This window comes from Fringilla coelebs, assembly GCF_963513975.1.
Source record: "Fringilla coelebs genome assembly, chromosome: 17".
Lineage (NCBI taxonomy): Eukaryota > Metazoa > Chordata > Aves > Passeriformes > Fringillidae > Fringilla > Fringilla coelebs.
The window spans coordinates 4027263-4146051 of NC_140043.1; the positions used below are offsets into that span (position 1 = coordinate 4027263).

A 118789-nucleotide genomic window follows, 5' to 3' on the forward strand; every position below is an offset into this window, starting at 1 on the left:
TCTCAGGGATATGTTTGTGTCCACTGAAGTTGCAGTAAGCCTCTGAACAGGAGCCAGTAATAATTAACTTTGAGTTTAACATGGATTTTGAGGCCCATTATAATTGGAAATCCATCCCAAAACCAGACTTAATGTCAGATAAAGGATTGAACCAATTAAGCCTTGATCTGGGACAAAATAAAAATGTACCAAATAAAGGCCATTTCCTTCTGCAGGTCCAAGGCAGACACCCTGTTTAAAGCAGTTTTTCCCACTGAACTACTGGCCATGCCTTCTGCTTCAAAACACACAGAAGTTCATAACATAGCAACCGGGTTTCTCATTCGAGTGGAACACGAAGTCCAGGGATGGCCACACTTCTCTAAATATATCCCACTGAGTTTAAGCACTGCTTTATGTATCTGCTGGAGGATGTGACAATTTTCAGCACTTAGCATTTGCAGTTGTTAGGTATTTTGAGTTAAATATTAAGCCTTTTAGACTGAATTTAAAAAAAGAATGTCAGGGAGAGAGTGTCTAATATTTAACTTTGGGCAGAAGGTGTCCAGGGGTAGTCTGGTTTCATCAAGGCATTTGGAGACGCATGATTCTTTCTCTCTAATTCACCCTTTTTAACCAAAAAAGTTTCAGTGAAATTACTTTTCTTTCCCAAACATGTTTCTGAAGGGCACTACTAAGCAGTGACTGATACATACGTTAGATTTTTCATCTGATGATCCTAATTTTCTTTAAAAGGCAATTTTAAAGGTACCTATCTGTAACATTTTGTTCAGTCCATGGCTGGCAAATCTTTAAACATTGCAGGGAGGGAGATCAATGAAAAAGTCAGCTGACAATATAGGGGGGAAATGAGGAGGCCAAGTAAGTTCATTTCCGTATCAGCATAGCCAGGATGTCAACAGATAAAGCATTTCTGGAGGATTCATAGAAACAAACAGAAGGGCCTGGGTTTCTCTGGGAACTGTTCAAGTTCTTTTCTGCCTGGACTGGAAATTAAAGGGAAAAACAGCAGGTCTATTTTGTATCCAGCTCCTGAAGAAGGTCACATAACTGAACTTTTCTCTTTAAGTTCTATTCTTAGTGTGAACTTTCACTGACTTCTCTATTGGTGCCTTGTTTATTTGTAATTTAGTAAATTGTACTACATGTAGGAAATGGACTTCATGGCAATAAAACTGAAGCCCCTGAAAAGAATACTTAGGAACAGTAGAGACCTGAAAAAACAGAACATTTCCTGTGCCCCGTATCAACCATCCTGCAACAACACGGTGAGGTCCAGACTGCATGGATAGGAAATGACAAGCCTAGAATTACTAATAATGATGAAAGGAGACCAGGCTATCCCATAGGGACTGTGTGTATATAAAGGTATAACTCCAGCCAACACAATAAACCTTCCAAGCACGAAATGTTAATGTTGAGCAGGAAAGTAACCTAATAAAGGAAGATGCCTTCCATACCCCAGACAAAGCAGATTAGAGGGCTTGGATTTAAGTCTGAATGTTCTACCTCAGTCATTGCAATTATCTGTTAAGTAGGATGCTCAAATCCAGATCCCAGTTCTGATTCTGACTTCTTCAAACCTCTGTATTTAAACTTCTCGGTTCTGCATTACCTGGACCAAGTAATTGTTTTGGGAAACAGCTGAAGCTTTTGGTATGAACCCAAACTGTAATAACTGATTTAGAGGAAAATAAGTATTTTATGGAACAAAAGCACTTCAAAACGAGGAAAAATTCCTGCAGAACAGTTCTGAAGTGCACATGCTTTTCATCTCCATTGCCCTCAGTCAGGGTGGTCCATAAAGTCGAGAAGTCAAGACCACACAGTGCAGTCTGTACAGAAACAGTTCTCGTGTGTTTCTGTGCTGAAACCCTGCATTGCACAGGCACCATCACACAGCCAAACCTGGCCTTTGGTAGTGCTGGTCCACAACTCTGTGCTGCAACTGTTCCCGAGAGTTCCTGTAAAACCCCACAATAGCACCCTGGCATTAGTCAGAAGCACCCTGGGGAATTAATTTAAGAGCCAAATATCTGGAGTTCAGGCTAAAATTGGGAAAGACCCAAGAAAAGATTTAAACAAACAAACAAAGTCCTTCTGCTGTAGCCCAAGATAGGAGGAAAGGCTGAACAGCATCACAAACCAGTGCTCATTGGGAGGATTAGAGGCAGCATTTCTGTCTGTCCTTCCTGAGGCAGTAGGAGTGTATGTGCTCCCTCTGAAACACCCAGCTTCTTACAAACCTTGCTACTGTCATCATGTGAATCATGTTTCTGACACTTTCTTTGCACGTCAGTCCTTGAAATTGGTCACACAGGGTTCCCCAGAGCAGCTAAATAAATTAATAACTCATGTCCCTAATCCAGTACCTGCCTCAGATATCCCCAGTGTCATGCTGCTGGTCATTGACACCTATCAAGGGATTGGGTGGACACAGATGTGTCCTGCAAGGGCACATAATGTTGGTGCTCTGGCTAAGCTTGCTTTATGAATGCTGCAATACCCTTTAAAATTATCTTCTACAATGTCCTCTTCCAGTGGCCACAAAATAAATTACTGAATTCTACTGCAATCAGGTCTTTACATTGCTTCACCTCCAATACAAATTCCCTTGCTTCATGTGGAAATATAACACAATTATCTTGAAACACACCTGATTCAAAACATTTCAAGTTTAAGAGACAGGCAGTGAAGGGGAATTAGCATAATAGAAGTGTAGGAGAGGAGAAGTTCTAAAATATAGAGAGAAGATAAAACACAAGCTTCAGGCTCCTTAACACACAGCTAAAAGAAGGGAGTTGTAACCTTCCTGTCTTTCTGCTTTGCTTTAAGGGTGCTGTGATGCAGGAAAACCAAAATTCTCTGTTTTGAAGTCACTCCTTTCTACCATGACCTCTTGCTAATAACACTTAGCTCTTTTGGGGCTTTGGGTTTTTTACAGACTCTCTTCCTAATTCTACTTAAATCCTTACAAGCATTGTTATCAGTTTTAGAAATGGGTCTGTATGTAAACTTAAGCCAAAGTGAAGTTGAGGATTTTGATATGGATGGAAAATTCCAGCCTGCACTTAGATTACCTGTCTTAACTGCAACAGCCATAGGTCCAATCACCTATAGAGCAGCAGAGCCAAATTACAAACCTCATCTGGTTGGCTTTGTGTCCTCTGCTTTTGGCTTCCTGCTGTTCTGAAGGCTGGGTGAGGGGAAGTGGATGAAAACTGAGGAAGTTTATTGTTGACAATACATTTTGTCTGCTCTCAGGCATGCTTGGGACCAAAGCAGTCCCCAGGCAGCCCCAAATCCGGGCAGTGAAATCTAAGTTTTTAGCACTCTCCCCTCCCTCCCACAGGAAAAGCCCAGGTCACAGTTTTCAGAGTTAATATATCTTTGGAAGATCCCTTCTGTTGTTACTGCTGTTGTCTTTCTAGCTAGAAACATTTTCCTTGATTGCTTTGACTGAATCACACCTGAAAACGTATCCTTCAAGCAGAGGAGATTTGCAAATTGGCTACTTTGCCAATTAAAAACTTCATCTTCCCCCGGAATATGGCTGTCTCCCTGGTGCACAGGAAGTGCATTAAAGAAGTAATAAAGACTCATAAAACACATTTAGTGATCTAACATTTAAGAGCAGAATTCTTGTTCGTTACTGTAACTTTCTGCTAAATTACCACCAACACGATTGCTCACGGGCTCAAAAGGTCAGTGTTATTTTTGCTGTCGAAATCATGGAGTCTGGGAAACAACTGTGTGTAAATTGCTGATAAACTGGAACAAAGACAGAAGAGCAAAACACTGAACATATAAGAATGCAAGTAAACCAGCAGGAAAGGAGGGGAGGGGAAGAATCTCACGGACAGTTTATTAAAAGAACAAAAGAATAAAATCTGGCACATTTGTTTTCCACGGGTTCAGGAAGCCCGGTTTTAAGCACCTACTATAAATAGTGTTTTAATCCTTCATCAAAGTGAGTAGTAGTCTATACCAAAATGAATGAATTTTAGGTATTATCTGGGAAGAGGAAGATGTCCCTCCCCTCACAGGAGGAGAAAGATCTTTTGTTTCAATCCTTGCAGAAATTAAGTATTTCAATGTGTAAGAGTCAGAGAGATGAGGAAGAGTCTGGAACGTGACATTTCTATACTGCCCGATTCCTGTCACTAATATTGTTAGATAATGGAATCAGCAAACATCTAATTTGGAATCGAGTGGTCTGATTTTGAGAAAGATGGGCTTGAATTTATCACAGGGCTATCTTCAAAATCCTCAAGGAGTTCCCCTCTGAGTGGAAGTTCTATGTGAATTGTATGAACTTTGGAAAAGCTTTTGATAAAGAGATCATATGGAAAGGAATAGCAGTTTGTTTGAAATTCTGAAAAGGACAATTTTCAGTCATTTAACCTTGCATAAAGGATCTGTTTGTAATGTAATTCCAAACAGCTACCTCAAAACCGTCCGAGTTAAAACCAAATGCAGAATAAAGGAGCCTTACATTGCTCTTAAGAGCAAAAAAGTAACTGAAAAATCATTTCATGCAAAAACCTGAGCCTATTAGATGGCCCCAAGACCCATTATCTTCTAGGTGAGAGCTTTGGTTAGTAGCTTGGCCAGTGGCAAAGTGCTATTAAATGTTACATTGCCCTGGCTCTCAGTTGTATGATTTGGGGTTTGGTGGTATTCAAAGCAATTCAACAAGGACCTTGAAGAGGTTTGTTTCCAGAACTTGCCCATTGAACTGGACACCAAATGGGTACCTTTTAGGATAGGCACTGAATATTTTTCAGGCAGGTCAAAACCTGCACACAGCAGTCAATAGAGTGCTGCATAAATCTTTAGTTTCACACTTGACAAGCACAAAACAAACAGCAACATCCACTACCAGTCAACACCTTGCTTTTCTGGGAAGGCATTCATGCTGAGATTGAGGAAATTGCAGTAAGGCTCCTTCTCATAGAGGATGAGACCCTTCCCACCACTAGAATTATTAGGGAAAACATGTTAGATCTCTCATACAGAGAGATCTTTATGCACTTTATAAAAGGACCTCCAGTGCAGGTTACACAGGTTGGCCCAAAGACAGGACATACTCCATATGAAATACTTCCTCATTAGTCTCTCACCAAAGCCATTCAACTCACAGCTCCACTGACCAGAAGCAACTAGACCTGCAGAGTGATTTCAGTGGCAGGAAAGGCAAGAAAAATGGGAGCATCCATCTGCTGCACCTTGATGTGGGAGCACAATTTTGTGCTAAGAAGTGGCAAAGGGCTCCAGCCCTTACTGTATTTACCCAATGAGTTGATCCATACCCCTGACACCTGGGCACATTGTCTCAGGATTTCAGAGGTTTTATACACAGGGACTGGCACTGACACCCAGCCTGGAAATTTCTGCTTGAGAATAACCTGATCTGCTGTAGAATTTATTTCTGAGTAACACATTTTATTCCACAGTGAGAGTATCTGTGATATTACTGAGCATACGGGGCACTAACCAGAAGCAGTATCTCACTTGGACTGCAGATTTCACTGCAACCCAAATCAGTTGTTTGGTGTAAACAAGCCCTTTTTACAAACAAGTGGGAAGACAACAGAACTTGCCATCTTTTAAGGGCAACTCATGGAAGGGATGCTGGGACGCCTCAATGGCACGTTTGTGTAGTGATGGCCAATATCTCTGGCTCACAGGAACATGTGAAATTGGGCAGACAGCTGCAGCTGCACTTGGCAAACAAACAGTAGGAACATAAGCTTGACACTCTCTAAATGATGGTTATTGAACTGGTGTCTTCATGAACAGCCTAGATTGCTGGCAAATGAGCATGATGAAGACAAAACAGAAGTTTAATTAACAGGAAAGGAAAAATCTCCTAGATAAAAGGAAAAGAGCCATTTCTGAGCCAAGTGTTTAAAGGGTTCTCAGACCTTCCCAGGCCAAAGAGTGTCTGTGTGTAATGCTGACTTCCTTCCAGTTCTGTCTGTGCCAGAAATAACTCGTCAATGGAGTATATCTTATTAGTGTACCTTTTATCAAAGCCATTCCTGCACAGGAAAGTTATACTTGCTGCTGACGTGCTGCTGGCACATGAGGAAGGAGGAAGGTGCATTTATGAAGAGTGTAACACATTCTACTCTCCTTCCTGAGCCCATACAAATGTCTGTGGTCTTGTAATGGCACAAACCAAAAACTTCCAAATGAGACAGCACCTGTGCACAAAGGGAAGAGGAGATCTACCAGGATTGATTTGCCTCTGCAAGATTTTGGGTATTTTCAGCATCTTTTAAAGGCTCGTTAGCAGTTTATGTCACTGATAGTGTCATTGGTGACATGTTCCCAGGCACAGCAGAGGGAACCCAGAGCGATGGGAGTGATGCCTCTGGGGGTCACAGAGCAGCTGCAATGTGGCAGCCGGGCTGTGCACGCAGAACAGGCTCACGTCTGCCTCCAGACACCGCGCGTCACTCGACTTGAGCGGCGCGCAGGTCGCTGGAATTTAAACCAGTTGGACAGAGATAAGGAGGCAGGATGTGCTAGAAACACAAAGGCAGTAGAAAAAAGGAAGGGAAGACATTGTGGATGATCTACTGGTGGAGATAATTTCCCTGCTGAGCAATAGTTACCATACCAACAATTTCTGAGCAAATTTCCAACAGTAACTGTAGGAAGATTCTTTGTTTGGCTTTGGGGATTTTTCTGTTTACCAGCTAGACTCCATATGAGACCTTTGGTCCAAGCTCACAGTGCAGAGTTCTGTGGGTCCTGAGGAGATGTCAGTACTAAATTTATAGCCCAAATATCATTAAGGATGGAATGTAGTCCTTTCCAGGAATGAGTGAGACACTCTTCCCACAGCCAAAGAGAGGGGCTTTTATCTCTTTCCTTCTAGACACAGGCACCCTCCTGCCCCCCCACTGTGCTGCATGCATATAGCCATTTCCTGAAACATTTCAAATTTGTTTTCCTTAGGTTATTTGTGTCTACAGCCACCAGATGGTCTGTGTCAAAGCTGATATGTTCAACATATTATTCCATTATCCTATTAGGCTGAACATGTCCTTCCTCCCATGAGAGCTGTTAAGATATCACCCTTACAGAAAAGAGGCAGCTTTAGTCCCACTGTCACCTCCTTTCTCCTTGTGAGTAACACACTATCCTCAGTGATCCTATAGCACATAGCTAACATTTTAGACTATCTTGATTTTCAAGAATAATATCTGGCCATTTAATATCCAGCTCCCTCAATGAACAAGCTGCACATATGTATCCTGTGTGATAAAAAAATCTCTTAAGACTTGACAAAAACAGTAATAATGCTTTCTTCTTTTCAAATAAAAATTTCCGATATTGTTTTATAGGACTCTGTAATTTGAAATTAACCTCCATCAAGATACCCATTATATTTCCAAAACTACTCTCTTGATCTTAAAAAGTCTTGGAAAACATCTGCAATTCAGGTCAATGACATTTAAACTGAGGAAATGGTCACCTTTGGTTTTCCTCTGCGGGCTCCTCATGCCCCTGGGAATGGGAGAGCAGAAATTCCTGGCTGGTTTCCACGACCCCAAGGACTGAACTTTGCTTGAGGAGCCTTCCCAACCCCTGCAGCATCTACAACTAAGACAGCTTCTGTCAACAAATATTATTCAAAAGATGCTGTTTCAGGCTGGTATGGGCAGAAGGCAATGGGAGAAGAGAAAGAGAGAGGAAGAGAAAGCCTCACTGATGGGGATGGAGGCAGCCAGCACACAAAAGAATGAGCCTACATCCTACGTCAAAGATACACTGGGTCTCCTGTGGGAATTCTTAATCACTAACAACAACATGAGCACTAGCTCTTGCTTTTCTCCAAGATGCAAGTCTGGGTGAGAAATACCCTGAACAAAGGACCCTTCATTTTACATACCAAAAATCAATGTTTTTGGAAAAAATGCATACCCTCCCCTTTATTTGCATGCCTGGAGATTTTTGCCATCTGTTCACTCACCCTTTACATCCTCTGTTCCACAATGGGAAGCAGTCACAAGCGTGTCACTCACAAATACGTTGACACAGTTCAGTTCCTCCTGGGCCTGGCATAATGACAGTCACCAGCATCAGTTCAGTTCCAGGAACTGAATAAAATTAGATTTTTTTTCAAAGACTCCATCAAGCCAGGCTGTGCCCTGGGAAGCCCCTCTAGCACAGCCTCCTCCTTGTTAATCAGAAGGAGCAGTGAAGAACACATATCTGCCTATCTCCACATCCACACTCCTTACCCTGACTCCACAGAGCATTAGCAGGCACTTCAGGCAGAGGTGAAGATGTGTGAGTAGGGTCCACACAGCTCCTTCAAGAGGCACCAAAATTCATATTTGTCCCAGGAGACGACAGTGGTCACCTCAATTACTGTTGCATCCCCTTCAGCTATAGAGTTTTTATGATCTTGTAACACATAGGTTGTATGTTCTCCCAGGAGAGGTAGGCAGGTGGAAACTAACCAACATGCATCTAAAACACAAAGGTAATTAATAAATTGATATTAGGGCAAAAGGGTAGAGGCTGTTATCAGTAGTTCCTGTGGAAGGGGGCTGATGTGGCACATTTAGGTGATGGCAGAGAAGCTCTGAGAGATGTTTTGGCAGAGGAGCCGTCCCCGTGAGCAGCAGTTCCCAACAGAGGGGAGCAGCAGTGGAACTGTTACTGAGGGATGGGACAACTGGGGAATGCCAGAGAGTGTCTTACATGTGCTGTAACTCAGACCATATCTAGTATCTCTTCTAATCCTCTGGGGTACCATTTCTCATGCCTTTTCTTGCTGGATTGCTTTTGTCACCATAAATCCAGATGTTCAGGCTTTGGGAGGGAAGAGGCAATTACACTGAAGGGCTGCTCAGCATTGCAAAACAACATCCAGTTAGGCTGTGATCCTGAGGAATTGCAACACTTCAGAGATTCACTTGGACCTTGCATTCAGTGTACGAAAAAAACATCATACGCTGACTATCACATCTGCTAGTCTGTGCTTCACTGGTCACCTTACGTGCCTAATTTCATGTAAACCATTGCAGGTCTTCAAAGCACTGTGTAATTTCCCACTGCAAGCAAGATCTCTTCAGAAACCAAACCACTGGGAAGCTCTGTATATACAAAGCTGCAGTTTTCAGTGGAAGCCTTCCCCAAGGATATAAGCATCTGAGTAGAACGATGCCTCACTTCCTACAGGTACAAAGAATCATGCTCTAGTCATGTTGAATCACAAGATCTTGAATTACCAGTCCTAGAGGAATGCTTACTTACAAAGCAATGATTTAGCAGAATAATAGAATATGAAGGTGAGAAGAGCAGCAGCGTACAAATACTTTCTGTCTCACCACAGTTTCAAAATGTGCCCAGCCCCTGGAGCCACAGATTACTAGACAGAGGCTGGGAGCAGCAATAAGAGCTGCCTGCAAATGATATTCCTAAAGATTGTGCAATTTAACCCAGCTATTATGAAGATGGATGGATGCAGCATGCACACATATTGCTGTCTGCTGCACACAATGGCAGAAAATGGGCAGAGGGAGGGAAGGCATAGTGCAATTTACAAATAACTAATATGCCTGTGGCCTTTCTTCACCTTTCCATCTCCTTATGCATTAGACAAAATATTCATATCCCAGGCAATAACCCTTCCCAGTCCTGACCTCTGCATCCACCTCTCTTCCTGCCTCTGATTTGCCAGTGATTCAGCTTCCCTCATCCACATACTTGGCCTATAAGTATGTTCTCACTTGCTTTCATAAACTCAAACAAAACTTCTAAAATTACTACAATTTTGTCTTTTAGCTGCCTGCTTACAATTCACCGCTTCCATATGGTCTGGATGAACTCAGATACATGATCAGATTGTTGCTTGATTCTCTTATTCATTTGTCTTATTTCTATATCTCATTTTTAATGCTATATTTTATTTTAGCTTGTTTAATGTGTACAGCTGCTAACAAAGCAAGGGTCAAACTTAACAACAACAAGAAAGATACTTAAGGTAATTTCCTTTTTTAAATGTAGAAAACCATGTAATGCCCAGCCTCTCAGGATGATTTACTTTGCTTAACAATGAGCCCTTTGGGTTTATTGAACCTCCACATCTTGTGCATGCAGGGACATGTTTGCAGTTTAACCAAGGTGAAGAAAAATAGCACTTTTATTAGTTGCCAGGCCAGTGAGCAATCACAGCCAGAAAACCTTGTTGCTTCTGACCACAGTTGCTCATCCTTCAGGGGCACCTGAACTAAGTGAAATACCATAACAAAGGATCGATTATATTACAGTCAAGAAACACAGGAATCTCTTTCTGAGCAAATTCCAGAATGCGGTCTGCAGAGAGTCCTGAGGGGACCAAAAAACCCACAAAACAAAGGGGAGGACCCTCCAAAAGCAAAAAGAGGCCTCATAAATGTGAATTGAGAAGCCACACAAGTCCAAGGCAAAGGGAAAGGCTGCCCCCCAACTTGCTGCTGTTCTCTGGCAAGGCACTATCCAGTTCAAACAGCCAGAATGTTTTCTATCTTCACCAAACAAATAATGACCAGGGTTAATAAGCATAATAATCACAACATTCAGAGTAATTTAGAGGCACTTTTGCTCTTAAATTGCTTAATTGCTTTTAAAAATCCTTTGTGGTTGCCCCATTCCCCCTTGACTTCTTGGCACCTCCCTAAGGGCCTTAGTCTTGATGCTGAGTCAAGTCATGTCCTGGTCTGAGTCTTCATCATTCTCTCCTTTAAGAGTAAAGAAACCTGCCTGAAATTAACCATCAGAGAAGTCCATGGAAGAAGCTGCTTTACAGACCTGAGATTTCTACCCCAAATTGTGACACCATTGAGACAGGCACGATACACAGAGGATCACCATACAATTTCAGAAGGCTTCAGCCCATACAGAGTAACACCACGTCACTTCAGAAGGCTGCAAGCAGCTGCCCATCTCGTTCTTTAGCTCAGCCTTCTATGCCTGCCATTATTCATGCATTGCACCTGTGTGCCCTCTGTTCCCTTTGGTGGTTGGCCAGTACACTGGGCACTCCCTGTCTCACTGCTTTCAGTGCTGTTCACCTGCTTTTCAGAGCTGTAGCCCATTAGAGATGAGGCTCAGCCACAACCCCATTCCTACCCCAATTACCTACCCCAACCCCATTAGCACAAACTGTGTGCCTACAAAATTGAACAGGCTTTTATTTCCTCTTGTCTCATGCAGGATGACACATCACAGGTATCACCTCCTCAGGAAAGACTACTTGCATGAGTGTCCCCCAGTCCAGTCCATCCCTTCTCATTGGGATATTACTCTCAGCCCAAACCTGAATTCACAGTCACACACAGGCTGTGAGTCACACTGGGCCTTGCATATAAGCAGCAATAAATGTATTTGATGGGTCCTTTATAGAGCCATCTGCAGACCAAACAGCTTCCAGTGTTATCTCCAGCCCGGCAAATCATTTAATCTGAGCAGGGAGCAGATCAGTCAGAAACCTGAAAGACCACAGACAGCAGAGGGAGCACTCACTGCTCCGATGCTCAGCTCGAGCATCCTGTCCGAGTTAAACAATGCAAAACAGAAGTAAAAATCACCCCCGCTGGCCACCTGGAAAAATGGAGGTACCAATATGCACATGCTGCACTTGCAGTTCGAATGCTGCTGAATTATGAGGGCAAGTTATTGCCCAGATCAGGTGCTTAAGAAGGGCTGTGTTTTGGAGGATGTTTCCCCCGCTGCGCTGCACCAAGCACACAGCGATCACAGCGCACGTTTAGTCCCGATTCTGGTTTGTATCCAGGGTTTCACTGGACACGTGGAGATGGAAATGTGGTCTGGACTGGACTGCTGGAGTTTAATCCCATCTCAGGTTTAATCCCATCTTTCTTGCAGTGCTGCTGGAATTTCCTGTGAAGGCTCCATCCCACCAGAACTCAGCCTCTGACTGTCCAAAGTGGAGGCAACACTGAGCTCCCCCACTAGGTGTGGAGACCTCTCATGGCAGTCACTAGAGATGAAACATCTTGTGAGCTGAATCCCATCAATGTAGTGGCTGAAACATTCCTGTAAGTACCAAACATTAAGCAGCTAAAAAAAGAAACAGTCAGGGGTTAAATGTCAACTTTGCACCATTGAAATTCAGGGCAGATGCTTCCTAGTCTGTTTACTGGCACATTACAGGTGGGTTCTCATCAGCAGTTCTGTCAATCCAGGATTTCCAGATGTGTGAGGAAAAACCCCAATCTCTGGGGTCCAGAAATCACCTTTCCCCCATCATGTGCTTCCCAAGGTGTAGGACCAGCAATTGCCTCTACTTGGCAAATCAGATTTATTCAGATAAAAGACAAGACCTTTAGACAAACCTTTCTGCCCCCCAGCAAGCAAAAGGAAATGCTGTAAATAAGTGGAAAGGCTCAATGCTACCACTATTTCCTGACTCCCAGCACCAAATGAGAGCACAGGGGTCTGTAATCAAGGAGAATATTCCTGATGAGAAACTCTCTGCAGCCTTTTGGAAATTTCTTATCAAAAGGGCTTCATTTGTACACCCACCTCAGCCTCTGACCTGTTTTCTCCCAGTGATGCTATTCTTTTTTCCCTCTTCCCTTCTTGCTGCTATTTGGCACACACAAATGTCAGGGAATCAGCTAGTATATCCTTGCATGCCAGTGTGGAGAGGTATGGCCAGCCTCAGGGCCTCTGCCTGACACACCAGAGCATGCAGCTTTTCAGGAAGCAGGAGAGCATGAGGCAGAGGAGAAGAAACCAACAAAGAAACAGAAAGCTAAAAATGAAAAAAGTGCAGAACAGATTCACAAGATTAAATGAAAAAGAAAAAAAGTGAGGAGGAGAGAAGAGTGCAACCACCTTCAAAACAAACAACACAGGTAGAAGTTCAGGAGCATAAAGAGAGACAACACATTTGAATTTATTGGAACAATAAATTTTTTCCTATTCATCCCATGATCTCTGCCAGCCATGCAGAGTCAGCTTCAATTACCTTACCTCAGGAATATTCATTACAGGAAGATGGCCTGGTATCAAATTAGTGCCTTTAGAAAGCCCATTCAGGAAACATCTACATGCCCCTCATTCAGTTAGCAGGAGGGATGGAGTAGGAATGCCCAGCTGAGAAGGGGATTTCATGCCAACACGGGAGTGATGGACTGACAGGGACATGTCCTGATTGTTCTAAATATTGGTGCAGCCTCTCAATTGTTTTTGTGCATGAGAACCATCATATTTTAGAGTTGAAAAAATTCTAATCTTAGATGGAAAGTACTGGGATGAACAGCTGGGCCTGGAGGTACCCACAGGGGACATCCCCTTTTAATCTACATAAGAGACCAAGGCTGATGAGCATCAGATGCCTTTGGAAGGTGTTTTAACCTCAGAGTTTTGATATGAACTTATGGCATTGAAACAGGCATCCAAGTCACTTGGAGCAACAACAAAGACAATACCAGTCCAAAATGTTCCTCCTGTAGCTGGGGCTGGGGAAAGGTGAGATTTCCATGTGCAATACACAAAGGTCTCAGATGGTGCAAAATCTACCAGTCAGCTATTGAAACAGCCCTGACACACGGGTGCAAGTCTTCAGCACATTTCCTAAACAGAGATCTCAGAGGACATAGCCACAGACTAATACCTCTTTCAGGGACATGGTATCTCACAGAAATGTCCATGAAAGAGGTATTAGTCTGTCCCATTCTCCTGCTTTTGTTGCCCCAGGGAAATGGGATGTAACATGCTGCCAACAGCTGCGAGCAAACAAGATTGTCCGCATGGCAGCTGTAAGGCAGTGGGACTGAGAAGAGATAAATTTCTGTCTCTGACAATAGCTAATGGGCTCCAGGCAGACTGGCAGCTGCAAAGCACCCAGTTCTCTGCTCTGGTTCTGCTGACCAGGCACCTCTGGGGCTGTACTTTGAGCTGGTGAAGAAAAGAGGCAGAACAAGTCTGCTTCCGTCTATTTTTATACTGCAGATCCATCTGCTTCTCTCCACAGCTGGCAAGGCCTGGAGCTCAGTTTAGATCCTCCCAACAAAAGCCTCTTTATGAGGCATGGGAATCCCCCAGCACTATCAACACCATTTGGATTGGATTGCCCAGGCATGGGCTATTTTGGGCACCACAGGTGGTTTCTCCATCTCACTGAGCACAGGGATGGAGGCAGCAGATGCCTCACCACAATACTGCTCTGCTATTCCACCAGGGGTAAACTGAGCAGTGTGAAGGCTCTGATAAGCCCATTGGATATGGGGGGATGGGACACAAAGGGAAGAGTTCAGGGAATGGGTTTCACAGGTGAGACAGAGCAGAATTTCCATCAACACTGAGACTGAGAACTGCTTTTGAGACAGAAAAACAGAGCAGAGCTGATCGGTCTCTGCCCTGTAGCACAGCCCTAACTCACCCCACATCTAGACCCAAGATCTTCATTCCACAGATCCCATACCCTAGAGAGCAACCCCTGCTCTGTCTGGGCAAAGCAGAAAACTCCTTTTCTTTCCTCTCCCCTCTGTCCAGGCAGTAACCCCCTCCTTTGTGCTGAGGTTCAACATCTGCTTGCTCCTGTTGGAGAGAGCTCCAAGCTCTGGGTTTCCCCTTAACACACAAGCATCACAAAGCTCTCCCAGCCTCTCCTTTCTCTATCTTATTTTGCATGGATGATATTTCCTGTGTTTATTTTTCTTGTCTACTTAGCTGGCCTGGAGGGTCTCACCTGCTGGAAAACTGCCATTACTTCTCTATCTGCAATACCGACCAAGGGTTAGCAAAAAAAAAAAAGGGTTTTGGGTCACTTCTGGTTTTCTTGGGATGCCTGACTACCAGCAGAGACCAAAGGCCACAGATGCTGAGGGGGAGCAGGTTCTTTACCTGGAAGTTGACATCAGCAGATGCATCTCTAGGAAGAAGAACAGGGACGCATTGCACAGCGCTGGGATTCATCTGGCACGGAGAGAACACAGCCACCTGGAAAACACTGAATTCATGGTTCTGTCCTCAAGGACCTCCCTTTGGAGACCGTGAACGTGTCTGTGCAGCAGACAGAGCACAGCTCTTCCAAGACCTGACTGACACTCAGGCTTCAGTGCTCAGTGTCAGCCACATGTCACTGACATCCCGACCCCAGGACGCAGCCTCGTGCTTTTGATGGGAAGAATGCATTAAACTCTCCCAGGGAGGACTGTATGTCCCACACAGTGTTTCCAAATCAAATGCTGATGGAAAGATCCTCCTGCAAGGGAATCAGAGACTTCTGTTAGCAGAGAGAGCATGTCTTCTCCAGCCACACAGGGAAAATCTACAGGAACACAAGTGCTGCAGTCCTTGAAAGTGCAGGTAGTTCTGAACCATGGAAAGGCACAGGTGACCCCTACATCTTGGATAAACTTCTTGTACATTAGGTCTGGTGTGTGGTAGGAAAGGGAGGATCATCTGCAAACATAGAATTTAGGATGGGAGAAAAATTGCTTGGGAAGCAAGTGCTCAGAGAAAGCAAGCTAGAAGTGTTTCTGATCAAAAGACTTGATTCTTATGCATTGGCTCAGTCCATAAGGAAGAGGGGATCTCGGGTTTAATTTTGTTGTAGATGAATGCTAGCTGGGTTAGTTCAGCGGACTGCAAGGCCTCAGTGCAAGTTAGGGATATTATTGTGTATTTCCTCTGGAAGGAAACCAAAATGCTGTTTCTCATGACTTCAGAAAGGACACAGCTGTAGAACAAGCAGCTGAGCCTCAGCTTTACTCGTGGCATTGAGTTACCGATGGTGGGAGAAAAGACTATTTCTGTTTTTCCAATGCAACCTTTAGCATTTTGATCCTTCTGGAATTAGAGGAGGATCTTGAGGAGGGTCTGAGATTTTTTTTTTTGTCTCCACCCTATTCTGTTAGTGCTTTTGGCATGGATATAAAGAAAGGCAGGAAACACTTGGAATACTGGACTGCTCCCAAATGGCAGGCACCTCAGAAACGAGGCAGTCAGCTGTCCTTTAAGGTGCTGGGTGCCACGTAGCCCAGCACCCTGTACTGCTGCTGAGTGCTCTCCTCTTGAGGCTCTGCCTTTCAATCAGTCACAGTCCTTGTGAGTTAACTGCAGCTGTCCCCCAGTAGCCTGGGACTGGGAATACAAACATTAGCCCTCTTCTCCCCAAAATCTTTTGGATCTGCAGAATAACTTCACAATTGGATGTGTTACCAGCTTCAAGTCAGCAGCACAATCTTCAGTTGCCAGCAAGCAGTCTTGTGTATCTCAGGGCTGGATCAGGAAACCTGTGATTGCTCACAATCACATTAACAGAGAAGACAGGATGTCAGGGAGTCACTCGGCAAGTCTCAGAGCTACCATTCCTGTCACCTGTGAAACCAGTCAAATTCTCTGGATGATGGAATGGTTTAATATCACAGGATCCAGTGTGTGTGGCAGGGCTGCTCAAGACATTAACACAGGAAGCAATATTGTTCAATGTCGACTTAACTGCCTGGCAGGTTATAGAGTGATGTGGAAGGATGGGAGCCTGCCTGGGCCCAGGACTCACAGCCCTGCAAACAGCATTTCTCCTGGGCAGGACTCTTTTTTTCTACAGTTCACTGGTAAAAGCTTGTATGAGCATGGAGTGAAAACGGCCTTCACCCGGCCTGGCTGGGCCCAGCACACCTGTCCACAGGAGGATTCAGCATCTGCCACTGCTCAGCCCTTCAGCACCTCCAAAATAGGAACTTGGCAAACAGAGCCAACAGAGTGCATTGCTAAGCAGAACGTTCTGCCGAGTCCCAACACCAGGACTGCGTGTTATAGGGCACTTGCCAATTCCTGAGTCAACTTTATTTATTATACACAAGAAAGGTCATGACGAATCTCAAAAGATAAAATCTGTGTCTGTCAAGTCACCTTCCTTATTTTCATTGGCCCAGACCCTCACGTTCCACACCAACAATAACAGGACATGGGTTCAGGAGGCACCGTGAGTGCAGCTTACCCTGAGATGGCCCAGGCTTGTTTTCCATTCTTCATAGAACTGATCCAGGCTGCTCAATTCTCTTTATTAGGAGGTGGTTATTTTCCTGGATGCAATCATCACACTGCCCAAGAGCCCTGCATCCATGGAAATCCCAAAGAACAGGGACAGTCTTTCACAGCCCAGATGATGCCAAATACCCAAATGATGCAGCTGCAAGTTCTCCAGCAACATGAAGTACCCAAGATATGCTTAACTCCCAATTAGAAGAAATATCCTGGACCAATACCAGCCCAAAAAACATCCCCATGATCTCATCAACAGCTGAGGCAGCAAGATACTCCACACACATAGTTTTCTTCTTTGTCATCATGAGCTGTTATCTAAGAAAGACAAAAGACGGGAACTGCCTCAGATTCTGGGTAAATCCTTGGCTAAACCCATTCAATTGCAGCTCCACTGCTGTCAGTGTCCACGGTAGCAGGTTTAAAGACTTCCCTGGGATCTGTAGAAGTTTCAGTCACCTCTCTGGATTGCAGAACACTCCCAGAAACCAGTCTTTGCTTTGGAGTTCAACAGGGTAACAGTCTTGGACCACACATTATGGATCTGCACTCCACATAACCTCATCTTTGTACAGCTTACTCTGAACTTGCAGATGGAAAGTTGGAAAGTTGGAAAGTGGTTCTTTTCCCACCCCTTGCCTTTCACCTGCTGAAAAATCACCACGCTGCTCTCAGACCCAAACTTGGTTTACATTACCTTCTCTGATGTGCTACAAGGACTCTAATTCTTGAAATGAGATTCTGATTTTCTGAGATCTAGACAGCACTTTCCTGACGCTGTAGGATCTTAGCATTGACTGCTGCAGTCCCAAAGCAGAGAAATGACTGCATCTTACAGCCAAAATTCCTCCAACAACTCCACCCACTGGGTCATTTCTGAGGAAACATCTCCAGTATCCAGAGATGCCCCTCTCTGTTGTCAGAACAACACTGAAGAGGAGATTGGGAAGTCATGGAGGAACACAGGTCCACTTACTATTCAGCCAGATTCCCACCTGCAGTGAGTGACATCATCTAACCTGAGGTGCTCATTTGTGGATTCAGAGAAGTGGATTCCTCTCAGGGTCACTTGGAGCTGGCAAAAGTCTGTCTCCTTCCCATGAATGAACACTCAGAGAACCTCTTTTCTCACATGGTCATAGTCAAATGCAAGACTGGAGGAATCTTTCCTGTGAAAGTAAATTGTGAGGTCCACAGGGCCTCAGAGAAGGTGCTCAGAGCTTTTTAACTACCTGAAACTTCTTGAAACACATGCAGACACTTGTGTGTATAATGCTTGGAAGCAAAGCCTTCCTGTTTGGGGGCAAAAGTGACAAAGAAGATTGTGCTGCTTTGAATACTGTGAAAAGCTCTTTAGAGCCAAAATCATTATTTCCCATTTGTAGGGCAAACCTGCTAATCCTCCACAGTCCCATCCTACTTCATCACTCAGAAATGTCAGCAGTTCCCCAGTGCTGCAGCCAGCTCTTGTCTACAGCAAAGGCCCTGCAGAGTCGAATTGCTCAGGGGGACTGAGCCAAGGTGTGGATCTCTGAGCAGAGATTTCTGATCAGGCCAATTGTGCTGTTAAGCTGGGAGCTCTCTGTTCTTCCAAGTTCTCTTTCTTAGGCACAGCATTGTTCCTGCTGGGCTCCTGCAGACACCCATTGTTCTGAAGCTCCCAGCCTTTGATGCTGCAGAACAAAATGCTCAGTGTTTGTGAAAGGAGGGAAAATCAAAAAGCTGCTCAGTTACACACTTGGTTGAACAGCTCGGGCTGCTGGCTGCAGAGCACCAGGGCTGCAGAGCACCAGGGTGCCAGCACCTCTCCACAAACTGGGGCCTTGAACACAGCTGCAAAGTGACCCAGAGGAGAGAATGGCCAGTGGTTGATGGCTATCTGGTGAACTTTCATTTCAGAATCTCCCAGTTCCAAGTGCTCCTGGACTGAACAGACTTCTATTAACCTCCTTGGACACATATCTCTGCTTTGTGTTCCATACACAGCTGTGAAGGATTTCTGCCACGATGGGAGAAGTCTTCCAGTCCATTTGGGTCTCTCACTTTAGTCCATGCTAATCTCTGCTGTGAAAGCCCAGGCAGCACCAGGGAGAGAGCTCTCCAGGAGGATCAATCAATGGAGAAAGCTAATAACATAATAAAGAAATACTTGCACACCAGATCCAGCCAGCCGGATCTTCCTGGGACAAAGGCACTCACACTCTCTTTTACAAATATATTTTATTATTTTAATGCTTATTAAGAAATGTAACCAAGACAGACTCCGCAGCACCAGCGGCTCCTCACTGCCCAGCAGTCTGATGACTTCACAGATAAGAAAACTTCACAGATTCAAAAAAACCTTTGGTCAATGCACTTTAAATACATTTGCATGCACAGATTCTCCCACCCCCTTCCCACCCCCACCCCCCCAATGGTAACTGACAAAGGGAAAACAACACCTATATCATAAAACATTTAAATTAAAAGAGTAATTGTTTCATACTGACAGCATGTGCAGCAGGGTGTTCATAGTGTCTTGGTTTGCAGACCACAGAGAACCTCTCCACAGGTCAGGGCAGAAACACCAGCTCCTGAGGCAGTGAGGGGAGGGATGGACGTTGTCAGATCAACAGGTTCCAGTCTTGATTTTAACACATCCTTGTGTGAACAGCCCCAGCAGGCAAGTAAGGTGGGGAGTTACACACAACATTGCCCCAGTCTGGGGATTCTCATCTATCAGGTTTAGTCACCTCTCATGCAAATGAGGAACTGGTGATTTTTTTGTTACTCTTTATGTGTTTTGCCATAAAAGACAGCCAGAAGCTGAGGGCTGGAAAGAAAAAAAATGCTGAAATGACTCAGTGCAATTTGATGCCCAAAACAATTTGGGAGAGAACTGACTTTTAGGCAGCTGAACTTAGCAAACACCACCAGAGAGTATTGCATGCAGGTTTAATGCATTGTGGCACCACTGCAGCCTGTTTGTCCTTCCACAGAACTTGGCTGGAAGGATTTGGTTTAGGTAGGGCCCATGCTCATGAAGCAGAAGGGGATTTGTTATACCTGGAGGTGCTCATGAAATGGGACAGTGTATCTGGAAAGAACATAATCTATAAGAGCCATCCCTGCCTCAGTCAATATAGATCCTACAACCCCGTGCACACCCCAGGGCTGATCCTTGCAGTGACCCCAGGAGAACTGTAGGGTTGTACATCCCTTCCAGAGTCCTTCCTCAGCAAGTCCCACCTCGGTCTCAAGCCAGCATCATCTCTACACCCCACAGCACCTCCCAGCACATTCCTGCTCCCCTGAAATCCTCCCAAACACCTACTCTACAAATGCTCCTTCACTACCAAGAATCCCTGTCCATCCTGACCCTCCAGTCTCCCACACCTTAGAGACTTCTCTATATCCACCAGCATCTCCTGAGGCATCTTCAAAAAATTATCAAAGGCTCAGACTATTCTATGTCACTCCAAGTCCACCTGCACCAACTGGGACCAGTGAGAAACCCTTTCCGTCTCCAGTATCCCCAGCTGTCCCACCATGGCAAATTGCTTCTTGGTTCAAGAGCTGCAGTTCAAACTTGCACAGAGCTTTGAAATACCACTGATCAAAATGGGACTCTGCAGGATACAGCTGTAAGTGCATTTATTTGCACACACAAAAAGCAGTGCCCTATTGAGGAGAGAGCCCCAAGAACTCTTGGTAAAATTACTCCTGGCAACCGATCAAACGTTGCTTTCTCCAAAACTCTTATAAAGCAAATAAACTCTGGAGCCTAAGAGTCTTCAGGGAATGGTGAAATTCATGGAATGCCCTCACACCAAATGAGGCACCACATCTCTCTATGCATCTTCAGACTTTGTTAGCAAGAAGTTCTCGTTCAATTAAATTAGTCTCTGCTGACCCCAGCTCCTGCTTTCTGGACCCACTTCTGGGATTCCCAGAAAGGTCTTCTCCAGCCTCTCCTGATAGTCACCTCATTCTTCCCTTTGTCTTGGCACCATCTTTGTTTATCCAGAACAGCTGGATCACTAAACATTCTCCAGCTGGAAGAAAAATGGGGATATGAATGGTCCTAGGAAGTTTGGAAGGCAGGTATTTCTCTCAAGAGGGGACAGCTGCCAGGAGAAGGAAAGACCACACTTCATTGATGGGACCTATTCTTTTTTTTTTTTTTTATGGAGAACAAACCAAAAAGCAGGAAGCCCTGAAATTATGATCCCTAGGAAACAAGAAATATGAAGTCCAAAATTCTATTCAAAAGGCTCCTGCTCTCCCCAACAACTGTTTCAGAAATGTCCTCTGAGGGTCCATCTCAGCCATGTGTTTGCCAGAAGCCTAGCCTGTGGTGCAGCTGCCATCCCTTCCTTCCTGTGACTGCAGACAGCTCCACAAACCACCCTCTCCATACTCTGCCCTTCCTCCTGCACACAGCCCACCCCCTTCACACACCCTTTTCACTTCAAGTCTTGATCACTAGTATTGAAAGGGACTGGATACACTTGGGGGCAGCTCAAGCAGCAACACAAAAGTCAAATTCAAGACATATGGAAAGTCACTAAGCTCACATGGTGATCTAGTTGGGCAGGAAAGTTTTCCAGAGCAATCTGGAAAGCAAAGCAATCCTAAGCTTGTCCATGAACATAGATCAACTTGATTCTTGGGGCAACCAAGCAAGAAACAGCCACAAATAGGTGCAGAGATGCTCAAGAAATATAGAAAGCAACCAATCCACACCAACTGTTGAAAGTCTGATCCAATGCAGTGCAAACCATCTCTTTACCAATGGCAGCTAAAGCTCAACTGGCAACACTTCTGCACTCGTGTGTGTTCCAGCACATGAGCAATGCTGGTATTTTCCCACACTTCCTTCCCTGCTCTGGGTCTTTGTGGAGCTAATTGTTATTGACATGAGTGCCGGATGTAATCTTGCGTTATTCTTAGAAACATTTCAGCTCCCAGCTGAGGCCTGAAGAGAACAGCGCCCCATTTTCTTGAGTTCCTCTGCTGCTGTTACAGGAGGTCAGAGAAGCCATCACACAACCTACAGAAATATTCCATCAAGAAGGATCAGGAGCAATGAGATCCCGAGTCACCCTACAGAGGAGCTACCTATGATGCCAGTCACAGGGAAATGGCTCAGAGTTCCTTCATGCTGCTGCAGTGATAATCCTCTCCTCTGACATCAGACCACGGGGAAGAGCCCTGCCAAGAAAGCAGCAGTTCAATTAAACCACCAAGTCTATTGTTTTACAACTGGCCTGTCTTTCTGCTAAGGACTGTGATGGCAGCCACATCTTTTTATCCATCTCACAGTAAACTTTGTGCTAGCCCAGAGGAACTACATACTCAAACACATTCAGCATCACAAACTTCTCCCCACATGTGTGTAGGGAAACTGGCAAAAAGAAAATTCTCCTCATAATAAAACTGATTTTTCATTCTAATAGTTCACAATATATAAAATAAACATGGAATAAGAACACACAGACCTAACCTCTCTTCCTAAAGTATGAAAATCCCCCTTGGCTTCTGAAATGTTAGTGGACAGACACGAGGAGGAACCAGATTAAGGGAGGATATTTCTGATGTTTTCAGCTAGGGAATAAGCTTCAGATCCCTGGAATTGCCAGACTTTCCACTTCCCAGTAGGACCACTACTGCCTGTCTCTCCAGAAGGCTGGTAGTACTGGACATGGATCATTTGTCTGAAAAAAACAACCCAGACAATCTTCAGGTGGAATTCAAGCTGATGTGGTTTTCTGCTGTTCTTAAGCAGCTGGACTTCCTTAATTTTCCTTCCAGAAATTACCAAACTGCAGTGAAACACCTCTGCAACAAACCACAGCAGTGTATACACTTGCTGCATCACAAATTTGCCTGTTCTCTTCTACAGAAAGTAGAAATTGCAGTTTCTAAGCTGACTTCCACTACCACTGACACCTTTCAGCTTCTCAAAGCAGGAGCATCTTCTAACCAGATACAGCCCAGAGCTGCCTCTGTTGGCCTCTGCACCACAGGGACACATCAGGCCTCACAGGAAAAAACTGAAATCACAGGAGAAAAGGTTTTTTTAAATAGAGCTCATTGGAATTCCAAAATCAGGTCAAGATATGTGTGTGGGTTGCTCTCTGTCCCAAGAAAGAAGTAAAAGAAGTCCCTCAGCCTGTTGAGTGAGGATGAAGATGACTGAAATATGGAACATTACCTCCCCTCACACACATCTGGGGCCATGGAAGGAATTTGCATTCTGAGAGCTCAGGAGGAGAAGCACAGAGGCAGGGGGAAAGCAGAAGGTGCCACCAGCCTACAAAGAGCTCACACACCCACAGCCCTTGACAGCCCTGCCCTGAGGACACAGCCCACAGCCCTGGCCCACAGCACCATGTCCTGCTAACAGCCCTTTTGCCAAGGGAAATCCTTGGCAAGGCTCAGCTTTGGTGATTTGTTGGACAAAGTGGAGTGCTAAAAGGTTATATTTGCCATGTGCATCTGGAACACTGAGCACTCAGGGAACAGATATGAGCTCTTGCCCATCTTTTATAAGTTAACATAAAGTAACCTTATCATCATGAGATAAAAAACCATTTGAGCAACCTGTTGCAGTATAAGCTTCAAGAACACAAACTGAAAGACAAAGTGCCATGGTTGAAAATATCCAGAGTTCCCATCAGGTAAATTCCTTCCCTCTCCAAGCAGTTCCTGGCATCCTTCCTGACAATAGATTTTGCTATCCCCCCTTCTGCTTGTTGCAGGGCCACAGTACTCAGAGACCCTTCCCAGTTGCTCTTTGTATTTAGAGAATACTTCCAGCCACACTTCTATTTCCATTGGTAAAGAGAGCGAAACCAACTCTCAGCCACAGGCACAGTACAGCAAAGTGTCCCGAAATCCCTGCATCAGCAGCGTCCCAGTGCTGAGCTTGGAATGCCATCCTCGACCTTGGCACTGCTCTTGGTGACAGGTCATTGATGGGTAACGTGTCCCTCCTTCCTCAGTCCACTTCAGTGGTCTCTTGGCTCTTCTCCAGTCTGGTATTTAGGATCATCCAATAGTCCTGGATATGGACCCCTTTCTCCACAGCGATCTGAATACACTGCTCTCCCCCCGCCCCCCAGCCTCCCTTTCTGCCATGGCAGAGGTCACCAATGGAAAAAAAAAATAATTCTACCAGGAAAACTTTGAAAGTCTCATCAGGAAACATCAGCTGCAGCAAACGCTGCTCTTTCCAGATCTGAGTAAGACACCTGGGCATCAATTAGCTCTTCACTGTGAAGCTCCCTGTTCAGGCATGCGTCTGAGAGAACCCCATTTTTGCAGGAATGTGGGAGATGTCCATTTGTCTCCAAGTCCAGAGCATTTCCATTCTGGTGCCATTCCAAGGCAGCTTTGCATTTGTTCAAGTCCTGCTTTTCGGGATCCCTGTGGATCTCTCCGTTGGTGTACACCTCCAGTGCATACTCACTGATCCGTATGCTGGCGTTCTCCGTGTCCCCACCGTGGGTGGAAGTCCTGGAGCTGGCTGCTCCCGCCTTGAACGGCTCCTTCCGGCCCAGGATGTGCTGGCTGATGATTTTCCGGAAGGTGTAGCGGAACTCCCTGATGCGGTAGGCATAAATTAGGGGGTTTACAACCGAGTTAGCGTGAGACAGGATAATGGCCAAGTACATCAGCCAGAGGGGAGCGTGGGCACACTTGGGGCAAAAAAGGGTAAAGCAGTTAATGATGTGTAGTGGAAGCCAGCAGACTGCAAAGAGCCCGACAATGATGGCTAAAGACTTGGCTGCATGGACTTCCTTCTGCAAGGTGGAGCGGGAGCGTTCCCCGTGTACCATCTTGTTCTCCATCTGCTTGAGCTGGCGCCGGGCTGCCATGAAGATTTTCAAGTAGATACCAAACATGAGAAGGAGGGGCAGGAGCACACAGGCAAAGAAGTTGTAGTAGACCATGTACTCCATGGTGACCACGGCCTCGAAGAGACACGCCACCATGCTGTTGCTGCAGTTGATGGGAGAAGACCAGTTGGAACCCAGCTCTTTGTCCTGGGCACGCTTGTGCCACCCCAGCATTGGGGTCAGGCCGATGATGAAGGACAACACCCAACAGATGGCAATGATGCCTTTGGCTCGAGAGCCAGTCACCAAGCCATTGTACCTGTAAAGCAGAGGAGATGGGAGCTATATGAGTGTCATTCAACAAGCTGCTGGCACCCACACAACCTCACAATGGCCCCATGGTCCAGAAGACAGTGAGAAAGGCACCTGCAGCCCACCAAGGACATGGTGACACTGTCTGCCACCTATTTCCCTCCCCTTTCCTTTAAGCAGTGAATAGTTGACAGAAAAGCAGGGAAATTAATTCAGTTTTCATCTGTGCTCCTTCACTGCACCAGTCCACTTGGGTGTGCACATAGATCTTGCAACCTGGATAACCAAGAGCACTGCTCTGACCCCTGTGATGAAGACCACTGTGGGTCTCTTGCCAAAGGCTAAGGCAGCTTCTCCTTCATGGCAAAGGAGCAGCCTTTTAGCATGGAATTGTTGGGTCTGTCTTGCAGTAGATCTGTAAACCAAATAGCACAAAAGAGCCTGGAGGCACAGTGCCACCAGCCCTGCATCCACATTCTGGTGTGCTCCAGGGAAATCCTGCTGGCTCAGTTGCAGCAGCCAGGTTGGCATTGCCTGCATGGTACCTCACTCTGCTCCTCAGTGGCACTTTCAGGAAGACCAGAACCACTGGCCTTCTTGAAATAACTGAGGCAAGTCAGCAGTTTTCCTCGCCAGCCCAGCTAAGTCGACCCCATGTCTTTCTGAGAAAAGAGGAATTAAGCTGGGGACAATTCTCTGACTACAGGTGTGCCATAGCCTGCACTGCACACACCAAGGGACCTAAGTGGTGGAGGTATTGATGCCTGGCTGAAGCCAGTGCTCTTAACAGTAAACTTTCCAAGACCTGTTGAAAGAAACACTAAGCAACATGGTAAGAATCTGACAGTGTGGCAGAGACCTTGGTTTGTTTGAAATATCAGCCAGTTTCCAGGGCCTCACAGGTTACTGAGAATCCTGAGCTGACTCCACCAGTTCTCCCCTCTGAAAATGTGAATTAGGGCAGCAGTTTAACATTTCAATGCAATTCCCTTCCCTGGGTAATGCTCAGCATGGGAAGTGGAGGGCTGGATTCCCACATGGCAGCGTGGGTCCCACACTGTATTTGACCGGACAGTAGCACTGGGCTCCCAGTGTTTACCCAGTGCTCCTTCTCCCTCTGTCCCCAGAATGCTCTCCAAAAACAAACATTACAAGAAATAATACAACAAACCACAGAAATCTTTCCATCTCCCAGTGAAATAATTACTCCCACAGGTTCATGCTCCTATCCCAGTACAAGTTCAAGACAGGGGAGAAGAGTGGCTGCTTTTGCACAGTAAAGAATGGAGATCCTGCACATGCTTTAAGTCCTTGATAATGGGCCTTGGAAAAAACAAGACCCATCAGGCTTGAATTTCCTTTTCTCAGTTGCATTTCAAAACCAGAAAAGAGTAAGTGGATAAGGGAGCCAAGCACACGATTCCCAGCACGAAAAACACACCTAAATTGCCCTTCCAGAAATGAGGAAGGAATTCAGCTGATTCTGAGGGAGAAAAAGGTTTTTTCCAGCAATTAGTGGATCCTGCCCAGTACTTAAAGGATGCAAAGGGCACAGCATGAATGGTAGCAGAGAGCTGCTCCATTCAGACCTCATCAACACATCAAAACAACGTCTGTGCTTTGAAATGTACACTCAGGGAGCAAGACAGTGGCTGGAGGCCCTTGAAGCTTGAAAAAACAACAAAACAAAACAAAACCCCAAACAAAAAAAGACAAAACAACCCAACAACAACAACAAAAAATATCCCAAAAACATTCCACAACCATCAAAACCCTGAAGCCCTGGAATTAGCTACATCTTGTCAGAGGAATTTTGAAATTGTGCAGCTGTTATCCCACGACTAGAGATGTCCCTTCCCTTCCACTAAAAATATATTCACTACTGCTCCAGACAAACACCCCGCCACACTTCCCCCTCCCTCTTGTCCTCTGGGGATTCCCATGCAAGGAGCTTTACAAGGCTTCAGAACAGCACTGAACCCAAGCAGCTGCCCAGCTGCAGAGCATTGTGCTGGAGTGCATGTCCTTAACACCTTGCTCAGTATCTCCCAGGGTCAGGACAGAAAGCTCACAGCATCTGGTGACAAAGCCAATGGCCTTGTGTTGGCCAGATACCCACTGAGAAGTGCTAATTTGTTTAGGAGAGCTTAATTTTTAGGATCCACTTGAGGCACCTCTGACTGACTTGGCTGAGGTAGCTTTATAGTCCAGATGGGCTTTCCTGGACTTTTTCCTCTTATCCACTTGGAGATGTCACTGAAGACTTTGTGTACATCTTTGTGTACTTGGTCTCACTATCTTTCCAGGCTCACAGCAGCCAGGCCAAAGCCAAAGCCATTCCATATCCTCAGTGCTGCAGAGCCCTGCAGGGTAACTTCAGGGCTTCTCAGAACATCCCCTACCCTGGGGGTGGCTGGCACCATGCAGGAGACACAACCTGCTGAAAGGAGCAGCCCATGGTCTGCACAGCTGGCAGGTGATTTTGCAGCATGTCTGATGTGTCCAGACAGCACTGGATTGGCTGTGCAGCAGCAGTTCTGCTTCCTGGAAATAACACACTTGCTACACACCCAACCACTTCTGCTTGTGAAATTCCAGACACAAAGGACGTGAGTGCAGAGCACAGGGATGCTCATGGTGGGGATAGAGTCACATATCTCCTCTAAAAAGCAAACCCAACTTTTGTAAACACATGAAAGTGTGAAAGTTTTCCTCAAAATAGTTTCAACCTGCGCTGCTGCTCTCCCAACCACCCAGCTGGCTAAATGGAGGAGGAGAACAGCTGCCCTTGGTGAATGTACAACTCCTCTGGGCTGCCCAGAGTAACTTGGCTGTGGATGTGCCACTTCTGGGTCCTAAGTTCTGTGCCATGAAGACAAAGAATCCTCTGAGACTGGGTGGAAGACAGAGCTGGTAGTCTGTCAAGAGTGTCTTCAGGGAGAAGTTAAAATCTTTCAGTAGCTGGCCTAACTCACCATCACAGTGTCCAGCCATCCTGCTGCTTGTCTTCCAAACCTTCCTTTGGTGGACAGCCCTGCACATCTTCTGTCAGGTGTGGAGCATTTTTCAGACACTGCATCACCCAGAATGCTCAGCTGAGGGCTTTGATCTGAATTCCAGCCCTGCTCAAAGGTGTTTAACAAATCCCTACAAAACACTGCTCACCAAGCACCCGAGAGCCCCCACCTCAGGCAGCTGCAGCTGTCAGGGACAGGACCAAGCAGGAGATTCAATCCCTATTACATGTATGTGGAAATGAGAGACCCTGGCAATCCCAGATCATCCAGGAAATCTGTGACAGGGCAAGAAATCAAACTGAGACCTTCACATGTACCAACTAAACAACCTTTCCCAAACCACTCAGTCTGGGACCTTCCTCCTCTATTGCCAGGTACCAACAGATCCTGGTGTTTATCCATGCTGTGGAGATGGGGGAGGTGGGGTCCCACAGGTGGGCACAGGTGCCCAGCCTTATCTCTTTGAACAGCAGAAGCAGGAATGATGGGCAGACATGTTCTGCTTGTGACGTGATCAGCTTCCTGAACAAAACCTTGGTAACAGCAAGTTCTGTGCAGGCCCTGAAGGCACTGCTTTCAAAGCTGTGCCCATTGAAAAGAAGAAGGGGGATTACTGTGCTCTCACATTAGGCTGAACCTGCCCTAAATCTATTTAACATATGAGCATATGTAGGAAATGCCTGCCATAAAGTCAAAAGGTTTATAGTGAGCAGGGAAGGAAGTAAGTCCACATATGGCTCAAAGTGGCAATAAAACATTAAAACCCTGATTCACTGGTTTAGATGCTCACATATGAGCATTTCAGAAAGGAATCTTGGGGAATTAAAGCTACTACTGAAACAGGCTGTTCTCAGCACAAAGGTCCCTTGCACATCCTATACTTTATTCAGGGTTGGTGTTCATCTCTCCTATTCTTCCTGGACTTTGAGAAGCCAGTTCTTCATGTCCTCTGGCAATGGCACCTCAGAACTGCAGTTTAAATCACCACCACAGGGGATAAATCAGTCCCAAAGCTCCAAATGTCAGGGAGCTGCACCTTAATAATGTTTCCCCAGAGGAGCCTTGCAGCAGCACAAGCAGCTTTCACTGGAGGAAAAGGCTGCAGTTGGTACTGTGTGACCCACGTGTTTCATGCCTGAGTCCAGCACAGAGAGCAAGCAGCAACCTCAGTAGCCTCAGCAAACTTCTCTGTTTGGCTGCAGGAAGGAAAATTTCCCTTCTCTTTCCAGTGTGTTGGAGCTACCTGTCCTTCCCTGGGAATATCTTTCCACAAATGCCTGCGCAGAGCACGTGGCTGGGCGCGCTGCCCACGGAGCCCTTGCTGGCACCACAGAGCCTGGAAAGCAGCAATTGTTCTTGGCCCAGGGCTTCATCCTGGGGCCCAGACTCACAGCCAGTTTTGTTCAGAGCACCAGTTTTGTTTGATATTAGCCAGTGCAGGTTTTCAGGTACCTGCCATGTGAGAGACCTCATTTTGTCCTAGAGTGAACAATGGCTCGGGCTCCCTTCCTTGGGAGTGCCTTACTGCCACTTGCAGAGTGTTACATTTGTATAAAACCTGGCAGAATTCAGCAAAGTGCTTGAGAACTTGTGGAAAATTGACCAAATTCTACAAAACATTTCCACTGTTTGAAAGGCAGAACACATAAGATATTCACAAATTAGTTTTTATCTATTTTAAAATTTCACCTATAAATATTTTTTTTCATTGCAGTTTTTTGGAGGAGGGTATCTTCTCCACAAAAAAAAAAAAAAATTTCAAAGGTAACTAATAATGTACTGAGGGGTCCAAAACCAACTAGTATAAGAAAACCCACTCTTCTGCCTTCCTAATACTGACAGTTTATTTCTGTGGCAATACACACCCACATATGTAGTTATCTTCATTAGGACAGATCAGACATGAAATATTTAAAGAGAAACAGAAGAATAAAACACAGGTTTCGCCCTTTTTGGTTTCCCTAGAGTGAAGGAAGTCTGGTTTATTAATTATTCAGCTAATGAATATTAGGAATACCAGGTATTAAAGGATGAGGTGAAAACAACACACTGTTAGTGGCAGAACTTTCCATCAAATTGTTTGACCCCTTTTTGAGACAAACAGCTATTAGAAAAAAGAAAAAATGTGAGGATGTGGGCAATCTAAATTATACCACATTTCCCTCTTCTGATAATCAGCTTTCACTTTCTCAGCATGTCTGAGGCTATAAATGCTTATTCATCCATAAATTCTAAAGGCAAAACACAATTGACAAGTACATCACTCCTGCTGTGAAGGGACAAACCAGCAGTGGAACAGAGAGGAGGAGGAACCCATAGATTTACCTGTGGGTTTCTGCATCCAATCAGTCCCTCTGTTCCTGGGGACGAAGGGGGTGTGCTCTGTTTTTTCCAAAACAAGATAGTGAAACCAGTGTCTTGCCCAGCACTGATGCAGTCTGGTTTTTTGAAAAGACTCTTTACCTTGGCTGTTCCAGGAAATTACATTTTCAAGACAATATAGTTACAGTGATAGCCCAAAATGTGGGCAGAAGTCCAGATTTAAAAAATCCCTTTCCTGGCAAGTCATCCTCTAGCAATAAGAGTGCTTAAACTGTCAGCAGACATCCTCAGAGTTACCTTGTGAGAGATGAAATCAAAACACCAGCCCTTCTCAAAACCATTTCAGAGACAGCTCCCAGGGGCTACTCAACATATTTCCTTGCACCATTAATCATTTTTTTGGTTTATAAACTGAAATCATCTATAGCAGAACTGTAGAAATGTGGAGACAGTCCAGTTTATAGGTAACTGTTATCAACAGAGTTTTCTCTGCAATGGAATGGAACAGTTATTCCTTACATCTACATCAAAACTAGAGGCTGTAACCAGAGGTATGACCAATAGGGTTTGGAAAGTACCCATTAAAGGCAATGTTAGAGCAGCACAAACTTGCTGAGGTGAGGCTTCAGGAAAGACTTGGCTGCACTGATCCATCCACATGGAAAGGCAATTTCCACTCTCCAGGGCTCCCATTCTGGTTTTGAACAGGAGGTTTGTGTTAATTGACAAAAGTGCTGCATGACCAAAGTACTCAGAAGAGACAGAACTAAATTGTACAGATCAGCAAAAGTGATTTAAGCTCAAGAAGAGTGAGGATGTCCAAAATCTCAAACTCAAGAGCATAAAAATCAGAAATTGGTTCCATTTTTTGCAGCCACATCGGTTGTTCAGGAGACGAAGGCGGTCTCTCCTTTCCTGAGAGCATGCTGCATCCTCCTAAGGACAAGACAGGAAGGAAGGAGACTCCTACAGCTCTCCTGCAGCCTCTCCAGGGGCTTCCTCTCCATCCCTGGAGCTCAGCAAGTGCCTCGGAGCGGTCGCAGCAGCGTGGCGCTGCCTCGCGCCCACGGGCACACAGAGCCCATCACAGCAACGTGCTCCTGCCAAACTGAACTGAGCAGCAGCCCCCCTGTGTGTGTGACACAACTTCCCCCTGTCCCATGCCAGCCTCCCTGGGCACACACCAAGTAGCAGCCAGTCTTAGTCATTGAAAAGTCCTTTTCTTTCTTTCAACTGCAGAGACCACAAAATCCCCACCTGCAGGCGTGGGTTGGAACAAGCCTGCACCTTGACCCAGCCTATGCTGTGCTTCCAGAGGCAGTGTCTGAGCCAGTCCAAATCTTCCTAAGGCCCATTTCTTGGTAGCCTGCTGCTTCCTCTCCCTTCACATTTAACAGACCCCTCAGAGAAAACTCCACCTCCTTCCCCCCAGCCCTGCTGCTACAGCTTCAGGCAGAACCCCCCCTCCTTCCCACGGGAAGGGACAAGCTGACCTCACCCCCTCTCTGCCCTCCACCATCCTTCTGGTGGCACTGGCTGCAGCTCAGGGCACAGTTTGCCTAGGTATGGAGTGGCAGCTCCCAGGCAGCACCTCTGTGATGTGTGACCACCATAGAAGAACAGGAAAAGAGAGCAAACAGAAAATCCACCGGCCAAGGCAGATTTTAGGACCTAGAAAAGTTGCTTTCAAAATACGAGAGAAAAAGCACCGATCCTCATTTAGCTTTTCCTTCCTTGATTCATCCCCAGACCTGTGGTTTTTAGGGATGTTGAGCCCTCACCACCCCAGCCCAGCCCGTGCTTACCTGAGGGGTATTCGGATGGCAATGATTCTGTCGATGGCGATAGCAAGGAGGCTGAAGATGGAGCTCTGAGTCAAGACCAGGACAAAGCAGGCAATGAAAAGGCAGCCATAGAAGAAGGCACAGAAGCCAGTGCTGATGGTGATGGCAAAGGGGATTGCCAGCACCCCCACAGCAATGTCAGCAGCAGCCAGGGACACCACGAAATAGTTGGTGACGTTCTGCAAGTTGCTGTTCAGATAGACGGCCCAGCAGACCAGGATGTTGCCCAGGATGGCCAGCACGGCGATGATCAGCTCCAGGATGATGTAGGCTATGTCTGAGAGGAAGTCGTCCTTCCCATTTACTAGCATGGTGAGAACAACCAGCCCCAAAGCTCAGCGTTCATATCTGCAGAGCACTGAACAGCCAGGACCCCTCAAAGCTGCCTGGGCTCCGTGGAGGGCTCGGCTGCCAGCCCGGCAAGGCTGCTCACACACACGTTTTCCTCCCCATGGCTGTTCAAGGACTTTACGGTAGATGGTGTCAAGAAAAAAAGCCCAGGGTCTGCCAGCTCCAGCAAAGTGGATTAACCAGGTGCAGAATAATTCAGACTCCAGCAGACAAACGGACAGGAGAATCTCTCTTGGGGAGAAACAGTGCTCCCCCGGCCTCAGAGTCCAGCAGGCAGCACAGCACAGCAGCTGTACTGTACAGCAGTGCCACATTGGCTGCGGTGCTTTGTTTCCTGTTGACAATCCCCCTTCTAGTCATGGCTTCCTGTCATCTCCATACCATAGCAACATCCTCTGGTCCTCTTTTTCACCTTTTCCCACCAGGACTTGGGAAATACTCTCTTCAGCTGAAGCAAACATTAAACTTCTTCACTTGCAGTTTCCTCTAAAAAGAAAAGAAAACACCAACCACATACGCTAAGTAATCAGCTCTATGGAGGAGATGGAGAAAGCAAAATCTCATTAAAGTGGCGCATTAAATTGCTAACGGATATTACACAGACCTAGAAGAATACATTATTGGCAAAATTCTCACATTTTGTCTGTCCTGAAAGCTGCAGGGCCAAACCCAAGTTCAGGAAGGCAGCGTTTCACAGTGGTGATGAGAAACAAGGGACGTTTTGTTTTCGAGGCTACCAACTGAGCTGGCACTTCAGCAGCTGCTCCACAGCCCGCCCTGAAACACGAGAGCCCCACTAATTATGTCCTGGCAAGTGCTGAGGCTGCACAGAGGAAAGGTGGAGGAGCCTTTCACACACACCTGTCTCCCTCTGATGGCAAACACCGGGTTTGAGCCATCACGTGCTGCCCACCCTCACGTGCTTTGCCACAAAACTGCTGCACCAGTACCCTGCTCTGCAAGGACAGGAGCCCTCACTGACAGGGCAGCCACACTGCTGGAACAGTCACCCCTCTGTGGCCACACCTGTCTGGCCTCCATATATCCATGGAAAAGATCCAGGGCAGGGAGAAGTGTTCAAGGTGTTCATACAGGGACATCTTTGAGGACGCTCCTGCTGACCATGCACACTCTTTGCAAGGGTCTCTGCAGGCTTCCCTCCTGTAACTCCATTATTTTTGTTCATGTAAATCTGCATCCTAGAAGCAAACCATTGGCTCATTATACCTGCACTGTCCATAGTGTTTGTTGCATCCAGGACAGCATCATCCTTCACCTACAAGCAGCCAGAACCAGGCCCACCAAAACACACCTCTCCCAGAAACACCCACAGGCACAGTGCCAGTGCCACGGCTCAGGGCTGCACTCGAGTTCCTGCCGTGTCCTGCACACAGGAGCTAAAGCTGGTGCTGCTTGTGAGGAAACAATCCTGCAGCTGCATTTCATACAAGCAGATACACATCACCTGCACGGCCTTGCAGGTCACCTCGTACCTCTGCTTCAGGTATGGGTGCATTTCACCACAGCTTCAGCTAAAAATACAGAAGGGAGAACACAATTCCCTGAGCTTTGTGCCACAGTCAAGAGATAATTGCTTGCTGTCCTCGCCTGTCACTTCCAGAGTGGGTTGCAAACCTTATTTAGCAAGCTTTAGCAATAATATTTTCTCATTAATTTAAGAAACAGCTTGATACATCAGAGGGTTAGGAGAGAGAGAAACACAGCACTAACTGATAAATCACTGAGCTCAGTTTTGGATGCAACATGAACCTCCAAAACACAAGATTTTCGATCTCCATCCATCCACAGGTGATCTGGTGCGGTCTCACCCATCAGGGTTTGATGCCTTCACAGTTCACTCTGTTTTCAAGTCAGAAACCTAATTTCTCAGGATAAAATAAAAGGGTAAAGACAGTGATAATAAAAGAAAATATGATTAACTTGTGATTCACATCTGATCTCAGGAATATAATCTAATTTTAGGCCTTTCATTGATTTAGAGCTCTATTGCTAATGCTGCATTTGAAAGGAAAGTGAATGATTCTTGGTGGTTTGGACATGCTTCAAAACCCTTGCTTTTTCTCTACCTTCAGCTCTCTTGTTTCTGTGTTTTCTTTGGTTTTAGTGGAAGAAATCAACAGAAGAGATCAGTGTGTGATCTAGCTATTAAAAGGAAGATAAAGATCATCCATTTAATCCTTTTTCAAGAAGAAAAACCCCAAGAAGTCTCTATATTGTCTGTGCTCCTACAGCAAAACCTTTGGTTTTTCAGTGGCTTCCTAAAGATGGCTTTTACTTTCTTGGATTTCAGGGATGTCAGTGATATGCCCCTGCAAGGATCTGCTTGTCCATTACAAATCCCAACAGGTTTGTTTCAAAGCAGCGATACTGAAACCTCACCCTCCAGCCCAGCTTCCAGGGAAGAGGATTAGAATGAATGTAAGACAGAAATAAAGAAGATCTGGAGGCAGAGAGAACAGAAGGGGCAGGATGAGAAATAAACAATGCTTTGTGCATGTGTGTGAGCAAGAAGGGAGGAAAAAACGACAGGAAAAAGCTGGTAGGAGGAAAAAAACAACCTAAGAAAGGAAGCAGTGGGCAAAACAGACTCCTAAGAGGAAGGGGGGGTGCAGGACATGGTGAAACTGAGGTGGGTGTGAGCCCCTGAATCCCTCAGCAGGACAGAGTGGGAGCACACACCTCCCACAGCCTCACACCTCGCCATGCAGGACAAGAGCACCTTCAAACTCCAGTGCCAGGCCAAGCTTAGAAAAATTTAACAAACTGCTCTGACATGCCTGGGCCCAAACTGCTGCTAAAGCCAACATCATTCCCCCACAAGCTCCTCTGAGATGGAGTCAGGGGAACTGAGGGAAGCCCCCTTGGAGAAGAGGCAGCCTGAGAACTGAGCACCTTAATCCTGATGCTCAGAGGATTTACCAACAGCCCTGCTATGCTGCTCTTGCCCATTGTGTTCACAGCTCATACACCTCAGTGAAGAGGATCAAAGCCAAATTACTGCATATTCTTCCCCATTTGAGAGCTCCCTTCAGAAGGATCATGAATCCATACTAATCCTAGATGCATTTTGTTTAACCTGACTCTGGCTCATCTCAAACTCCAGCAGGACACGGAGGAAAGTTACAAACTTCACTGTGGAACTTCTGCACATACCAATGGCTCAGCACAAAGCTGAAATTTCCTACACCTCTGCCTGAACCTGAAAAAGAACAGTGCTGGAACCTGTGACTTAATGGCTACATCACACACTCTTCTCTGACACAACAGAGCTTTTAACCTTCTGTTAACTTTGACTCTTTCACGGCCTCATGTTGAATTTGAATTTTTTATTCCTGAATTTGCTTGTCTCTTGCTTCCATCTCTCTACACAAACAGTGAGTGGCCTGATTCTTCATCCTAAGCCCCAGTCATTTATTCTGAAGCAATTGGAATGTTATGTCCAGAAAAGGACAGCATGTCCTTCCACCCTCTGCTCTCAGATGGGCCGGAAAACACTCGGAGTTCTGCAGAGCCAGCACATCTCAGGGGAGAAATGGCTGGAGCTGAGCAGGTGTCCCAGCCACAACAAAACAACATTTTGTCTCTGCTTCAGCGCCGCTGAGTAGCCACTGACATTAGAAAAACCAATTACTGGCCACACAACCCAGCCTCACCTGCTGCTGACAGAACGTGCCACAGCACGGGAGGGTTCATGTTCAGCCTGAGCTCCCCCACCTCTCCTCATTCCTCTCTCACAGTGTCAGCTGCTGTAGTGCTCACCTGACACAACAAATCTCCATTTCAGGAGTATGTGCAACTTGCTTTAAAACAAGAACAGGCTCAGTCTTCCTGCTAATGCAGCTAGAAATTCACTGCACGGGGAGAAAATGAAATAGAGACCACCCAGAGAAGATGACGTAGATCCAGAGGCAAAATTAAATTTATTGTAGAATTGTCTACTTCATGCAAGACCCAAAGGCTCAGCAATCAGGTCTAATAAGAAAAAATTAATTAACAATCTGCTTTACTCACTGGGGAAGTGTATATTTAACATCTCAAGCCCTTGAGGGATCAGCATGGCAAGCTTCTTGAAACTTAAGAAAAATAACCTGTATCACCCAACAGGCTGGACAGCAACAATTAGTATTTCTTCATAAGCCCTTGTTTTATTTTGTTAATTCCTTCTTGATACCCCGGGCTATGTTCCGGCCTTTGCCCCATTATTAAATAAACCTTTTTTGTCATTCACAAACCTGTAAACCTGCTGCTCTGTTCATTTGTAGTGACTTGGAACACTCTGTTCTCTCTCATATTTCAGTCCCAATGAGAAACTCCTGCTTGAAAATTCAATAAAGCATCTGCACAGCACGTTCCCATGAAGCAATTCACCAGCAGAGCCCAAGCAAGCTTTAGTTTGGCATCTCCAATTGACTTTGGACCGAGGTGCTGCCCCTTCTCTCTCCTGAGTGCCAAAACATTGAGCTGAGCCCTTGGCCACTGCTTGGTTCGAATCACCCAGCTCAGACCAGCTCATCTGCTGCTCTTGGCCCCTGCAGGCTGAGTCCACCCTGCTCTGGGAGGTTTGGGCTGCCCAGGCTCTGTCAGCTGGTGCAGAGCAGATGCACCTCTGTGCCTGCCAGGCTCCAGCGCCTGTGACACTTCAGCTTGACAGCTCCTCTCACCTATTAGCAAAAGCTGCAGATGATCAGCAGCCCTTAGGGCACCCAGGACAGCCTGTGGGCACGTAGGTGACAGACTGCAGCTTGCCCTGGCCCCAGAGGGGCTGGTGTCTGTGCCTGCTCTAGGATGGGGCAGGAGAGGCAGCAGGCAGCTTAGGGGGCCAGGGGGGTGTTCATCAGGGCTCATTCCACAGATCACAATCTTGCATCTCCTTCTGACATGACCCTTCCCAGGTACCAGCCACATGCAGATTACCTAATTCCCTTAGGGAAAATCCTTGAATTCACACATGGCCCTAAGCAGAAAAATCGGTGCTGCTAAATCATTTGTTTCCTACTTTCCAAAGCCTGGAGGGGGAGATGCTTGTCAGTTTTTATCCTCTCTTTGAAATCCCTTCAGCTCAAAGAGAATCTCCCTATCTTTAAAATCAAAGACTCCAAGAAATCTTGTCTCTCCCCACCACTTCAGAGGATCAAGTCACAATAAACGAGCCAATGTGCTCACAGGCAGAACACAAATTTGCAAAACAACCGGGGCTGTAAAACATGATGAAAACAGGTGTCCTTCGGGGAGAGGGAAGGCAGCAAGAGCACTTCTCTGTGCTGCTCAAGGATTTCCTTTCTGTAGTTCGGTATTTTATGAATACTTCATGTAGAGCAGCTTCCCAGGTCCCTGAGTGCTCACACACAGCTGTGGGGAGCATCCCCAGCCCTGCCTCCCATGGAAGGATGAAGAGCTGTGGCTGGGTGGGGCAGCAAAGAGGAGGAAGGAGGCATCACCCACCTAACCAAGACATACATTTTCTGATTCCTCTCTTTGCTTTATTATTGGCTGCTGCCTAAATGATCTTTTAGGTCATCTGCTTACAGTAATAGGAGGAAATTAAATATTAATAATAGACTATTTCCCTCTAGACTGCTCTTTGTTAACAAAGGATACAAGTGAAACAAAGCAGGCAAAATTATCAGCACACCATGGCCTTGGTTTTCAGGTACCTGGAGCACTTGCACTTCTCCTCAGCCCTCCCTGGAGGCCCCTGCATGCCTGCCTGCATGGACACCATTGAAAGTGCAGAACATAGGCAGGTGTGGAAATTTCTGTTCTATCAAGGGCCTCCATGTGCCAGTCTGACCCTTCCAGGCACCATTTCAGATTTTATCCAAAATATCATCTGAGCCACTGATGCTCTGACTGTAAAAATGCAAGGCCAAGGATTTTTGGAAACACAGATTTTGTCTCCTCTTGGGAAGTGAAGTCTGCTGTAATATAAACCTACAGTGGGGTAACGAGCTTTCTGCATAGGCTTTGCAAGTTCTCCTGAAATAATAAGTAAAATGAGAGCTTCAGCTTTGCTAAATTTGATGTAATCCCCTCTTACAGGAAAGCAACAGCCCTCCAAGACTTAAAACCTTCCCTTCACAGACTTGTAAAGGCAGAAGAAATGGCTCTTCAGAGACCTGTACTGTGCCTGAACTTTGTCTATCAGTTTAAAAATGGGAAAGAGGGGCAACAATTCTGTTTTACATTTCCATCCCTGCTGCAGTCCAGGCCAAGAAAGGAGGCTGTGCTCCAGCAACAAGCATGGTGAACCTGGGTGCAAAGTCTTGACTGATTTCCCAGTGATACCCAGACTTCTGCACCAGTGACAGCAGCTGAAACCCACACCCTGCCAGCCTGTCCTGTGCCTCCCTTCTCCTCCTGTTTATGCCCATTAAGAAAAAAAACTAAAAAACAAAACTGCCCCAAAAGTGAAATCCCACTGGACAACAAGCAAGATGGACTGGCTGACAGGAATGGCAAATCCCAAACCAATATTGCAGCTTTGCCTCCTGCCCTCCAAGTGCTAGGAGTGGATTAATTTTTATTGTGGTAGCGGAAGATTAGAACACATTTGGCCATATTTTTTTCCTAAGTGGATGTTATAAATGTTTAAAAAGCAAGGAAAAAAAACCTCACAGTAATTATTCCAATTCTAATGGTCACAAAAAGCCAAGGAGGGCAAAACTAAGTAAGGATGAATGACCAGCAGTTAAATAAGCCAGACCAAACAAACAGAAGGGAGAACAGCTCCCCTGTGCTCACCAAATTCTCGTTGGGCAGCAGGCATCATGATGTATTGCCAAATGACACCAAAACATTGGATTTTTTAGCAAATTTTTTGTACTCAGGACAGCTGATGTTCATTTATCTATGTGGTGTTTCTAAAAAAAAAAATAAAAATAGCATTTGGATAGGCTTTCATAAGGCAGACAAGTAAAAAAGCATAATTAAAACCATGTACCATGGCCAGAAACAAGTTACTACTGCCAATATCATCCACAATGTCTCTGAGGAGCCAGTTTTCCTTTCCTGTGTGAGGGAAGAACTCAAAGGCAAACTGTGCCTTCTCACAGCCCTACTAAAGCCAGCTGTGTTCACACATGAGGAGCATTTCCTTCAAGGACAAAATAAGAGAAATGAGGAAACAGAGTATAAAGAAGGGGTGACCCACTGAGGAATACAGTCAAGGGAAGAATTTACTCTGAAGATATTTATCATATTGCTAATGCATCCATTCTGGTCTATTTTAAAATAATGGAGCAGACTTCTCTCCAGATGTGACTTTGCCTCTCATTTCTGTATGAAGTTTCCAGACAGGCAGTTGAGAATTGGGTACATCTGTTAGTTTTCTTGCATTTTTATCCAGTTATTCCCAAACTCTATTTGCCTTCTCTAAGTGCAGGTTATCTCTCCACCATGCCCCGTGGTGATCCCTGCTCCTGCTCCCTCCAGCACTGTCCTGCAGGCTGCCAGGAGTGTTTGCATAAACCCTGGTGGTGAAACAAAAACTCACCCCAGTGCAGGGAGAGCTGTCCTAGCAGGTCAACCAGCATCCTTCCACAGCAGAAGGAATGCAACTCTTACTGTCCCTCTCCGTGCAACTCAAAATGGTTCCCCAGCTGTCCCGATGAAAGCATTGCAGGGCACTGCTCATCCCAAAAGCAGGCAAAAGCCACAATAACAAATTTTCTGTCCCCTGAGTTTGTTTCCAGCAACTTTCCCTCATCCATTTTGTAAGGTACTCTGACTGCTAATGCTTATTTGCTCAGGGTCAGCCTCACCATCCTGTCAGCGCTTCTGTCGCAGCCTCAGAGCTATTTAAGACATTTTCAGGACTCTGCCACCCTCTGTGGATAAGGAGTGGATGCTCTGCTGATGCCCCGAGGCCGCATGGCCTCACTTTGTCATTCCCTCTCCTTTGCTGCGACTTGCCCCACGCTGCTGTCCCCTGTGAGGTGACTTGCATTTCCACTATCCCAGCCAGCCACACCGACACTGCCCCTACTCAGAGGGACTGGGTTTTCCCCCAGAATCCGATTTATGAAGAACTTCCCAGCGTCGCTGTTACTGCTGCAGAGTGTCAGTGTGGTGCTGAGAGCAGCCCAAGCCCTCCTGTCCTTCCCCAGCCCGGTGCCGCGGTCAGGGCGCATCCGCCCCAGCGCAGCCCCGCACCTCTCCCGCTTCCTGCCGCCGCTGGGCCGGGCTGCAGAGCGCAGGGCTGCTGGGGAAATGACACTTCTCACCAGTGACTTCTGTCCTTCTGCATCACACCAGCACGTTGGAGAACCAGCAGCAGCTCATAAATCACTACAGAAAACATTTTCCTGCATTTGCTGGCTGTTCATGAGCTGCTGTTGCTGTGCAGAGGGAGCAGAGAGGAGAGGGGAGGAGAGCAGCTGTCAGGACCCCACTACAGCAGAGATCCCTCCACCAGCATTGGCAAGTGGCCCTTCTGTCCTGTGAAAACTTTAGATATTTTACAGTCTCTGCACAACAAGACATCACAGAAGAGGTCCATCTGTAAAGAAACCTGTGATCATTTCTCAAATGCATGACAACCATGATGCTCACACCTTGCCAAACAAGGATAAACCAAAAAACACCCCCAAGGCAAATTCTTTAGGGACTGTGACATTTGACTCCAAACACAAAAGATGTCACTCAGGCAGAGATGGATCCCGGGGAGCTCTCAGAACAGACTCCCCAAGCCTTTAGCACGGTTTCTCCCAGGCAGACTGTGTCCATCTCTTGCCTGCTATAATCATCCTGCTGGGCTGTAGGGTGGCTACATGGAGGAAAAGGAAGGTTTCCCTTTAGGAATGGGGTAGGAAAGTTAACAAGAACCCTAAATGAATCATAATGGTCAAGCAAAGTTTGCATCAACACTTCATAAGAGACAGGATGACATAAAAGAAAGTATTAATGCTTTTCAGGTGTTTGACAAAGTTAGGTGCCTCAGTTTTAAAAGGTCTGCTAAAGAGGCCTGCATTTTGGGATTATCAGGAACAGTCCCAGATTACCCCTGACTAGGCAGCCAGCAGCAAGGGTCATTTTTTGCCAAAATTCGGGCTGCAGAGCATTCTACAAACTTTTAAAATGTCAGTGTGCTTCCCCACACATGCTCCAGGAGCTGTAATGGTGCTGGTGCCAGCCCAGGTCAGTCTGATGTGATTTTCCACCGTCCCATTGAACCTGGGCACTGATCTGTGGATTGGACGTATGTGGAAACTGCAATTATTCAAATCAATTTCAATCACGTGCCTCTCTTCTGAAGATTTTAGTAAAAAGCTGCATACCTCTTAGCTATCTTTTATCCAGGGGAATGTTTCCTATGGAAAATCCCAGTCTGTGCCCAGTGGATCTTATACTGAAACCAAAGTTACTATCAGAGAATATGACATTTACTTCCCTTAAGTCCTTAAGCTCAACAGCTGATTCATACCAGGATCTGACAATCCTGTTCTATTGGGGAAAACTCAATAACCAAAATGATAGGGCTGTTTGTGGAGGACTTTCCCAGCACAAGAAGGGGAATCTGCATAAGAGCCAATATTAGAGAACAGACAGAGAGAGCAGAAACATTTATGTTGCCCTGGTTAGAAAAAATAAGAGGGTCGGGGGGAAAGGGGAGACAAGAAGCAAGAGGAGACCACAACAGTGCAAACCCAAAACAAAACATCAACAAAGCAAAGCCAGGAGAAAAACAGAGGAGACTCTGAGGTCTGAATACTAAATGAGGAAACTTCTAACGGGGAAAACTGCAAAGCTCACCATTCCCGAAGGGATGCATTAAAAGCTTGCACTTGGCTCCGCTCAGCAGCGCTCCTGCCCCGGCCGGGTGGGGGGCTGCCCTGCCCGGGGGATGCTCGGACGGGACCCGCGGCTCGGGATGCTTTCCAGAGGTTCCACCAGCCGAGCCCCCCGGGGAGCTGCGGGACAGGGCCACGGCAGGAGCTGGGAGCACAGCGGGCACAGGGACGCGGGGAATGCCGTACCGCAGCCCGCCGCAGATGGAACGCCCCAGGCTGCAAGGACTAGCATGCCGCTGCCTTCCCCCTGCCACTGGGAGCAATCACAAATGCTAATCGACACACAGACAGGAGCCCAGCATGTCACCCGTCACGTCTCCAAAGCTCCAGGAAAACCCCCCTTTCCTCTCTCTATCACAGAGGGACAGGAAGATTCCCTCACCTCGGCATGCCTTTCCCTCCCCCTGGCCCTGGCTCAGATCATCCCTGCAAGAAGTTTCCCTCCCTGCTAACTTCTCCATTGTCTCAGATGCATTGTTTGCAAATGTTCCCTTAAAATGCTTTGTAAAGTATTCTCTATTCCTGTTTCAAGTCTTTCCACATCCCTGTGTAACACCTGGACTTTATCTTTGTTACCTGTCAGATAGTGATAAACCTACTGCATGCAACCCCTGACTTACCATCTAAGATAAATACAATTTGTCTTGTCGCTGTCATTTCTCTTCGAACCCTGTCTTCCACAGCTGCCTTTGTAGTGGTAATAAAATTACTTTATTTGGGCTTGAAATGTGTAACTTTTAAAGAAATAAAAATGTAAAAATCCCCATCGGCAAGAGCCCCAGGACCCCGGCTGAGGAATGAAAGAGATCACACCTTTACCCACTCACATTTACCAAATACCTGCATTTGGTGAAGTGCTTTGAAATACTCTTTGCTGATAGCCTGTGGGTTGCCCACTGTGATCAGGATGAAGAATGAGTTAGAGCAAAGGAGGCTTAAGCTGGACATCAGGGTGTTTCCTGCACACCAGGAAAGTGAGGAGTCTCCACTGCTGGTCTTTAGGAGCAGGATGGAGAAAGATGTCAGGAATGGCAAATTCATAGCCTGATCCTCCTTTGGGCAGAGGTCTGCAGTAGATGACCTCCAAGTGCCTCCTAAGGATATTTCCCATAATTGAGAATTGTATGTGCCATCTGTCCATTCTGATCTACAGAGATCTACTGCAGGAAAAAAAAAAAAGTGCAATACAACCAATAATTATCCCTGATACAGATGCAACCTTTGTGAAGGGAGAGGCATCTTCTGACTACAGAAGGAACTGAAACCTCCAGAGGTTAAATCACCTTCTGTGCATCTGCCAGACCCTCCTGCCCTCCCAAGACAGAAGGCTGCCAGTTCTTCACCCCTAACACTCCAGCCCTCAAAATTCAACCACCAAAGCATCTCACTGAGTGGCAGCTTCCTCAGCATTTTTGAAATGAGCAGAGAGGCAAGGAACTGGTGCTGTTTTGTTCAAGTAGCTTTACCAAGGCTGTTCAGGTGCACTGTGCAAAACCTGAAGATGGTCCATGAAGCAACCAAACCTTCTGGTCCTAAATACCAGATATCCTGATAAAAGGGAACAACCCTCCACTGACTTGTGAGGATCCTCTCTGATTCCTTGTCACACAGCTCAAGATCTCTTTCCTGGTTTTTACTTTAGAGTCCGATCAAAAAAATGTTTAATAGCCCATCTTCATTTTCAGATGGAAATCACACAATAAAGACCAACCTTGGGATTTAATCACAGTCCAGATCAAATGAGAAAATGAACAAGCAGAGCCAGAATCTGCTTGAGCTGAAGACAAGGACAAACCTTGCAGGACACCAAGAGAGATGTTGGCACCGGCCTTTGGATGGAGAACACCTCACTCCCAGCTGTGCAGAGCTCAGAGACTTTCCCCACACTGTGCCTTGTCCCACCTCGTGTGGGCAGAAATGTCAAACCCCAGTGAAGAGCTGAAGCACAGTGAAAATGGTGAGAAATCTGTGAAACCTTAAACATCCTGTGCAGACAAGATATCATGCAGCCATCAGTCAGCCAGGCAGAAAGGAAGTGGTAAAGGGAGAGGCTTTCCCTCAACACAAGATGGAAAAGCAGCCAGGTCCAAAAACAAGGGGGGACCAGACCCTTCTGAGACAGGACTGAAAGGAAGAGTAAAGATTCACCCCAAACCTTCTGCAGGGCTGAGCTTTACCCAGTGGTTCTCAGGAGAACTTAACCACACAGCTCTACATGAAATCCATCCTTGAAGATTAAACAAAAAAGATGAAGGGCTTTCAAAAGTGGATTATATTCAAATGCAATAGCAGCAGCAGCCCTTATGGAAACACCCTATTAAAATACCAGCAAAAACAGAAATGCAAACATGGGAGACTTGGCAGAGGCTTTCCAGCTCAGACCTTTAGTGCCTTTTGCACCCACTGATAGCAGGACAGAGGCTAAAAACATCATTGCATCCCCTGACCTGGTACAGGGTGATGCTGATTCTATTTTTTATGTATAAAAATACAAATGGAAAGACACAGATTATACACACATGAAAATTACAAATGCACCACGTGGCCTCCATTAAAAAGGAGACCTGCTTGCCTTTTTTTTTGTTTTCACACCCTGCAATAGGTCATTTTTATTTTAGGTACACACATACATGTTTGCAGTTTGTACCCACATGTTTTCTCTACAAATTCAGAGGTTCACAGCTTTCCTGGTTAATTCAGAATTTAATCCATTTGCCACATTAGACAGATTTCGTTTCCATAGGTTTTTGTGGTACATGATTATGTTTATATTGACTTTTTTATTGAGATCCAAAATAAGGCATTTCCTCAACAGACCTAATCCAATTGAAATATTTCTCACATCCTTGCTGGTCACTTTATCTAATGTTTTTCTACCTCAATTGGGCAATATGCTCCAGGGGTGTCTCTAACTGCAGGGGCTGACCATACTTTCTCTCTCTCTCTCTCTACTAGCTTCCCTCATGCAGAAGAATGAGTTTATCAATTACTCCAGTTCTTGAGTTACATGTGCCTGAGACTAACAAGCCTGATAAGAAACCTGAAAACAAATACATCCAAAGACAGAGTTATCTAATAGTTGGCCATCTGCTTAGGAAAATCATTTAAAGTAGTTACAGCAATTCTATTAACTATTTACCAAGTGAGTCATGTTGTTCTCTTTAAGTTAACCCTTCCTGTCTCTCTGTGGGCTCAGCGCCCCAGGCAGTTTTGAAGAAGGTGCTCAACCACCTTTCTTCCTTTCAAAACTTGCATTCGAGACCCCCCAAACTCACACTGTCCAGGGCACAAAAGAGCAATAAAGCAACCGTGACTCTCAGACCATGCAGAAATCTCCTCCCGGGAGCATCCCCGGCGAGGGCACCGCGCACCAGCAGCGAGCCAGCGGGATGGGAACGCACCTGCCGGCCCGGGCACTCCGGTCGGGGAACCAGCCCAGGGCAGGGCAGACCCTGCACCCAGGGCCCGCAGCTCTGCCCGTCCTCCAGCCGCCCTCTCCCCGCACGGGCACAGGGCACAGGCCCCTCGGGGAGGGGCGGCTCCAGCGCCGAGCGCTCCCGGGCACGGTCACAGGGCTCTGCTGAGGAACTTTCAGCTGCTCGGCAGAGATAAGGCAGAGCTGGGGCAAGCAATGGGACAAGACGGCACAGGTTTGGAGCCATCTATTCAGTCCCTGCCCTTTTCCCTTTAACACGACTGTGAAGCGGATAGAAATCGCCTTTGAAAGCGCTACAGAGAAGTTTGCGGGAGGAAGGGTGCTCCCCTGGAATCGCTATTTTATGATTAAGCACAAATATCCGCTGGAAGGCCGAGGAGGGGTGGGTGCAGGGAGGCAAAGTCCAGCACCTGATGTTTGAGGGAAGATCCTCGGAGCAAACATCTTGGAGCGCGGGGGTGTGTCGAGGGACTGACAGTCGGGAACCAGCGCGGAGTGAAACGCACCGGCTCCACGGGGAAACACCATCCGAGCCGGGGCAGGAGAAAGCGGTACCGGGGCAAAATCGCCCCGTCCTGGGGCCGGGGGCTCGGCCGCACCGAGAGGGCAGCGAGCGGCCCCTTCAGAAATTCGCGGGACAAGCAGGAGAGGGACCGCGGACGCCGTGAGGGAAACCGAGCCGCGCACGGCGGCGGCCGGGCCGGGACCGAGCCGCGCTCGGGATGCTCCGGCGGGACGAGCCCCGCAGCCCGCCCCGGCCGGGAGGTCCCGCTCCGCCCCGGGAGCTGCACCCCGGGCCCCGCCGCCCCTCCCCGCCGCCCCGCCGGCCTCACCCACCTGGCCTCGGGGACTCCGCTCCGGCCGCGCCCGGAGCCGTGCGGCGGTGCCGGCGCTGCCCCGCTCCGCTCCCGCCTCCGCGCAGGACGCGGCCGCCGCGGCTCCCCCTGCAGGGCGGCGCGGGGCGGGCGCGGCACCGGCACCGGGACCCGCACCGGGACCCGCGGCCACGGGAACGGCTCCCGGCCCCGGCCCCGCGGGATGGGCGCCAGGCGGCTTTACCTGGCGGCCGCACGGAGAGCATCCCCGCAGCCGGGCTGCAGGAGAGGGGGAACTTACTTGGGAGTCCTGGCTCGTCGTGAGGGACCTGCGAGTGACAGCAGCGCGCTTTGACCGGACTCGATCTGCATACAATGAAAGGAGGAAAGAAAGGAGAGGAGAGGAAAGGAGAGGGAAAAGGGAAGGGAAGAGGAGAGGGGAGAGGGCAGAGGGGAGGAGAAGAGAGGAGGGCTTTCTCACTACATTATTTTAAGCATCTACTTCTTTCCAGGCTGGAAAACCCACCCGGCGAGTGGAAGCTGCAGCTGTAGCACACAGGGCTGGGTGGCCCCGTGCGGTGCTGAGGGGGACACCGGGTCAGGCTGCACACACAGAGCAGCTTCACCCTCTTCTCTGCCCAGCTGCCACCACTACCCACGGAAAGGAGCCCCGAGCGTTACCACTCTGGAAGTGTTTAGGAGTTCTCTGCAGAGATACTGACTCTTTGACAGCAGTTTCACATTCCCAGCGGGCAGGCGGCTGTGGATCCCCCAGCACACTCCACATTTCCTGCCAGCGGTGCCCCTGGGGCCGCGCCTGTCCCCAGGCAGCTCCTCCGAAGCACTGGGGACAGCCATGACTCATCTCGCAGCAATTTTGAAACAGGGGGAGAACCTCTCAAGAATCTGATCCCACTGGTCTTTATGGGTATCTTTTAAGTTTTTAGAGTTCTATTTTTCAAGTTTACCTCTTAGCAAGTAAGTAATCTATGTGTTCATATTGGGTGGACATTGCAAACAGGAAAAGCCACCAGCGTTGACTCCACACTTCCCACCAGCTCCATGGCAGGTCCCAGCCTGTGACAGACTGGTCCACCTCAGTGACAGCAGGCCAGGCCCCTCTGTGCAGGGACTGCTTGTGTCACACAGTGAGGTTTTATTCCAGGATTCCCACTCCAAAGCATTCCCACATCGCTGACACCCAGCACTGCTCACCCTGCCTTCCCCGGCGGCAGCAGCAGCACGGGAGGTGCTTTCCATCTCCTTGGTGTAACAGGACAGCAGAAAAGAAGGAGCAGAACTGGCACCAACCCCTCCAGTGCCAACCTCAACATCCATGAGCATCTTAGCATTAAAAATCCAGCACTGGCAGCAGCACCAGCAGCTGAGCTGCCCTCCCCTGCACTCTTACCCCAGTCAGGAAGGCAGGCTGGTTCATGGGCTGGCTCAGCCAGGCAGCTGGGAAACACAGAGCAGAGTGAGGGCTGCTCCAAACACAATGGGAATCCTCTGGGGAGAAACAAAAAAAGAGTAATTTTCCCAGGAAGTTACAGAAAAAGCTGGAGTAATTTACCACACAGTAACATGAAATGATTTTAAGGAACACATACACTGACTAGCCAAGTCAAGAGGAAAAACAAAAGTGGGAGATGAGAAAATTAGGAGCCTCATCAAAACATGCTGCATAGATGATAGATTTAGAAATGCCACCTGCCTACATGATGTTTACCAGAGCTTTTTAAAAAATGCTGACACTAGGAATGGAACACTAGTCATGTAAGGGCCTCACATCTGCCCTGTACAAGAGGTGGTGTTTTCCCACTCCTAGTGGATATTCCATGAAATTTTATGCTGTCCAATTGTTTTTGAGCAAGAGGAGCCAGTCAGAATCAGCTGCCTGCCATGCTCTGCAGCATCTGCTCTGTGTTGCTCCTTTCCAGAGCAGTGTTTGCTGTGTTTGTGTTTGCTGGGTTTGTGTTTGCTGTTTGTGAGGCAGAGGTTGCCTCACTCTTTGGCCCAGATCCTCTCTCAATTACTCTCTCCCGCTGAAATCAATGAAAGCTGGAAATCAAAATACTTTTAAGGAGCAGGGATGCAGTTTCTAAATATTATTTTGTTCCTGAATACATTAAACATAGCTGTGCAGTCAACCCTCTTCACTGAACTGCCAGACTGGTGCATCCCAACCATCCCATCCTCGATATATCACCTTACAAGTTTCCCAAGTCACAAACATTGACCACCATACCTTTGAAGGACCCCAGAAATGCATCATTGGCTGTTTCTTTTCCCAGTTGCAACTCTTTGATTTTTTGCAGCTAACCAATTTTAAGAGTATTTGATGTAGACTACATAGAATTTCTTTTAAATCAGCAAGTCATAGAAGATCCAAAACAAATGTCCAAGTCCTTTCACAGGACTGGCTGATAATGGTTCCCTGGCCAGCTTCTAAAGCTTCTTAGGAATTACTTTCCTTCTATAAAAGTGTTCTGATTCCAGAAGCACTGGTTCCCTCCCTCACTGGCCATTCCAGTTTGGATGGCATATCAGATCCCCATCGTCACCTATGGATTTTTTCTGTGCAGCTGGGAGCTCTGCAGTGATCCAAGATGTTAAATCAGTATTAACACCTCCCAGAGCAACGGGGCCAGGCCCTCTGCAGCTTCTGCATGCTCATTTCTCACTTCTGCACGAGTAACTGTGTTTACAATGAGCAGCTGCTGCTTTATGTCCTCTTCAGCAGCTGGACAGGACAACTCCCATTACTATAACAAGATCTGAATAGATCTGTTACCTTTCTTTTGAACTAAAAAATGAATTGTTTTTCTAGTGGTTCTATGCCATGTCCCTGTCAAGTATCAGACCATAATTCTTGTGCATATTCCCTGTGCACTGTCCTGACCTCTGGGTGATTCTACTTATGCCAGTGGCCAATGGCAGTAAATTGACAGTAAGGAACACAAACAGCTTTTTAATCTTTTCTTTGTTTTTTCTAATAAATTCAGGGGTGGCAGCACCAGAGAGTGCAACTTCCCTTGGCCACTCTGGAGAATAAACCAGCATTACTGTGAGTGCTGTGCCCAGGCACAGTTTGAGAAGGGATGACATGAAGAGACAGGCTGAAACCTCCTGGAAACAAAACAGCCCCACAGCCACGGGGGGGCTGCCACACATTCAGAGCCAGCTCTGAGCTGAAAGGAGTCCAGCACTGCAAGGACAGGAATTAAATTTTCTGATTCTCCCATGTGCAGCCAAGATAGGAGTTCTCATTCCTGGAAAGCAGAGCTGCAGTGACATCCTGTTCACTGTCTCACTGAACAAGCCAAACTCCCGAGTTCTGGGCAGCTGAAAAGTGGTGATAAGAATATTTGCACTCCTCAGATTTAGCAACTCAGCTCAAGCAGTAAACTCTAGAAACCTGTGTAGAACAACCCTTGAAATGCTTACTCCAAAAAGGTGAGAGCAAAGTAAATAAAACCCTCATGCCTCTTGAGACATATTGAGAAACTCACCCTTCCCTTTGCTGGCACTGCCTGAGTGACACCTTGGGCACATCAGGGATCCCCTGGAACACAAAACAGACTCATACCCAAACACAGCCTGCCACCCTGGGAGGCAGAAAATTGTACCCAGGTACTGAGGCTTCCATGTGGGGGACTGAAAATGATCAGTTTGCCTAGGACAGAATCTGGAAGAATTAATCTTATTTCAAACAAAAAAAAATATTTCTGTCTTTACAAAGAGATTAAGGATTTATCAGTTTTGAGGCTCTTCTCTGTCATGAAATTTTTCTTTCTAACCAGACTGAATTATTTAATATGTGCAAAATTACATTTAAGAGATGTATATTTTGCCAAGAACTCAACACTCAATCTGTGTTGCATTAGCACAGGTGTTCAATGCTGTTAAACAGGACATTTAAAATGGTGTGTTCTGACTTGTACATATCCCATTCCCACAAATACTGCCTGACTCTCCTCAAAAGCAATGAAAGACACCTGTGTTAGTCTAGAAGAAAGGATGAGGGCACAGTTACTTGAGGGTACACTAGCAAATCCTTAAACATTAAAGATATATATATATACACACAGACCTGTATGTGTGTTTGTATATATGTGATTATTTCACACACACTGTTCAATATTAAATATTTGATAGCATTTTTTAAACCAACATTGGGAAAAGCTCGATTTTTCTGAGGAGTGCCTCCTTTAACAAAGTGATACATGCAGAGTTGTGCTGGCAATGCCCATGGCTAAAATCATAATGCAGGACACTCCTGTGCCAGAGACTGAAGCCTTTTGCACCAACTGTTCAACTCCAGCACAGGAGGAGTTCATCTTTTACCAAAGCTGAAGTCAAGGTAAGCTCTGCCCTCACAGGGAAATGCAAACCATGTCCCCAGCACAGTCTGAGTCCAGCCGGGGTCAGGAACAAAGGAAGGATTTTCAGTAATTTCATGTCAGGAGTTGACTACTCTCCATAAAAGACACTGCCCAAACAGACTGTGCCTTTATTCCTCTCAATGCAATCCAGCATGACAGACTATGAGATGGAATTCAATCTAAATTTAAGCACTCTCTATAAACTATTAATAGAAGAAAAACTGGTAGCATGAATCATCATGTGGGAGCTGCAGAGCAACAGCTAAAATATAACTTACCTTTGCACAATAAATGAACTGTTGAATTGAAAGGCCCAGCAGAAGTCACTTGATTCTTCTTCACTTCAACTATTCTCATTTTATTCTGAGGAGCAATGAGAGGGCAACCCTTCCTCAGCTCTACCAAGCACACGTTGTGTACAACCCAGTTTGTCACAAACTGGAGACACAACGTGGCTGCTGACCCTGCTCCCACCACTCCCTGCTAGGGAAGAGCGTGTGCTGGACATGTTGGTGCAAAATGACACAACTTCAGAGGTTTGTAGAGCTGGGCTCATGTTTTAGCTCCCCATTTCAATGCCAGCTGTAGCTCTGGCCAAGAGCAGAAGGGCACCAAACCCTCCCTTGACCTTTTGTCTCTGCCCAGACCCAAGCCCAGCTGTATTAATTTCTCAGAGCAGTCATTTTGGGGTGTGTGGATTTTTTGCAGCTCCTGAACTGCAAAGCTGACAATGCAAAGCTGTCATTTTGCAGAGGCAGCCCTGGCTATGCCCAGTGCAGGCTGTGCCCTGGTGCAGCCCATGGACTCTGAGTGTGGCCCCACAGACACAGCCTTAACTCAACACAGTGGCATTTTGGTGCTCTGTGGGATATTTATTTTTGAAAAATATGATATTGTCAACAGCTCAGTGAAGTTGTCTCCAGACTGTTATGTCTCCTTCTCAAGTTTCTTTCATTTTTAAGAGCTTAACTTTTAGGCTTCTGGCGTGAGGAAAGAGCCTAAAATGGTTTAAGAAAAGGACATAAACAAGGGAGTGAGCTATGCACAGCACTGGAGAGAAGCACAAATAGTGCCCCACGCTATAGAATCAATGCAGATGTCTAAGAGCAAAAATACTGTGATGAGACACAACTGTGTTCAACCCCATTTTCACTATGAGATTAAGAAGGTTCCAAAGAACTGAAAATCCTGAAGGACAAAGACCATTTAAGAAAATTCGACTTCATATTTTTCAAAGAGGGCATTAAATGTACAGAAATCCAGTCCTACAAAGAGGGCTGAACAATGGTGACACAGGAAATAGCAGACAAAGGCCAACAAAAGCCTTAACCTGGATTAGAACTGGTGGCACCACTCCCTCATCTGCTCCTTTAAAAATTCACAGCCAATGCTTTCTTCTGAACAAAGACTTGCATGGGAGAAGTTTCAACTCAACTCTTACTAATAGAAATGAAACTAATAAAAATATTTAATTGGACATAAATGCTCTTCTCATCTTGAGCTGCCAGGAACAGAGGCACTAATTAGCCAACCTGCCCATTCAAGGTGCTGGGCTGCAGCACCAAGCAGGAATTCACAGAGAAGGGACTGGGGCTTGCTCAATGCCAACACAACTTCCTGAGCAAATTCAAAGGGGAATTCACTCAGCCTTTAGTAGTGAGGATGAAAAAGAAAACCAGCTTGAGATATGAGAACATCTCAACATGAAATGCTGGGCTCAAGGAAAGATAGGGCTGGAAAAACACCACAGACAAAGCACTGAGTGAGGGGCTCAGAGGGGCACAGAACCCTGCTCCCTTTTTGGTGGCTTTTTAACTTCTTCCAGCAGCTACAGGCTGTAAATAGCTTCCTAGTTCATCAGAAAGTTTAGAAAGGAGTTAATTTTCAGTGATAAGGGTCTCCTCTAAAATAATTCAGTGTGGTGATGATGCACATCTTGTGAGCTCCTCTGATCTCTGCCCTTTGTAGAACTCTGCAGCAGACATGATTTAATCCAAGTCTCTCCTGTCAATCAAAGCAATTGTGAAACCCTTCAGCAAAATTTCAGCAGGTCTGTGTTGCTATCCACAGAATTTGACAATTTCAGCAGAAGGTCTGTACTGCTATCCACAGAATTGAACAATTTCAGCAGAAGGTCTGTACTGCTATCCACAGAATTGAACAATTTCAGCAGAAGGTCTCTATTGTTAATCTAGTTCCTCCACAGAACTTAACTGCAGAAAAACCATGACTCCAGTATCAGATTCTGTGATTTAACACAATGGAATATTATATTGCTGCTGCTTCTGAGGTATTTATTTCACTGTTCCATATAGCTGCAGCTTTTCATTACAGGTAAGATGTTAAAAATTAATGAACCAATCTTATTATATTCAACTTAGACACACTTATGGAACTGGTTTTACATTTTTAACAAAATTTTTTAGTGACAGCTTGGAAGGCAATCCATGAAAATACTCTGGTGAAGGATTATTATTTAGTGGATATGGGTAAGAAAAGTTGCAGCTCTACAGACTGTGCAGACCCTGCAGTTTTTGCATCCCTCAGGCCTGGCCCAGTCCTGCCCTCCAGATGGAGCAGTCCCTGCCATGGAGCTGCCACATGCTTGCTGCAGGAAAGAACATCTATTTTCTGACATGAGTCTACAAAACACACTTCTGAAACATTTATTTGCAAGAGAAGTATTAAAAACAGGATATAAATCCATTTTAAGAACTAAAATGTTTTCTTAAATCAGGCATGTTCTTAAACCACACACCTCCAGCAGCTCCAGATGCTGCAGGCAGGACTGCAAGGAGTTCTCAGGGAGAATATTTCACCTCAAGAAAGGAGAAACAAGGCACTTTCTTGCAGAACAACATCACTGAGACAAAGACTTTTTTGGATTGCTGAACAATCAGAAAATACCCCACAAAATTTAAAAAAAAATTAAAATTTAAATACCTACACTAGCCAGTGCCTTTCAGAACAATATTTACACTAATTTGGAGCTCAATCCAAACCTCTGGATCCAGTTTGTTGCAGAACACTTGAAACTAAACCAGCAGTTGTTTACAGTTATCATCCAGGACAACCTGAGACCAAACCAGGTTTAAGGTGTTCTAAGCTTTATTTTCATCTGGAAAAATTTGTGTTTAGGCTTCTGCTTTAAATAGCCTGAACTGTTCCAGAGATTAAGCCCCCAACCTCTCTCCAGCCCAACTCCTTTAGAGACAGAGAGGGGGTGAGACACAACTGCCTCACTTGGGTTGGGCTTAGTAACACTTAGGTAACTCTAATCCTGCAATGTATTACAGAAGTTGCCTCAACTGAACATATTCTCTGCAATTTCCTTCTGCAGAACAACACAGGCTAAGCAGATGCCTTACACACATCCCTCTTATCTGGGGTATTCACTGTCTTATCACTTAAAACCCTTTGGGGGTGGAGGCTGCTGGTATCCCAAGAGAAGAGATATGATTTCCAAAAAAATCCTGAGGTTGTGTGCACCAAGCCCTTGGCACACACTCCTCACCTCCAGCACTGCTTCCTGCAACACTCCTGAACACAAACAGTGCCAGAGCAGCCTGAGCAGAGCCCCTGGTGCAGGCCTTCACCCAAGAAAACAAACACACATTCTCCTATTTGCAACCTTTATTTCATGAATAATTAAGAAGAAAACATGGCAACATTGGCAAATTTTGAAGGCATACATACTAAATACTCATACAGAATACATCATGGAGAAAGTAAATGCCCAGGTCTCTAGTGGTCCTTGCAAACTGAAAGCATGTTGGGTCCTCCAAAAGGTTTAGCTTAACACAGGCTTGCTGACTTCTCAAGTTCCAATCATGACCAACTTGTGTCTTGCAAACCACAACCAGGGTGAAATACAATTGGAACACTCATTCAGATTTTCCTCAGAGCTGCATTTCTCAGCTCTAACCAGAAGCAAGCAACATGTTTTTTCCTCCTTGCCATTTAAATATCTACACTAATACACCAGCCTAAGGATTCAAGACATAAGCACTTGTTGAAACACGTTCCATGTCATCAGAACCTGCAGGAGCACAAATCTGCACACACATTTACACATGTGGCTACATCTGTACATTTATGCAAAGCCTCTCTCTATGTAAGATATGTGTAAACTATTCAAAAGGGTTCTGGAAAAAAGCAAAGTACTTGCACTTGTCTGGAGGAATTTCTAAACCCATACACAGACTGCCACACAACAGCTGTGTTCCAGGGAAGAGTAAAACCAATACAAATCAGAAAAGCTGGAAGGATGAGAAGAGCTTTTAGAATCACTGGGTTTTATATCATCTTTAAAGGCCATGGAAAGTGAGCTTTAAAGTAGCTATTTAGGAGATCTCATTACTGGCTGCAGTGTCATCTCAAACAAGGTTAGTCCTTGTCCAGTACAGTGCTGTGAAGTCAGACTGAGGCATCAATAAAATTGTGTTCTTCCACCAAGTCCAAAAATTCCTCCCACTTCTGTCAGTTCTGCCTCACAGCTGAACTGGAAGTACCCTCCAAGAGGAGGAGGGGACCAATTAATGCCCTTCTGGGTTTGATCAGGAGAGTTGTCCAGCAGTAAATGGGGTCACTGATTTATTTCAGATACTCTGAACAACTCCTGATCATTACTGACCTAAAGTGAACTTACAGTCTGGAGGCAAACTACTCTATGCCTTGTTTAGCAGTGTTATACTTTCTTCCCATTAGATAATATACAGAAAAAACACATTTCTGTTCAAAAAAACCCTTCAGATACATATAAAAGTGCTACTTATAAACAGAAAAATTAACCTTACAATACACATAAAACCAAAAGTTTCTATCAAACTGAAATGTTGTAAGTTACAAGGATTAATTACTTGAGAATGTTACATGTATTTGTGCCCTCCTAGATGAACTGATTTCCAAGTAACCATCCTAAATGAACAGATGCAATAATTGGAAACCATTAAAAGTCTCCAGAGAAATTTCAACAATGGAATAAAAAAAAAAAGAATAAAAAAAAAAAAGAAACCCCTTTTTCCTCATTTGTTGAAAGAGCTCAGAATCCAAAATGGACTATTCCATTATTGCAAGGGCAGTCCCCAGTCAGAACAGGTCAGGTCATGAACTGTGGAACTGGGACTGCCAATGGCTCCTGTGCAGCAGGAAGTGTCTGCTGGGCTCCCTCACTGCCATATAAACACACCAGTCACATGCAATGAAAATAACACATGGATCACCAGGTGAAAATGCACAGCACACATTCCTATGCTGGGGCAGAGCAGGTTCCAAGCCTTGACTTCCCCAAGCAACTTCCTCATATTCTAGAACTATGCAAAGTACAAAAGCCTTAGAAAAGTGCAACAAAACTAGCTTTATGACATTTTTCTTTCCATTTCCATAAATACAATCTCATAAAAATATTATTAAACTGAAGTATACTTCCCAGTGGAGAACTAACAGGCCACATTTCAGCTTTCAGTAAATGATTTTGTCTAAACTGAAAACCCCTGAAAATAGGGGATTAAAATGAAACCAGCTTAATTGCATCAGGCTGCTGCAATATTCTGCCAGAAGTTTACCCTCCTGCTGCATCCCCAGGTGCTGCTGGGACTGATGGGAAGCTTACATGCAGCTCTGAGGGTAAGCCTTTGGGTAAGGAATATTCCAATGTCACTTGGAAGGAAGACATCTGGTATTCATAGGTTTTACTAAAGCTTCATTGGGAGGAAATAATTCTAATATCCCAGAATGAATTAGCTCCAGGAGATCAGGACAGTCAAACCAAGTTCAAGGGTGTTGCATCCAAACAAGTGGCAAGTGTAGCAAAAACACAAAGAAAACAATATTTGTATCAATTAACAGAAATCAGAACTGTACAAACCTCGACCTTTTAAGTTATTTAGCATTAATTACCCACAGCATACTTGCTACATATTCCAGATGCTTAACATCTTGGGTGAGATAATTATAGAGTGTACTACAAGGCTGATTCTGAAATCAGGGAACACAGCAGAAGAACATTAGATGAAGGAGGGACACAGCAAGCCACACAGTAATTTAAAACCCATCCAGCCACTCTCCTGTGAAAGCAGAAACACTATAAAAATCCCTTTTTAAACAGGGACAATTGAAGGGATGAAGCTGTCTGTTTCCCACACTAACCTGGGAAAGCACAGTGGCAGGTCCAGCACTGCTGCCTGACAAAGACACTTGAACAGCCCTTGCACCAATGTCTCAAACTGGTTAAAACATCAGCCTAAAAAAAGGGATAAACTCATGGCAGCTTGAAGGAAGGAGCTGCAGAAATAGAGCTCACAGAACATACAAACCAAACAGAAATAAATATTTACCAAGTCTAGGGAAGGACCACAAACAAACCAGACAGGTAACTCAGTCCATCCAGGAACATGACTATTTTAAGGATCTCTTTCTACACCACCTCAGCATACCTCACAGTAGGCAGAAAGCAGCATGAAGATGCACAGTTGGATTCCTTCCCAGGAGAATTCTGCCCCTTGGGAGCTCCTGCCTGGGGCTGTGTTAGTTGCAGGAAGCAAACAAGAAGTGAAATCACCACAGGAGTCACAGGAACACAGTTTAAAGGTGTGACTTTCACTTCAGCCTTTGGAAGGAACTGTCACACACCACCTGAACACCAGGCAGTGTCCCCAGAGCAGGCACAGGCAGGAAGAAAAAAACCCACAAGTTCTCCAGCTTCTCAGATAATCTGGGTTAAAACTAGGCTGGAATAAAAACTGTGCCCTGGGCCAAATCTGTAGAGAAACAGAATTGAGTGGAAGTAATCTTCAGGTGATGCAAAAGAATCCAAATGCCTGGAGTGCTGAGACTGAAAAAACAGCTAAAACTCAACAGTGAGATCAGGAGGAGAAATGAGGCTCCAGTGTCACAGCTACAGCACTGACAGGGCAGAGCCTCAGCAGCTCAAACCCCTGCACCACGACAGGAGGGCTCCAGTTCATCTCTCCTCAGGCACCTCAAACCAGAGCATCCCCTCTGCCAGGACATCAACAGGAGTTTGCAGCAAGAAATTAAAGCAGAGTTCATTCAGCTCTGGCAAATTAAGGGCCTTCTAAGACACGATGATGGACATTACAGAAAAACACAAACAGTTGAAATATTTCATAAAATTGGAGACAAAAAATTATCAGAAACGCTACAGGTAACTCAAAGAATGTATTTTATGCAAAAGAGACAAAAATCTACCTTTAAATTGGAATATGTCACAATTATATACTATCTTCTGGAGAAACTATCCACAAACACAAATTTAAAAGTGAAAATTTCACTCAGTTTTTCAATAGCATGGGAATAAATCATTTTTGTGAGGGCCAGAGATTCACACTGGAGATCCTAAATTAGTGTTTCTATTGAAACAAACAGCCAAATCAAAGTGGATTAAACAAAACCAAACCTAGTGTAACACCTATGGAAGTGTTTCCATCCACAGGATCCAGAGGATGACACAGCTGTACCTGCACCAGGGTGTCCCACTGCTCCATCTTGTTGGCCATGAGTAACCCTGCTGTTCCACAGCACAGGCTTTTGCAAGGCACATAGAAAATATAAATGGATGACAAAATATTTTCAGTACATTCAGAAATATCTTCTGGATTAAAAGGGAAGTAAGCCAGCACAACCTTGCATTTGACATGAACAAAAAACCCAGGCTGTTTCAGGATTAACTATGAACAGAAACAAAAGACAACAGAGTATTTATTCCACATCCAGCAGGGCCACTGCTGTTTTTCCTCTTGAGCAGCTGAGTGTGGTTTGAACCTTCAGGAAAAGCCCCAGTGTGCAGTGCACAGGGCACTGTGTTTGCTTTAGCTCCTCCACTGCTTCATTCCTTCCACTCCTGCAGCTGTGCAGCCCCTGACACACAAAGGCTCAGACACATCAGGACACAGAAACCTCTTCCTGCAGCCCAGGGCTCCTGGGCTGGGTCCACAGAGTTTTATCAGACAGATCACACCAAGAAGAAGTTCACAGAGCTCTGAAGTTCATAACAAGATGCCTGCTGTAATTACTGCTAGCTTTTCTCTCCCTCCCTTTCTGAAGGCCAGCAGTTCATGTTTTAACAGAAGGGATGTGGCAAACATGATTTCTCCTTTGACAAGTGGTGACACTCTCAGGGTTTTTGCAGTTAAGGACTCTGACACCATTCCAGGTAAATGAATATGACAGAAAAAAAAGTCAGCTCAAAGCTCAAATTATCTCACCAAAACAGGTGATGAGTGAGCTTAGATCAAGAAATGCTATCCTTTTCATTAGAAAAATATTATTTTTTAACTCTAAGGCAATGAATAGGACAATCATAGATAAGGATATCAGTTCAGAGGATAAACAGAAGGGTTTTAAAACACTGATTGGCAAAATCTGGAATTTAATAATAGGAGATAGAAAGCAAGACAGCACTAATGTGTATTTCCACTAAGACTATTCTTATTGAAACTAGTGAAGTAAAAAAAAAATTGAAGAAATATAGAGGAGAGGAAAATGCATTTCAGACTTTTATTAAAATCTATTAATGAAGATCTTTCACTTGAAACCTCGCTTGTAACAATTGTCTTTAGATTATGCTGGCTCTTCAAATGCACCAATTAATAATCTGAGGGTCTCTACTTCTAGTTCTAAAGAGCTGCAAGAATGTTTGAGACAGCACTGCTCTGAAAACTTCTCCAAAGGCCCTCAGCACAGGTTAAGCAGTTATTTTGCAAAGTTTCATCATTCTCACAGGCACATATCAGTGTAAATGTGTACTCTTATACAATGCTAGAGACATGCTGAATTATTACTCTTCACATGGGCTGTGTTCTTCAGATGATGGGGTTTTGGATTTGGCAATACTTTTGAGTAAAATCTGTGCTTTTTTACCATGAAGAAGTTTCACAGATGCCAAGCACAGTTGCATTCACTGGGTTAACATCTATGACATTCAAACTGTCCTTAACAGTCGTAAGAGCACCATAGAACAGATTTATTTTCTTTACAATGGGCTTACTGCTGAAAGAGCCTGTGCTTATAAATAGCAGCTGTTACAGAACTCACTGCTCAAGTTGGCTTCTGCTTAATATTAATGAGATGTTCCATGGCTGAACTGCTGGTAAGTGTTCAGAAAAGCAAGAGGCAGGAGCAATGACAGAGTGAAGTCTCCCCTGGATTTGACAAACGAGATTACAACAAACAGCTCGTGACAAAGGGAGCCATGAAAGCATCGGGAGCCATTAACATTCCACAGCAGGCCCTGAAGTGCCAGCACCTATCAACTCAGTGATAGCTAAGGCACTTAAACTCTTTTGCCCAAGAGCTGCTAAATGAATTCAGGTACATTTTCAGAAAGAAAAAGAAGTTGAGCAGACTAAAGTTTCTCAATTCCTTCCTTGTGACAGTGAGTCATTTCCACGCAGTATTTGAGACGGCTGGGTGGACACACATTACATCAGTTCCTCCACAGTCCTTCCCAGAGAACATCTCACCTCCTGTCACTCAGATGAGGATGTGCAAGACCAAGGAAAATCACACAGAAAACATGGCAAAGCTGCATTTTGAGACAAACTACTTCATTATTACACCTTATTGAGAGTATCTTCTCTGCAGAGGAAATGCTGTCCCAGTTCCACACCTCCAGCACAGCCATCCACGACGTGAGCTCGTGCTGCTGCAGGGGACAGGCCAGGGGGGCTGCACAGGCAGAGCAGGAAGAGAGCAAGGAACAAGCCAGACAAGGGGTGATCATTGATTCATTGCTGTTCTAGTGGAAGCACAGGGACTTTGCACAGATTCCTTGAAGTGTAGTCTACCCTGAAAGCCAGGAGCTGCATGTGCTAGTCTTTACAATCCATAAGATAAAGATGAAAGCCACATCACTGTGACAGAGGTAGGCTTATAATGAAGCTTTAGAATGAAGACTTCTTCTGTGCCAGATTTTTCGAGGTATCAAGAGCACTTTTCCCCTCAATTTGTCATTATGGAATCAAAGCTTGTTTTCCTAGAATATTGTGCACATTTTAAAGGATGGAAAATAGCTGTATAGGCAGTAACTAAGTTACCATTAAGAACTCTACTGCATGGGGCTGCCATATGCTGTGGGTAGAATATTCAGAGTCTGTGAAATCAGGATGCTACAGAAAGTTCAGTGATATGAGGCCATGTTATCCTTTTCCTTCTCAAAGCTTTATCTGTACATTCAGTCTCCTATATGCCAGAGGAAGCATTCATCTCACTCTCCCAGCAAAGAAAGTTGCAGGAAGTCTGACTGGAAAGGCAGCACAGAAGTAGTTCAGGCTCTTTAGGCTACATAATTAATCTGAATAGCTTAATAACTTGGGTTATTCCAAGCACTGTGGCAACAAGTTCTTACTTTTAAACAGTTGTTCCCATGCTTAGTAGCTGAAGCAATCTGAGGCAATCCATGATAGTGTCACTGGAGTTTGAGGGGACTCAAATGTTGCCAGTTTTGAGTGAAATGGGGATTAGCATTTCAGTAAGATTTCCATCTGGTAGCTCACGTTGGTTGTATCCCATGGATCTGCTGAATGATTTGGGTTCAGGTTTCAAAGTATTTGTAAATTGCTGTAACATACAGCATGACATTCTGCCAGTCTGGACGCTCGGTTCGCACCATTTCATTGATGTCCTGTCACAGAAAACACAGTGGTCAAAAGCAGGAATGAACACCCTGAGAGCAATGTGGCAGTGCTTTCACACATTCCTGGGAGTGGTGAATCTGTCAAGTTTCCACAATTTAAAGCACTGATGAAGAAAGCTGTGTTTTCTTCCCTATATCTTGGTATTACTCACAAAATGTAACAAATAGCATATCTGTAGACAGCTCTTTTGTTGACTTAAGACTGAAATGCCTGATGCTGTGCATGCTCAAGCTGTGCCCCACTGAGCACAGCTGGTACAACAGTCAGACTTCAGTGTTCACAGAACCCTGCACCAGCCTTGCAAATCAACACAACCTACCCAGGAACTGTGAGCCACAGAATCAAGGCCCAGCTATTAATTAAAGTTCAAAATTCCCATCAGGTTAAGCACCAATAAATAACTGACTCTCATCTACCCTCTCCAGCACATGTACAAAGCAAAGCACAGAGATGCAGCTTCTAGTAATTTCTGTTTACTGTAAGGCCCTGTTTGAAAGCTTTGGATGCAGGACTCAAAAAAGAAGTTGTGAATTCTTTTAGCTGAACACCTTCTTCAGAGAATGAGTAACTTCTGCTTGCATTCCACTCCTGTTCACACACAGCAGGTTTCACACCCTTCTTAGCCCCTCACTCATGTAATATGGATGAGAAAAAATGCACAAACCTCCCCATCACACACACTGTGCATGTAGGCGTGCAAATAGCTCCTAACTTCTTGAGATGGATGCAATTTGCACCTAGACTGAATTCCATAGTATCTCTAATGAAGTACATCACAAAAAGGAAGGGCAGACAGCAACCATTTGGACAGAGGCTGAGTTATGCAAGAATTTCTGCAGTTATTTTCCACTATCTCATTCTTACATCAGCACTTGGTAAAAAACTTCCACATCTCAAATCAGTGCCAAAGTCAAAGAAGGAAAGCCCAGGAGCTGCACTGCCATTGTCAGCAAACACAATGCTGGGGGGTAAAAGCACTGATAAGGATCAAGGAAAGTGTTATTTTTAAAAACTCTGTTGTACTGTTAGTTGCTAACTATGGCAGCTTTGTTAGAACTTGGGTTGCAAAAGTATCACTTCAATCTCATTTCTGATAATGGCCATTTCAGCTGAGTTTTTGTGATCACTCACAAGGGGTTGGGATACTCCCAACTCCACACCTTCAGAAATACTGCTGGTCTGGGAAACACTCTACTGCTGAAAACTAATTCTTTTATTGTGAAATTTGTGTGAGACAACTTTGAAATCATCACTGAAAAAACCTTACAACTGTTTGCAATAATGACAAATTAAAAGTCTAAACTTAAGAGGCAAATCTCAACTCTCACACTACACTGAGAAAAAGGAACAAATTACATTGCTTGATTTGTAGCTCCAGAGTTCAAAAAGTCCTGAATAATTCAGAAGTAGGCCAGAGACAGGAGAGATTTAATGGATTATTGAAATCTTATTCTCAAATTATTCTCAAAAAATCCACCGCTGTTATTAATATTTATTTTCATATTGGGAGATAATGTTGGTGAACCTTCCTTTTAAAGCTTAACCAGTCTGCATTTCAGTCATTATTTAGTGCAATAACCTCTAGCTGAGCTCATCTGCTGCTGTTTTTAAGTGTAAACATCCATATCTTTTGAAACTACAAAATAGTTACTTGGATTTTTATGAGTGGGTCATAATTAATTCAATATACATTGAAATCTTACCAGAGTAGACTTGATGCCAACACTTTCAGCTGCCTGAAAAGCCAAAGTGAAATTTCTTCTCTGCATGAGATATGAAAACATGTTAGAAAACAAGGAAATACTATTTTAAACATAACAAAATGGTCTTAAGAATGTTCATAATAATGCTACTACTTAGACTTCAAATGGAGTATATAATTACACTACAGTAATTTTAAAGAGTCATAGGAATTAATGCATTTTAGTGTCATCCAAAAATTTATAAAAAATTGTATTAATTGCCTGTTCAGATGATAATGCTGAATATCATTGTCAGCAAAGAACAACTGAGTTAAAAAATACTAAAAAAGAGATTGATTATTCTCTGAAAAGCATTAAAAAAAAAATCTCTTCATGCATTAATGAAATAATCTTTTGTTTTTAGGATATATTATCATTGATTGTACATCCTGGGCTAATCAGTAGATAGGAACTGTGGCAGACCAGAATACAAAGAGATTATTTGGAAATCCTACAATCCCTGGAGTTTTTAGAACTCTAATTAGTTAACTGATCTTTATTAGCTCGTGTTAACCAAAGCACTGCAATCCTGGGAATGGGATTTTTAATGTCTTACCTTGTCCTGGCTGTTCAGTTCTTGATAGGGAATATGGGCTGGGAGGTAAGTGTGGAGAACTGCACAGAAAGCCAGGCCATCATTCCAGCTGCTGCTGAAGTTTGTGATGTCAATATTCTTGAAGGGAAAAAAAATAAAAGCAATATTAAAATCATAACCTAACAATTATTACAGGCTACCAATTGATCAATATTTCTTTTTAATACCTTCAAAGAAACTGGCAGAGAAAGTGAACTGCACTACTAACAGAGGAAAACAAAATACTATAGTGATAAGAAAGTCAGTTATTTTATATCTTAATTTCTGATAAGTTTAAGTCCTCCCTCAAAAAAAAGTGCAAAATGTGTGCTTGAGTGTGTGTTAAAAGCTGTAAAATGTTGTGCTAGAGAAGGTAATGGATTTGGTGCAACTGCACCACAAACAAAATTTAAAAGTGAAAACTTCACTCAGTATTTCAGAGGCCTGGGAATAAGTAATTTTTGTGAGGCCAGAGATTCACACTGGAGATACTAAATTAGTGTTTCTATCAAAACAAACAGCCAAATCAAACTGCATTAAACAAAACCAACTGAAACCCAGACCTAGTGTAGCACCTATGGAGTGTTTCCATCCACAGGGTCCAGAGATGACACAGCTGTACCTGCACCAGGGTGTCCCACTGCTCCTTGCTGCCCACCTGGCCAGGAGTAACCCTGATGTTCCACAGCACAGCCCCAAGACAGAAAAACAAACAAGTCAAAGACTTATACCCCCAATTCCTGATCAGACAATGTACTCCTATCTCTGTTCATGTGCATTCCACTTTCTGCCTCTAATATATTCATATCCAGACAAAATTTCTAAATGATGAGGGAAAATATTTTCTCTTTTGAACAAACCATTTCTCTATAGAAACTGATCTGAACAAGATGACAGAAGTTAAATTTCATTTGGAAATAAAGATGTTCCAGCAGATTTAGTGCTGACAATAGCAGAGAATCTTTGGGATTGAAACTGAAATTGAAAACTGCTGTCTTGCACTCTTGATCTTTTAGTTCCCGTAGGAAACTCAGTGGCACTGGTAAATGCATCTCCTGAGACTGTATAAATTATTGTAGAGTCAGCCCAGTCCAAAAGAGTTATGAACAAGATGCCTCAGTGACCTTTTAAATGACTGTATATTTGGCTGTTGGCAGTCAAACAACGTTAGAGAGGCTAAGTGGATAGCAGTCAGTTTAAACTTTAATTAGAAAACAACCAGGAACAACAATATATCAAATATCTTTTACACTTTCATGGAGAAATATAAATATGCTTTAATATCTAACCCACTTAACTGGGCTGAAGCAGGAGTTCTGTATTTGCAGGGAATGCCCCAACGAAGGCAGGAATGATGCATCTCACTCCATGTTCTCAGAAGGCTGATTTAGTACTTTACAATTCTATATTATATTAAAGAATACTATACTAAACTATACTAAAGAATACAGAGAGGAAAGTGACTCAATGTTAAAAAGATAATGATAAAAACTCATAATTCTTTCTAGAGTCTCGACACAGCTAGACACTGATTGGCCAATGAGACAAAACAACTCACAGCAGAATTTAATGAAACAATCACCTGTGGGTAAACAATCTCCAAACACATTCCAAAGGAGCAAAACACAAGAGAAGCAAATGAGATAAGAATTGTTTTCCTTTTCTCTGAGGCTTCTCAGCTTCCCAGGGAAAAAAATCCTAAGTGAATGTAAAAAAATGTAAATGCTACACAGAAGTTTAATGAATTTTCAAAGTTTTAACAGCAGAAACTAACACCTCCAGTGACACAAGTGCAGGATCACAATCACCTGAGCCAATCTTTCACCTGACAGCAATTTAGTCATCATCATCTGTCTTGGAGGAGACACTGAAGCTGGTTATTGCTAAGGCAGAGAACTCCCCCCAGAGCCAGTGCTCTGCGCCAGGCAGCCCAGGCCACTTGGACTTCAACTGAACAACAGGCACAATCTCCTCTGACAGAGGAAAAAAACAAAACTCTGGGCAATTTCTAGAAGAATGTGAGGGAAATCTGGGTTTCCTGCTCAGCTCCAGCCCTTTTGCTGGGCTCTGGCTCAGTGTACGTGCTGGGGCTCACAGGGCCCGCGGCCGCAGCCGCGCGCGCGGAAACGGCGCCGGAGACCCCCGGGCTGTGGGAACTGCTCTGCTCACGGCTTCCTCCAGCCACAGGCTGGGAAAACTCAACTGCAAAAGGGAAAAAAATGAAGGGAGGGGAAAAAAAAAAAAGCTCTCTCTTTTTTTCCTCAAGAGAGACAGGAAATTGGATTTAAATTAATGCCCGGTTAAAGCTTTCTCAATGTTACTTAAATTAAGGAAACACATGCAATACATAGGATGAGGTTTTAAGGAAAAAAAGAGAAAAATGTCAGATTGTTAAAGGAAATAAATTTCTAGATGTGTCCATTTACAGAAGTCACTTTTTGGGAAGTTCTCTCCTCCTGCCCTGTGCCCAATAAGGCCTCAGGCTCACAGCTGTGTCAGTAAGATGGATACAGGCAGGGAGAGGGGCTGCTTCTGGCACAGACTCGTGTGGCAGGCTGGCTGCAAAGATCAGGTGTGAATGATCCTGTGTGCTTTGCTGTACCATCCACTGAGGGAGGAAAACTCAAAGCTGGTTTTCACCTCTTGGCCAAAACGTTCTCCTTCTTTCCCTGATATGAGCAAGTGAGAGAGGAGGAGAAAGATGTACACTGGCATTGCCACAGTGAAATTACAAAAAGCAAAATTCTTCTCTTCAACATTACAACTGTACAAAATAAAAACTTCACTTAAATATGAGTAAGTATCCACAGAATGCTGAATTTTTAATATAAACACTGGGGTGAAAAGGCCCACTCAAAGTACACCTACAAGTTTGGTTGGTTCTCAAACAAAACCAAACTCAGAATATCCCATTTTTCTAAATCATCTTGTAGGGTCCAGCTTTTATTATTAAGACAACAAGCAGAAAGCAAACCTATCATCCAAGAATTTTAATGTATCCAGAGAAGCTGAATTAAATACAACGGAAGGAAACAATTAAAAGGGACTGGTTTCTGTTTCCAATTGCTCTAAGCATTATGAATTATTATTACCTCTCAGACTAAAAGAAGTATAATATTGGTCAGACAGTAAAAACAAAATCTAGAAATGGGACAGATTGTCATTTCAACTGAAAATTTAATTTTTCATGTAGGGCTTTGAGCACATAACTGGCACATTTAAATACAGCAAATTTTATTTCCTAAATGCTTTTAACTACTTGTGGTTTTTTTGAAAAAGCTTGGTCAGTATAATGAAATCAATCTTGCATTAAGCTCTTATTTCTCAAAGAATTGATGGTAAACAGAACATCAATCTAAAATCTCTGCCATCATTTCTTCTTTGTTACTGCTTTTATTAAGTAATTGGCTCTATTAAGAGAATTCTGCTGGAATCTAATCTAGAATTATTCTTCAAGACATTTCAGACCACAAATTATTAAAGCAACTGAAGGACATACTTTCAGATAAATTGTCAAATGAGGAAAAAGCTTTTCTGGAAATAAATGAACCAGAAGGGCATTTATCATCCCTTGTCTATTTATGATTAATAGGTAGGATGGCAGTGAAACCACCTCTGTATTTGGGGTAGAGGGTTTTTAAAAAGGTGATTTTTACAAAAGTTAAGCAACAGATCATTGTCATAAAAAGATCTGTGGAAGACACTTTCCAACTAGGAGTAAACAACAGAATTAAAAATTTGTAAGACTTTCTGGAGACAGAACATAAAAATATCAAGTGAAAATAGATGGTACTGGAACAACTTGGTAGATCCACAACCAAGCAGCATTTCAAGCAGGACTCCAGCCCCTGCTGAACTGGAAACTGCAGAGTAGGAGCAGCCACCACAAAATGAAGATTCCCTTGAGCTCACATAGGAAAAAAACACTAAATCTTTCTGCACTGCTTAACAGACTGGGCTCTGCATAATATCAATCTATCTATCAATCTCTGCAAACTTATGGCTTTTCTAAAACTCACAATTTTAAAGTGGTTATACCCTGCATACAGCTAATTTTAAAATTTTCTCCTATTGCTTTTTGCAATAATTCTAAATTAATAGAGGATCTAAAGTCAGTGAAAATACTTTTTCTTAAAAAAACAAGAAACAGATGTTAACTATTATAACCCAGTAACTCTTTAATTTTTTTATCCCCCCACAAAAACCTTCCACAGCTAAAAAACCCCACAAACATCAAGAAACCCAACTACAGAAAACATGGTTTCTAACTTGCAGTTACAAATGAAGAACAAAGCAATTTTAATCACTTTTTTAGACACATGCCCAGCTTCAATCTCCCTGATCTGTGGACATCAGAACTCCAGCAGAGCAGCATCTTGCACAGCAGCTATTTCTCCACCCCTTGTTCTGCACAAGGAGGAGAGATTCCCATATCCAAACTTGGTTTGGCTCTCAAAGGAGTCAGAACATGAAGAAAATAAAAGCATGTGTCTATGTCTCTGTTGTATTAGTTAATTAAATAAGTGGGTTGAGAAAACAAAACCATTAATATGATTCTGTGCTATAATATATTAAAGCCTTAAAACAAGATGTGAAGTTTTAAGTGTGCAGACCTTGGCAGGCTTCTTCCCATGGCAGAAAATGACTAGTAAAATGCTTTTAAAAGCTTTTAAAGATACATCCACAAAAGAGAAGAGTATCCATTACAGAAGATGACAAAGGTTAACTACAACACACATCCATGCTCCATTGAATCAGGATTCACTGACTCAAATCATGGAATAAAGCTGTGGCTATCTGCTTCTGGCAGTGGGTGAGAACATGAAAGTATTTCTGGAATAGACTGAGCAGCAGTCCCAGCTACTGCCTCTGCAATCCCAGCTTCTGGAAAGGCAGTAAATGGCAAATATAGACCATCAGAACCCCTAAACACTGATTGGGAATGTTTCTTTCCATACCAAACACATGTTATTTTTCACTTTGGGCACAAAGAAGAACCATAAAAGAAGCAGTCATTCTCACTAAATCCAGTAATAGCCTCAGACATTAATGTCTGAAACACTTAGAGGTACAGACAGCTTCATAATTTATTCTAAATTTTGTCATATGCAAGTCTAACAACTTGACATTTTTCTTGTATCACAATCCAATCCAAACACAAAAAGGAAGCGTGTCTTTCCATAACTCAATGATTTTTGGCTAAAGCATCAGCTTACACCAAGGAGAGAAGTGTTTTGGCATCCTGACTGCTCTGATGAATCAACCAGACAGCACAGAATGCACACCCTGCAGTCAGTATTTGAACACAGGCTTACATAAGCACAGTCATGTCCTTTTCTTGTGCATTTTTAAAATCAATATAGTACTTTGAATAGAGTATGACCTAGCTGAGTGTTGATAAGTTCAAAAAAAAAAGGAATCTGAACCATTTTTTAATTCCAGTTTTGTTATTCTACACTTATTGCCCAAGCACAAATGAAAGCACTGCTTGATTCCAAGGTGCACTGAGCATAGCATTCAATTTTTTGTAGCTCTGAGCTGTACAGGAGGTAAAAATTAAGTGTTTGCAGCAAAAGTCTTTGCAGAAAGCAGCATTGCATGAAATAGAGGACAAGCACTACATGGCTACACTAAGTGTATCTGTACCTAGAAAGTGTGGCAATCTTAAAGAAAGTTAAAAAAAAATTAAAAAATTAGTCTATTCCTGTTGCAATTTTGTGACAATTGTTTTTTTTGGTGCCAGACTTCTGGAAGTGAATTATCTTTCAGAATGCTGACAAAAATGGAAAATAAATTGAAATACTGGTGGAGATAAGAATGGGTAAGGATGTGTGTATCCTGTTTGCTGCTCCTCTTTTAACATGAAACATGCATGCTCACATCCTTTTGGGGACTTTTATTAGCTGTGCACTCAAAATGAAAGTAGCTGTGTTCCAGCCAGGGTAAATGCTCCCTAACAGCTGGATGGGATTACTTTATGCTTTGAAGATATCTGGAATTTATGACAGTTTTATGACACTGCACATATTTCAGAGGAGCCAGGAGGATTCTCTCCTCTGAAAAATGCAGCACTTGGCTCTGTGCTCTGCAGCAGTGTCAGATCCTGAGCAAAGCTAACACACGATGAAATTTCAACTATTTTGTGCCTGTTCATCTGAAAACTCAAGGTGATTTGCTCCTCTTTTATCTAAATGCTTATCTTGAGAGCAGCTCTCCTCTCTCCAGGCTCAGAGATCTGCTCAGCCCAGAGCACAATGCAGCCCAGGAACCTGTGTGTGTGCAATTGTGTCAGGACTGAACAGGCTCTGGGTGGAAGTTAATAGAGAACCTGCCTCTGCTAGTCCTGCACTGACCTTCTGCAGATCCCCATCCTCCAAACCTGAGCTCCAAGGAGAAATCCTGCCTGCAAACAACATCTTAAAAGCTACAATATAGTAAGAGATGGAGTCATTCAGGTTTTTACACCAATAACCTTTCTTATTTTCATTGGCTGTACCAACCTGATTTTTTTACTGAGGTCTTGAAAAAACATTTGGGACACAGTTAAATATTAACAACTACATTTAAAGGTGACCATTCATTTATTCCCCTCCAAATTTGCTTGAATAAATCAAGAGAAGTGTACAATGAAGAAGTTTACAGGGTTTTTTAACAGGGTTTATTCCACTATAATGGACTCAAATTAAGAGCTTCACCACACTATCATATTTGAATTATTTAGCATTCACAAAGTTTCCATCTTCTACAGCAGAAATAAGTACTTAAGACCTTAAATCAAAAGCTTGAAAGCAATTTTCTAGAAGGGATAGGAAAGCAGGAGTTATTTCTCTTCTATTTTACTTGAGCTGACAAAAACCCCACACCAGTTATACCAGACAATTCTGTAGGGCTGTATTCTCCACAACTATCTTGTGAGTAAAGAAAAAATCTTCTCTCTTTGAAACAGGACAGACTTTGGTGTGGGTTTTTTTGTTTTTTCTCTTTAAAGAAGAGAAATTTATTTTATTTAATAAAAATAAATACCAGCAGTATTTTAGCCTGCTGATAAGGATAAACCAACTCCACCACACCTGGTGTTTAACAGGCTAAACCACTGGCAGCTCACCTAGGACTCTGTACACCTACAAAAAAAAATCTATAAATAAAGATTTGTATCTGGTTACTTGTGTGATTAATATTTTTTAGTATTTATTAGCTACTTTCCACTATCCAGTATGAAATATAACACCAGAGATGAAAGGCAAAACAGTGCCAGGAGCAAACATGTCTCTGTTAGAAACGGAGCTTTAACTCAAGGTGCAGGGTTCCACCTTCCCTGTGAAACACCAACAGCTGAAATTATTTTCTATAAATGCCTTACATGCATTAATGCCTAAAGACCTACAGCTGTGAGACATCACCTCCAGGTGAGAGGGAGAAAACAAGACAACAAAGTGATTACTGTTGGCAGTGGATGAATCAGTTGTGATTTAAACACGTCTTGAAGAATTCTGGTTAACAGGGTTTTACCTAAGTATTGGTAATTTAATATGAATAGGACAAAAGAAAATTATTCTCAAACAAAAGGTTTCTAATCCTTTCTTTTCTTTTGCTTGTTTCCAAATAATGATTACAATCTCCCAGGTCATTTTAGAACTGGTTACAGATTCCATCTACAAGTATCTTTCCTTTAGCCTGCCACATTTACAGCTAATATTGGACAGAAATTGGTGACCTACTGCTCTTCCTAGAGGAAAAGGTTGGGATATTTAGGACTTATGTTCTGTGAGTTTCCTGCAGCAGCTCAGAGACAGAGGAGGGCTGGGCAGCCAGTGTGTACCTGCAGCTCAGAAAGCTTGTGCTGGCTCTCACCCAGGTGCTAAAGCAAACAAAACAACAGTGGGACAGAGGAAAAGTAGAAGTTCTGATCACAGGAAATGCTGGGGAGAAAAGGGAGCTGTGGCAGAGTGTGAGAGCTGGAAGAGCTGGAGGTAAAGAGGGTGCCCTGTCCATGCTTGCATGACAGGGAAGGAAGAAGAGTTGAGTACCTTCAGCAAGACTGAATGAGGAAGGGAGACATTCATTACCCTGATGCTTGTCTCCTGTTTGCAGGTTTTGAACACACATAGTTTTAAAATAAAATTAAATGAAGCAGAGATTCATTGAAAATAAAAAAAGAAAAAGATCCTTATCTGTTATTGATAACATTGAGATGCCAGAAATCTGGATAAGCACTGTTCACAATGAATGCACTGCTGGGTAAGTTTAAAACATTAGAATACCACCAACACAGTGTTCAACCAGAACTGAATTTCAGGGGATGCTGAAAATAATCAAATTCTGTGCAACAAAGAAATGACAAATGAGTGTGCCTAAAGCAAAAGCCATTCTTCTCCCAGAACTACTTAATATAACCTCCTGATAGTATCTTACAATTTCAATGAAGGCATTGCAGTGGCTCTGCAGATGCTCTGTGCTTTCTCAGCACCATGCTGCAGGTTCTGAAGCAAGCACAGAAAGTCTCAAAAGCTATCCTTTGAGCAGTGTTTATAAAACTCCAGGAATTAGAAGCAGCAATCTGTAGAATCAGAAGTGTATTCTTCAACGTGCACACAACTACAGAGTGAAAAGTTTGGAATAATTTCTATCACTTTTCCTAACCAGATTAACGAAGCTGTCAAATTCATCTTTCATTTCAAGACAATATGGGAAAATATTTTTGCACTTAGTTTGAGGATTTATAAAGCAATGTAACATCCTGCCTTTTTTAAAATGTGGGGAAGGAGAAAGGCTCTTTCCACAAAGCTGCTTCTCCTCAGAAATAGCACAGCTGAGTGTCAGACGTGCCACAGGAAGAGGGGGAGGGTTATATCCCAGCCTGTCCATTGTGCTGTTGGAGGACTTTTCCTATGGATGGGCCACCATCCTGTTATGTGGCTCTCTACTTCCTCCTGCATTGTGAGGCTCAAGTCATGGAAAGAGTAAAGTTCTTAAACTGAGGATTGTGTTGGGAACTCCAAACACTTTCAATACAAGTTAACCAAACAAATACATCATGGTCAGACTATTAACATCCTGGTTTAGTTTGCTGAAGCCACTATTCTTTTGAAAAAATAATGTAATCAGGAGAACTCTGGACAGTTATCTTGATAGTTCTTTTGGCTTCTGATAACATTTGGACCAAGTGAAGAAGAAAAAAAAAAGTCTGCAAACACAGTGGAAAGCCAAGTTCAAAATGCAAGACAATGCCACCTTCACAAAACAAACTCCCTCAGAGGCCAAATGGGAGTCAAAGATCCAAAAAACCCCTATGATAATTACCTATCAAAAATAAATCTCTGAAATCTGAGAAATGGAACATTATTTTAACACTAAGTTGATAAAGTTTCAGCTCCAGTTTCACAAGTGCAAGGCTGATTTTAAGTGCCTCAGTGGGAGGGCAGCTGCCCCCTTCAGCCAAAGCTGTGGAGCAGAGTGACTGAGGAGCTGCAGGAGCAGCACTGGGAGCCCACGTTCCAAGGGGAGGGTACAGGACATGCCAGGGCACTCAGGCCATGCAGTCAGGTGTGCAGCAGCCTGGCTCATGCCAGGGGCAGCCACTGCACAGGCAGCAGCTCTGCAGGTACCTGGTAGCCCTCTGTTTTCTTCTGGCACCACTTCAGCAGGGCGTTCCTCTTGGAGCCTCCGTATTCTCTTGCCAGGGCAGACAAGGGATCTTTCCTCTCTTCCCTAGGAACAAGGCCAGAAGAGCTTGTAACACAACAGAAATAGGTATTTACAGAGGCTTAAATAGAAGGACAGATTTTTGGCACACTGGAAGTAGCAGGATACAGCACTTATGACTGAAAAACAGAACACACAGGAATACCTGCAAAAGACTTTTGAGTTAGTTTGGAGTAATTCTTTCATAAGCTTTTTCCACTAGATCTTTCCACCTCAATGGTATTTCTTTCTAACAGTTTGAAAAATTAAACTCACAACATAGTAAGTTCCAGCCTGAACCATTAAGCTAACTCAAGTGACTTTATTTCTTATTTAGAAAGAATATAAACTGATGCTATCTCTTTTGCATCTCATGGCTGATTACAAATGTCACCTTGAAACAACAAGTTTGCATTTGAGCAGCACGGTGTTATTAACAGAACACTTGCCTGAGACCTGGAGTTCTCAAAAAAGAAGGGGGAGATCTATGTAGGCTGATCTGCCATTTGAGGTATTAGCACAATAAAAGCAGTCAATTAATTTCAATTCCAGTTTGTCAAGCTATCTTAAGTAATTTTTTCCTTAAGAAAAGATTGGGGAAGAAAAGAACAACCTAACTAAGTTGGCCATTTTTTCATGAGCCTTACATTACAAGCATCTCTTTATCAGGATTCAGAAATGAATTCTTAGATTAAAAAATATTTATTATAAAGGCTAATACTACTTTAATGGCCTGGTTACATGACTCAGTATTTCTCTAGATATTATAATGAACAGTCTTTGACAAAAAGAGCAAGTACTACACCATCATGGATATTAGTTACCACACAGGAAGTGTGACAGCAATTGTTCTTGTTTTTAATAATCTCCATTTGGAAAATTAAAATAAGATAGCTATCAGTGAACTGCAAAGAATTCCCCATCTGCCATTTTTAAGGAGCTCTATCAAATGTAAGCAAACTTTTCACAACATTCACAGAAATTATACCCTGAGCTACTCTTTCTGAATATCTCCCCAAAGACATTGGGATTGTATACATTCACTCTCAAATCTCCAACTCTTTGTTCTTTACAGCCTATATGGTGACTGGAAAGAGGGGTGGAATGTGGGAGTAAGTAACAGCATCAGTGGATTCTCTGCTACAGATTTACAGGTAGAACTCTCCAGCTCCTGCTGAGGGAAAAGAAACATCCATGGAATGTGAATATCTTCCTGTGTGCCTGCTATAAACAGAACACCAGAGACAGCTCCAAGCACCAGCATCTCTTGGTCAATGCACAAAAGAGAACATGGCCCAACAGGCAGGGGAATGTTTAAAGGCACTGATCTCAAGTATACATTGCAGTTTGCTTGGCCAGTCTTCACTGACATATGGATGGGCAGGATCTCCAAGTTACTTAGAGATAACTGCTGAAATACCCATGAAAATTTATGCCCAGCAGGACAGTAAACACCAACAGTAACTGCTATCTTTGATGCTGAACCTTCAAACCTAACTGCTCATCTTGATTTAACACAACAAGGAAGTCAATAATTGTGCATTTAAAATATGAAATAAATCATCTGAATAGGTCACTGGACCTAAACTTCATAGGCACCACACAGCCAGAATGATGCTTCAAGAAATTCTGTACTTCAGTTCTTAAATCAGTACAAATATCAACAGCTTACACTGGTGATTTTCTCCTTTGGTGATTGAAACAAGTAACAATGGGATTGCATATTCAATCTATAATGAGGGTTATGCAACATTTTGAGAACTGAAGAACAGAGATCTGGGGCAACAATAGAACTCAAATAAAAATATCCCTCTCTCTTTATGCTAAACATACTGTTTAGCCATGAGGGAGCTGTACAGCCTGTTCTCAAATTCCAGCAAGAGCACATGGTTTATATCAGGTTCTCACAGTTATGAAAACACTACCGAAGAAAATAAATTAGAATTAAGTTGTATGGAGACAATGAGAAATGGTTTAACATACAAATCTCACATGTTCACATATTAGGTCAACTGCATTCCAAATCAAAGAGCTAATGAAGTTTCACCTAGAACAGGGAACAGTAAACTGCAAGTATTTGTTCTAGTGAACTACACCAATAACTGTTTCTCTTCCAGTAAGGTAGAGGAAAACAGAAATCTGCTCATGTAACAAACTAGAGTGTCTCCAAAGGCCACACTCATCACCACACACCCACTGCTGCACAGCCCATTAAGTCTTTTGTAGCACTGAACACTGCATGCAATGGTTGGGAGCACAGCAATGATTTCTTAATTATAACTGTACAGTTTCACCCAGCAATGCCACACTGTTTGCTCCAGTCTGCAGACTGACACCAACACAACTCAATGTTACCAGTTCAAAGTTCATACACAGGTGTTTAAAACTTATTTCTGGGTGTACTCAGTTTAAATTTAGGTGCTAACATACACATTCATTGCTGATAGTAAAGCACCCACAATTAAACTCAGGAAAAGGAGGGTGGCACTGAGGCCTGTCTCAGCTGATTTCAGAAAAATCACTTTCAAAAGCACACACAGCTGTGAATACCTTAGAATTTTATATATATTGCAAGTGTCTCTGAACATTAAGAGTTTAATACTTCTGCTGTACAAAAGCTTTGTCAGGAAGCTCTGTGAGAAATGGTCTTGACAGAGTTATTTAACCTTTGTCTGCAAATTTCCCAATCTATGAAGCAGAGCTGAGGACATACTTCACTTGGATAACGTGAGGATTAACTACTTTGAAGTCCTCTGAATGATAACACAACAGAGAGGAAAAGTTTTATATTTACCACAGACTTATCTTTTGTCTTACTAATCAAAGGAGGTTGTCTGGCCATTTGCTGCTCAGACTTGCACTATGACTCCATCTGTGGGACCAAAAAAACCCAGGCCCATTCACTCATGGTTATTAAAAAGACCTGTCAGTGTCTGGGATAAGATCTGGGCATGCTGCTTTTTGTCTTCAACTGGGATTACAGAAGTTAAGGTTTATCATGGTCTCCCTGGGTCCAAGCCAGTCTGCTTGATCTGCTCCATGTGCTGCAAGCTCCCTTCCAGAATTTGCCTTTGTGGTATTTTGAACTGCTATTATTTAGTGACATGACTTAAGCTTGCTTTTCTAGTGGAATACAGAGTTACTCATAAGCTTTAAAAAGCTTAACTTTTAGTCTAACTTTTAAAACAAATACTGAGCTGCAGAAAAACCATTTCTGAAGCTCTTACAGATTACTGAAGATGATTACTGTGTGGGGTCAGTACCAATATTAGACACTAGAGGTATGCAGGCAGACAGCTGTGGAATTAACCCCAATAAAGGATTGTTACCTTATTCTGCTTCTGGTTGTAGGAGTGACTGATGCTGTAGGAGAGGATGAGAGGGAGAGCTGTGGTGAGGTGGTGCCCATTGCCATGAGGGAGGCTGGGGATGCTCCATCAGGTGCACTGATGTCCCGCTTGATTTCCTCACTACTCCTCCGAGACACTATGGGGGAATTGCCCAGGCATTTATCATTTGCAAACACAAAAATTTCCAGCTTGCTCTCAGACAAGCATTAGTTCAGAAACAAGCATAAAAACCTATATCTAATAGTAGGTGTCAACATTCTTCTTGATGCTTTCCACTTTGGAAATATGAAGGATTTAGACTACACTAGAAACATTTATGATCAAGCAAAGGAAGTTTGATGGATATATCTTAATGGAATATGACTACTCCCATTTGAAGGATTTAATGAATGAGAAGAAATTTTAACATCAAAACATTTCCTCTAGTCCATATAAATACACTGTGAAGCTTCAAGTAGTTAAGGAAAAAGAAAACCAAATCAGTTTAAAGATGACAGCTGTTTTATTTCCATTTAATTTTAATGAAGAATTGGCATGTATGTGATGCTCTGGACATTAATTAAATATCATCAACAAGAATATCAAATGTTGACCTGAGACCAATCAGCCGCATTCCACAGAGCTTGCTTCATTTTATCAAAGGAAATGATTTTTCTTTCAAGTGAAAGCACAAGCATTGTACTCCGTAAAACCAAATTTGGAATTGTTACATGTTCTCTACATGGAAGAGCTTCCAGTTAAAATATGAGGTTTGCCTTTATACTTAAATAATCACCAGTGTTCATGTTTGTGCAAATCAAAGATTCAACCCTCTACATAAACCAGGGACTTATTTTCTAATGACCTGGGGGCAAGTACATTGGGTTCTTATACAAACAAAAAGTATCTAAAACTTGTAAGCATTTACTCAAATATAGGGTTTTAAAAAAAATATTGATCTAAAATCAATTTTGCCTGGATTATACAAAGCATCATTTTCACAGTATCACACTATTTTTGCTATAATTAATAAAGATTTGGGTTTAGAAGTCCCTGCTAATACTGAGACACCAGTATCTAGAGCTTGATAGTAAACTAACACTCTGCATAAACTTCCATTTAGCAAGTCTGGCTTTTTTAAAATCCAAAGTTAACATCAAATGCCCAGCAACTACCACCAGCAATACTGAAGGATATTTGTGGGTTATGCCAGTCACAAAGCAGACCTGTAAGTACATGACTGAAATGAGAGTTCCTCACTTTCCTGAAAGCCATGGCATTACCTGAAATGGATTTGGCACTTTCCATGGCAGGCACTCTGGGCAGAGACGCCGGCCGGCTGGTGGAGGATGTTCTCAGCAAATGTTCTGCACAGAGAGAAAGGAAAAGGAGGGAGTCATCCTTCCTGAAGGTTCCAATCAAATGGAACACTCAGGTCTGAGTCACCAATATTGCCCACCAGTGCCCAAGCTTGGTGTTTTAGGGAGGGCAGGTGATTCTATCTAGAAGATACAAGAGCCCTAAAGTTGCCCATTGCCAACGAGGTGCACCAGGACTATACCATGAGCCCCTGAATCCTCTTGCCCTAAAGCCTCTTGCTAATCCACTTGCCCTGGTCATAAAAAAATTCTTACACCAAAAGGCTGACAAAGGAACCCCTATTCAGCACATGGTTTGTTGGATTGACATTTTTTGGGCTTTGGGTTTTTTTTAAATTTTATCATTAAATAAAACTACACATTATTTCCTTTCTTCCTCCATGCAGTAGGGTCTAAAATGTGCCTTTACATATTGCATTGCAAGATCAGTTCTGCCTAACACCAATGAGTAAAAAAAAAAAACTACAACAAAATTAATTTTCTATAGCAACAAATCAAAGCTATTTCCTATTATGAAATATGACTTCAAGTAAAAACTGCAAATAAAAGGTTTATATACTCCTACACACAGAAACACTTAAATGACAGTAATTTGAATATAAAACCTCATAGAAATAAGGATTAAGAAAAGTGAAACCCCATTTATTAATTGAAAATGTGACATTTTCATACATTGCTGGAGAGATACATTAAAAATATATCTGTATGGCTGTAAACAGGAATTCTGTCTGGCACCTCACTCCTGGAACACAGTCCTGCTCCTGCATTCACTGATTTGAAAAAACCCACAATAGCCATGTAAAACATACCATTCATTTTGTGTTTAAGCTTATGTCTAACCCTTATGTCTTACCCTGAACTCTGTAACAATTAAAGAATCCTGTATTATCTTCTTGGAAAGGCATTTCAATATTCCTAAAAATATCAAAGTTTCTAAATTTAAAACTGCAGCTGCATTGTACAAATAGCCTCAATATGGATTCAACAAAAGCAAGAAGGAAATCTGGCACATACAGACTATTATGAAGTGCTACAGAAAAAAAAAAAAACCCAACCCTTTAGAAAACATCAGACCTCAGGAATACCAAATTGAGAGGAAATATTTAGCCTGGAGTCATATGGGGATTATCTTGAGAAACATCTACACACAAAAAGCCCCTAAAGCAGGCATAAATCAGAGAACTACACCCAACACATGATAGCCATTCATTCTCACAGGAAGAGCACATTGTGAACAGTGTTTTGAGAGACAAAACAAAGTTCACAGAACAGGGGAATATTGGGAAATAGATAAATCAACACTCAATTCCATTCAATTTTTCATCTGGCTCCTGAAGGTTCAATACTTAATTAGTTTATTTTATTATTCACATGCAATACAATGCCAACCATCATCTTTGTTTCATTCTGGGGGGTTAAAAAGCCTGTAACTCCAGAGGTTGGGTTTTTTAATATCTGGGATAGCTGCAAGATATGTCCCTGAAATTATCTTATCTTGATTTTACAAGTGATCTTAGTTTATGCACACACTAAAACTTGTCAGAATAGTACCAAGTTATCAGCATGCAATTGTGGTTCTGTTGGAAATTCAAAAAACATCTTATGTTACACCACCACATGTGATGAAACACAAGTAGAAAGAACTTAAACATGAGACAGTCTATGATTCTACTAAGATACTTAGATAATAAAAAGTATGTAACATGATATTAAATAATTATTTTAAAAACAATCAATAGCAGTGTTAATACCAAAGCTTAAAGGAACTTGAATCAGTACCTTGAACAGGAATTTCTGCATAGCTTGGTCTTTTGTCTGTCAGTGTAGCAAGGGGTTTTGAAGCTGAGATTGGCCCACTTATGGAATGCCTCTGAAATGGAAAAATACTTATGTCAGACATAACCAGAAGGTAAAAAAACCCAAATGTGGAATTGCAGAATAAGCTTTAAAAATTCAGATATGACATTGCTAATTTTAAAGAACTACAACAATAAAGGAACCTTTGAAATTTTTTCCTTCTTTATTTTAAAAACCTTTACTTTTGCCAATCTAACTATGCCTTGATCCTGCAACATTTACTTCTTTAAGCTGAGACCTGTTCCTCAAACCAATGTTAAAAATGATGGCTGTGAGTGCTCCTGCAGTTTGTGAATTAATTTTCCCCTTCATTTATATTTTGTTTGAACAAACCTGTTCTGTGTTTATTTAAACCAACAGAACCCCCTATACAAAGGCAAGGTTTTAGTGTGTGATCTGTGTTATTAACATAAGCCTTTAGAGCTTTGTGCCTCTTCCTGGAAAGCTGGGAGGACGGTGTAATGGGTACAGTGACCCAAAGCACTCTTTGATAAGAAAAATACCACTGAAAAAATGGGGTTTATTCACAATGTCAAGAGCTTTTGTTCCCACATATTTAACTGAGATGCTCTGGGAACAAATGGAGAGACATTTTTTATTTGTCAAAGATGTAATAAAATACAATATTTTTTTTTTGCCTTCCCAAGTCACTTCAATTTTTGTTCTCCTCTAAAGAGCTATGAATTGAGCATTTAGTTTTCAAGTTTTATATAAATATTTAGCAATATATGGCTTTTAGCAAGCACAAGATCACAGCTGTGTTCAGACTTGTACACACAATTCAGTAAGCACTGAAAAGGACTAAAATAAGCATTTTAGTCTCACACAGTGAATTGTACAAAGCAATAATTACCCTCAGAGTTACTGAAACAGATTCAGTTGCTGAAGACTCATGGAGGATCGCCCACAATTATTTCAAATTAATCATTTCAAAGAGCCTATTGCAAATTATAGTTCATTCTTTATTCACCCTGTCCTTTCTATTAGATTCCAATATTTAATCATAATCAGTCCACTAATGTGTTTATCCTGAAAACTCTTGCAGGTCTCCATCTGGCCCAAGGTTAAATGAGTCTTATCTTCATAAAATACTAAAGGTCAGATGTTTCTCACACCAAATTATGTAGGCAAGACAGACAAATCCAGAACTGTGATTAAAATGAGTTAACAGTCTATACTTTACAGCACCCCACAGCACAGGCAGGATTACAGGGCTACTTATTCATCAGTTAGAGTCAAACTGGAGTTGTGCTTTTGTGCTAGAAATCAAATGGAGAGAACAACTGCCAGAGTACAGCATGAAGAATTTCATCACTTCATATAGCCAATGTCCTGCACACACACACAAAGAGATTATACCTTCAAATGTGCAGGTGAAAGTGACTGTGAGCATTGCACAGAAATGCCCACAACAGCCTCCTCTAAGAGCTGCCATTTCACACTTACATCACCTACTTAAAAAACTCCCAAACATTTCCTAACTGAAGGGTATGAACTGTTCCAAAGTGAGCCATTTCAATGCATCTCCCCACCCCAGGAAACAGCTAAAATATGAGGCTAATATAAAAATATTTAATTTTGGTTAGCTTTGGGACTGGCACTGCAGAGACAGGGGTGTACACAGCTTCACCCAAGAAACACAGGTATGCACAGAGCTGGATAACCATACACATTTATCCCTTAAAACCAAACATCCTTTATGGAAATTGTCAAAAAGTGGATGTATCACCCAGCTGATAACTTGCTGTATATTGGTCTTGTCTCTTTGCAATAAAACAAATTGGTTGTCTCTTTGTTCCTGCTGCCACTGCAGACAGGGCTCCCTTGCACTGTTTAGCTCCTAATTCCAAATCTCACAGCTACCAGCAGTTACACAGGGACTGATTCACAAACCAGAGGAACATGGACCAACTGATGCTAATCTAATTTCACCTGCCTTCATCCATGTAGCAGTCACAGGTGTCTGGGAGATGCTTTAAATTTGAAACAGAACTATGGCAGGATGAACTAATCAACTTCAACTCATCATCCTTGTGTCTGTTGTCAGCTATGGAAGGAAACAGGACCATCACCACTATCCAGGTACCTCTTCCTGATCACTTTGCACTTCATGCCACTGCACCTGCACATGGCAATTGCAGAACAAACAGTTCTGCACATATTGACTAGTTAAGATATAGGAAGGCTTTGACACTAAACTGCTTGGATCCTGGAAGTTCATATGCTCAAACAAAACAGGGCATTCAATGGTAACCTGTAAATCTGAAACCACATCTGCTTCAGAGAGTCCTCCAGTTACAAAACAGAAAAAGAAAGTACCCAGGGAAAGCAACAGATCTACTCCCTTGTCCTTATATTCCTCCCCAGGCATCTGCTTTGGTCACTCCCAGTGGCATACCAGACCAGCTAAGCTTTGGGCTAACCCAGCAGGGCTGTTTTCACATTCTGAAAAGCATTCTCTTCATACCTCTCTTCCTAAATTGCTTTGCAGTGCTGCTAAGAGCCATAGTAAAACACAGCTATGTTCCACTGCAGGCTTCCACTGAAGCCAGAAAGGGTTTTGTTTGTTTGTTTTGAGTTGCAAAATAGATCCAAGAATCTATCTCATTATACATACACACAGCTGTAAAGAAAAACAAACCAAGCAAACAAAAACTCTTCAAGACTGAGGAAATTTATTTCCCAGTCCAAAGACAAAGAACATGGTTGATGCATCTGTACTTGGACAATGTTTTAGGCAACCAATCCATCTTATGGAAGTATCAACACTGTGCCAGATTCTCAGTAGGTGCCCATGTAAATATTTCCCCTGTGACAGCATTTAACAGAAATTAATGATAATAAACATTGCAACACCCATACAGAGATCCACCTTTCCTCAAAGACCTTAAACCATAAGGTGGTTCTATAAGGATGACTTCTATAAGGTGGGAGCCAATAGGTCAGCTCACATAGTGATTACTTATTACAATCTTGCTTTTCAATTGTAAGAGAGAACAAACAAAAAATGTTTTTAAAAAATTACATAGAACACAACAGTAGAAAATGAGGCAGCAATATGAAAATAAAGAAAACTCAACCCCCTTCTCTCTTGAGCAGAAAATATTCACATAACTGAGGTCATGAAACCCAATTGCCTTCTGGATAATTACAAGCACTTTGAAGAAAACCACCTATCTTCAGAAAGACAATAGAAGCTGTTTTTATTTACACACCCTTCCCTTTGTTTTTCAGGCAATGTTTCCCACTAATGAGTATCCAGCTGTTAATGACTTGGGTCTATACCAGAAGTTGAATTCAAAATTCAAGCAATTCTGGCAGATCAAGAACATCAAACAAGAGCTGTAAACCTGAGCAGCTTTGCAGTATTCTAAGAGATTACTTTGGTTCATGGTTAATTTACAGGTAAATAAAGTGAGATAAGCCTTAGGCTTCACCAAAAAGTCTTCTGTCTGCCAAAGGTCTGGTTCAGCCCTTTGGAACATGAGATTAAGTCTGCCTCCTCCTCCAAGAGTGCAGAAATAAACAGAAATATAAAGCCAGATCAATAGGAACAAAGCATCTGTCAGCGAACTCGTCACACTTAACTAATTTAGAGAACTGCTGTCAAGAGTGACTGAACCACAAGAAGAAGCAGAAGCTCTCCCAAGAAACCATTTAATTCTCTCTCTTTGCTTTAAGGCTATCTATTTGTTTCATGAAATTCACTCAAATGAATAAAAGCTGCACTAGTCTGAGAACAGGAGAACAGTCTGTTCCAGGTATTGCTCCTTGGGGACTAAAAGCTGATATGGCTGCAGAGTCCTCAGTTCAGGCAGAGAGAATGTATTACCAAATCATTACACTGACCTACAGTGACAATCAAGCTTTGCAACTTTTGGATAGCAATATCTTGAAGGCAACAGGAGAATTATAGATATTAAAGGAGTAAAACAACATACATCCTTTGACTTTTCTTTATGAATCTGGTCCTATCTGCTTTGTCCTTAAACTTGTTAGCTTCTGCCAAAATCTCACTTCACACAGCAAGTGAGATAATAAAGCCAGCAAAGATCTACAAAGCTGAACATCAGAGCCCTGACAATGCCATCTCAGTGCACCCAGACTGCTGCAGCAGCTGAGCAAAAGCACAAAGCTTCAGAGGGGACAGCACAAAATAGACAGCACCATCACCCACTGGCCAGACTCTGCCAGTGCAAAATGAACCAAGAGCAGAAATTTGCAATTATTTCAATCCTACCTGTAAGGCCTGCATTGAGAGATACATTTACACTGATGATTGCTGACAGATTCTGCACAGGCCTCAGTCCACTGCCAAAGGGGATTACTGCTGTTTCCCTGCCAGGCACAGGACTAAGAACTGACAAACTGAACTCTAAAACTAAGGAATGCAAATAAAGCCTCCCTCTCACGCTTTTTAATAGCACAGGAATAGCAATGGTTGCAAACATTTAACAAGAATTCCCAAGTTTCCAACGTGGTTCTCAGTGAAACGCTTGTTAGACTGAACAGTTTAGTAATTACTTACTTAAGGCAACATTTTATCATTATTTCCCCAGCAAGTCAGCCAATATTTGTATGTCACCACCTGTAGTTTCACACAATCTTCTTCACACAGAAGGATTAAGTGCAGTCATAAAACACCCACCTGCATAGGGGATACAGCAGCAGCTGGGGGAGTTTTCATGGGGCTTGGGCTCAGGGGAGTGCGAGGAATTGTGGCAGCAGCAGGGCTTGGAACTAGGAGGAAGATGGAAAGGAAGGCATGGTGAGCATGACACTGCTCTGCAGTGCAACAGGAGACTGCTAAAGCCAACCCTCACCTTGTACTTTACATTACCAGTTTTACCAGATCACACTCTCAGAATTTCAATTAGCAATTGACTGAAAAGTCATTTGAAAGTATGCCTACACATTTACTCCCCTGCAATTACCTTCACTTGCTGTCTATCATGCATGGTAAAAGCCTGAGCTGGCTGGGGGTGGACAAGGCTAAGGTGCAGGATACTATTACCTTGGCAGATGTAAATCATTGCATTACTAGTTCTCTGATCTTCAGACAATTAAAGAGATAGCAGCAGGCTCCTGGCTCTGCTAGCAATACAAGAAAGATAAATTCTATCACCTACTTCTCCTTTCTAGCTTCTAATCAAAGTCCACAAGCACTAGATTATTATATACCTTAAATTTTGGGATTAAACAAGTAACATTTTTACAAATGTATGAAAACAGAAAAATTCTAAATTGGTGAATCAGTGATCTGATGATTTAACAACATGATTTGACATGAATGCTGAGGTGGAAGGCAGATATTAGCTTGAAATAAAAGATTGCAAAGAAGGGAGAGGGGATTTATCATTTAACTAACTCTGGCAAGAAAGCACCTTCCTCCAGTAACACATTAAAAACACCTTCTAAATTAACACTAGAAAAGTAAAAAACTGTGAATACCTGTGAAGAAAACAAGCAAGCATAGAAATAGAAGCATTTACAGAATGGTTAAATAACAGAGATGGTTCTGTATCTTAAACTTCCTGGTTCTAAGCAGTGGAAAGCAGCTTTGCTGTGCACAGTACTGGACTGGCACTGCTATCTTAGCCTGCTTCAGACCAAGCCTTTATACATTAAACTTACGGGGACTTTGTTGGACATGAAAGTCAAAACCCAAAGGGAAATACCTTAATCCACACAAGGTTTCATATGCAGTTAAAGGTGAAACCCAAGTGTTTCTCATTTCAGAATAATTACTTGGACTCCTTATTCTGGACCTATGGAGAAGAACACTACTACCTCCCACAAACAGAATCATAGTGAAGTCCCTTGTCTCAAGAGTGAGACTTCTTTTATTCTAGAAAATATCTCCTATATCTTTCAATAGGTGATGCTGGCTGGATCTTACTTTTAACTGGCATCAGAGCACCGAGTATAAGATGTAAGTTATTAAAAGAAATAAACTCAACTCTAGCTATTACATGGCTTTTAAAATGCTTAATTTGGAACATTAAGTTCACATTTTAATAATCAGGCTGAAATCAGCTGTGCTCCCAGCTATAATTATGTGTGTCATATGTGTTTATGTATTTCTAATATACAGGAGCACTGAATCAAAGCATCCAGCATATGAGTCACTGGCAATGCGACAGCAAAGAGAAAAATAAAGACAAGACAAAAAAGGATGCTTGCACTTAACTGCAGTGAACAATCTGTTCTGCAATCCAGTTTGGGTTGGTTTGTTTCAGCCAGGACAGGATAAAGCAGTTTGAGCCATCAGAGGAGCACAGGCAGAGGGCAGCCTGGTGCAGCTGCTGGGACCCACCTTGGGAGGAGGCACTGTCGAAGGACTTGATGAGCGTTTTCACAGTGGGAGTCGGCTCTGAGGAGGTGGAGGATCGGCGACTCAGGCCCATGCCTTGTCTCAGAGCTGCCAAATCTCTCTCTACTGCATTCATGTAATTGTACACTCGACCACGTTCTTCTTCCTGCCTGAAGTCAATGTGCTGCTCGTTTAGGGTATTCATGAAACATTTTAACATGCAAAGGCTTAAAAAAAATCAACACAAATTGAAGCTGAATTCAAATCTATGGTCCAAATGGGTCATCACGTTAGCTAGTTTTCTTTTCACTGGAATTCAGAAATAGGTTATCAACCCAAATTTTCACTGTAATTTCTTACTATTTGTCAGCAACAGAGCTCAGCATATCTGGTAAAAAAAGTCTATGAAATCAATATTTGATATAAGGCTTAATTCCTACTCCTGTCTCGCACACACAGACGGAAAAAATTGAGACTTAAGGATTTCATCATTCCACATGAAAATAATCATTTCAGAGGGGAGAATTTTTTTCCACCTGAATAAATGGAAAACAATTTAATACTAAGGAGGTAAGAATATGTTTCTGGTATACATCTTTAGGCAGCATTAGCTTTTCTCCAAATTTCACAGCCTGTGAAAGGATCTCCTATCCTACTAGATGCTGGGCTAAATGTAATGTAAATCTCACCAAATTCCCATCCATGAAGAAAACAATTGTTTTAGATATACACATCACAAGCAGCATTACTGTAAGCTATATACAGATCTGAACCCTAGAGACAATGGAGTCAGGATTCAAATGGTGCTGTCCAAGATGTTCCCATTTGAGGATTTTATTACTTCTGAAAGACATATAAATCAGTTTCTAAATATCTGGAGCACCTAATTCAAGCCCCAACACATCACAATTTGGATTGTTTTTGTTTTTATACAGAAAGCACCTCTAATATCAGTGGAAAGAAAACAGTGTAAGTTACATGCAGAACTAGATGAAGGTTTCTTCTCAGGTAAAAACCCAGCTGTGTTTTTAACCACACCAAAAGCCTTGACTGCTAATAAAGAAATATTAATGATGGTACAGGAAAGCCAACACTGCTTGTTTTTCACACTGTGGGAAGCCAAATAATTTTGAGCTGTTAAACTGGAAAAATCCTCCACTCTTAACTTGGTTTTGTAAAACCCTGGTGGATTAAATATACAGTATAAAGAAACAAATATTGCTGTTGTAAAATGCTGAAAGCTGTAGGGGGATAGAATGTAAGAAAATAAAGACAGTATAGAAAGTAATCTTACTCCTAAGGAGTTGCAGCTGGGCCAATTATCAAAGATTAGGAACAGGCCTGACTTTACCAGGCCACAGCTGTAACAATGAGAAGAAGAGTGCTAGAACAGAGTGGGGTGGCTGCTTGAGGAGGGAATTGGAGACTCAGTGCTCTGAGGAGGTGCCCACGAGAAACACCAAGAAGGTGTGAAACTTTTGTGATAAGGAGACAGCAGTATGGAACCCCTGCAACACGATGACAACAGCAAGCAGCATAAAGCAGCTTGCTGAAATGCAGATCCCCACAGTGAGAGGATTTACAAACTTCTGGAGCCTCAATAATTAAGGAACTGGATTCCAAACTGCCCTTTCCCTGCAGAAGAGGCCACCTATCCCTGCTGTCAGAGGCATACTTGCGTGACTTTATCTCCTCCAGCTCCTTGGTGAGCTTCTCGTTCTTCTCCTGCGCCTCGTGCAATCTGCGCTTCAGGTCCCCGATCTCCTCCTGGGCCTCGGACTTGATGTCATTGGCGATGACCACTGCGGTCTGCAGGTCTGCCTGGAACTGACGCCACTCTGCTGACTCCTCCTGCAAGCACCCATGGGGAAATTAAAAATGAAGTTATCCTTGCTATTCATCGTTTTCCTATGCTGTTAAAGGAAATTATTTACAGGAATGTCGGGGCGCTTGTTCAGTGTTAGGCACAACCTAACTCACAAGATAATTTGAAGAGGTTTTGCTGGAAATAACTAGACTTTGAAAGTTATTAATTTCTTTTCTGTTGAAAGTGGAGAAGAAAAATATTTAATATTAAACTCCACATCAAAACACACAGGAACATTTTCTCCTAAGCCAAACATCATATCTTTGTGACAGAAAATTTTTAGCACTGTTTTGTGGCTGTAAGTTAGTAAATATATTCCCATGATGCCTGTCTTTCAGGAATAATTATTTTATTGGCATTGTATCTAATGATATTATCTTTTCACAATTTCATAAGCTGGTCTTAAGACATTCTAAGCTGACAATTTATTGACTTTTTTTGGTTTTACCTACCCGGAGTCTCCTGTGAAGATTCTTAATCTCTCTTTCCATGTCATGCTTTTGATCCTGAAGTTTTTTAACTGTATCTGGAAAAAAAGTTTAATTCCCTATAAGATCTTAGTCAGGGATTTATCTACTTAAAAATGAATAACTGAAAAGACCTGCAAATGGTTTTGAAGACATTTTTTTAACCAAAGACATCTGAAGAAACATAGTATGAGAAGGAATAATTTGCCAGAGGGTGTTAATAGGTACACACTCCTCTGTTACTGGTAAGGGGAGCAGCATAAGCAAACTGAATTCTTATATAAATCCCAAATCACAATACTAAAACTACAAAGCAATAGCAAAGAGCAAGTAAACAAGGTAGGTAATTTAACATGAAAGCATGCCAAAAACATGGATGTCTGGGGGTTTCCCCTCCTCAAACACAAGCTGCAGCTACAGGAAGCCTTTTGATTCCCAGTTTAATTCCTGCCACCAAGCAGCTGACATAACACTCGCAGCCCTGCCTTCCACAGGGCTGAAACTGAACTCATGTCCCCAAGAATCTGACATTCTTGTCTCTCAAGCTACTACTTGAGGTCAAAGCAAACTATATTTACAGCAAAAGGCCAAACAGTCTGTGAGCTTGTGTTATGAGAGAGAGGGTCCCCTAAATCTGTCAGCAGGCACACAGCAGGGTGCAGCCTGCCCAGCAGCAGCGTGTGTGGCGTCTGACAGACTGGCTACTGCAATTATTCCTCATTTGTGACTTTATTCAATACACAAGGACCATGTGATTGATTACTCCATTCTTAAAGCTGAGCAACTAATGAAGCAGCATAAATTTCTAATCAGTGTGTCACTTCACTGATCCTTGCATTCTAGGATGTTTGATTTCTGCAGCATTGTGGGACTGTAAAAACTGTAAAACTGATGGAGAAACTGACTAAATGCATTTTTTTGTTCAGGTTCATTATCCCAACACCTGCTGGAAACAAATATTTTTCCTGTATATTAGCAATGCTCTTTCTACAACATGACTGAAGGTGCCTAATACATTCAGGCTGTTCAATACACAAAACCTCCCTCAACAGCCCCAGGTACAGGGACTTTTTAAGTCACAGTTAATTTCTTTACAAGAATCGTAAAACAAAACCTCAGCTGGTCTGAAAACACAATAACCTTTCAAACTTGGAACATAAAAAAGAGACAGATATTTCTGTATTTATCTCCTCCTTGTAAAAGTGCCTATTTTAAGTTGCACCCAGCTGATCTTTAAGCTTTGAAGAGAAGCCTACAGGGTGGGCCACTCAAATCTCATGCTACCATGATACTTAAGCAAAGCCCTCCAATTTTTAGCTTGTCTCTTGATACACAACTTGTTTGAGCTAAATTCAGAACTAGGAGGCCAGCTTTAGGCCAAAGTTATAAAACTTGCTCCCCCCCACCTTTTCCTTTAAATACATTTTGGAACAAATCAAGTCAATGTTCATTTTCACTTTTAAAACAGTTCAAAGAAAAAATGTTTTTAAAAACAAAATTTGCAGTACTACTAAAAGCAAGCTATCTAAAAATAACCACAAACCAGAAACCATAAATGCACCCAGTTAAAGCTTGTGTAGTGCCATTGTTCCGAGCTTCTGTGAGTTATGAAACGCACCATTAAATTTTAGTGTATTTATGCTTTGAAGTAAAACACAATGGTCTGAATATTCTGCAGGTACATAAATAATACAGAGCAGTTGTTGGAAACAGTGCTCTCTCTCTCGTCCCCAATCAACCAAGGAGACTAAAAATACCCCCCACCAAACTGCAACTGAATTTGAAATGCAGGGAGAAATTATGACTAATATAAGTGATTTCACCTCTTCTACCAACTACAGCCTGAAAATTCAAGTAGTCAAAATAGGTAGAGGCTGCCATGTGGCACCTTTCCTTTCTGCATCCTTGCAAACTCCACATTCTTCAACACACACAAAGCCTTTCCACCTCCACTGCCTGAATTTTCAGCATGGTAGGACAGGTACTTCCACCATGATCCAGTCTCCTTCTTTAATGATCACAGACAACAAAGAAGACTGAGATAAAAGAAAAAGTAACTACATGTTAGGGTAAGTGAAGAACAAGGAGACTCTTCTGATGAATGAAGAGGATAATTAAGAATGGCAAATCAGCAAGCTCATGTTTGACTGCAGGATCCAATTACATCTACATTTCAGAAAACTATATTGATTGAAGCCACAGTTTGACAAGGCCTTGCCTATGCCTAAGAGGCAGAAAAAAAAGAAGATTGTGGGACATTCAGACTACAAATGGTAAAGAAAACCTTTACAGCTAGGGCTGGGGGTGGGAGGAAGAGTTTTTTAAGGCTACCAGAGAAAAGGTATCACGATGTTCTGTATCTGCAATTTTTAATAATTATAATGCAACTGGAAGTTAGAATTTATCACTATGAAATAAAAATCTGTATCAACATTCAATTGTATAATTTCAATAGTTTCTGAGGGAAAAATACTAACAATATTTACGTGCAGTAGTTTCAGAAAAAAATGACAATTCCTGGGAAGGGAGACTAAATCAAGTAATTCTGACACAGGCAATTCCACAATGGACACTCTCACAGTTTTTGTACTGGATACACAGGCATGCCTTACACCAGGAGAGCATTTTGATTCTTTAGCATAGAAATTGCTATCCCAACACAACCACAAATACACAGAGCAGTGTAAGAACTACAGCCTCCTTCTGTAAGGAACAGGCACTGGGTACAAATACCAAAGCTCAGGCAATTTGTAGACCAATCCTGCTTTTGAGCTCATCATGTCAGACAATACATCTATACAGCAAGAAAGGTGACTTTTTAAGGGTCTGCCATTAGTCACAAAACTAAAAATGTTTAAAAAGGTATAAAAAATGAACATCCTATTGACTTTTCCAACACTTTGTTAGAAAAGGCCTAAATATGGTAAAGCAAACATTTCATTTCATAACTGCTGTCAAGATCCTTTTCAAATGAAATATAGCAGAATTAAAACTAACACTGTCAGCTCCATAAAAGAACTATTCATTGAACATTAAATATATCCACCTTCTAGCTCACCTACACTTGTCCTAAAAATTTACTGACTTACAGTTACAGGCTAGGAGAACCTATGTGCACCTGTGCTAAGAGAACAAGCAATGATTATTTTTGTGCTTCAGAAGAAACCTTTAAGAAGTGGTAAGCTAACGTACAAATACACATTTTCTGCACAACAGGAATCAAACTTTTCTGGAAAAAATTTCCCCACAAACTCTTATTAACTGCTTTGGAGAATAACAGGTTTCTGTTTCCCACTTAGTTACTGCAGATGACTCATGTGACAGCTGGGCTACCTGACTGCTGCAAGTTTTTGGGAGTCAGAAGTGAAACCCAGAGGGAACACGCCATCTAGTGCAGTGTCAGCCTTCCCCACTGTCCTTCCTTCCCCACTGCCTGTTTCAGCTCAGCACAGCATGGAGGATATAAAACACAGATTATTTTAATATTTCTTAGACTTTTTACATATAATAGAGTCATAGAATATCCTCAGTTGGAAGGGATCTATCAGGATCATCGAGTCACTGGCCCTGCACTGGCCCTGCACAGGTCACCCCAACAATCCCACTCCATGCCTGAGAGCATTGTCCAAACACTCCTTAAGCTCTGGCAGCCTTGGGGCCGTGACCACTGTCCTAGGGATCCTGTTCCAGTGCCCAACAACTTTCTGGGTGAAGAACCTTTTCCTGGTATCCAACCTAAACCTTCCCTGACTTAGCTCCAACCATTTCCTCAACTCTTGTCACCAGTCACAGAGAGCAGGGATTGAAGAGCACAGCGAGGTCACTCCTCAGTGCCCTCCAGGCTGCACAAACCAGGTGCCCTCAGCTGCTCCTCACCAGGTTTCCCCTCCAGGCCATTTTAGCACTGTGCTTTAACACTCCTCACCCCAGGAGTAAGGAGCTCAGCTGCAGTGACTGCAGCTCTCACCACATCTGGATGCACGTCAGGAACATACTGTGTGCTTTTCATCAACGCAATTTGCATCCTGCTGCACACATCAGAGAGACCCCTGTTTCTGCAGGCAGACATATTAACAGCTCAAATGTGACAGTTCAATACCCAGATTAATGAGAAAAATGTTCCACTGTAGGTTCCTTGTGTCTCTTTCTGGTGTTTGAAAAGCCCACAGTGAGGCATGCCCTAAGTGCTTGGAGCATTTCCCATTTCTATATTACTATTTGTGTTGATTAATCATTCCATGGAATGAACACTCACCACCTCATCTATGAGGCATCTTTCTCCTAAGTGTAAAGCCTTTAAAAAAATCTTTAAGTTACAATTTTCCATTTTGTGTTTGCAATTCTATCTCTCAAATGTTGTATGGCCTACCTTTAAGTCCCAGATTTTTCACAATGTTCTATGTTGTCAGTACTTAGAGACTACCACAAAAAAACTCCTGTAAGAGGTTTAACTATGAACCCAAAGCCAACAGAGTTTTCAAGTTGTCAGAAAAAATGCACTTTTTAAAGTTTATAGAATTCTTTGTGTGCCATCCTCTCTTACTGCCACTAGATGCCACTCTCCTTCCAGCACAGAACTAAAACAACAGCTTGCTTCCCCCAAAGGATCACGTCAGGACATTGGCTGGTCCACATGAATTTTCCAAGACCAGTGAATAACAAAGACTATTGCAATTTTTCTTGAGAATTTTTCCCCTGGCAGAGGTCTGTCTGCCTGAATTTTCACCAGTCGAAATTAAATATCTGACAGCTGGTTTGTACCCACAAAGCAGAAGCATCTAAAATCAGAGCTGCCTTGTAATGAGACATTGCTAGGCAGATATCCAAGGATCTACTCGACTGCTCCCTGCATGAGTGTATTTCAGTTAATGGACAAAACAAAACAGGTAGAAAACTGTTCAACCTTTTTGAGTTTTTGCTCCAAAATAACTGTCTTTTAGCACAGAAATGGAAAAAAAAATCCACAATAAAAACTTAAAATTATTTTGTAAGGAGAAGCAGTGATTGCCTTTCAAGATAAAGAAGGGCTGCTTAGGGAAACACTTTCAGCCATGTCTGAAGATACTAAGCTTGAATAAACAATTTAGCTTGCTTAAGACACCAACTTTTATTGCTAGCAGACCAATTTAAAACCCTTTCTATGAATATTTCCCTTGTTGTTAGAAGGAATCATGCTTTGGTTCTTTTACTATCTTGTTTCATCTTTGAATAACATGGAAGACTAACAGATATTTGAATTCTCTAAGCAGCACTGTGCAAATAATGCTTGCCAGGGTAGAGTTGCCCGTGTTCTTAATTAGAAGGAGACTAATTGCAGAATTCCAGCCCGTGGTAGGAATGTCTGAGCAGGTCTCCAAGATCAGAGAGGGAACTAAGGCACAGAGATCTAGACAGGTACACAGTAAACACGTTTCCTACCACATGTTTTTCTGCTTTGAAGAACAACTTGAAAACAGTATTGAAGATTTCATATTTGTTCTCTATTCATAGGTTTCATTCCCACACCAAATACTAAGTGGGTCTGGAAAAGCTAAGCCAACCTGATTTTTTTCTTCCCCTACTGTGTAAGGATTCTGCAAAACCTAGTCTGACTTGAATTCAGACATTCAAAAGACAAGTAAAAATATTTTCAATATTACAGTGTTCTACTTGAGCTTTTCTTAAATTATCCTTTTTCTCAAGAGAAATGCAGAATACTTACTCTCCAAATCAGATATGATAAGATTGTCATGAAGCTTCACAGCACGGTGCTGCTCTACTTCATCCTCCAACTCAAAGATGGTTTCTTTCATGTCACTCCTCTCAGTCTCTTTTTCATCCAGCTCTGTCCGAAGCTTTTCTAGAGTCACATTAAGATCCTCAATTTGTTTCTTGGCTTCTTCTTGGAACACTCTATATTCATCTTCCACCTAAAGAAGAATATACCTCAGTTGCATATTAAACATCCTTTTTGTTTTGTAACTACCACACTTCCAATCTATTTCTGCAACCAGACAAATACAGGAGAAATGTAAGCCTTTGCCTATACACTGTTCTAGTGCAACTCTTTTCCTGGGCCAAAGTTAAACTTTTTTTTATTCCCAGGCTGGATAAATGAGCATTCCCAGCTACTCTCAGAGCAGTGCCCTGCCTACAGGTGAAGCAACACTGCCATTGTACCAAGGCTGAGGTCTGATCCAATTTAACATCCAGCTGCCATGGAAAAGGGACAGGGTGGAGGGGAAATGTTAAACTCTTTACCCTTCCTTTCTCTTGCCAAGAGAGATGAAACCTGGTCTCTTGTGCATCAATTTTAGTGCTTGCTGCACCTGTGTGAGGAGTGACTTCCTTAAGCAAGTGTGACATTTGTGTGAGGTGTGTTAGTGAGTTGAAGCAGTTCTCAGAGGAGTCTGTCAAACCATTAATTTGAAAAAAAACCAAAACAGGGAAGAAGTGGTTGACTTCTCTTCAGGAGCAGGGGAAGAGCCCTTTTTATCCTGCCTCATCAAACTGTAACATAAGTAACAGGCTCGGATCAGTGGCACAGGAACATTTACCCAACAGGGTTAAAATATAAATGTATTAAAATTTATTTTATATATATATATATATATATATATATAGGGTGTCAGAAAAATAGAAAATAGATTGTGGCTTAGGGTGGGATACATTGGCAGGCACCAAGTTTAACAGACAAAATACCCTGCTCTTAAGTCATCTGCTTCAGTGGTTTTTATTTTAATAGCACTCTCCAACTTAATAATTAAAATCATCTTAGTATGTTTTTCACCCCAAATTAAGGTTGATTCTAACAGGCTTGTGATCATGACTAACATGTTGATTTGCAGCTAATATATAATTCACACATTAAATTTGGTATAAATTGTCTCTTCAGGAAGACATACCTTTAAATGCATATGTAAAGTTATTAAATAAATTGTGTGATTCTTGCTCTTATATTAAATTATGGTAAATACTTTTACTAGACATAGCTACTGCATAAATTAGAAATATTTGGGCCAAAACAGAACTGGGAATAAACATTTTGATCCAAAACCTGTTCAGCACATAAAGTCTTGTAGAAGGTGTGCAATTTAAGCAATAAATTAGTACAGTATCTTAAATACTGTTTAAGTTTGGACACTGAAACAAATCGTGGAGTTTAAATATTTTTAAAAGTAACACAACAGTTACCCTGTAGCTCAATGCATCCATGTAATTTTCTCAAATGCTGACATCATTTTCATAACAAAAGTCAAGAGAAAGTAATCAGTCCTAACAATACTGCAATCCAATTAAGCTCATAATTAATCTTTTACTTCTGAAAGAGCTACAGAGGCCAATAGGCCATTGTGCACATGGGATGTTAGAATGCAATGGCATTTTAAGCACTACCTTGGCAATGGCATCTTGCAATCGATTGGCGTCATTGCGGGTGTGTGCCAGCTCCTCCTGCAGACCACTGGCCAAGCTCTCTGCTTTTTCCTTATCCAGCCTGACACTCTCCAGCAGGTCTTGTATATCTGATTTATCTCCAGAGTTGTGTATGGAATACAACTCGGCCACTCTCTGCTTTTCGTGCTCTAGCTGAGCTTTCAGCCTGTTCATCTCAATCTGGTCACTGGCTACTGTGGCTTTGTACTCCTCCAAGGTAGATGCCAGAGCTGTTTTGCTTTTCTGCTCTGACTCAATAATCCGTTCCATGTGGTGATTCCTTTCTTTTAATGCCCCTATCATTTCTTGGGCCTCCTTGTTGTCTTGCTCTGCCATCTTCAAAGTGTTGCTCAGGTGCTGCTGAACCCCCAGCAGCTGCTCCCGCTCGAAGCGCGCGTTCTCTGCCAGCTCCATGTAGCGCTGCTCCAGCTCCATGTAGCGCCCGCTCTTCATGTCCTCATCAATCACATAGGAAATGTGGTGCTCGTCCAACAGGGACCGGAAATACTCGATCTGACGGCTGAAGTGCTCCAGCTTGTCACTCTGCTGGCACAAAGACTCCATCAGGATTACTTTTTCCTCTCCAAGTCTTTCATTCTCGCTGTTCAGCTCTTGTGTTATTTGTTGCAGATCTGCAAGCTCTTGAAGCGTGGCTTGGAGCTCCTCAGCTGTGCTGTGTTGATTCTCTTCCATCTGATGTATGCGTTCTGTCAGGCAAGCTACAGACACTTCGCTTGCATTGCCACTGCTTCCCTTCCTAGACCTTTCTATACTTGGTACACCTTCAGATTCTGAAGATGACGGAGCATCTAAGGCATCATCGCTTGATGTCAGCGGCTGATAAACTTCACTGCACTCACTGTCTAGATTATCCATGGAATTACTGTGTTGGTTGTCCATGAGAGTGTTTTCATCCTGACTTAACAAGTCTTCCATCGATCCCGGAGCAGAACCTTCCACTGAAGATGTCAGAGTGCCCCCACCATCGCTGTGATTGCCAGCTGTAATCTCTGGACTCAAAGACTGATAGCCAAAGAGCTTTTCAGAGTTGTCCAGCCTTTGTTCCAAAGAAAAGCCCAAAGCATTTAGTCTGTCTTTTAACATTCGATTCTCATTCTTCAGCTGGTTGAGCTCTTCTCTGATGGCAGTGTTTTGTTCCTGCAACTGGAGCAGTGTAGACTCTACATCAGTCGGCTGATGGACAACAATGGCTTCTTTCTCTTCAGATTTTTCATCCCCCTCAAGATGATCTTCGTTGAGCCCCAGCTGAGCACGCATATCCCTCAATTCATTTCTCAGATGCAAGATCTCCACATCTTTAGTTTTTGCTAACGTCAGCAGATCATTCACCTTTGCTTCCAGCGCAGCTCTGTCACTGATCTGATTGTCTGACTTGGACTTGCTCATGCGGACGTCGGCCTCGGGGTTGGTGCGGCTGCGGGAGCGCTTTGCCAGCCCCGCGTCGCTGGGGCCCTGCCCTGCCAGGGGCAGCTTCTTGCTCTGGCTCAGACGAGAGCGGTCCCGGATCCTCTCTCTGGAAGAGCTGGACTCTTTGTTTCCAGATGAAGCGCTACGCTTAGCTGTGGAACTTGTACCTGTGTGTTTTTTGAAAGTTAGAACGTGAATTTAAAATACCATATCTGTATCAGCAACACAGTGGCTGATTTTCTGAAGCTCACTGCTAAATACATTTCATAGAAAATATTGGAAATAAGCATTAACCCAACATTCAGCGTTTTCTGTTTTCTGTATTTTCATCTCATTGTATAAAAATAAAGGTAGATCATTACTCCTTTATTTCCAGATGGTTTACAGCTTTGCAAGCATTACTGAATCCAAAACACAGCAAGGCAAGACCTATTTCAATCCATATCAATAACACACTAAATGATTTCATTTTGCTCAACAGTTTCTGAAAGCTCTCTTACTTTATTTCTGTAAAGCAATACAAAATGTCCAAAATGTTCACTGTAACAATTCATCTTAGAGATTTAGTGCTTGCGTCATGGATTTTTTAAACAGACAATTTTTAGAAAAATCTATGATTCTCTAAATTAATTATATTATTTCATCTTACATAATAGTTGCATAGACAGTACTGAAAAAAAACTAAAAGGAGCACCCTCCAAAAAAGCAATTACATTATTAAAAACAGGAAAAGAGTTTAGAAGGTGTGTTATTTGATCATGGTGTTACTGAGCACCTCAGTAAGCAGCGTGGATCCTCAATACATTAAAAGAAAATAAAAAGCCCCCCAACTTCCTCCTTTAAGAATCAACATATCCATTTACCTGCAATAGTTTTGGGTTTGTTTTCTAAAGTGTTCATGGCTGTCCCTGGAGCTGAAGATGCTGTTGATACACAAGAGTTCTTCTTGGCCTTGACACCGTTGGTCATTGTCACTCCACCACCACCAGCCATCCCTGCTAAGAGGTCATCGTTACTCTTAGTCTGAAAGAAAGGGAAGAAGCAGCTTTAAAACAGCTGGCCCAGAAGTCTGCACAGCCAACATTTCTACTGCTAAAGATTCCTTCAGTTTAAAAAGTACATATTTGACAAGTCATGTGTCTATGCAAGAATGCTGAAAAGTGTAAGTGTGCTGCACTGTGCAGAGACAGTAAACTGAAATGGAACTTTAACTCCTCACATGTGAGTATTGAAACTTCTCTCTGCCCCCAAAAATTCTTAATCTTTCAGTAACAAGGAGAAAAATTTTAAAAAATAATCAATTAAAGCACAGTAAAACATCATAATGTAAAACTTCTCCATTTTAACTGGAAGGTTGCTTATGCATAAAAATGAAGGCAATTCTTAGATAATTAAACCACCAAACACTAGGAAGTTAGTACAATATCCTTCAATTGAGAATGATCAAATATTTTCTGGTGGACAAAGTCACAACAAAAAGCTCAAATCATAGGAGAACAAAAATCAATCCAACATTTACAAAATACAATTTCTAGCTCAAAATACTGAGCTACAGACCACTGGAAGCTAGGACAGAGGCAGGGGAAAAACCACCCTCACCATATATCCTTGCCTTGCTTTCAAGCTCTTTTCTAGGGAATTTTAAGAAATGGGGTATTTGTTTGATGGACTTTTTGTCTAACCTCATATGATTGTTCCTGAAACTACTGTTAGCCACAAAAGCTGCCTGGAATGTGACAAGGCAGCAAGCATAGGATTTTCAACAACCAGACTCCCAAACAGAGAGTACATCTTTCAGAATAAAGCAAAGTCTAGAAATACTAAACTCTTAAACATTAATTGGCAGGCTTTATACTCTTTAAAACACAATTTTTCAAATGGTGAAAATCAAAATGTGCTCAACATTTTTCCCATTATATGAGAAAAAAAAAAATTAAAAGGAAACAGCTGTGCTAGCAGCATTCTTGAGTAACTGTATTATTCAGCTGGATAACACATTTGAACTCTCCTCCAACATCCCAGCTAAAAGGTACAGCTTAGGAGTTAACCAGTTGCTTTCCATCATGTCTGCAAGTTTGTAACTTCCAGCTCCCACACACATCCATGTTAAAAACTATACTGCAGACATTACAATTCTATATATTTAGAATAAAGGTATACTTGCTTAATTTAAAAAATAGTTGCATGTTCTCTACAGTCTCTTTTTACAAATGCCAATTCCAGAACAGCTAGGAACACTGATCACAGTGGAAAGAGCATGGATGGGATCTGTGCCATTTACACAGAGCAGCTACAAAACAAAAGGGAGCTTTGAGAGGAGAGCATATCTGCTCTGCATGCAATTGATAGAAATACAGAAAATTTACAGATAGAAAAAAACATTTGTAAGGTTAAAATCCTCTAGAACAAGCATGTTTTTATTCAATCATGTCAGAAATGGTGTAGCCTTTTGAGAAGGTTGATAAAAGGCTGGAAGAAAACACATCACTCCAAGGATCTAGTCTGATGTGCATCTAAAGCTGGCTTTTCTGCTATGGAAATGCCACTGCTGTTTGCTGTGCAAACAAGGCTTTTCCAAGAGCTCCTTCCTCCCAGGAGTCAGAGCAGCTCCTTGATCTGCCATGTCACACAGCCATGTAAACAGGCACAGGCAATGGAAATATAAATAGGAAAGCAAAAACATCAGAGGGCTACAAAAGCCATAAAGCCCACCAAGCTCACGTGGGGAGGATGGGCTGAGCACAAACTACTGGTGTACAACAATCCTGGCTTACCTGTGATCTGATCAGATTTTCTATCTAATTGAAGTTCATTTTGTGGGCATGGGGGCACAGGGGGAGGCAAACAACCCTGTGCAACTATTGCCTAAAGCAAGGTATCACAAGAAGGCACAGAACAGTGATTTTCTGCTTTGCTGCTGGATCTGCCCACCCTCCTGCAAACGTGATGGTTCCAACAGACTAAGAGCTGTCAGCATCTTTACCCTGCTGAAAGACTGGGGAAATTAGATTAAGCTTTTAGACACTTACAGTACAAGTACATGTTATCAAGCCAAATAGGTCAAGATGTGACTCAGCTTGAAGGAAAAAAAACTAAGTAAAATACACACGTTCAGACATTACTCATCTGCAGTCCTTGCTGAACAAAGGAATTTAAGACAGCCATTCTTCTTCTGACTTACCCATAAACTATTTCTGGTCTAGGTTGGAAGGCACTGCCTCCTCTGCAGCCAATTAGTAAACAGTTTCTCAAAGCTGTAACATTATACTCTTGGCAAAGAAAACTATTTAGCAAAGCTTTGGAAAAATTACAAACCAGCAGCTCTCTTCTTAATGTTCCACAATGGCAACCATTCAGAACCTTTAAAATCAAAGTATTTTTGTAGCATATCTTTTTAATTGAAGCAAAAGCAATGGTGTACATTTATTAAACAACTTTTCCCATTTATTAAGAACTGTGCCATCCTGCTTAGCATAAAAACTCCTCCATTAAAATATGAAAAATTAGAAAATCTCATCATTAGAAATGCTCATCCAGACCTATTTTGTTTTTCTGTATAAAAAAACACTTTATAATTATACAATTCATATTCTGTTTTCCTCTAACCACTTTCTTTCAGTGCAACGAAACTTGAATAATGACCTGTACAATTCATTTCATCTTAGTTTCTCAACAGGTATATCCTATTTACTGCACCTCATTCAAATCCCTTTATATATATATAATTATTCCTACCTAAGATTTTCTTTGATGGTTGTTGTTGCTGTATTTGAGTTTTTCAAACATCAAACTTCACAACAATCTGTAATTAAGTTACTGCATTTTGCAAACAGAATAGAAGCCTAGACACATGAATACTGAAAACACACTCTAATTTTTAATATTCAAATACTGGTCTCCAAGTCCTGGCTTTTCAGGGACACTGGATTTTGCAATTTGTCTGAAGTACAGCTGCTGCCTAATTACAGCTGGGAGTGTTAGCAGGATCACAAGCTCATTAGCTGAAGAAGTCAAAAAATAATGACCTTAAAAATAAGAATACATTATTTGTAGAGTATTTTTGGACAGATTAAAAGTGGCTGGCAGTTAAATTTCTGTAGTAATAAAGTGTGTGGGGCGCTGAACATTTATCCAAGTGCTGGGCAAAGTGGGAGACAAAAACTACAGAGAAGGAACCCACCAAGGGCATTGGGAAACAGACCCTGGGACAGGCTCAGCTCTGCTGAAGGGCGGCTCCCACAGTTTCTTCCTGTGCTCATTGTCCATACATTTTGAAAACTCCAAAAGAAAGGACAAATGCATGGAACAATGCAGTTAAAGAAGCCCACCCAAAGCTGAATGCTGGCCTATAGTTATATCATGAAGGGGATGCTGTTTTACAAAATAATTTTCCATTTTGCAACATTATTACTGACTGAACCAAGATTGCTGCAGCACTGTATTACTACTCTTTAATAGGGGCCTTTCACTCAATATCCAGCTCAAAGGACTGAATAAATTAACAAGCATTGCAATAAAGCTATTTAATGCCAGATTTTTTTTTGTCAGAGAATATGAAAAGAAATTTTAATTTAATAACACACACCAATTCATCAACTCTAAGAGAATATCCTACAGCCTCTATGAGGAAAACAATATGCCAAATGTTTCATCAACAATATAAAATATAAAATCATATTTTAAAAGTATTTTTAAAAATGTAACTTCTATTGATACTTCTTTCAAGTCAGAAATTATGTGATTTGTCAGTAGCAGTAAATAAAAAGCCCCACAAACAACTAACTTTGTTCCATAAGTACAGAACACTCAAAGAAGATTCATCACTATCATTAAGTCACACAGTTGGCACAACAGCACCATAACAAGTAAAAGACATCCAAGTGTATGAGTAAGCCTGGTTGAACATAAACCTGAGATAAGCCTTAGTAATCAAGAGAAAATTTCATTGTGCCTCAAACTCATAAATTGTCATGAATTCTAATCCCACACCAAAACATAGCCAGAAGTGTTACTAATATAAGCAAAACTGTGAAAGCATACTGGGTCAAATCTGTTCAGTGTTATATCATCCTCCTCCTTTATCTCCCTGAGAGGAATGACATAAGAAACTTGATAAGTAAACTACAAAGGACTTCAGTTGCTTTGAGAGGTTTCTAGAAATATAAAGTATGTAGTGTCAACAAGCATCAAAGATTATTTAAAGCTAAGAAAACTGTAAGATGCATTGGGTGATGCAAGAAAGGAGGGGCACTGGGAGAAAACCTCCCTGAAACTTGGCTTGCAAGTTCATCAGCAAAAGTATGAACCATTCTTCCATACAAGAAAAGGAAGAGGGGACAGGGAACACACCTTTAGACTTCAGTAACCCTGCAGGGCTCTTACAGAGAGACCTCAACTCCTACATTTCATTAATTTTGGATCTTTATTTGCCAGTTACTTAAATGGCCTTTGTGGCTTCACTGTATGCCAGTGACAGTGGTTCAGGTCCCTGCTGACACCCTGTTCCTTGCTCTGTTCATTTGCTCCAGGGCAGCAGCAGCACAGCACTGCACACTGGGCTGCAGAGAGCAAAAGGAGCTGGATCCAGCCACGTTTCCATGCCAGGAAAAGGAGGCAGAGCAGGCAGGCTCATTCCATCCATCCAGCCCAGATGTGGTTGCTCCCAGGTGAAAACTCCACAGCAGCACACCTCAGTGTGTCTGATGGTTTGTTGGAAGTCATATGCTCCTCCATGCACTGCCCTGTTTTCCTACTGTAAGAGAAAACCTCTACCTTTGAACTTGTTCTGGGAGCAAGAATCAACTTGTGAAAATTCAGCTCAAGCAGTACTTCAACACAAAGCAAAGGCCAAAACAGCCAGAAGAACTCGGCTGCACTGACCCAACACAGATCACTGATATAAAGAAGTTCTCATGTTAGATACTTCATTAGTTCTTTTTTCAGAATTAGTAAATAACTCTTATCAAATCCTATTAGTCACTGACACCATCCAAGCATAACACCACACAAATAACTTTCATCAGAGCACAACTTCCACTCTGCTCTTCTGCACAACAGCCAAGTCCTGCACAGCACACTGCTCTCCATCTTCTGCTGCAGAATGAAAGTTCAGCATGAATGACACACCAGATCCTGTCACCCTGCCCAGCGCTCTGTAACTACCCAGATTCCCTCCAGCTACCCATGCAACCTCCAGTCTAAGCTGCATTAAAGAATAGCCTGGAAATTCTACCCTTTTTAAAGCTTTATTTTAAAAAATACAAATGATCAGAATGTTCTACTGGTTATTACCTTCAAAAGAGACGCTGATGTCCCAGTTTTGGAGAGTTTTGTTACTGCAGACACTGAGGAGCCGTTTTCTGGTTTGGCTTTTTCACTTGTTTGAGCTTTATTTACTCCAGGCACTTTGGGCACTGAGCCAACACTCCTGCTTGCTTTCTTCATTCTGGGCTGTCTGTTTATGATGCATTTACAAACAAATCTACAAGCAGAAAGAAAGAGACTTTAAACATAAAATACAGATGAAAAGCAATGTCTTTTTTTACAATGTTCTATTTAAGACCAGACATCCAGAAGAGCAGCAAAGACCACAAATTAGAGCCAAACAAAATGCATGTGACTGACCAATGGTTTTTGCCTTTTTTTAAAAGGGATTTTTGCTAAGGACTAAGCTCCACTCCAAATTATAATAATTTCTTTTTTTAAGTTCTCGTTCCACAAATGGCATTGAACTGAGGATATTTTATAAGTGACCCATGTTGCTGAGCTCACTCGTTAGCCAGCAAAAGAAAGGCTTATTAGGGAGCAACATCCTTTATTTCTGACTGTGGGAAGGAAAACACTGTGGGAGTATTCAGGCAACAGCTTAACTACCAACAACACTGGATCTGAGAAAAGATTACCACCAGCTCAGGAAAACAGCAGTCATGGAGAAAAACTTACTGTACAAAAAAATCCAAAGAAGTTGAAAAATCCAGACTCCTTCAAACCAATAATTAAAAATCAAAATAATAAACACATGGAACTTTACAAAATTTAAGACAAGTTGCATGATTACAAGGATTATGTTCAGGAAGGAACCAGAAGCAGCTCCCTGGGTTCCATGGCCTGCAGTGAGGACACTCCTGGCCCTGCTGTCTCTGACAGCAGAGAATTGCCAGCACTGCCATTCCACCCACAAGCCCAGATGAAAGCCCAGAAAACAAAGCTGGCTTTATCCAAACCAGGAGCAGCCACAGCAGAAAACTGTAGGCATTACAACAACAGCAGCTGATTCCAAGGAAGCACAGACTAACAGAGAGGAGAACAGCCACAGAACAGCCAGAACTTGAAGCATGGGCTACCAGAAAGACTAGACACACCAGGATCTTCTCCTCCTGCAAGAGTGAGAGTTGGCACTTGCTTTCCTCATCACCCCTGAGTCAGATGTCATGGGATGGAAGATTAAAAGGACAACATCTCCACTCCACTTTCAGTCTTAGGGATTCCAGTTGGAAGTTAGTGATCAGGTTTATGTGAGCCCAATCTCACAGCTGATTTGAAACATGAAACACGTCCAGTCATTTCCATCTCTTAAAAACTGAAGCATTTCAAAGGCACAAAAAGCAGACTGATGACTGTGTGCATGAGACATTTGACATAACAACACAGCGGTCAGAAATACTAAATAATTTCAGCTAACAAAATTAACACTGTACCCTTACACACACTCCTTCCTTCTGAGCACCATCTCAGCTGCACACAAGTATATTTCAATTCTGACTTTGATAAAAGTCAGTAAAACTGCAGGAGTTTTGCCTCCTCAGATCCCCAAGTACTGTTAACAGAAGCAACAGGAAGCTTCATCTTAAAACACTGAGAATATTTGTTTATAGCTTCCAGATTCCTTTTAGCTCTGAATGCTGCCATAAACAGACACAGAAAACTTTGTTTGCTGTTGCAGTTTCATCATCACAATGTCAAAAATGCACCAGTCCTGCCATATAGCTACAAGTAATCAGAACACTTTCACAGAAGACTAAATAACTGAGAGATAATTTGAAATGAGACTCCTTAGAAAACCAAAACCCAAACCAGAAAAGCCCCATGAAGGCAATATGTTTGTTATACACACCTAATATTAAGAGGCACAACTGCCTACTAGATTCCAGAAACAGATGGTAATGCTGGTTACCTTCTAAGTTGCCACACTTCTATTTCTTGCCTTTTTCATGTTTATGAGTCACTTACTTGTGCTTTTGATCTTATTCAACTGAAAACTAAAAGTGAAAAATACTAAAGAGGATGGAGTTCTTTAGTAAAACTGGCATCTTTGCTATTGAGTGGTATTTTTGATGTTCTGCAGACATAAATAAATTGCCAATAGCACACTTGAGGAATAACCAAATGAATTTTCAGAGCGCAGTTTGTAGCGAAGCTGACTGCATTTAAAAAATTATCCCAAAGGAAAACTACACACCTGTGATAAATCCAGTCAGTCAGAACCATTCCTTTTTGACAGCTCACAGAGTGAGAAGGCCAGTGCTCCCAGAAGAGTTTGGGCAGTGATATGACAGTGATACTTTTGGGCAAAGCCTGACAACCTTGCCTGGCAATGAGATAAAGCAGTGGCTCTGGCTGGCATGGAGACACCCAGCACTGGCTGCTTGCAAGGCACATTTTCCACGTCTGCAGAGCACATTCATCAGCCCTGACACACCTTGCAAAGCCAGACACAGCACACACGAGCTTTGCATGCACAGTAAACACAGGTGGATCTGTTTATCACAGCAAGTAAGAATAACATAACCCACTGGATGGATGCAGGCTAACATCACCTTTTACAGAACAAACCATTTTTACTGGAATCAAGATATCTCAGGGGGGCAGCAGCACCAGGACTCTGTGAACTCAAATGTTTCTTATCCATGAGAAGTGTTCCTGAAAACATGCCACAGTGTCTGCTTCAAGGACAGCAACTGCAAAGCAGTGATGGAAGCAAGCAAAACTCAACAGTGTCAGCTAAGTATAATCCTCATGTTTCATCACAGCATTACTTTAAAATATCCAGAAATTTGACACTCAAGACCAGTATTTTTGATTCACTGAAACTCAAAGGTAGAACCACACTTCCAGAAACTCTAAAGATACATAGAGGACAAGAAGGCTTAGAGACCCCTGTTCCTGTTTTAATTCCAGAGAAACTAAACCTTAGTAGTTACTTTCCTAATTAAAGTTTACATCATTAGAGTTTAAAAACTGAGAAAAATATACAAATGGGTCACACAAAATAAGAACAAGACATCAATTAGCATTACAGGTTCTAAAAGCAGCTGCTTACTAAGAGTCCTAAAGTGAATTTATGGCCTCTCTGTGCCTATTTCTCACCTCCTGCCTTCTCCAGGAAGGAAAAAGAAGATGGGGTTTCAGCACTGAAAACAGAAGACCTCAATATCGTGTGACTGGAAGTAGAAAAAGCCCTGCTTCACCCAGTTTCTCAAAGGGCAGGTATGGCAGATAAAAACTACTTTTGTGCTTCTGAAGAACACAACCACATTCCTCAGGAAGAAACAGTATTGAGAATCAGCAATAACCTTGTCTCTGCACAACAAAAAAATCTAGCAGGAAATTTTAAAATAAGAAATAAAACTCTCTCTAACCAAAGGAAGCTTTCTGAAGAGTAACATATAGCATCAACAATTCAAATGACAACTAAAATATTATTTCATTATTGTTTTAAAAAGAAAATACTGCATATAAAACTATATTTTCTATTTTTCCCTAGGGAGAAAGAAAGAATTAGTGAAGACTTCCTTTCCCTTTATACACACTTCCTCCTCCTCAAAAAAAAAAAAAAAAAAAAAAAGGGAAAAAAAGCCACTGCTAAAGAAAATACTCATCAGCAGGCAGAAGACGTTACTGGAAACATTTGATTAATGATAGCACAAACAGTATCAATTAATCAAAATGGAAAAAAGCCAAAACACCACCAAAATATCAGATAGAAAGACTGCATTCCTAAACTCAACTGTAACTATTCCCTCTAACCTGTATCCTTTCCCAGGCGTCTCTCTCTCCACAGCACACATAGTCCAGCAAACGGGAGCTTGCTCAGGAGTGCTCTCCCTGCTCTGGGGGAGGCATGTGAAACCAGTCCTGTGCTTTATACCAGCTGCAAACACAACTGCATAAATAATAATTTAAAACTGTTTTGCCCAATAGCATGGCTCTGCTCCCGACTGTAAACTGATATGATACATCCAGCCAGCCAACGTGCAATGCTTTCAGCATTACTCTTCAGAACCCTGAAGCAGGGCAGGGAGGGGATGATTCCTTACTCTGATTATTTTAATCTCATCCATTATTTAATATGCTTGTTTATGCTAATATTGTTGTCACAAAAGTAAAGAGTAGTAGTTACAAGAGTAATATAGTTTCCTGTGCCTGGAAGACAACAGAGGGTTGAGCAACAAAAGTATTTTTGAGAGGCATGAAGCAACTCTACCTACTAAAAATCATGAATTATTAAGAAAATTATAAATAATCTTAGAATTATCTTTTAAGAGAAAGAAAATTAAACAAGCAATCCCTCAAATCTGAGGATACTGAGCACTTTTGGAAAATCAAATACCCAAGAAGAAATTGCTCACATCTAAGAGCAATGGAGTCAGTACATTTTCACTCTGTATTTGTGCAAATTCTTTGGTTTTGATATATTTAGGCTGACAACTTTGCCCAAATAATTAGGGAATGATGTTTTCAGGTCACTTATACAGTCCCAAAAGGCAGAAAAGCAAAGAGATTATAAAATACAGCCTCATCATCCCCCTGTAAAACACAGACACAGAACTTTCCCAAGTCTCTGCAGACAAGACAGCACAGACACCATTTCATTTCATATCTGGAATATGAAATAAGCTATCTAGAAAAAGACACAGCTCTCTATATCTATAACTTTCAGCCTGCAAGCTGCACAAGCACTCTACAACATCTCTTGCTCAATAATTCCAAAAACATGATATATAAACCACTGGATTCCAGCAGCCCAGAGCAAATAGTGCATTTCTTTTATTGCTAAAGATGAAGACATCAGTTTTAGTGACTTGCAAGTTTGCTGATGCTAGCAGGTAATTTAAGATACCAAAGATAAGAGGAGAGCCCATGGAATCACAAAGACCCTTATGAGCCTAAGTGAACAAAAAAAACAACAAACAAAATTAAATATAGGTAAACACAAACACATCTTTCTCTCGGAGGAAAGCAACCTCAGCTTCAAATACAAATGTGCTCTCAGTTTATCATTACTGCTCAGCAAGACTACTGGTTCACAGCTTCATTATGCTATCAGTGCAGTGTTTGGAATGAGGAAAAGAAAAAAAAGCAAAGCAATTCCAGAAATTATTAAAGAAAGGAATAGAGAATGAACCATAAAACACAAATATCACACTCAACAAATCAATTGCCCATCTACTCACACTTTGATTGTTATGTGCAGTTCTTCTCTCAAGCTCAAAAATTCTTACAGATTTTAAAATGATCAAACAAGGGGCAAAAGTAAGATCAAAGATATAGAATAGCACCCATGAGATATCTCACAGGGATCATGACAAAAGCCAATCAAATCTGGAATGGCATCGAGAAGGCAGACTGGGAGTGGCTGTTAATCATCAACTCCAGTAAAAAACTAAAACTAAAGACCAGGAAATTAATTTAGAGCCAGATTCTAAATTTTAAAAAAGGGAGCTGTATGTTTAATGTATATTGTGAGAGGAGATGGGGAGACTGGCCATGCACGAGGTACAGAAATTTCCTCATGGCTGTTAAATATCTGAGCACAAAGGGCTCAGAAACCCCTCTGAGCCAAAACTAATTACAAGGTGGGAGAACAGTCAGGGTAGGAGGGAAGACTTTGGGTTTGAGATTTTTCCTAAGGCATCTGCCCCCAGCTGCAGGTGGGATGGAGCTCCAGGTGGGCTGGATCCCTGTGCCAGTGTGGGCAGTGTCAGCTACGTTCCTGTGCTGTGAGGAAAATGCACAACTGTGCATTGCAGTGCAATACAGATGGAGCACACGGGGCTGCACTGCTGCAGCAATGACTGCAGGGAGTCTTTTAGAGAAAAGACCTTTCTATTTCTTTTTGTCTTAAAAATTCTGAAAAGCCTTCACAGTTTTCCATTACAAGTTGTGGAATTACAAAACTAGGAATTCAGCATTTAAGTTATGCTATCCATCCACTGTTTTCAAGCTGCATTTGCTATTGCTACTTCTCCTTCAAACAGAAGGGAGGAAAGACCAGAGCTTTGGGCAAGAATTGGCTGTTGCACACCTCAATTTCTCTACTCCTTCTTTGGAGAAAACTTCAGAGCTGTAGCTGCTGCAAGCGATGTGTAACCGTTGCAATACTTAACATTCCAGACAAGTGACAGGAACATTTACAGAACTCCTGAACTCACAAACTGTGCTCTAAAGGCCTTTTCATAACAAAATTAAATTATGTAGCCTTGTTTTCAAGCTCCTATTTCAAACAACTGCTATTTCAAACCACTGCCAAGGAAAAAAAAAACAACTGTTCATCAACTAGCATGGAGAAACTGTTCTACAGGGAAGGGCAACACTGTCCACGACTTGGTCCCAGCAGGAGCTTCTACACTGACAGCAGCTTCAGAAGACTTTTTTAATTATAGCTTTCAAAAACAGAATAACAGATCAGGTAAATCCATACCTTACTGGTAACCATCATTGAGCTGATTACAAAACATTCAGTATTGGCTCAGTACCCTTAACATGGCCATTAACTACAGCTGCTCACAGCCCAGATAAAACACCATCCACATTATTATTTAAGTAGGGTTTGTTTCCTTGGTGTTGAAAATACAGGTAATTTGGTTATAATGTCATTTTTCACTCCTTTTGGTAAATTTCACAGTTGCATCCAAATGTTAAACCACACACTAAGAGATGAGGCAGCATATACCTATTTCCTGGGTAGCAATTGCACTCCTATGTCAGATTTTACAGTCTTGAACAAACAGCAGACACGTCAACCTTCCCTGTAAACCCCTTGGGTTAGTATTCTGATAAAACTGAGCTAACTCCTACAGTGACATTGCTTTCCAGGAAAAGGAAAAAATTAACACACACATTTTCCCAGCCAAAGGACTGGCCAGCTTTAAGCATAAACCCCAGTAATCTAAAAAATGATACTTGATCAGTTAACTCCATTAATTGGAAGTGCTCTTACCTGTTATTCCAAGCATGGTCTAAAGTGTTACTCTAAAAATCAAGGACCTTCCAGTTACAAAGGTGTATTTAGTGTCCTATAACCCTAAGCATATACTGTATTCCTCACACAACAACCAAAGTCCACTGGTAGAATGCTTACAGTGTTAATTGCTGTGATTCCTCCAGTCATGAGTCCTACTGACAAACACATACGTGGAAATTCCCCTGGCACTGCCTGGCAGTACTTTCAAAACCAGCCCTGTCAATTTTAAAACCAGGGGAGTTGTGAGAACAGCACAACAAAAGGTGTAGGACCAACACAACAGCTTCCTTCCCTTTCAAACTGACTGGCTCAGCATACAACATTTCACTGCCACATTCTCTCTCCAGCACAGCTGTTCCCAGAAGTGCTGCCTCAAGCAGGTGACCAGAGGTGACCTCCTCCCTTTGGTCCAGTGTAAATGTTGGCAGCTGAACTCAGATATCAACAACTGCAGCAAAGGCTTCTGCTGCATCAAGTTCCCAGGAAGGAGTAAGGCAGGCAGCAGCCAGGTGCCCATCACAGCAAGGGGACAAAGAAAGGACGTGCAAAGAGCCATTTCAGAGGCAGACCAGTGGCTCCCAACACATGTGCCTTACAGGTAAAACCTGTAAGAGAAGTGATTAACTTTGACTAGGCCTCATGCTCATCCAAAACACCCCACCAGATTTTCAGTTCATGCAAAATCCAAACACTCCCAGTCCTGATACCAGGATGGTTGTGGTGATAGATCTGCTCTTACCAGCAGTTGATTAATTCTCAGCTTGAGGACTTTCTATTGCCTGGACATCTGGAACTGGGAGGTGCTGAGTGCTCGCCATGTCCACTTCATCCCCAACCTGGTCCGACAACATTCTTGAAGGCATTGCAACAAAAAATCCCAGAGAACAGAAGAAGCAACAAAGAGATGCATCACCTGAGGACCTTCCCAGGCCCCAGGTGCTTACATCTCTGGGACTCCCAAGCCCAGAAGGACCATCCTGGTCTCAGATGCCCCAAGCAAACGGCCTGAATGGGAACGGCTCATGCACCAGTCAATCTCGCTAAGGCTGGGGGAGGGAAGCGCCTGCTGGGGATTGCTTAAGTTAGTCATGAAAATAACTTAATTGTACCTTGCCACCTAAAGAGGCAGTCCCACCCCTTCCTCAGTCCTCTCCCTTCTCTCCATTCTAGAGATCACAGCTCATTTTTGATGAGTTGGTCTTTCAGACAGATCAGGACTGATCTGACTCACCTTGTAATTGCTAGATACTATGCAAAGGAAGCAGCGGGACTGGGAACAAGAAGGAAGTCTCATCCTTTCAGAGATGGTGTAGCCCCAAATTTGTTTTAATTCAGTTTCAGGCTATTGGCCTCTCAGCAACAGCCCTGCTTTAAATGAACCTCTTACTGCCCCCCACCAAAGCACCAACACTTTCCAAGCCACTCTCTGCCAGGGCACAGATGAACCATGTTATTTTTATGCCATCACCACGTCACAAAACAGGGCACTGAAGGGTCTGAAGCCTGGCTATCTGCAGGTTTCAATTCTGTGCAGTGGCCCACATCTTTCCTCACCTCCAAGACCTGTCAACAGCACACTCATTACACAGTTTAAAGGCTTCAGGCTTGGCAGACAGAGCCACATGCAAATCCTTCCTAAATACTCTGGTATCACTAAGGGAGGAGCAGTTACTGGCCCTAGCATGGAAGCTCAAGGACATAAATTTGAGTCATGTGGAAGAAAAGTCCTTGCAACAGGATGGAGAGATTCCCATCTACTGGTAATTTTTTATTTCCCCAGGGAAAAAGGGTAAGACTATTTCTCTTCCAAATTTTATTCCAAGCCTTCCAGAAAAGGGTGAATCACCAGTTTATGGAGCTGCTGTTCCCTGGGACAGTTTGGTTGCTGGAGCAATGCAGGATTCTACATGGGACAAAGCCTGGGAAAGCACTAAAACCCCAGTACAGCATCCCTAGCTGATGTAGCTGCTGATATCATCATGGAATGCCAAGTGCACTTTGCACTGTGAAACACTTGTAAGGTATTTCTTTGAAAAGCTCCTGGATCTCCAGGTTTCCTGGCAAGCCTTTGATGCATGACTGAAGGCCTGAGAATAGTTTTTCCTCTAGAAAAATGCAGTCTATTAGAAAAGGCTATACTAAAGTACTTTTTTTACCTTCAAATATCCTTTATTTTACAACACTAATGTCCATAACTGATAGACTTAATTTCCTTCTATAGATACATATTATTTAAGTTTTACAGGTGTGTATGTCAAAGATTTTCAGGAAACTGTCAAGAAGTCTTTGTAACAAAAATTTGTATGATTTCATGTTTTTAACACAGCAAATGTAGTTCCGAATTTGAAACAAAGTAGACTGGAATTTCATCTGCACACTTGGATCTATATCCTTTAAAATGTCTTTCCTATTTTTCCTGAGTTTTCACAAACAGAATTTACATTACTTACAGTAATATCTATCCCAGCAAACTATCAAAACCTTTGGAGAACAGCATGATGGCACCTTTAAACTTTTCCAAAGTCACAGGCACACCCATGCTGCAGGCTGAGGAAATCCTCTCCTGTAGTTTTGTGGAATTACAAAAATAGGAATTCTGCATTTATGTTATGCTATCCATCCACTGTTTTCAAGCTGCATTTGCTATTGCTGCTTCTCTTTCAAACAGAAGACCAGAGCTTTGGGCAAGAATTGGCTGTGGCACACCTCAATTTCTAGAAACAACAACATTATGTCACAAAGTTTTCATTTTAACCTGTTAATTCCTTATGACCTCAATATAGTTAAATCCAATGATATTGCCACATTCAAGGATGCATCTCATATTTACAAATCCTAAATCAAGAATAATTTGATGACAACCATTACCAACAACTGTATGTATTAAGAAGTTCATCAATTCCAAAAGAGAAATTAATTGTCCAATCTCACGTAAGCAAGTGCAGATACAAAGTAGCTTTGCATGATTCTGTCACTGAAAGGAATGAAGGTCCTTTTTTTTTGTTGCAGAAAGAAATAAAAACAAAACTAAAACTTCAAGTGTACACAGTTACTCAGATTTGTGGAAGGAATCATGCCTATAAAAGTAGCTTTAGTTTTCCTTTTCTCATCCAGAAAAGTCTATATTCCTTCAGGGACTAGAAGGAAATATTTGCCATTAACCATTTAAAGTGCTGGTCACTTCTTAGGGAAGAGCAAATTGAAACAGGCAAGACCATTGTCTGAAAAGACACTGCACAGCAGATGCTACTTTAAATGCACACCCATTATCAACCCTCAGTGTCTTTTATTTTGCTAAATAAAAGAAAATTTTAGCTCAGTATAATCCAGCAACTCAGGAAAAAGAAAAAAAAAATTAAAAATCCTTTGTCTAACAGAGAAAGTCAAACTTTAGCAGATCATTTTTATAAACTTGCCCATGTCACTTAAGACCTGTCCATACAAAGACAGCCAACATTCTAGCAGTGAAACACATTGAAGTATTTCAATGCTGGAATACTCCCCAGCACCAACCCTCACACAGCAAGGCAATTCTGCAGCCGAAGCTTCAAGAAGGCTCCATCTGCCAAAACCACTGCGTGCTTTTAATTAAGAGCATCCACAGAAATGCATTAAGAACACAGAAAGTTTCAGGGAGCAGTAAAAATGCCATGATCATGCTTCCCACTCACCTCCCCAAAGGTAGATCCCACAGAAAGTCATTACTCACTGCAAGGACCTGTGCAGAGCATGTATCCCACACTGGCCAAATGACCAAAGTCAAGGAAATACTTTTAGCATCCAAAATATACAAATACTTCCAGACTGATGTCATCAAATACATCACTCAGTACTTCAACTCTACCTTAACTCTTTTTTACTATTATTTAAGTACTACATGTTAGGTGCTCACTTTATTTTCCTGAATAAAACTGCATATCTAGCAATTATTAGCAGCCAGTCATCACCTTGGCTCTATTATGGCACACAGTGATGGAAAACGAAATTTATGCAAGATTTATCTTTCAAAAATGTCAAACCAAGTTTTGAAGTAAGTAAAAACTTGTTATTTACTCTTCTGAAATTTTGCTTTAGTGGCTTTATAAACATTTAATATGCAACAAGTGACTTAACTGAAACCTTTCATAAAGTCTCCTTTCACCTAAATTCAGAATTTATCCTTGTATTATTCTTCCCTGCAATTTGGGAAGTTACTAGTTCTGCCACTGATTTGTAACACAGTGTCAGTTCTTTGCAAAACTGAAGTACCCCAAGAAGATGAAGATCAAAACTTTGTATGTTTGATGAAGATCAAAAGTTGTAGTGCCTTGTAGGTGTAGGACAGTAAAGTCTTCTTTGCCAAAGAAAATCATGCACATATGTGTGAAAAATCTACTAATGAATAATTTATGTTTAAAGATAGAATCCTGTGATTACTTCCAGGCTGCACTACTGCTAAGTGCTCCAAATGGTGGCTTCTCTGATCATTTCAGCTGGAATAAGCTCAAAAGAAACAAGTAATAGGTTCCTTGTAACTAGTCATGTAAGGCTACCATTATGTACATAAATCAGCTTCCAACATTGCTCTTTCTCCCTTTTTCAGTATAAAGACCAAAAATAAGACTAAATGGGGTGATTTTTTAAGCCAGGAAGTACAAGCCTAACATTTCTTATGCTGTTTTCCCAATGAGCAATAGTGATTCAGTCCCATTAATAGCACTACACACTGCTAGGGCTGGATCCTTGTTGGCAAGACAGGCTCCAACACTACAAGGTCCAAAAAGAGCTTCTGAATTACATTAGTGAAAAATCTCCTAAGGAGTTTCCATAGCCTCCACCTACTGAGAAGCTGTTTTCCTCCTTCATACCAATAGTAAAGCAAAAATGGCACAAATTTGACTTCAAAATGTTCCTTCTAAGTATATATCTATCAATACATAAAATGTTGACTGTACATCAAATTTATTTTGTACAATTAAATCTTTGCAGCATAAAAATATCCATCTGCAAATGTGCTAAAGACAAAAACTTCTAAAACTCAAGAAGTTTTAGCCCTGGCATTTGCCACCTTTAAATGATGTCCAGGTATGGCTCATGAAAATGCCAGCTGGCCCAAGCAAGCCATGCCCATGCCAGCAATGATGTGGCCAAGCACATGCCAGACCTCAGCCTAACACCCAAATTATCTTTGATTTCTCTCTTCACTGAAAGAAAACTCCAGCCTGATGCAGAAGATACCTTTGGCAGATGCCTGGAAGGCCACTGAGGGAAAGAGAAAATACCCTGGAGCTGCAAATCACAACAGAAGGTAACACCTGGAAATCCCTACACAGAGGTTTTCCCACTGTGATGTTCCACCATCATGAGACTTTAATATAACAAACCCTCAAACAATCCAAGAGAGTAGACAGATCTTTACTGATGATCACCCTAAAACACATGTCAACAATAAGCTTAAGCAGATAAAATAACTGGGAAAATGTGGGCTGCATTATCTAACTAGATGGCCCTTTATTTGACAGGAATAGAAAAATATGTTAAAATATTTGAGAGCTTTTATTCCCAATTATGTATTATATTCAAAAAAGAAAGAAAAAGACATGTATCTTCAGCCATACAAAAACACCTGAGAAATCAAGGGGTTTTTTCCTTACTTCACCTAGTTTACCAGCCTGGAATCTGGTTTTTCCATTAGCTGAAAGTGAAGTGGCAGTGTTACAAGAAACATGAGACTACTCCCGTCTCAGTTTCCCAGTTTTAATCTCAGACTATTTACAATGACCTTCTCTTTTAATTTTTGTTAGCAACAACGTAACAACACTCAACCAGGCTGGAAACAGAGAAGAAACTGCTTTTCTTCTGAGCTACTGCAGCACTACATTGCGACCCACGGTGTTAAAAGCAGCCAGTGGCTTTAATTTGCCTATCTTTCAGCAGCCAAAGTCCACACCATTAATGAAACAGGAAGCAGCTCCAGAAGGTTTATGTTTGCTTTTGGGGGGAGCAGAGCTTGCACAGACTATGCCCTTCAACAGAACCCACGGCTCCTTAAAGCTTTTTTCACCCAGCAGAACCACTTACATGACACATTTTCTGCTACAAGAGAACTCTGTTTTCCAGATTCCAGCACAGACAGACACTTCACGCGATCACAGATGCTGCTGTGGAGAGAAGGGTGCAGTTTGCTGAGCATCAGCACAGCACTGCATTGTTTTTCTCTCTAAAGACACAGCGTGCAGAACCTCTCAGAGCAGGCTGGTGACCGCTTTTGGCCCAGCTATAGGAACCTGCCTTCCTACATCCCCAGTAATACGAGGTCATGTCAGACTTGGAAGCTGAAATAGTGATGAGGCACAGGATGGCAAACAGCAGGCACAAAACTGGAACTCAGAGGCTCTTTCAGCTCTAAAAAGGCAGAAAAACCGCGCTCCAGAGAAGCAAGAGACCAGAATCCAGACAAAGGTGGCTCCCGAACACACCAAACCCAGCTGGAAAGCTGCTGAACGCGGGCACTCCGCGTTTCTCCTCAGGGAGCTCCACACGCACCCACCATCCCTCTCACAGACACCAGCGTGAAGCGAACGGTTCCACCGCGGGATGCAAACGCGGGCCAACCTGCGCCTCCCCGCCAGCCGGGACCGGCGGGCGCTCCGTTCGCTCCCCGCCAGCCCCGCGGGGTCACGGCAGCGCGGGTGACAGGGAGGACGCGGCAGGCCGGGCGGAGGGTGCCGCGGGCGGCCCCCGAGGCGGGCGCGGGGGTACGCGAGGCGGGCGCGGGGCGGTGTCAGCGCCGCGGGTGACAGCGCGGCCCCTCAGGGGCAGGCGGTGAGGAGGGGCCGAGCCCGAGGCTTCCCGCGGCCGCGAGGCGCTGCGGCCGGGGCGCGGGACACAGGCCCTCCCGGAGCCTGCGCGGCCGCGGGCGACCCCCCGGCGGGCGGGCGGGGGTCGGGGCCGGGCTGTGCCCCGCGCTCGGCGCTTACCGGGGCAGCCGCCGCCTCCTTCCCGCTGTTCCGCAGCCCCGGCTCCGGGGGCGCCGCGCGGGCCGGGCCGGCGGGAGCGGGGGGGCGCGGAGGGGCGCGCGCACGGCAGGGACCCCCTCCGCCCGCCTCCGCCCCGCCCCCTGGCGGCACCGCGCACGCGCCCCCCGCGCGCCCGCCCCGCGAGCCCGGGGGCCGTGAGGGGAAAGGGCGGGGCCCGGGCACGGGCGGCGCGTGCGCGCGGCGGCTCCGCCCTCAGGGCGGCCCCTCCGTCAGGGCGGGGCCGCTCCGCACCTGAGGGTCCGAATCGCGGGGTAGCGGCATCAGGTAGGGAGGAAAAACTCTGAGGTGGTAGAGCCCGACCTGTGACCCAACACCACCGGGTCATCTAGAACGTGGCCGTGAAGTGAGCGCCACTTTCAGTCTTTCCTCAAACGGCGCGGTGACTCCATCACCTCCCATGGCAGCCCGTTCCGATGTCTGATTAACCCTTCTGTGGAGAAATTACTCCTCGTGTCCAACCCGAACCTCTCCTGGCGCAGCCTGAGGCCGTTTCCTCCCATCCTGTCCCTTGTTGCCGGGAGCAGACCCCGAGCCCTCATGGCCGCATCCCCTGTCAGGGAGCTGAGGGACAGAAGGTCCCCCCTGAGCCTCCTTTTCCCCAGGCCGAGCCCCCCCAGCTCCCTCAGCCGCTCCTCATCACTCCTGTGCTCCAGACCCTTCCCCAGCTCCGTTGCTGAGGGTGG

General features: G+C 43.0%; 2 protein-coding genes across 2 annotated transcripts; both read right to left on the reverse strand.

Annotated features, from left to right (window-relative positions):
- Window positions 1-24206: 24206 nt before the first annotated feature.
- Window positions 24207-42538, reverse strand: ADORA2A (adenosine A2a receptor; the record flags this gene model as incomplete). The annotated part of the gene is made up of 3 exons (XM_084217045.1): window positions 42466-42538; window positions 32305-33180; window positions 24207-25167 (listed from the first exon to the last, which is right to left on the reverse strand). The coding sequence occupies exons 2-3, from the start codon at window positions 32652-32654 to the stop codon at window positions 24207-24209; spliced, it is 1311 nt and encodes a 436-aa protein (XP_084073171.1). The 5' UTR covers window positions 32655-33180; window positions 42466-42538.
- Window positions 42539-54773: 12235 nt separating this feature from the next.
- SPECC1L (sperm antigen with calponin homology and coiled-coil domains 1 like) lies at window positions 54774-118181 on the reverse strand. The gene is made up of 16 exons (XM_084217059.1): window positions 118047-118181; window positions 104136-104325; window positions 98708-98867; window positions 96378-98011; window positions 94705-94912; window positions 88989-89062; window positions 88345-88520; window positions 86673-86839; window positions 85005-85096; window positions 80279-80369; window positions 78404-78487; window positions 77121-77277; window positions 73716-73818; window positions 64093-64209; window positions 63498-63557; window positions 54774-61781 (listed from the first exon to the last, which is right to left on the reverse strand). The coding sequence occupies exons 2-16, from the start codon at window positions 104286-104288 to the stop codon at window positions 61692-61694; spliced, it is 3366 nt and encodes a 1121-aa protein (XP_084073185.1). The 5' UTR covers window positions 104289-104325; window positions 118047-118181; the 3' UTR covers window positions 54774-61691.
- Between the last annotated feature and the right edge of the window lie 608 nt (window positions 118182-118789).

Coding starts and splice junctions, on each gene's coding strand:
- SPECC1L (XM_084217059.1), bottom strand. CDS start 104,288: ATGAAGAAAGCAAGCAGGAGTGTTGGCTCAGTGCCCAAAGTGCCTGGA. Junction 94,913..96,377: donor TGCAAGATGCCATTGCCAAG/GTAGTGCTTAAA, acceptor ATTCTTCTTTAG/GTGGAAGATGAATATAGAGT. Junction 89,063..94,704: donor TATCATATCTGATTTGGAGA/GTAAGTATTCTG, acceptor CTTTTTTTCCAG/ATACAGTTAAAAAACTTCAG.